The following is a 144179-nucleotide window of genomic DNA, read 5'->3' as shown; positions in this document are numbered from 1 at the left end:
ATTTGACCTTCACACAGTGCCATTTCATGAGTGAAAACTGAATGCTGAGGAGCCGGAACATCTTTTTGCTTCTTACTTCCACTATTGAAGTAAGTAAATAAGGACGTGATTGTTACTTTCAGTTTTCTCATTGTCCTAACTGATCACCTCAACATCTAATTCTTCAACATTAATCTTTTCACACAACCAACTTGTGTTTCATTGATTTTCTCTACCTCTTTTATAGTCTCTGTTACATTTATTTATGCCTAATCTTTTTTATTTTCTTCCCTATGCTTGTTTTGGGCTTAGTTTGCTCTTCTTTTTCTAGTTTTTTAATGTATAAGGTTAGGTTATTGATTTGAGATCCTTCTTTTTTTATTTAGGCATTACAGTTATAAATTTCTCTCTGAGCACTGCTTTAGCTGCATCTCATACGTTTTGGGCTTGACTGTGAGAACTTTTGATAGCGACAGAAATTTTGATGTGGCAGATTGGAATCTAGAAGAGTCTCTAAAGTAAAATAATTTCTTCATTTGAGACATTTTATGAGAGCTGTGGTGATAAGGAAGGCTACAAGATGGGCTACAAGTCATGGTGAAATTACCTGCAGTCTTACAGTGCTCAGGAGACTTCATAGAGGAAAGAGCGTGCAATGAAATCACAATAGAATTCAGTCTCATGAACTCTAAGAATAGAGGTAGCATCCAATGAAAGCATCAACTCAGCTTGAAAATCTCAATTGCTGATTGTATTGAGGTGATGAGCTTCTCACTCTCTCTACATAACATAAAAATGTACATAATGGAGGTTAACTTCTGTCATGACAGTGTGAGGAACTCTGCTGAAAGTGAAACTGGTGAAAATTATTTTTAAAACAACCGTTAAAGCCTCTTTGAATGGTCAAATTGCAAACTAAAGAATATCTATTCAAGAAAATCTATACAAAATTCATTTAGAAAGGCTAGTCTATGGTATCTGAACCAAGACCACACTCTATTTTTACCCTCCCAGCTCAGTAAGGTGGAAACTCAGCCAAGAAGATAGTGCTTCCTCTATCCCTAAGATTCCAGCCAGAGAGCATCCTTACTGGGGAGGAGCAGGACTTCAGTGTTTTTCATCCTGCCTCAGCTGCCGGTGCTCAGGATAATTCCTGGGCAAGTGTGATCAAGAAATGGGGTCCTTTTTTGTGTGCCCAGCCCCCACTCTTTTTTTATTGACGTATAGTTGGTATACAATATTATATTATTTTAAGATGTACAACATAATGATTCAATATTGATATACATTATGAAATGATCATCATGACAAGTCTAATAACATTCTGTCACCATACAAAGTTATCATGATATTATTGGCTATGTTCCCTATGCTGTACACTACTTCCCCGTGCCTTATTGATTTTATAACTGGAAGTTTTTACCTCTCAATTCCCTTCAATTATTTTGCCCATTCCCCCAACTCCCGCCCCTCTGGCAACTACCATTTTGTTCTTTGTATCTATGAGTTTGTTTCTGTTTTGTTTTATTTGTTCATTTGTTTTGTTTTTTAGATTCTTCATATAAGTGAAATCATACAGTATTTGTCTTTCTCTGTCTGACTTATTTCGCTTAGCATAATAACCTCTAGGTCCATCCATGTTGTCACAAATGGCAAGACATCATACTTTTTCATGGCTGATTAATATTCCATTGTGTATATATATACCACATCTTCTTTATCCATTCATCTATTGATGGACACTTAGGTTGCTTTCCTATCTTGGCTATTGTAAATAACGCTGCAACAAACATAGGGGTGCATATATCTTTTTGAATTAGTGTCCTTGTTTTCTTCAGATAAATACCTAGAAGTAGAATTGCTGGATCATATGGTAGTTCTAGTTGTAATTTTTTGAGGAAGCTCCATACTGTTTTCCATAGTGGCTGCACCAATTTACATTCCCACCAACACTGCATGAGGGTTCCCTTTTCTCTACATCCTCATCAACACTTATTTGCTGTCTTTTTGATAATAGCCATTCTGATAGGTATTATGTATTATCTCTTTGTGGTTTTGATTTGCATTTGCCTGATTATTAGTGATGTTGAGCATCTTTTCATGTGTCGGTTGGCCAGCTGTATGTATTTTTTTGGAAAACGTCTATTCAGGTCTTCTGCCCATTTTTTAATTGGATTGTTTGTTTTTTTAGATATTGAGTTGTAGGAGTTCTTTATATATTTTGAATATAAACCCCTTATTGGATATATTGCAAATATCTTCTCTCATTCAGTAGGTTACTTTTTTGTTTTGTTGATGGTTTCCTTTGCTATGCAAAAGCTTTTTAGTTTGACATAGTCCCATTTATTTTCACTTTTTTGCCATTGCCTGAGGAGACAAATCAAAAAAATATTACTAAGACTGATGTCAAACAGCTTACTGCCTGTTTTCTTCTAGGGGTTGTATAGTTTTAGGTCTTACATTTAAGTCTTTAATTGATTTGGAGTTTATTTTTGTATACAATATAAGAAAGTGGTCCAGTTTCATTCTTTCACCTATAGCCGTCCAGTTTTTCCAATACCATTTATTAAAGAGATTGTCTTTTCCCATTGCATATTCTTCCCTCTTTTATCATAGAATAATTGATCATATAAGTGTGGGTTTATTTCTGAGGTTCCTATTCTGTTTTATTGATCTGTGTGTCTGTTTCTGTGCCAGTATTATGTAGTTTTGGTTATTATAGCTTTGTAGTAGAGTTTGAAACCATGGAGCATGATACATCCAGCTTTGTTCTTTTTTCTCAAGATTCCTTTGGCTTTTTGGGGTCTTTTGTGGTTTCATACAAATTTTAGCATTCTTTGTTCTAGTTCTGTGAAACATGCCATTGGTATTTTGATAGGGATTGAGTCTATAAATTGCTTTGGGTAGTATGGACAGCCCCCACTCATATTTCAGGCTCTACTTTGGGCATGGTGTACTGAGACTACCAGGGACATGGTTCCATACCAGAAATGACAAGCCAGGGGACTTCAGGCTACTGCATGAGTGTCATTCAAAGAGAAACTTGTCATTGTATTCACCACCAGATGCAGAGTCCAGGTTCAGAGGTTTTGCCTGGGGGAGAAGCAGGCTATAAAATAGATAGCACCTACTATCTTCCCAAAGAATTTGTAAAGAGGCATGGAGAAGTTTATACCTATGAGCCCTCTCAAAATCAGTGAAGGTTGTGATGAAAGGATTTGGGAGATTTGTGGATTTAGTGAAAATATAACCTAGCCTATAGGGCAGCTAGTTCATAGTCTAGAACTGGGAAATAAGATAGGGGGAGAAGTCCCCCTGGGGTCTGAATAAATATCAAGCATTGATCTTATAAAATATTCCATCAGAGGAGGCACTGTTTGATTACATTAGTTTGTAGAGGAATTTATGCCCCAGCATTGTTGTAAACAGTAGAGCAAATGGAGTAATTAGTGGAACTTATCAGCTAGGTGTGGAGAGGGAAAGAGTAGAAAAGAGCCCTACAAGTACCGCTTTCATTCCAGGGTGGCTGTGGGCATACCCAAAGCTGTGACCCACTGAGAAGCAACAACAGAGACTTAACATTGTGGGGATAAGTAGGGAGGATGACTGAAATAATCCAGCCAGTCACTAAACAAACAAATACAATACCAAGCCCCAGAGGTGAGGGATCAGTATCCAGAGTTGCTACAACATATTATCTAAAATATCCAGTTCCCAACAAAAAAATTACAAGGCATGCAAAGAAACAGGAACAGATGACTCGTATACCAGGAAAAAGAAAGTGCCTGTGAGAATGACCAGTTGTTAAATTTAAAAGGAAAGATTTCAAAGTAGCTCTTATAAATATGATTGAAAGAACTAAAGGAAGTTTTTTTTAAAGAATTAAAGGAAGGTATGATGAAAATGTCAGTTCAAATGGAGAATATCAATAAAGATAGAAAATCTTTTAAAAATGAAAATTATGGAGCTAAGATATATAATAATTGAAATAAAAAGATTCACTAGAGGGCCCAACAGTATATGAGAACTGGTAGAACAGTGAACTTGCAGAAAGATCAATAGAGATGAAGCAAGCTGAAGAACAGAGAGAAAAAAAATGAAGAGAGCATCAGAAAAATGTAGGACACTATTAAATGCACCAACATATGCATAATAAGAGTACCAGAAGGAGAGGAGAGAAAAATAAAAATATACATATATTTGAATAAATGATGACAGAAAATTTCCCAAATTTATTGAAAAACAATAGCCTACACATCCAGGAAGCTCAATGAACTCCAAATAGGAGAAGGCAAAGATATTCACAAACAGACATGTCATAGTAAAAATGCTGAAATCAAAGACAAGGAAAAAATCTTGAAATTAGCAAGAGAAAAACAATGTATCACTTACTAGCGAAACTCAATAAGATTAACATTTGACTTCTCGGCAGATATAATGGAGGCCACAAGGCAGTGGGATATCATATTCAAATTGCTCAAAGAAAAAATTGTTAACCAAAAATTCTATATCCATTAAAGCTATCATTCAAAAATAAAGGTGAAATATAGGCTTTCCTACAATAACAAAAACTGAGAGAACTTGTTCCTAGCAGACCCATCTATATGAAATACTAAAGGAACTTCTTCAGACTAAAAGCAAATAACCCCAGACAGTAATTTTAATACACACGTACACGCTTAAAACAACACTAAAAATAAATACGTATAACATATGGAAAGGTAATATATGTGTACTAAACTTGCCAATAAGTGCACAAAGGAGGTGGATGCGAGGAAAGCTCTACTGGTTGGTAAAATGATGACAGACAGTAAAGTAACAATTACAGCAATATATTGTTGAGTTTGTAACATTAATAGATGTAATACATATGACAATAATACCATAAAAATGAGGAAAGGAATAGGGTTATATAGGAGTAGTTTGCTAAGAATACCACAACAAAGTATCACATAATGGGTGGCTTAAACAACAGAAACTGATTTTCTCACAGTTATAGAGGTTAGAAGTTCGAGATCAAATCTCAGAGTTGATTTCTCCTCAGGCCTCTCTCCTTGGTTTGCAGATGGCTACCCTCTTGCTGTCTCCTCACATAGTCATCTCTCTGTTTATATTATCTGTGTCCTCTTCTTATAAGAACATCAGTCATATTGGATTAGGGCCCATCATAATGATTCCATTTTAACTTGATTACCTCTTGAAAGGCCCTGTCTCTGAATACAGTCACATTCTGAGGTACTAGGGGTTAAGGCTCCAACATAAGAATGGGAGAAGGACAGAATTTAGCCCATAACAAAAAGTAAAATTTCTATACATTACTGTAATTAAACCAATATAAATCTGAAGCTGATTCTGTTATTTTACTATGTATATGGTAAGCCCTGGAGCAACCACTGAGAAAATAACTTTAAAAACATAGAGAAAAAATCATTAATGAAGTTAAATTGTTACATTAGAAAATATTTATTGAATGCAAAACATAACAGTAAAGGAGGAAAAGAGAAACATAAGACATGAGACACACAGAAAACAAAAAGTATGATGGATGACATAAATCCAACTATATCAATAATAACATTGAATGTGAAGGGACTAAATAATACAATAAAAAGGCAGAGATGGTCAGACTGGATAAATAACCATGATCCAAATATATGCATCTAAAGAGAAATATTTTAGATTCAAAGACAAAATAGATTGAAGGTAAAAAGGATGGAAAAGATATATCATGCAACCACAGGAAAGCTGGAAGGCCTATATTAATATAAGACAAAATAGACTTTAAAACAAAAAAAGTTACTAAAGATGAATATTTTATAATTATAAAAGTGTCAATCCATCAGGAAGATGTTTTAAAAATATAAACATACATATACCCCAAAAGAGAGCATGAAAATACATGAACACACCACCCATAAACAACAGAATATACATTCTCCAAGATAGACTGTATGGTAGGCCATGAAACAAACATTAGTTAATTTAAGAATATAGAAATAATTTTCTAACTACAGTGGAATGAAATTAGAAATCAATAACAGAAGAAAAACTTGAAAAACTCACAAATATGTGCAAATTAAACCACACTACTAAATAACCAATGGGTCAAGAAAAATTCAAAGGGTACATCAGAAAATACTTTGAGATGAATTAAAATCAAGTTACAACATATATAACATATAGTATACAGATAAAGCAGTGCTTTGAGGAAAATGAACAACTGTAAACGCCTACATTATGAAAGAAGAACGATCTCAAATCAACAGCCTAACTTCCTACCTTGAGACACTGGAAAAAGAATAAAAACCTAAGCCTAAAGCAAGGTAAAGGAAGGAAATAATAAGATTATAATATAAATTAATGATATAGAGAATAGAAAAACATTAGAGAAAATGAAATCTAAAGCTGGTTCTTTGAAAAGAAGAACAAAATTGACAAACCTGTAGTTTGACAAAGGAAAAAAGAGACGACGTATATTACTAGAATCACAAGTGAAAGAGGGACATTACTACTGACCTTACATAAATAAATAGAATTATAAAAAATACTGTGAACAATTGTATGCCAACAAATTAGACAACTTAGATGAAATGGCTCTTAACCCTTCTATTCAACAATATACTTGAGATACTAGCCAGGAAGTTGAGCAAGAAAAAGAAATACAGGGCATCCAGATGGGAAAGAATAAAGTAAAACTATATCTATTCATAGATAATATCATCTTATATAAAGAAAATTCTAAGGAATTTACTTAAAAAATAAACTATTAGAGCTAATGAATGAATTCAGCAAGGTTGCAGTACACAAGACCAATATACAAAAATTAACTGCATTTCTATACACTTGTAATAATCAATCTGAAAATATTTTAATCCACAATAGCATCAAAGTGAATAAAATACTTAAAATAAATTTAACAAAAGAAGTGCAAAACTTAGACCTTAGGCTCCAAAAACTACAAAACATTGTTTAAAAAAATTAAAGATAATCTAATTAAATGAAAATACATTCCCATATTCATGGGTTGAAAGATTTAATATTGTTAAGATGGAAATACTCCTCAAATGGAGCTGCGGATTAATTTAAAACCTGTCAGAATCCAAGCTGACTCCTTTATACAAACCGATAAGCTAATTTTAAAATTCAGAAGGAATTGCAAGAGAACCAGAACAGCCAAAACAATCCTAAAAAAGAAGAATAAAATAGGAGGACCCAAACTTGCTGATTTCAAAACTTACTTCAAATGAATGGTAATCAAGACAGTGTGGTACTTGTGCAAGGATATACCTACATTACAATGGAATAAAATTGAGAGTCCAAAATAATCCCATACACCTATAGTCACCTGATTTTCAACAATGATTCCAAGATAATTCACTGGAGAAAGAATAATCTTCTAATAAATTGTACAGAGACAGCTGGATATTCACATGCAAAAAAATATATTTGGACTCTTACCTCACACCATATACAAAAATTAACTCAAAATGGGTCAAAAATCTAAATGTAAGAGAGAAAACTATAAAACTCTTACAGGAAAATATAGGAGTAAACATTTGTGGTCTTGGATTTGGCAAAGGATTCTTATATATGACACCAAAAGCACAAACAAGAATAACAAAATTAGATAAATTGGACTTCAACAAAATTAAAAACTTTATACATCAAAGGATACCATCAAGAAACCATCAAGAAAGTGAAAAAGACAACTCATAGAACACAGAAAATATTTGCAAATCATATATTTCATAAGGAACCTATATCTACACTATATAAAGAACTCTTTCAACTTAATAATAAAAAGACAATCCAAATTTTTAAGTGGGCAAAGGATTTGAATAGACATTTCTCCTAAGAAGATATGATAATGGCCGATAAGCACATGAAAAGATACTTGACATTACAAGTCACAAAAGAAATGCAAATCAAAACTATAATAATAAAAAAAAAAACTACAGTGAGATACCACTTCACATCTAGAAGGATGGCTAGAATAAAAACATCAGTTAGGTTTCAGTCTAGTATGTAAGAAGATTGGAAGGCTTCACTCTATCATAACAATAAGTAAAAAGATGAACGAACTGAAAAATAAACAACTCTTCTTAGATCCATCAAAGAGGTGAGGTCAGAGGGCAAACTACCACCCCCAAAATTGGAGATACAGACACACAAATACAGAGAATCACAAATTAGCAGAGCAAAAACCCATGAGCAAAAACCTCTGTGGGAACCGGTACTGGTGGAGGAAAATCTAAACTTTGATGAATTGCTAGAGACTCAGTGTGGACAAGTATGAGAGTTAAAAACCCCAGGGGGAGCCAGTCATAGGGGTGCCTCCCACACTTCTGTGAGTTTTATCTCCAGGAGCTCTATCCGGTTCACACACTGAATACTGAAGAAGTAGCCCCTTGTGCTTCAAGCAGGAGGTGGGAAAAGTAACCGTTTTGTAATATGCCAGAGAATTCTGTTCTTCTTAACAAGGTCTGTCCTCATGAGAAACTATCCACTAGAGCCTAATCTACCAGGGTTTTATCAGCGCCTAATTGTGATGATTAATTTTATGTGTCAACTTGACTGGATCACAAGGTGTCTAGATATTTGGCTAAACATTTTTTCTGGGTGTGTTTTTGAGAGTGTTCCTGGATGAGATTAGCATTTGAATTGGTACACTGAGTAAAGCAGATTGTCATCCTCAATGTGAGTGGGCAACATCAAATCCTTTGAGGATCTGAATAGCACAAAAAGATGGAGAAAGGGAGAATTTGCTCTATCTCTACCTAACTGAAAGTGCTGGGACATCCCTCTTCTCCTGCTTTTGGAGTAGAATTTACATTATCTGTTCCTGGTTCTCAGGCCTTTGAACTCAGACGGGAAACACAGCACTGGATTTCCTGAGCATGCAGGAAGCACATATATACAGTGGCACATATATACAGTGTATACAGCATGCAGATGAAAGATTATGGTATTTTCAAGCCTTCATAATCATGTGAGCCAACTCCTTATAATAAATCACTATACATAAATGTATGTGTGTGTATGTATCTCCTACTGGTTTTGTTTCTCTGAAGAACCATGACTAATATACAAACCAGTCTGGGGGAAGGAAAATACCCAAGTCCAATCTGTTCTAGCCATCCTGTTCCACCTAAGTGAGGGAAAAATTGAGGAGCACTTGTGAAGTTCACAGCCTAGGGGCACAGACTCACTAGAGGACTAAGACCTAATTATAAGACTACAGAATGCTTCCCCTCTCACCACATCTTACCACCACATAACTAAAGGCCTATTTACTCGCATTTCTTTTACCCAGTACTTTATGTCCATCTTGCAACAGAAAATTAAAAGGCATACTAAAGGGCAAAAAATACAGTTGAAGAGACGGAGCAAGCATCAAAGCAGATTTAGATAGGGCAGGGATGTTAGAATAATCAGACCAAGAATTTAAGACAAATATGATTAATATGCTAAAGACTCTAATAGAAAAATATACAACATGAAAGAACAGATGGGTAATGTAAGCATAGAGATGGACATACTAAGAAAGAATCAACAAGAAATGCTAGACATCAAAAACACTGTAATAGAAATGAAAAATGCCTTTGATATGCTCATTAGTAGATAGGACATGGCTGAGAAAAGAATATTTGAGCATTAGGATATATCAGTAGAAACTTCCCAAAATTAAAAAAGCAAAGAGAAAAATACTGGGGGAAAAAAGGAACATATATCTAAGAATTTGGGGAAAACTACAAAAGGTGTAACAAATACATAAGATTATCAGAAGGAAAAGAAAGAGAGAAGGGAACAGAAGAAACATTTGAAGCAATAATGACTGAGAATTTCCCCAAATGTCAGACAGTAAACCATAGGTCCAGTAAGCTCAGAAAACACAAAGCAGAATAAGTGCAAAAAAAAAAAAAAAAAACCTACACCTAGGCATATTATGCTCTAAGCACAGAAAATCAAAGATAAAGAACAAACTTTACCTGTAGAAGATCAAAGATATGAATTACATCTTGCTTCTCCTCAGAAACCGTGCAAGCAAGAAGAGAGTAGAGTAAAATATTTAAAGTATTGAAAGGAAAAATCCCACTAACTAGAATTCTGTATCTTGTGAAATTATTCTTCAACATGAAGGAAACACAGAAGATTCTAGTAAGATGGCAGAGTAGGAAGCACCAGAAATCTGTGTCCCCACCTAGACCACAATTACCTAGCAGAATCTGTCTGATTTAACTATTTTGGCTCTCAGGTGCCTATTGAAGGCTTGCAACTTCCAAGGTAAGGCTTGGATGGTAAACTGTGGTTAATTTTAGTCAATTTCATATCTTAACACAGTCAAAGGTACCCATTGCCCAACCATCACCCCTTGGAAGACAACTGTGAACATGTTCCTGGAGGAGCTTGCATAGAGCTTGCAGGAGCCAGGGTGGGCAAAAAAGACCCTGTTCTCCACATATTGGAGATCTATATTCTGATCACTAACTGCTTCTTTTTTTTTTTTGTGAGGAAGATCGGCCCTGAGCTAACATCTGCCAATCCTCCTCCTTTTGCTGAGGAACACCGGCCCTGGGCTAACATCCATGCCCATCTTCCTCCACTTTATACAGGATGCCACCACAGCATGGCTTGACAAGTGGTGCGTGGGTGCATGCCTGGGATCTGAACCAGTGAATCCCAGGTGCAGTGGAGCATGCACACTTAACTGCTTGCACCACTGGGCCAGCCCCACTAATTGCTTCTTCTGATCATAGAGGTGTAGAGAAAAAGTTAGGAGTCATTGCTGTTACATCTCCCCCCATTATTGCAAGCTTGTCCTTCTCAGGCTGAAGTGACCTCCAGAAGATTTAAAGGGCTGTCACATTCCCATCCCTTCATTTTTCTATTTCTACTTTTTGGAGCCAGACATTGAAGACTAGGACATTCAAAAGCAACTACACATATAAAGCAAATTAGAAAGTTACTGTGCATGCCCAATGAAAGGCTCAGAAAATACCTTAATTTTACACCTCAGTCTGATTCTCAGCACAGAGAAAACACACAGCAATAAAAACAAAAATAAACAAAAGCAGAAAACTCTGGGGAAGGGTGAGAATCTGATTTCCAGAGTTACTATATTATTAGATCCAAATGTCCACCTTTCAACACAAAATCACAAGTCATACAAAGAAACAGGGAAGTATGGCCCATTCAAAGTGGAGACAAAAAACAACAGAAACTGTCCCTGAAAAAAACCTGAGAGTGGATCTACTAGACAAAGATTTAAAAACAACAATCATAAAATTGCTAAAAGAACTAAAAGAAAATGTGAAGAAAGTCAATGATACATGAACAACATGGAAATATCAATAAATAGATAGAAATGCTAAAAAAGACATCAAAAAAATTTAGGAGCTGAAAAATACAATAACAAAAATAAAAAAACACACCAGAGTGATTCAAAGGCTGATTTGAGCAGGCAGAAGAAAACATCAGTGAACGTGAAGATAAGGCAATGGAAATTACCCAGTCTGAGGATCAGAAAGAAAAAAGATCAAAGAAAAGTGAAGAAAACTAAAAGAACCTGCGCAACACCATCAAGCAGACCAACATATGCATTGTGGGAGTCCCAGAAGAGGAAGAGAGAGAGCAAAAGGAATATTTGAAGAAAAAAAGGCTAAAATTTTCCCAAATTTGAAGAAATATGTGACTATAAACATCCAAGAAGCCCAACAAATTCCAAGTAGGATGAACTCAAAGAGCTCAACACTGAGACAAAGTATAATAAAACTGTCAAAAGCCAAAGACATAGAGAATTTTGGAAGCAGTAAGAGAGAAGCAACCCATCACATATAAAGGATCCACAATAAGATTACCAGTAGATTTCTCATCAAAAACTTTGGAGGCCAGAAGACAGAGGGGTGATATATTCAAAGTGCTAAAAGAAAAAAAAAACTAAACACTTGCCAACAAAGAATTCTATTTATGGCAAGACTCCTTCAAAAGTAAGGAAGAAATTAAGAAACTCCCAGATAAAAAAGGCTGAAAGAATTCAATACAACAAGACTTGCTCTATGAGAAATGCTAAAGAGAATTCTGCAGGATGAAATAAAAGGATATAGACAGTAACTCAAAGACATATTAAGGAAAAAAGATCTCAGTAAAGGTAAACACAGGGGTAATTATAAAAACTGGTATTATTTCAACAATGCTGTATAACTCCACTTTTTATTTTCTATATGATTTAAGAATCTAATTCATTAAAAAATTATTAGTCTAAAAGCTAATATTCCTGTAATTTTGGAATATAACTCCACATTTTGTTTTCTACATAATTAAAGGAACTACTGGATTTAAAAAAATATTTTGTTTGGCTACACTATGTATAAATATGTAATTTAGTGACATCAAAACTGAAAGGAATTGAGACAGAGCTCTTACTGTATGTTTTTGAAGTTAAGCTAGTATAAATTAAAATTAGGTTGTAATAACTTTACGCTGTTAAATGTAATCCTCATGGCAATTATAAAGAAAATAGCTAAAGAATATACATAAAAGGAAATTAAAAAGGAATTTAGTCATTTCACTGCAAAAATCAAGTAAACACAAAAGACAGTAATGTAGGAAATGAAGGACAAAAAGGCTACAAGGGATATAGAAAACAAATAGCAAAGTGACAGAAAAAAAGCACCTCCATATTAGCAATTACTTTAAATATAAATGAATTAAACTCTCCAAACAAAAGACAGAGATTGGCAGATGGATAAATAAAGAACACGCCCCAAAATAACAACAAGGGTGACAAAACTTTAGCTAGAAGAACTATGAAAAAAAAAGAAAATTCAAATCACTAAAATCAGAAATGAAAGTGGGGACATTACTACTGGTTGTACAGACATAAAAAGAATTATAATGGAATACTATGAGCAATTGCATGGCAACAAATTGGATAACCTGAATGAAATGGACAAATTCCTAGAAAAACAAAACCTATCAAAACTGAGTCATGAATAAATAGAAAATTGAATAGACTACTAACTACTAAGAAGATTGAGTCAGTAATCAAAAACCTCCAGGCCAAGAAAAACCCTGGACTTGATGGCTTCACTGGTGACTTCTACTAATCATTTAAAGAACTAACAACAAGCGTTGTGAAACCCTTCCAAAAATTGAAGAAGAGAGAACACTCCCTAACTCTATGAGGCCACTATTACCCTCATATCAAAGCCAGACAAAAGCACTATAAGAAAAGAGAACTAAAGACTAATAAACCTTACACACATTGATGCAAAAATCCTCAACAAAGTACTAGCAAACTGAATTCAGCAGCATATTAAAAGGATTATAATCCATGAGCAAATGAAATTTATTTCTGAAATGCAAGGATGGTTCAACATATTAATATCAATCAATGTAATACACTATATTAACAGAATGAAAGAAAAAAAACCATATGGTCCTCTCAATTGATGCAGAAAAAGAAATTTGACAGACTAGAACACACTTCCGTGATCAACAAACTAGGAATAGAAGGAAACTACCTTAACATAATAAAACCACATATGAAAAATTCACAGCAAACTTTATATTAATTGGTGAAAGACTAAAAGCTTTTCATCGAAAATCAAAACAAAACAAGGATACACACTTTCACCACTTCTATTCAACATGGTACTGGAAGATCTAGCCAGAGAAATTAGGTAATAAAAAGAAATAAAAGGCATCCAAATTGGAAAGGAAGAAGTAAAATTATCTCTGTTTGCACATGATATAATCTAATACATAGAAAATGCTTAAGATTATACAAAAAAAATCTAAGAACAAAGAAAAGAATTCAGCAAAGTAGCAAGATACAAAGTCAACACACAAAAATCATTTGCATTTCTATACACTAACAATGAACAATCCAAAAAGGAAATTATAAAAACAATTCCATTTACAATAGCATCAAAAAGAATAAAATATTTAGGAATTAACTTAACCAAGGAAGTGAAAGACTTGTACAATGAAAACTACAAAACATCACTGAATGAAATTAAACAAGACATGAATAAATCCCATGTCACGGATTGGAAGATTTAATGATGTTCAAATGTCAATATTACCCAAAGTGATCTACAGATTTAATCCAATCTCTATCAAACCCCATGACTTTTTTTTGCATAAATAGAAAAACGAATCCTAAAATTCATATGGAATCTCAAAATAGCCAAAAGAATCCTGAAAAATAAGAACAAAGCTGGAGGACTCATACTTACTGATTCAAAACTTACTACAAAGCTACAGTAATCAAAACAGTGTGGTATTTGCCTAAAGACAATATGTAGACCTATAGGATAGAATAGAGACTCCAGAAATAAACCCTCATATATATGGTCAAGTGATTTTCAACATGGGTACCAAGACCATTGAATCAGGTAACAACAAACTTTTCAACAAATAGTTCTGGAGAAACTGGGTATCCACATGCAAACAAATGAAGTTGGACCCTTACCTACCACCATATATAAAAATTAACTCAAAATGGATCCATGACCTAAAATTATAAACTTAGAAGAAAACATAGGGAAAGCTTCACAGCATCAAATTTGGCAATGATTTCTTGGATATGACACCAAAGGCACAGGTATCAAAAGAAAAAAAAATGGACTTAATAAATTTTAAAATTTGTGCATGAAAAGACATTTTGAACAGGGTGAAAAGGTTACCCACACAATGGGAGAAAATATTTCCAAAATCATATCTGATAAGTGAGTAATATACAGAATATACTTAGAACTCCCAAAACTCAACAACAACAACAAAAACACAAACAACTTGATTCAAAAATGAGCAAAGGACTTGAATAGACGTTTCTCCAAAGAAGATATACAAATTACCAAGAAGCACTTGAAAAGACGCTCAATATCACTAATATTAGGGAAATGCAAATCAAAACCACAATGAGACACCACTTCACACACATTAGGATGACAACTATCAAAAAAACAGAAAGCTGCAAGTGCTGGTGAGGCTGTGGAGAAATTGGAATCCATGGGCACTGTTGGTAGCAATGTAAAATGGTACAGCTACTACAGAAAAAAGTATGGTGGTTCTTCAGAACTTTAAAATATAGTTAACATATAATCCAGCACTTCCACTTACGGATATATGCTCACAAAAATTAAAAGCAGGGTTCAAGTGATATTTATAGACCCATGTCCATAGCAGCATTATTCACAGTAGCCAAAAGGTGGAAGCAACTCAATTGTCCATAGATGGATGAATGGATAAGCAAAATGTAGAATATACATAAATGGAATGTTATTCAGCCTTAAAATGGAAAGAAATACTGAAATATGCTAAATACGGATAAAACTTGAGAACTATATGTTAACTGAAACAAGCCAATCACAAAAAGACAAATACTGTATGCTGCTACTTATATGAGGTACTTAGAGTAGCCAAAATCACAGACATAGAAAGTAGATGATGGTTGCCCAGGCTGGCGTAAGGGAGATTTAAACAACCTATTATGGTTTAATAGGTATATAATCTCAGTTTTGCAAGTGAAAAGAATTATGGGGATGGATAGTGGTGATGGTTGCACAACAATGTGAATGTAATTACTACTGCTGACCTGTACACTTAAAAATGGTTAAGATGGTAAATTTTATGTTATGTGTATTTAACCACAATTTAAAAAGTTGGCCTTCTCTCTCTGACTTATTTCACTTTGCATAATACCCTCAATGTCCATCCATGTTAACAGAGGGGAAGTGGAGGGGTAGGAGGGTGAAAGGGATAATTCGGCACATGTCTGTGATGAGAGGTTGTAATTAGTATTTGGGTGGTGAACATGATGTAATCTATGCAGAAATAGAAGTATAATGATGTACACCTGAAATTTATACAATGTTATAAACCAATGTTACTGCAATAAACAAAAAATTAAAAAATAAAATAAAATAAAATAAAGTTGCTGCTATATGAAAAAAAAATGTTGGAAAATAAAATGAAGGAGGAATAAAGACTTTCTCAAACAAAAATTGAGGGAATTTATTGCCAGTAGAACTGTCTTGCAAGAAATGTTAAAAGGAGTTTTTCAGAAAGAAGAAAAATGATACAAGTCAGAGACTCAGATTTACATAAAGAAAGGAAGAGCATTAGATAAGGAATAAGTGAAGGTAAAATAAAAACTTTATTTTTTCTTATTCTTAATTAAAATAACAGATAATAGTTTGTTCAAAATAATATCAATAATATATTTGATGATTATTGCTTATGTATAAGTGAAATGAGTGACAGCAATGATAAAAGGAATTGGAGGGAAGAATTAGGAATATTTTGTTATGATAAGATGCTTGCACTATCTGTGTAGTGATACAGTGTTATTCACAAATGGACTTGGATTAGTTGTAAAGGTATGTTGCAAACTATAGGGCAATCTCTAAAAAAAGTTAGAAATGTAGTATAATTTATATAGTAAGAGAGGAGACAAAATGGAAAGATATAAAATGTTCAATTAAAATTTCGAAGGGCAGAAAAAGAATGGAAGACAAAAATATGAACAAAGATCAAGGGTAATGAATAGAAAACAATAACAAATATGGTAGATAGTAATTGAACTATATTGATAATCACTTTAAATGTCACTGGTCTAAATACACCAATTAAATGATAGAGATTGTCAGTGTTAAAAACAAGTATGAAATGGAGACCAGACTTGAAAATATCCTGAGCAGACAAATCCAATAAAGCCATATAAGTGAAAGTGAAATTAGCTTTTTCTGCAAAACAGGCGGAAACTCAACTTCAGCCACTTCTTGTGAATGCCCCTGAAAATCATAAATGAAACTTAAGCTGTTCCTCAAAACTGGCATGAGGTAAACCTTTTAACCAAACTCCTCTCACTAGGAAAACTCTAATGCTATGACTAATCATTATAAAAAATAAATAGACTCTACATTCTTACAATATAAGCTGTCTTATAACAATATTTCTCTGAGAGCCTCATTCTACTGTTGGTTTCAGAGCTCCCAGTTTATGAGCTATTTTTATGTGCACAATAAACTCTTACTAATTACTATTTCAGTGACCTAGTGGTTTTACTTCTGCTATTTCTGGATTTTTGACATCAGAATAGATAAAACAAACAAACAAACAAACAAACAAAAACCTAACTATATGTTATCTATGAGAAAACCACTTTAAATATAAGGACACATATAGGTTAAAAGTAAGAGAAGGAGAAAGATATACCATGATAAAACAAACCAAAAGAAAGCTGGAGGAGCTACATCAATTTCAGACAGAGCAGAATTCAGGGCAAGGAAAATTATCAGGTATAAAGAGCAGCATTACAAAACAATAAAGTGGTCAATACTCCAAGAAGACAAAACAATCCTTAACATGTATGTGCCTAAAAACAGGGCATCAAAATAGATGAGGCAAAAACTAATGGAACTGCAAGGAGAAATAGATGAATCTACTAATATAGCTGGAGATCTCAACACTTGACTATCAGCAATGGGAAGATCCAACAGGCAGGAAATCAGTGTGGACATAGTTGAACTCAACAGCACCATCAACCAACTGGATATATTTGACATCAATAGACTACTAATCAAACAGAGACAGGATACACATTCTTCTAAAGCTCATATGGAACATTCATGATAGATCACATTCTTGGACATAAAATGCACCTTAAGAAATTTAAAGGAATAGAAATTATACAATGTATGCTTTTGGATCACAATAGATTTAACCTATAAATCAATAATAGAAAGACAGCTAGAAAATCCCAGAACACATGGCAATTAAATAACGCACTTCTAAATAACACACGGGTCAAGGAAGAAATTTTAAAACAAAATTTTAAAATGTTTTGAACTAAAAGAAAATACTACTTATCAAAATTTGTGGAATTCAGTGAGAGCAGTTGTCCTAATCCACTTGGGCTGCTATAACAAAATACCATATATTGGATTGTTTATCAACAAACTTATTTCTCAAAGTTCTGGAGGCTGGGAAGTCCAAGATAAAAACACCAGTAGGCCGGCCCCGTGGCTAGCTGTTAAGTGTGCTCTCCGCTGCTGGCGGCCCAGGTTCGGATGCCGAGTGCGCACCGACGCACTGCTTCTCCAGCCATGCTGAAGCCACGTCCCATGTACAGCAACTAGAAGGATGTGCAGCTATGACATACAACTATCTACTGGGGCTTTGAGGGAAAAATAAATAAATAAATAAAATTAAAAAAAAAAAAAACACCAGTAGACTCAGTGTCTTGTGACATAGATGACTATCTTTTTCCTATGTTTCACATGGCAGAAGGGGGAAGAGAGCTCTCTGGGTTTTCTTTTATAAAGTCATTAATTCCATTTATGAGGGCTCTGCTTTCATGACCTAATCATCTCCCAAAGGCTCCACATCCACATACCTTCACATTGGGATTACATTTCAGCCTATGAATTTTGGGGGGAAGACAAACATTCAGTCTATAGCAGCAGTGCTTAGAGGGAAATCTGTAACTTTGAATGCATATATTAAGAAAGATTTAAAATCAATAATTTAAGTTTCTTCCAAATGAAACTAGAAAAAAGAATAGCAAATTAAATCTAATGTAAATAGAAGACAAGAAATAATAAAAATTAGAGCAGAAGTCAATGACTTTGAAAACAGGAATTCAACAGAGAAAACCAACGAAACCAAAAGTTGATTCTTTGAAAAGATCAATAAAATTGATAAGCCTCTAGCCAAACTAACTAAGGAAAAAAGAGAGAGGACACAAATTATTAATATCGGAAATGAAAGAGGGATATCACTACAGATCCCAAGGACGTTAAATTACAATAAAGAAATATTATTAACAAGTCTATAACCACAAATTTGAGAACCTAGATGACGTGGACCAAATGAAAGACTCAATCTGTGAAAATTCACGTAAGAAAAAAACGGTAAATCTGAATAGATCTGAACCTATTAAAGAAATTGAATCAATAATTAATAACTTTTCACAGTAGAAAGCACCAGACCTGGATGGGTTCATTGGTGAATTCTACCAAATATTTAAGAAAGGAATTATATTAATTCTCTACAATCTCTTCCAGACGATAGAAGCAGAGGGAATAATTACTAACTCATTCTGTGGGGCTGGCATTATCCTAAAATAAAAACCAGACAAAGACATTACAAGAAAAGAAAACTACAGAGGATGACATGAGCAAGATGGTGAAGCAAGAAGTCCTAGACCATTCCCCCTTCCCCCTACACACACCAAATGAGCAACAATACATGGACAAATTTTCTGTGTGAGAAATTAAGAAACTAAGTAAAAGGATCCTACACTGAAGGTGACTACAAACCCAAATTCACTAAGCTCATATTCGGAATACACTTTTGCTAGAGTCCTTGTCTCTGGCACAGTGCTATATGATCAGAAAGAGACTACTTATCTCCCGGCTTCTACAAGGGAGGGAAGAATATGTTTCATGGGTCCAGCTCCCCAACATTTCTGATGGGGTTCCATGGAGAAATGACCTCTGTCCTGCCAGGGCCTTGGAACTAGGATGGGCCCACCACAGGCTGTCAGCCTCAAGAAGAATGGAGAAGGCAGCTTGGGCTTGTATACATCACAGCTACCCCTCCTTCCCAGCACAGAGCAAGTGGACAAAAAAGCCAAGCTTTCAGATTTCCTTTGGGGAGGAAAAGAGTAGAGCCTTTTGTACAATGATCCAACATCTCAGAGGAGGCTCCCTACAGTACTGACCCCTCTTCTGCCAGTCTTGGAGTTCAGATATGTCTACAACAATTTAGCAGCCCAGGGGATGGTGGAGACTACAGTTTGGGCTCACAGACACCAAAGCTTGTCCTCTTGCTTAGCAGAGTGAGTAGATAAGAAAATCTAGCTATCAGCTTCCCCCTGGAGAAGGAAAGAGTAGAGTCATGTTTACAACGACCCAACTTTCCTGAAAGGGGTCAGTAGAGAACTGACCTCAGTCTTAAGAGTCTTAGAACTCAGATAGGTCCACCATAGTCTACTGGCGTGGGGGAGAATAAAGATATCAGCTTGGGCTTGCAGATGCCAAGCTCACCCTCCTGGCTCACTACATAGTGACCTGACAAAAACCACAGCTGTCTGCTTCTACCTGGGGAGGAAAAGTGTTGATAGAGGACACCATAATCTCTAGCTGGGCTGAATGGTGGGATCATTTCTAGTACAAGGACAGTCTATGATGACTGAAAGAGGTGCCTCCTTTGTTTAATGTGAAGACAAACACAGAAAGTCAAAGAAAGTAAAAATCAGTCAAAAATGTTCCAAACAAAGGAACAAGATAAATCTTCAGAAACCAACCTTAATGAAACAGAGATATAAGATTTATCTGACAGAAAATTCATAGCTATTATAAAGATGCTCACCAAGGTCAAGAGAATGATGCATGAACAAAATGAGAATTTCAACAAAGAGATAGAAAATATTTTTAAAATTCAAACAGAAATTGGGGAGTAAAGAACACAATAATTGAACTGAAAAAGTCACTAGAGGCATTCAACAGCAGATTAAATTAAGCAAAAAAGGGATCAATGAACTCAAAGACAGATCATTGGAAATAACTCAATCAGAGGAACAAAAAGAAGAAAGATTTAAAATGTTATGAAAGGTTAAGGGACTTATGGGACACCGTCAAAGGGACCAATATACACATTATCAGAATCTAAGAAAGATAAGAGAGAGAGAGAAGGGATTCAAAAGCTTATTCACAGAAATAATGCCTGAAGAAATGGACATCTAGAAAAAAAAATGGCATTCAGATAAAAGAAGCCTAAAAGTTATCAAATAAGAGGAATTCAAAAAAATCCACACCAAGACACATTATAATCTAATTGAAAAAAGTCAAAGACAGAGAGAATTTTGAAAGCAGCAAGAGAAAAGGTTTTCATAACACACAAGGGAACATTCTCATAAGACTATGAGTGGATTATTCAGTGCAAAAACCCTTGCAGCCTAGAAGAGTGTGGGATGACATATTCAAAGTGCTGAAAGAAAATAACTGCTAAGAGTATCTAACTAAGAATATCATACCTGGCAAAACTCTCCTTCATGAAGAGAGATTTAGAGACATTCCCAGACAAACAAAAGCTGAGGGAATTCATCACCACTAGACCACCTTTCTTACAAGCAATGCTAAAAGGAGTCTTCAAGGTTGAAATGAATGGAGGCTCAACAGCAACATGGTATCATAAGAAAATATGAAACTCATCAGTAAATGTAAATATAAAGACAAATAAAGAGCACTATATTACTGTATTGGTGGTGGGAAAATCACTTTTAATTCAAGTGTATAAGATACAAGTATTAAAACTAATTACCTATATGTTTAAAGATACGTAATATAAACAGACATAAACTGAGACAACAGTAACATAAGGAGGGGAGAAGTTAAAGTGCAGTTTTTAAGCAATTGAACTTAATTTAAATTAGACTGTTACAACTAGACGTCATATTATGTAAGCCCAAGGTAACTGCAAAACAAACAAATAAAACCATAGAACTTATACAAAAGAAAAACAAAAGGGAATCAAAGTGCATCAATACAAAAAAATTCAACAAAACGAAAGGAAAGCAGTAAGAGAGGAAAAGACAGACCAAAGAACTACATAACTTACAGAAAATAACTAACAAAATGGCAATACTAAATTCTTCCCTATCAACAATAACTTTAAATGTAAATGGATTAAATTTACCCGTCAAAAGACATTGAGAGGCTGAATGGACCAAAAAAACATATACCAACTATATGCTAGCTACTACAGTCTCACTTTACTTTTTTCCACAGCTTTATTAAGGTAAAATTGAGAAATAAAATTCTATATATTTAAAATGTACAATATGATCATTTCATATACATATACATTGTGAAATGATGACAATAATCAAGTTAATTAACACATCCATCACCTCACATAGTTAACTTTTTAAATTTTTGTTGCTGAGGACGCTTTAGATCTACTCTCTTAGTAAATTTTCAAGTATACAATACAGTATTATTAACTATAGTCATAATGCTGCACATTACATCCTGAGAACTTACTCATCCTATAAACTAAAGATGGTGCACTTTGACTAAAATCTCCTCATTCCCCTCATTTCCCAGCCCCTGCAACCACCCTTATCCTCTATATAGTCACATCTATGAATTTGGCTTCTTTTTTCAGATTTCACACATAAGTCATAAGATACGGTATTTATCTTTCTCTGCCTTATTTAATTCACTCGGCATAATGCTTTTCAGGTTCATCATGTTGCAAAGGGCAGGAATTGTTTCTTTTTTTTTTTCTTTGGTCAAATATTCCATTGTGCATATGTCTGTGTGAGTGCACACTTGTGTGCTCGTGTGTGTGTGTATACATATATATCACATTTTCTTTATCTATTCATCTGTTGACAGACATTTAGGTTGTTTCCACATCTTGGCTATTGTGAATAATGCTGCAATGAACACGGGAGCGCAGATACCTATTTGAGATACTGATTTCACTTCCTTCAGACACATATATACCCAGAAGTGGGACTGCTGGATCATATGATAGTTCTATTTTTAATTTTTTGATGAACTTCCATACTGTTTTCCATAATAGCTGTACCAATTTACATTCCCATTGACAGTGTATGACAGTTCTACTTTCTACACATCCTTTCCAACACTATCTGTCTCTTGCCTTTTGGATAATAGCCATCCTAACAAGTGTGAGGTGACATTTCATTGTGGTTTAATTGATTTAGATTCCTCTGATGATTAATCATGTTGAGCACATTTTTGTGCATCTGTTGGTCATTTCTTTTTTTTTAAAATTTTTTGTTTATTGCAGTAACATTGGTTTATAACATTGTATAAATTTCAGGTGTACATCATTATACTTCTATTTCTGCATAGATTACATCATGTTCACCACCCAAATACTACTTACAACCCATCACCACACACATGTGCAGAATTATTCCTTTTGCCCTCCTCCCTCCCCCCTTCCCCTCTGGTAACCAAACATTTCTATATCTTCTTTGGAAAAATATCTATTCAGGTCCTTTGCCCATTTTTTAATTGGATTGTTTGGTTTTCTGCTATTGTCTTATAAGTGTTCTTTATATTTTTTGGATATTATCTCCTTATCAGATACGGTTTGAAAATGTTTTCTCTAATTCTTTGGATTGACTTTTCATTTTATTGTTTCCTTTGCTGTGCAGAAGCTTTTTAGTTTGACATAATCCCACTTGTTTATTTTTGATTTTGTTGACTGTGCTTTTGGTGTCAGATCCAAAAAAAAGTCATTGCCAAGCCCAATGTCAAGGACCTTTTCCCCTAGGTTTTCTTCTAGACATTTTACACTTTCAGGCTTATGTTTAAGTCTTTAATACATTTTGACTTTATTTTGTGAGTGATGTAAGATAGGAGTTCAGTTTCTTTTTCACGTGGATAACCAGTTTTCCCAACACCATTTATTAAGAGACTATCCTTTCCCCATTGTGTGTTCTTGACAATCTTGTCAAATATTTGTTGACTGTATATGTGTAGGTTCATTTCTGGGCTCCCTATTCTATTCTATTCCATTGTTCTATGTGTCTGTTTTTACACCAATACCATATTGTTTTGATACTATAACTTGATAGTATAGTTTGAAATCAGGAAGTGTGATGCCTCCAGCTCTGTTCTTCTTTCTCAAGATTGCCTTAGCTATTTGAGTCTTTTGTGGTTCCATATGAATTTTAGGATTATTTTTTCTATTTCTGTGAAAAATGTCATTGGAATTTGATAGAGATTGCATTGGGTATGTACATCACTTTGCATAGAGTGGATATTTTACAGTATTAATTATTCCAATCATGAATATGGGATATCTTTCCATTTATTTGTGTCTTCTTCAATTTCTTTCATCAACCTCTTAGAGTTTTCAGTGTACAGGTCTTTCACCATCTTTGTTAAATTTATTCCTAAGTATTTTATTGTTTTTGATGCTATTGTAAGTGGGATTGTTTTCTTAATTTCTCTTTCAGATAGTTGATTGTATATAGAATTGTTAACTGATTTTCGTATGTTGATTTTGTATTCTGTAACTTTACTGAATTTGTTAGTTTTAAGAGTTTTTTGGTGGAGTCTTTAGGATTTTCTACATATAGAATCACATCATCTGCAAACAGAGACAATTTTACTTCTTTCCCAATTTGGATTCCTTTTATTTATTTTTCTTGCCTAATTGCTCAGTCTAGGACTTCCAGTACTACGTTGAATAGAAGTGGTGAGACGGGGCATCCTTATCTTGTTCCTGACCTTAGATAAAAAGTTTTTAGCTTTTCACTGTTGAGTATGATGACATGAATGATGTCAGCTAGATGGAAGAGTAGGAGACACGAGTCTTCATCTCCCCAAAATGACAATTAGACAGTTATCCAGAAACAAAAATAGTCCTGGGAGAGCTCAAAATTATAATTAAGAATCTTCAGCAACATGGTGGAGCAAAAAATGGAGATCAACCACACAGAAAAGATCACTGGGGAGACTATCTTAGCTGAGATATCTGGACATGGCTAGGAACAAAGAATAAGGATGGGGTTATCAGTATCAGCCATGTGGTGGGTGCCAACATGTTCCCCATTGGCCTGCTCTGCAGAGAACTCTGGCAACCTTTGCCACTGAGGACCTCAATAGCCTCCAAGACAACCCCAGGCTCCTGTACCTATCACAGTGGAGGTACCTGAAGTGTTCATCAGTGTAGATCCTAGCAATCTGCTCCAAAGAGGACACCGGCAGCTTTTGCCACTGAAGTAACCAGCAGCCATTACCTCCATGGACTCCCTGGAGAGGATGCAGCAGAAGCAGAAATAAGAGGGAAGTTCATAGTGATAAATGCGTACGTTAAAAAAGAAGAAAGATCTTAAATAAACTACCTAACTTTATACATCAAGCAACTAGAAAAAGAGAAATAAACCAAACCCAAAGTTAGAAAGAAGAAAATAACAAAGATTAGAGTAAAAATAATCAAAATAGAAAATAGTAAAGCTATAGGGAAAAAAACAGAACTGAGTTGGTTTTTTGAAAAGATAAAACTGACAAAACCTTAGCTGGACTAAGACAAAAAGAGAGAACACTCAAATAAAATTGGAAATGAAAGAAGAGACATTAGAACTGATAACACAGATAAAATGGACCATAAGAGACTACTATGAACAATTATGCCAAACACTGGATAATTTAAAAGAAATGAATAGAGATTGCTGTGAAGATGGTGGCATAGGAGGACTCTAAACTCACCTCCTCCCTTGAACACAACAAATTTACAACTACCCTTGGAAAATTACCCCTGAGAGAGAACTGAAAACTGGGTAAAAAGAACCCCTACAACAAGGGACAGTGCTGACTAAGAGGGAAGAGGCAGAAATTCCTTTTTGGAGAGGAAAAAGCCACATTCTAGCCACAGTGCTTTACGGCTGGGAGCAATCTTAAGGTAAAAGCATTCCCTGGAGGAGCAGGGGATTTGAGTGGGAGAGTTTTGCCACAATAAGCAGCTTTTGGACTCAGCACAACTGAGATGAGTGTCATAATATCTGGCTTTGCTGGCTATTAACAACAAGGGAGAATACCCGAGAAAAGCTATCAAACATAAGGGGGAAAGAAGCAGCCTGCTCTTAAAGGGACCATGCACAAATTCACCCATTTCAGAAAGTAACCTTAAATCACCAGGTAGAAAGGTGCACAGACCTTTGGCGAAAAGACACCCACTTGATAGGCTCTGGGCACATCTCAGTGAGAGGCAAGACCTCCCCAGCCTGGGACCATCTTCCCAGGCACTGAGACATTTGCATCAGCCATTATTGCAACCTAGTACAAGTGTGCTAACACAGATGCTGGCAGACACCATTGGAATTCTTCCCCTGGCCTGTTAGTGAAGGGGTCTGCCCCACCCACTAGAGCACTGATTTAATTCAGCTTTGCCAGGGCAGACAGCCTGCCCTAGGGACTGGCCTCACCCAACAGCAAGCCCTTGGGCAACTTGTGGGCCCACATAGGTGGGGTGAGTGGAACCTCTGCAGCAGGGAGAGTGGGTCCACCACTGTGGGGCAGGGCATGTGTGAGGGACAGGGTGTATGTGAGGGTTGGGCCTACATTGTTGGAGTATGTGGGGCCTCTGCAGCAGGGTGAGTGGATCCACTTCAGTGGGTCGGGGCATGCACACAGGGCAGGACTGCATTAAAGGAGTGTGTGGGCCTGTGGGTGGTGGTGCTTGTCAGCTGCAGCAGATTTGTCCTTCTCAAAGAGCCACATAGGGGATCAGACCCACCTTCCCATGACTGAAACAATTGTGTGCTAACACACCTGGCACTGCCCCCCCCCCCCCAGCTTCACTACTGAGAGAGCTGACAACAGCCTTGCAGGCTGGAAGCCTACCACAGTTGTAAGCCCTAGCCTAGCAACCAGCCACACTGGGGGCCTACTCACTTAACAGAGAAACTGCAGCAGGAATGTGCTATTAGACCTTGCAGCCAACTCTGCGGGGGCTCCCCACACCCGATAAAGTGACTGAAAGGTACGCAGCAGCCACACACATCTGAGCATTACAACCAGCCATCCAGGGGGACGGCCTAGCCTCCCCATGCACCTGCAGCAAGAGCAACCAAGGACACACATAGCCCACACAGAAGACACTCCTGGAACATTTGGAACTGGTGATGACAGAGAAGCACACTGCTGGGACTCATAAGGCCTCTCTTACATAAGACCACCTCTCCAAGATCAGAAGATGTAGCTTCTCTACCTAATACATAAAAATAAGCAAAGAGAAAGAGGTAAAATGAGGAGACAAGGAAATATTTTTCCAAATAAGGGAACAGGACAAATCCTCAGACAAAGAACTAAATGAAACAGAGATAACCAATCTACCTGATAAAGAGGACAAACTAACAGTCATATGATGCTCACTGATCTTGGGAGAAGAATGGGTGAATTTAGTGAGAACTTCAATGAAGAACTGGAAAATATGAAACAGAACCAATATGAAATGAAGAATACAATAATGGAAATGAAAAATTCACTAGAGAGAATCAATAGCAGAGTAGATGATACAGAAGAACAGGTCAGTGAGCTGGATGGAAGACTAGAAGAAACCACCCAAGCTGAACAGATAAAAGAAAAAAGAATTAAAAAGAATGAAGACAGTCTAAGGGACTCTGGGACAACATCAAGTGCACTAAAATGCATATTATAGGTGTCCCAGAAGGAGAAGAGAGACAAAGGGGCAGAGAATCTATTTGAAGAAATAATAGCTGAAAACTTTCCTAACCTAAGGAAGGAAACAGACATCCAGGTACAGGAAGCACAGAGAGCCTCAAAACAGATAAACCCAAAGAGGCTCACACCAAGACACATTATAATTAAAATGTCAAGAATTAAAAATAAGGAGAGAATCCTAAAAGCTGCAAGAAAAAGGCAACAAGTTATATACAAAGGCAATTTCAAAAGGCTATCAGTTGACTTCTCAGCAGAAACCTTACAGGCTAGAAGGGAGTGGCATGACATATTTAAAGTGCTGAAAGGAAAAAGCCTACAGCCAAGAATACACTACCTGGCAAAGTTATTACTCAGAATGGAAGGAGAGATAAAGAGTTTTGCAGACAAGAAAAAGCTAAAGGAGTCTATCACCAATAAACTAGCCTTACAAGAAATGCTATAGGGACTTATTTAAGAGGAAAAGAAAAGACCACAAATAGAAATAAGAAAATTGCCAAAAATAAATAAATTAATTAAAATCACTGGTAACGACAAATATACAGTAAAGGTAGCAGATCAACCACCTGTGAAGCTAATATGAAGGTCAAAAGACAAAAGTCCTAAAATTATCTATTTCCAAGAGAAGAGGATAATGGATACACATGCATAAAAAAAGAGGTTAAACATGATATCAAGAACATAATATGTGGGAGGAGGGGAGTAAAATAGTAGAGCTTTTAGAAAGAGGTCAAACTTAAGAGACCATCAACTTAATATAGATCGCTATATACGTAGGTTATTATATATGAACCTCATGGTAATCACAAACCAGGTGCCTATAATAAATACACAAAAAGTTAAGAGAAAAGAACCCAAACATAATACTAAATAAAGCCATCAAACCACAAAGGAAGAGAGCAAGAAAAGAAGAAAGGAACAGAGAAGAAATACTAAAACACCCAGAAGAAAGTAACAAAATGGCAATAAGTACATACTTATCAGTAGCTACTTTAAACGTCAATGGACTAAATGCTCCAATCTAAAGACATAGTGTGGCTAATTAGATTTAAAAAACAAGACCCATATTAATGCTACATACAAGAGACACACTTCAGACCTAACGATACTCACAAAGTGAAAGTGAAGGCATGGAAAAAGATACTCCATGCAAATTGCAATGGAAAGAGCTGAGGTAGAAATACTTATATCAAACAAAATAGACTTTAAAACAAAAATTGTAACAAAAGACAAAGAAGGGCACTACATAATGATAAAGGGAACAATCCAACAAGAGGATATAACACTTGTAGATATCTATGCACACAAAATGGGAGCACCTAAATATATAAAGCAATTATTAACAGACATAAAAGGAGAAATAGACAGCAAGACAATAATAATAGGGGACTTTAACTCTCCACTTACACCAATGGATAGATCAATCAAACAGAAGATCAATAAGGAAACACTGGCCTTAAATGACACATAAGACCAGATGGACTTAGTAAATATATACAGAACATTCATCCAAAAACCACAGAATATATATTCTTTTTGAATGCACATGGAACATTCTCAAGGATAGATCACATATTAGGTCACAAAACAAGACACCATAAATTTAAGATGACCGAAATAATACAAAGCATCTTTTCTGATCACAGTGGTATGAAATGAGAAATCAACTACAGGAAGAAAAATGGAAAAGCCAAAATATGTGGAGATTAAGTAAAATGCTACTCAACAACAACTGGATCAATGAAGAAATAAAAGGAGAAATAAAAAAAATACCTGGAGACACATGAAAATGACAATACGACATGCCAAAATTTATGGGATACAGCAAAAGTTGTTCTAAGAGGAAAGTTTATAGCAATACATGCCTACCTCAACAAACAAGAAAAACTTCAAATAAACAATCTAACAGTTCACCTAAAGGAACTGGAAAAAGAAGAACAAACAAAGCCCCAAATCAATAGAAGGAAGGAAATAATAAAAATCAGAGCAGAAATAAATGAATAGAGACTAAAAAAAAATAGAAAAAATCAATGAAACTAAGAGCTGGTTCTTTGAAAAGATAAACAAAACTGACAAACTTTCACTAGACTCACCAAGAAAAAAAGAGAGAAGGCTCAAATAAATAAAATCAGAAAAGAAAGAGGGTAAATTATAACAGACACTTGAGAAATACAAAAGATTATAAGAGAATACTATGAAAAACTATATGCTAACAAATTAGATAATCTAGAAGAAATGGATAAATTCTTAGAATCACACAACCTTCCAAAACTGAAACAAGAAGAAATAGAGAATTTGAATAGACAAATCACTAGTAAGGAGATTGAAACAGTAATCAAAAACCTCCCAAAAAATAAAAGTCCGGGACCAGACAGCTTCCCTGGTGAATTCTACCAAACATTCAAAGAAGACTTAATACCTATCCTTCTCAAACTCTTCCAAAAAATTGAAGAGGAGAGAATGCTTCCTAACTCATTCTACGAAGCCAAAAAAACACCCTGATACTAAAACCAGACAAGGACAACAGAAAAAAAGAAAATTACAGGCTACTATCACTAATGAAAATCAATGCACGATGTCAGAATGGCTATAATTAACAAGACAAGAAATAACAAGTTTTGGAGAGTATGTGGAGAAAAGGGAATTCTTATACACTGCTGGTGGGATTGCAAACTGGTGCAGCCACTATGGAAAACAGTATGGAGATTCATCAAAAAATTAAGAATAGATCTTCCATACTATCCAGCTATTTCACTGCTGGGTATTTATCCAAAGAACATGAAAATACAAATGCGTAAAGATATATGCACCCCTATGCTCGTTGTGGCATTATTCACAATAGCCAAGACTTGGAGACAATCTAAGTGCCCATCCAGGGATGAATGGATAAAGAAGATGTGGTATGTATATACAATGGACTACTACTCAGCCATAAAAGAAGATGAAATCTTGCCATTTGCGACAACATGGATGGACCTGGAGGGTATTATGCTAAGTGAAATAAGTCAGAGGGAGAAAGTCAAATACTGCATGATCTCACTCATAAATAGAAGATAAAAACAACAACAAACAAACACCTAGATACAGGGATTAGATTGGTGGTTACCAGAGGAGAAGGGGGCAGGGAGGAGAGCGAAAGGGGTGAGTGGGCACATGTATATGGTGATGGATGGTAACTAGTCTTTGGGTGGTGAACAGAAATAGAAATATAATAATGTACACCTGAAATTTATATAATATTATAAACCAATGTTACCTCAATAAAAAAATTTTTAATAAATAAATAAAAGAAATTAATAAATTCCTAGAAGCATTCAACCTATCAAAATTAAATCATAAAGAAATAGAATATCTAAACAGACCCAAACTGGAATGGAGATTGAATAAATAGTAAAAACCTCCCAATAATGAAAAGCCCAGGACCAAATGGCTTCACTGGTGAATTCTATCAAATATTTATAGAAGAATTAATGCCAATCCTTCTCAAATTATTCCAAAAAATTGAAGAGGAGGTATCACTTCCAAACAAGGCCAGCATTACCCTGATACCAAAGCCAGATAAGGACACTACAAAAAAAAGAAAACTTACCCTGATACCAAAGCCAGATAAGGACACTAAAAGAAAAGAAAACTACAGGCCAATATCCTTGATGAATATAGACGCAAAAATTCTCAACAAAATATTAGCAAACTGAATTCAACAACATATTAAAAGGATCATACACCATGACCAAGTGGGATTTATCCCTGGGATACAAAGATGGTTCAACATATGCAAATCAATTAATGTGATACACCACATTAATAATATAAAATCATATGATCATCTCAATACTTGCAGAAAAAGCATTTGAGAGAATACATTATTTCATGATAAGAACCCTGAATTGGTTAGGTAAAGAAGAAACATACCTCAACAAAATAAAGGCCATATATGACAATCTCACAGCTAACATCCAACTCAATGGTAAAAGAATGAGAGCTTTTCCTCTAAGATCAGGAACAAAACAAGGGAGCCCACTCTCACCGCTTTTATTCAACATAGTACTCGCAGTTCTAGCTAGAGCAATTAGAAAAGATCAAGGAATAAAATACATTCAAATTGGAAAGGAATAAGTAAAAGTATCATTATTTGTAGATATGATTTTCTATATAGAAAATCATAAAGAATCAACCAAAAAACTGTTGGGACTAATTAATAAATTCCAGAAAGTTGCAGGATATAAAATCAACATGCTGAAATCATTTGTGTTTCTATATACTCACAATGAAATATCTGAAAAAGAAATAAAGAAAACTATCCCATTCACAATAGAAAGAAAGTAAAATACTTAGGAATAAATTTAACCAAGGAAGTGAACATTCAGTACAATGAAAACAAGAAACTTTGATGAAAGAAATTGAAGAAAACACAAATAAATGGAAACATCCCATGTTCATAGATTGGAAGAATTAATGTTGTTAAAATGTCCATACCCCCGAAAACCATGTATAAATTCAATGTAATCCCTATCAAAATTCTAATGGCAATTTTCACAGAAATAGAAAAAAAAAAACCTGAAGTTTGTATGGAACCACAAAAGACCCCAAATATCCAAAGCAATCCTGAGAAAAAAAGAAAAAACCTTGAGGTATCAAAATCTCTGATTTCAAACTATAGTACAAAGCTATAGTAATTAAAATAGTATGGTACTGACCTAAAAATAGACACATAGTCCAATGGAAGAGAATAGAGAGCCCAGAAATAAGCCCCCACATATATGATAAACTAATATTTAACAATGGATCCACAAACACTCAATTGGGAAATGGTAGTCTCTCCAAAATTGGTGCTGGGAAAACTGGATAACCACATGCAGAAAAATGAAATTGGACACCTATTTTACACCACTCACAAAAATTAACTTGAAATGGATTAAAAATGTACAAAAAAGACTTGATACTGTAAAACTCTTAGAAGAAAACATAGGAATGAAGATCATTGACATTAGTCTTGGCAATGATTTTTTGGATATTACATCAAAAGCACAGTCAACAAAAGCAAAAATAAACAAGTGGGACTACATCAAACGCAAAAGCTGCTGCACAGCAAAAGAAACAATCAACAAAATGAAAAGAAAACCTAAAGAACGAGAGAAAATATTTTCAAACTGTATTTCAGATAAGGGCTTAATACCCAAAATATTATAAAGAATTCATACAACTCAATAACAAAAAAAAAAAACTGATCAAAACATGGACCGAATAACTCAATAGACATTTTTCCAAAGAAGACATATAAATGGCCAATATGAAAAAATGTTCAACATCACTGATCATCAGGAAAATAAAAATCAAAAATACAATGAAATACCACCTCACACCTGTTAGAATGAGTATCGTATAGAAAACAAGAAATAACCAGGGTAAAAATGTGAAGAAAAGGGAACCCTAGTGCACTATTGGTGGGAGTATAAATTGTTACAGCCACTATGGAAAACAGGATAGATGTTCCTCAAAAAAACAAATAGAATGACCATATGATCCAGCAATCCCACTTCTGGGTATATATCCAAAGAAAATGAAGTCAGTATCTCAAATAGATATCTGTACTCCTACGTTCATTGCAGCATTATTCACAATAGCCATGATATGGAAACAACATAAGTGTCCCTCAATGGATGAATGGATGAAGAAGATATGAAATGATATATACATATATCATATTTTATATATGTGTATGTATATATATATATATATATATATATATACATACACACAATGGAATACTATTCAGACATGAGAAAGGAGAAAATCCTGCCACTTGCAACAATATGGATGGACCTTGATGATATTCTGCTAGGTGAGATAAGTCAGACCAGAGAAAGACAAATACTGCATATCACTTACATGAGGAATCTTAAAAAGCTGAACTTGTAAAAAGAGAATAGAATGTTGGTTACCAGGGGTTAAGGGTGAGGGAATTGGAGAGCTGTTGTTTAAGGGTACAAACTTGAAAGTAGTAGATAAGTTCTGGAAATCTAATGCATGGTGTAGTGATTATAGTCAACAATACTGTATTATAAACTTCAAAGTTGCTAAGACACTAAATCTTAATTGTTCTCACCACACTGAAGATTTCTTATGTGATGTGAAAGAGGTGTTAGCTAATGCTAAGGTGATACGCATATTGCAATATATAAATGTATCAAATCAACATGTATACTTTAAACTTAATGTTATATGTAAATTATATCTCAATAAAAATGAAAATGTCTGCTGATTTTTATCATGTTATTTTGCCTTTCTGAGTTGTAGCAGTGTTCGCCTTTTACTTAAAGAATTTATCATTCATATTTATAATTATCATTGTATTTGCATTTAAATCTATGAATTATAGATATATTCTGTATTTATCTCATTTATACTGTTAATTTTTCAGCCCCCTTCCCTCCTTTTGGCTTAAATAATTTTTATTATTCCATTTTTCTCATTCATTAGCTCTTAATTATTCATTTTTTATTGAGGTATAATTAATATACAGTATTATATTAGTTTCAGGTATACAACAAAGCGGTTTGACATTTGCATACATTCTGAAATGGTCACCACAATAAGTCTAGTTACCATCTGTTACCTTACAAAATTAATACAGTATTATTAACTATATTCTCCATGCTGTACATTACCTCCCCAAGACTTATTTATAACTGGATACTTGTACTTCTTAATCCCCTTCACCCATTTTGGCTCACCCTCTACCTCCCTCCCCTCTGGCAACCACCAATCTGTTCTATCTACGAGTCTGGTTTTGTTTTATTTGTTTCTTAGATTCTACATATAAATAAAATCATGTGGTATCTGTCTTTCTCTGTCTGACTTATTTCACTTAGCATAATACCCTCAAGGTCCACCCATGTTTTTGCAAATGTCAAGATTTCATTTATTTCATTTCAATCGTGCAATGACATGGGTCCCAATTTCTCCACATCCTCATCAGCACTTGCTGTTTTCTGTATTTTTGATAGTAGCCACCATAATGGGTATGAGGTGGTATCTCATGGTAGTTTGTTTTTTTTTTTTTTTTTTCCTTTTGCAGGGAAAGATTCACCCTGAGCTAACATTTGTTGCCAATCTTCTTCCTTTTTTTTTTTCCCTCCTCGAAGCCCCAGTGCATTGTTGTATATCCTAGTTGTAAGTTCTTCTAGTTATTCTATTCAAGCCACTGCCACAGCATGGCAACTGACAGATGGGTGGTGTGGTTCCATGACTGGGAAGTGAACTCGGGCTGCCAAAATGGTGAGCGCCAAATTTTAACCACTAGGCCATCAGGACTAGCTCTCATTGTAGTTTTGATTTGCATTTCCCTATGATTAGTACTGTTGAGCATTTTTTTCACGTGTTTATTGACTATTCATATATCTCCTTTGGAGCTAAGTCTATTCCTGTTCTGCCCATTTTTAAATGTAGCTATTTGGTTTTTTGTTGTTGAGTTTTAGGAGTTCTCTCTATATTCTGGATATTAATCCCTTATCAGATAAACAATTTGCAAATATTTTCCAACATGATGTGGGTTGTCTTTTTACTCTGTTCATAGTGTATTTTGATGCACCAATTTTTTTAATCTTCAAGAAGTCTAACTTGTCTATTTTTTCTTTTGATACCTCTGTCTTTGGTGTCATATCCCAAAAATCATTGCCAAATCCAATGCTGTGAAGCTTTTGTCCTGTTTTCTTCTAAAAATTTAGATTTAGGTCTTACATTTAGGTCCTTGATACATTTGAATTTTTGTGTATGGTGTTAGGAAAGGGTCTACCTTTTTTCTTTTGCAGTGGATATTGTTTTTCTATCACCATTTGTTGAAAAGACTGACCTTTCCCCATTGAATTGTCTTGGCACCCTTGGCAAAAATCATTTGACCCTATATTTGAGGGTTTATTTCTGGGCTCTCTATTCTATTCTATTGGTCTATAGATCTGTCTTTATGCCATCACCACATTGTTTTGATTACTGTAGCTTTGTAGTAAGTTTCAAAATCAGGAAGTATGAATTCTCCAGCTTTGTTCTTATTTTTCAGGATTCTTTTGGCTATTCAGGGTCCCTTGGAATTCTACATGAATTTTAGGATAGGTTTTTCTATTTGTGCAAAAAAAAAAAAAGTCATTAGAATTTTGTTAGGGATTACACTGAATCTGTAGATTGCTTTGAGTAGTAATGACATTTGAACAATATTAAAGTCATCCAATCATGAAAATAGAATGTGTTTCCATTTATTGATGTTTCCTTTCATTGCTTTCAGCAATGTTTTATAGTTTTCACTGTACAAGTCTTTCACCTCCTTGGCTAAGTTAATTCTTATGTATTTTCTTCTTTTTGATGCTATTGCACATGGAATTGTTTCTGTAATTTCCTTTTCAGATTGTTCACTGTTGGTGTATAAAAATGCAACTGATTTTCATATGTTGAGTATGTATCTTGCTGCTTTGCTAAATTCTTTTATTAGTTCTAAGTTCTTTTGTGGAATCTTTAAGGCTTTCTATATATTAGATCATATCATGTGCAAACATATTATTTTACTTCTTGCTTTCCAATTTGGATGACTTTTATTTCTTTTTCTTGCCTAATTTCTTTGGCTAGAACTTCCAGTACTATGTTGAATAGAAGTGTTGAAAACACGCATCCTTGCCTTCTTCCTGATCTCAGAGGAAATGTTTTCAGTCTTTCACCATTGAGTATAATGCTCACTGTAGGTTTTTCGTATATGGCTTTTATTATGTTAAGGTAGTTTCCTTATATTCCTAGGTTTTTTTAACCTAGGAATTTTTCATGAAATTTTTTCATGAAAGGGTGTTGAATTTTGTCAAGTGCTTTTTCTGCATCAATTGAGATGATCATGTGGGATTTTTTCCCCTTTTATTCTGTTGACGTGATTACATTGATCAATTTTCATATGTTGAACCTTCCTTGCATTCAGGAATAAATTCCACTTGCTCACGGTGTCTAATCCTTTAAAAATGCTGTCAAATTCTGTTTCCTAGTGCTTTGTTAAGGATTTTTGCATCAATGTTCATAAGGGATATTGGTCTGTAGTTTTCTTGTAATGTCTTTTTCTTTGGTATAAGGGTAATGCTGGCCCCATAGAATAAGTCAGGAAATATATCCTCCTCTTCAATTTTTGGAAAAGTCTGAGAAGGAATGGTATTAGTTGTTCTTTAAATGTTTAGTAGATTCACCAATGAAACCATCTGGTCCAGGGTTTTTCTTTGTTGGGAGATTTTTGATTAGTGATTCAATGTCCTTACTATTTTTCAGTCTGTTCAGATTTTCTATTTCTTCATGATTTGGTCTTTGTAGGTTTTATGTTTCTCGAAATTTATCCATTTCATATAGGTTATCCAATTTGTTGGCATACAAGTGTTCATAGTACTCTCTTATAATCCTTTCTATTTCTGTAGAATCAGTAGTAATATCCCACTTTCGTTTCTGATTTTAGTAATTTGAATCTTCTTTTTTTTAGTCCATCTAGCTAAAGGTTTGTCAATTTTGTTGATCTTTCCAGGGAACCAACTTTTTGTTTCATTGATTTTCTCTGTTGGTTTTCTGTTCTCTGTGTTGTTAATCTCTGCTCTAATCATTATTATTTGCTTTCTTATTTTTTTTGCTAGTTTGGGGTCTACATTGTTTTTTTTTGTAGTTCTTTAAATTGTAAAGTTAGGTCGTTGTAATAATGTAAACATTTGTAGCTATAAATTTCCCACTTAGCACTTTTTTTCTCTGTCATATAAGTTTTGGTATGTTTTTGTTTTGTTTTGTTTTCACTCATCTCTAAGTATTTTATAATTTCCCTTGTAATTTTGTTACCAGATACATACCCAGGTCCTTTACCTGCCACACAAGAGGGGCCAAATAAAAACTGGAATGCCAGGCTTATGGCAAGGAAAGAGTTTTTATTTCAGGTGACATCAGCCCGGAGACAAGAGCTCTCAAATTTGTCCCTTCTCCCTGAAAGATGAGAGGCAAGGCATTTTAAAGGTTGTGAGGGAGAGCATGTGCTGGGGTTTTAGGTAGGGGAGAGGGAGCATGTGGACTTGCTGACTGGCACCTTCCCACCAACTTGCATTTGGCCTTGAAGACTGAATTTCTTTCCCTTGACTATCTGGACTTTTCTGGTTAGTTTTCATCATCACCCTGCATTTGGCCTTGTGAGGCTGAATCTTGATATCTGGACCTTGATTTCCTGGGAAAGACAGCTCACTCATATACTAAGGAGGGACAGAAAGACCTGGTTAGTTTGAAACAACAGTTGATTATGCTGAATATGCACAGCTGCAGTTAGCAAAGCTTACCTCAAAGTTTTTCTCTCTTCTTCTAGCCCAGGGAAGATTTTTTAACCTCTTCTTGCTCAGTTTCAATTTCTTCTTTGATCTATTTTTTTTTTTAAAGATTATGCTGTGTCGGGGCCGGCCCCGTGGCTTGGCGGTTAAGTGCACGCGCTCTGCTGCTGGCGGCCCCAGGTTCGGATCCCGGGCGCACACCGACGCACCGCTTGTCTGGCCGTACTGAGGCCGTGTCCCACATACAGCAACTAGAAGGATGTGCAGCTATGACATACAACTATCTACTGGGGCTTTGGGGGAAAAAATAAATAAATAAAATTATAAAAAAAAAAGATTATGCTGTGTAACTTCCACAAATTTGTGAATTTCCCAGTTTTCCTTCTGTTATTAATTTCTAACATCATCCAATTGTGGTCAAAGAAAATATTTTGTGATTTCAGTGTGTGGTATTCTGTTATGGCACTCCTAAAAAACTAATACAGATTTTAGTACCAAGAAGTAGAGTATTGCTATAACAAATATCTAAACAAAATGTGGCTTTAGAACTAATTAATGAGTAAAGGCTGGAAGGGTTTTGAGATGCGTGTTAGGAAAAGCCTAGATTGCTTTGAAGATATTGTTGGTAGATATACAGACATTAAAGGTGCTTCTGGGGGGGGGATCTCTGACAGAAATGAAAAATGTGTCATTGTACACTGGAGGAAAGGTGACAAAAGTGTTATAAAGTGACAAAAAACTTGGCAGAATTGTTTTCTAGTGTTTTGCGGAAGACAGAATTTGTAAGCGATGAACTTGGATATTTAGCTGAGGAGATTTCTAACCAAAGTGTTGAAGTGGCCTGGTTCCTCCTTACTGCTTATGGTAAAATGTGAGAGGAGAGAAATAAATCGGAGTTGTTAAGCAAAAAGTAACCAGAATTTGATGATTTGGAATATTCTCAGCCTATCTGTATTGCAAAAAACAAGAAACTATGTTTTAAGAGAACACTAAGAGTGTGGCTTGACAATCATTTGATAAAGAGATTACAGGTGTACTACAGACTAAATGTTTGTGCCCCCCAAAAATACATGTTGAAACCTAATTCCTAATATGATGGTATTTGGAGGTAGGGTTTTGGGAGGTGATTAGGTCATGTGGGTGGAGCCCTCATAATGGTATTAGTGCTGTTCTCAAAAGGACACCCCAGAGAGCTCCCTTCCGCCTTCCTCCATGTAAGGACACAGCAAAAAGTCATCTATTTACCAGGAAGAGGGTCCTCACCAGACACCAAAACTGCTGGCACTTTGATTTTGGATGTCCCAGACTCCAGAACCATGAGAAATAAATGCATTATTTATAAACCACCCTACATATGGTATTGCTACAGCAGCCTGAATGGACTAAGACTGGGTATTACTCGCGGATCCAATTAGCTGTCTCAGTGGAAGCCAGTAATAAAGATGGGGTTATACCAGCAGAAACATTGCTAACTTGGACTGAATGAGACAGAGATGGGACAAAAGGAAGGGAGGCTATCAGAATTCTCAGATACTACAGAGTTGGACAACAAAGCTATCCATCCGTGAATATGTTTTCTCTCTCAAGAAAAGGAAAGAATGACCCTGAAGGTAACTCAGAGATCAGCAGGGCTGCCACTGCCACCATGGGGTCAAAGGGCACAGGCCCATGGGTCAAGACTGTTTGCTCTCTGGTTCCAGAGTGCAGAGCCACCTCCTGGGTTTCAGCAGGCCAGACTGCTGCCCAGGGCTGCAGGGGCAAGGCTGTCACCCAGGGCCTCAGGGGCAACACTACCACCCCAGCAGGTTAAGAAGGTGGGCTACCACCCAAATGGGCCTGAAAGAGAAAGCACTAAGCCAAAGATTATTCTTTAGTCTTAAAATCTAATGGAATATTACCTGCTAACAGGATTCACTTGGGACCCATGACTCCCATCTTCTGATTTCTCCCTTTTGGAATAGGATGTCTATCCAACTTCCGTTCCACCATTGTATTTGGGAAGCAGATAACTTATCTGGTTTCACAGCTGGAGAGGAATTTTGCTTCAGGATGAATCAGACATTGAGTCTTGCCCACATGACTTAGATGAGATTTGGGACTTAGAGTTGATGATGGAATGAGTTAAGATATTTGGGTTGTTGTGATGTGGGTTGAAAGTATTTTGCATATGAGAACAACATGAATTTTGGGGGACCAGAAGATGGAGTGTTATGGGCTAAATTGTGTACCCCCAAAATTCATATAATGAAGTCCTAATCCCCATTTCCTCAGAATGTGACTGTTTTTGGAGACAGGGCCTTTAAAGAGGTGATTTAATTAGAATAAGGCCATCGGAGTGGGCCCTAATCTAATCTGCTATCTTCATAAGAAGAAAAATTTGGACACACTAGGAGACACCAGGTATGTGCACAGAGGACATGTGCGAAGACACAGCAAGAAGCCTAGAATCAAGGCCTCAAAATAAATCAAACCTGCTGACACTTTGATCATAGATTTCTAGCCTCCAAAACTGTAAGAAAATAAATTTCTGCCATTTAAGCCACCCAATATGTGGTATTTTGTTATGGCAGCCCTGGCAAACTAATACAGGAGAGTTCATTTTTATATTACACTTCACACAAAACTTTGCTTTTTTAAACAAATTTTTGCACAATTTGTTATTTTGCTTTTCTATCAAAGCAAACAATTCATACATAATATTGAGGTTCTCTATTCTATGGAAATTGGTTGGTTTAAATTTTCTATTGCAAGTTAGATCAATTTGATAAATTATATTTTCTGAGTAGAATTGACATTTTGTTGAAAATATCAGATTTCTATAAATCCAGGCAAAGTAGTCTTATTATTTAAAATTTTTGCTTTTTCAATTATTTCTCATTGATAGTTCTCATTTTGTACATTTGTGTTTTCATATTTTTTTAAATGAGGTTAACTAAATGTTTATCTATGTTACTGATTTTTCCTCAAAGTATCAGCTAATTGTTTTATTTGTTCTACTGTTTTTCTATTTTCTTCTTTTATCTTCTTACTTGAATAAAGTATAGATCTTGTGTTCAGTTTAAGTTCACAATTGTATATACCTGTCACACACATCCATTTCAAGATCAAGAATGTTTGCATCATCCCCAGTAAGATTTTTGTATTATTTTGCTAGGGTGCCATAACAAAGTACCACAGACTAGATGGTTTAAACAAATTTGTTTTCAAAATACTGGATACTAGAAGTCTGAGATCAAGGTCTTGGCAGGGCTGGTTTCTTCTGAGGCCTCTCTCTTTGCCTATTAGATGGCCATCTTCCCCCTGTGTCTTCATATGGCCTTCCCTCTGTATATCTGTGTCCTAATTTCCTCTTCTTATAAGCACACCACTCATAATGGATTAGGGTCCAACCTAATGACCTTAGTTTAACTTATTATCTATTTAAAGATACTATCTCCAAATACTGTCACATACTGAGGTACCAGGAATTAGGACTTCAACATATGAATTTGGGGGGGACACAACTCAACCCATTACAATCCCTCATGCCCCTTTCCAGTCAACATTTCCCATAAAGCAATCACCTTCTTACTTCTATTACCATAGTTTTGTCTGCTCTTTTGCTTCAAATAGAATCATACATTATATATTTGTGTTTGTGTGTGGCTTCTTTTGCTCAATACAATGTTTTTCTGATTCATCCATGTCATTGAACATATCTGTAGTTTATTTTACTATGAAGCAGTAAGACATTGCATAAATATACCTCAACTTGTTTATCCATTTTCTTCTTGATAGTCATTATGGTTATTGCCACATTTGGACTATTTTGAATAAGACAGCTGGGAAGATTCTTGTTATAGTCTTGTCAGGAACATGTTTTTATTTCTCTTAGGTAAATTCCTATTCATAGATTTTGCAGGGTCACTGAGTAGGTATATGTTTAACTTTAGAAGAAACCACCAAACCGTTCTCCAAACTGGTTCACTAGCAACACAAGAGGTCCAGTTTCTGATATTCTCATCAACATTTGGTGTTGTCAGTCTTCTTTATTATAGCCATACTAGTAAGTATGTAGTGGTATCTCATTGTGGTGCTTATTTCCACTACTCTAATGTTGTGCATCTTTTCATGTGCAATTTGCCCATTCATATATCTTCTTTGTGAAGTATCTGTTCAAGTACTTTGCACATGTTTTAAAAACTGGATGGTTCATTATTTTTGATTGGTTGAAGTTCTTTATAAATTCTACATACAAGTTCTTTGTATAATATACATACTATGAATATGTTCATCCAGTCTGGTTTGCCTATTCAGATTCTTAGGAGTACCTTTTGATAAACAGAAATCTTAAATTTTGAAAAAGTCTTTCCTATTATTTTTTCTTTTATGTTCCTAAGAAAATTTTGCCTTCCCCAGTATCACAAAGATATCCTCCTAGGCTTTCATCTAGAAGCTTTATGGTCTGGGCTTTTTCCTGTAGGTCTATGATGGCACTTCAAAATTTGTGTATAGGACTGAGGTAAAGGTTGAGGTTCACTGTTTTCTATTTGGATATTCTGGTGTGAAAACACCAGTTGTTGAAGACTTTCCTTTTCTCACTGAATTTTCTTGACTCTGGTTAAAAATCAATTGACTATGTATGCATGGGCTAATGTAGGAGTCTATTATGTTCCACTGGTGTATTTGCCTATCCTAACGTCAACACTACATTGTCTTATTTATTGAAACATTATAATATATCTGGAAATCAGATAGTTTAAATCCTCTCATTTCTTCAAAATTGCTTTGGCTATTCCAGATGCTGTTAATTTCCAAATTTTAGAATCAGCTTGTCAATTTTTTCAAACTATCCTGTGGGAATTTTTTTAGGGGTTACATTAAATCCATAGATCATCAAGTAGAGATTGGGCATCGTAACAATACTGAGTCTTCCAATATATGAATGTGACATACCTTTCCATTTATTTAGGTATTTTTAACTTCTTCACAGCAAATTTTGTAGCTTTCAGCGTAAAGGTCTTATACATAAGACATTCGATTTGTTCCTAGGTATATGACTGTTTTATGCTATTGTAGATAGTATTACATTATTTCAGTTTTCAAGTGTTTATTAATATAGAATTGCAAGTTATCATTATTATTGAACCTCTATCCTGTAAACTTGCTATTCACTTATTAGTCAAAAATTAATAGTTTTAGAAATTTCATAGGATTCTTGTAAATACACATTTTCCCTTTTTTTCTTAATCTTTGTTTTTTCCATTTTTCTTGCCTTATTGTACTGACTAGAACTTCTATTGCAATATTGAATAGAAGGGGCAAGAACAGATATCCTTGCCTTCTTTCCAATCCTAGAGGAAAAGGACTTAATACTAAACAACTAAGTGTGATATTAACTGTTAGATTTTCACAGATGCCCTTTATCAAGTGATAGAATTCTCTTCTATTTCTGGTTTGCTGGAAGTTTTTATCATATGAGTATTCAATGTCATCAATTTTCTTTTTGTATCTGCTTTTTCTCCTTTATGCTAATACAGTGAATTACACCGCTGGGATAAACTCCTCTTGCTCATGCTAAATCATTTTTTTTTTTCATTGCTAAGTTCTATTTCCTCCTATTTTGTTAAGTATTTTTGCATCTGTATTCATGATTGATACTAATCTTTAATTTTCTTTTCTCATAATATATTTTTCATGTTTTGCTACTGGGGTTACGCTGGCCTCATAAAACAAGTTGAAAAGCTCTCTATTTTTTTAAAGAGTTTGTGTAGAACTTAGTATTATTTCTAACTTAAATATTTGATAGAATTCACCACTGACATCATCAGGGCTTGGAGTTTTCTTTTTGGCAAGACATGTGATTACAAATTCAATACTTCAATAAATAGGGAGCTATTTTTAGATTTTTTCTTGTTGCATCACTTTTCACAAGTTATGTTTTGAAAGTCATTTGTCCATTTCATCTGAGTTGTTGAATTTGTTGGCATAAAGTTGTCTATAGTATGTTCTTATTATCATTAACATCAATAGGCTATGTAGTAATGACCCCCTTTCATTCCTGACATTAGTAATTTGTGTTTTCTCTTTTTTACTTGATCAGCTTTTTTAGTTTCCTAGGCTGTCATAACAAATTACCATAAACTGTGTGGCTTGAAATAACAGAAATTCATTCTCTCATATTTCTGGAGGACAGAAGTCCAAAATCAAGTCTCCCTCTGAAGGCTGTAGGAGATGATCCTTTCTTGTCTTTTACTAGCTTCTGGTTGTTGGCAATCTTTGGCATTCTTTGGCTTAGGACTGCATAACTCCAATCTCTGCCTCCGTCTTCACGTGGCCTTCTTCTCTGTTTCCATATCTCTACATGGCCTTCTTATAAGAACACCAGTCACTGGATTTATCCTAATCCAGTATGACTCGTCATAACTAATTAAATCTGCAAATACCTGATTTCCAAAAAAGATCACATTCTGAAGTTCTGGACGGACATGACTTTTTGAGGAATACTATTCAACCCCGTATATTAGTCTTGCTGGGTGTTTATCAATTTAACCCATTTCCAAAAACTTAGTTTTGATTTTGTTCTCTGTGTTAATTTTCATTAATTGTGGAAAAGTTTTGTCAATATCTCTTCAAACTTTTTTTCATACCATTCTCTATGCTCGCCTTATGAAACTCAATTACAAGATGTAAGACCACTTGATTTTTACCTTCAAAACTCAGATACTCTTTTTTACTTTTTTCTCTTTTTCAGTTTTTATACTTTCAGTTGCCCTGTCTCCAAGTTTGTCAATCCTTTCCTCTATGTAAACTCATATCATTTTCTAGAATTTTCTTTTTTGTGTTTTTCAAAGTTTACATGTCTCTGTTGAAATTCCCCACCTCTTCATGCATGTTTTCCACCCTGTTTACTAGCTCCTTCAGCATTTTTATCAGCTATCTACCTCTGATAATTGCAACATCTGGACAATCTCTGAGTTTGGTTCTATTGACTGTTTCCTCTCTGGTTCAAATTTTTTGGCTCCTTTGCATGTTAATTTCTTACTGTATGTTGGATATTTTCTATAAAAACAACTAGTAGTTACCTCCAGAAAAGGGCATGCCCATTCTTTTGTCAGGCTCCCAGAGTAGGAGGCTGAGTTAATCTAATCTGTAGTCAAAGTGATGAGCTTTGTTCCTGGTTTAGTTTGATTCACTTTATCACTGAACGTTGGTGAAATTGTAGGGAAATCTTGGTGCTTTTCAGCTGCCAGCTTTCCAAACAATGGAGGATTTCTCTCTGCACTACATTCCAATTGCATATAATTTCTGAGGTATTATCTTTATACTCTACTCAGGCTTTCTGAATAGGTAAACTCTTTCAAATTATCATGCCTTTTGGAGGACACAGTTGCTTACAATGTTAAGACTCATAATGCCTCAGAAAGATTTTTCCTTTGTTTCCAGTCTGTGCTATATTCTTATCTTCCTAATAACTTAGTACATTCTTTCTAAAACCAGCACTTTGGCTGGTTGAAAAGAGGCAAGACGTACATCACAATTTACAAGAATGCTAATAAGCTGATATTTACTGAACTTCATTTCACAGTGAGTGTGACAGGACACTGCAGAAGACATAATAAAAGCTGTCTTTCTCTTTCACAAATCCCTTGAGTGTTTACAATATATGACACTATTCTAGAAATATACAATTTAATCTTAGTAACTGGAATGAATAAAAATAGAGTTCCTAAATTACACTAGATCTCTAATTTGATTTCCTAAAAGCTGATTAAAAGTGGATTAGTTCAGCTCCTTCTACCATGTAATTCTGCCATCTCCTAAGATCTTGTCATCAACATCCAACGGGTAGAAGGAGAAAAAATTGGGAAATAACATTCCTGTTTTTCAAAATCTTAACATCAAAACAGCAAACACATTCATTTCATTTACGTTTCACTGGCTAAAATTCAATCTCTTGCCTAAACTTAATTGAAAGAGTGGGTGGGAAATGTAGTTTTGTGTACCCAGGACAAAAAAGAAATAGATTTTTCACTATCAGTTCACAGGATCTGCCAATTTTGTTACCTTAAAACCTCATATTCTTAAAGCTAAACATTCAACACAAAAATGTTGATAGAATTAAAGAGAAACGCCTTGTCGATTCATCCAAGCTACTGTATCTGAGAGTGTAGGCAAGGCATATTTTGAAGGAGGGTATGGTTGTCGTCCATTACTTTAGCCTTGAGGTGAGAGATGAACACAAATTCAAAATTTCTCTTTATTTATAATCCCTTTTTGAATCTATTAATATTTTCAACATGTGTTATTTCTTGGGGTAAAAGTTTATTGGAATTAAAATACTATCAAAGTAATATTTTTGTCATCAAATAATTTCTTTAATGTCAGTATAAATCTCTAAGCCTAATATTCTAGTACGAACATATAAGTCCATGTTCTTCACTATGCCATCCTCCCAGCACAATTTATAATCTTATGACCTTTGATTCTATCAATTTCCCTCTCACCATATTCTGGTCTTTCACAACTTGAATTACAGCTTCCTTGATGTATAACAATCATGCTTGGATGCTATTTCCCAGGTGTGGTTGCACCATGACTTTCAGAGCCATGATAAAATTTTTTTATAGTTTGTATCCAAATTTTTTTCTAGTGATGCCAGATTTCAAGCAATGTTTATTGAAATCTCTCTCATGTTCACTGCCAGGTGGGAAGAGAACAGTATTTTATTCCCTTTTCTGTCTTATTAGTCCAGCAGTCTTCAGAAATATTATTTACAGAGTTCTATATCTAGCAACTTATTCCCAATTGAGATCTCTGGTTGCACCATATAACCATTTTCCCTTAAATTGCTCTCTCTTGCACTTTAAACTTGTTTTCACTATCTTTTATTCTGGCTATGGAACCACTTCTTCCAAAAAAAATAAACCTGGGGCTGGCCCGGTGGCGCAAGCAGTTAAGTGTGCGTGCTTCGCTGCGACAGCCCGGGGTTCACAGGTTCGGATACCGGACGTGCACCAACGCACCACTTGTCAAGCCATGCTGTGGCGGCGTCCCATATAAAATAGAGGAAGATGGGCATGGATGTTAGCTCAGGGCCAATCTTCCTCAGCAAAAAGAGGAAGATTGGCATCAGATGTTAGCTCAGAACTGATCTTCCTCATAAATAAATAAATAAACAAATAAATAAATAAATAAACCTTGTTAATCCTCTTCAAAGATTCTTTTGCAAACCAGTTTGTCACTGGGCACCTTCTAGCTGAAGATTTTCTTCTTTTGAATAATATCTGTGATCTGTTAACCATTCTTTATCTGCATAGATAGGGATCCAAGTAGAAGCTATCCCATCACTTGTATGACCAGAAAGAGAGAAAATTGTTTTGGTGGATGCATGTATCACAATTATTTTGAACCTAGTTTTTTTGGATTGCTTATTTTGTCCTTTAGAATTTGGGTTCTACAAAGATCACATCCTGTTAAAAAAGCTCAATATTTGCCTATCTAAGGCTACTTATATAAGTAATTATAATTTGCTATAAATGAGAATCTGTGAACCTCTTGACTGCAGATTAGGGTGGCTTTTATTTGATATTAATCATATCTGCTGTTATTCACAAACTTATCAGCCTTGTGTATGAACACTAACCCTCATTTTATATAAAACACAATTGAAGTAAATCTACCTATAGCTACTTCTCTTATTCATTAGTGATTAAAATCACAGAGAATAAGCTTGATGAAATGATTGCAAGCATGTATAATAGACCAGTTAGCATATTATCTGGCCTTGTGGCAGGAATCAAATTAATACCTTTAGAATCTTTTGTGCAAAGGTTAAGCAACGAAACCACTCCCATGAATTCAGGTCTGCTTCCCTCTATAGACAGATTCCAGAAGAAACAGATTTTATAAAGACTATAAGAAATATATTAATCTTGTAAAACTATTACTTCAAAACCCTATTCTAAAGGAGCTGCTGAGATATGCTGATTATTTGAGGTTGTGGAAAATGTTTCTCATAAAAGTGCTCCAAACAAAACACGCTTTACATTGATTTACAAGGTGTGAACAGCTGGGTTTTGCAGACTGCTTGGTGCACTTCTGGTTGTTTCTCTTAAATCAAGTAGAAAAAATCTACAATGCTGTAGTCCTTTGGTTTTATTTTCTGGGGTAAAAAAAGTATAGGCATAAATGTTTTTACGTGATCCTCTTGATGATATCTTTTAAAATAACGTATCAAATGGCTTAACTCATGTCTCTTGATTATCAGTATTCTTCAATGTCGCTGTCAGTCTTGATTAATTGGTTGAAAATTTCAAAGCAGAATAAGTAACTTTGAAGAACATTTTCCCAATCCCTGAGAATCATAATCATCACAGAAATAGTTTATCCTTTCATCATAAATCTCTGGAAAGTAGCCGTGTTCGTTCATTGTTAACAGGGCAAGGAGCAGTGTCATAGAGGGTTAGTCCCTGTAAATTGGCTTCCACCCGTAAAGAAATTTTCTGGAACAGAAAAGAAAATTACATTTAGAAGTTTGCTCCTTAAAGACATATCATGTCTTCAATATGTTCTGTAGACTATTTTTTGTGATTAGGAATGTAAATCAATTCTAATGAGTAACAGGAGTGAGACAGCTATTATACAGCCAAAGCTATCATCTGTAGTACCAATAGAGCTGGGAAAACCAAGCTTCGCTACTCAGAAGTTTCTCGTTTTTCTTTGGTTTCTATGAATAATCAGTAAAACTAAATGTTGAGGATGGCCTACGTAAACGCAGACAGAATTGATGAAAATTCTGCAAAAGAATTTCTGCAAATTTTATTGTTTTACGACCCTATTTTCAAAGCTGAACCTCACTAGCAATACACTACTTCTCCATACACAGAACAGTTCACCTGAGAAGTTATACTTTTGGCATCACTGCTTATGAAGTTAATTTTTTAAAAACGCTGGAGACTTGCCAAAGGAAGTTCTGTTACTCCATCTGAAGGAAGTCTGACTGCATACATCTAATTCTGTCTTTTCTTACCTGAAAATCACGGATATAAGTCAGGAAAAAACCAAAGAAGGAAAATGACATAGACCATTCTGCTGCAGTAGTGATCACATGAAGCACATAACCCTTGAGTGACAATGCAAAAAAAAGAATAGTTCTGTAAAGTTTCATTCAAATGATCCATAATTTCTCTCAAATAAAAATCCTATAATTCTTATTAACCAACCTGCCTTCTGAAAATCAACCCTTGATTTATTGAACATATCTGAAGAATTAAAGGCAGACATTAGGAAAGTCTTCCTAAATGATCTAGCCATTGTAGTTTCATCTTTGTTCTTGTTAGAGCCGTCCAGTTGATTCCGACTCCTAGCAACCCTGGGTACAGCAGAGTGGAATGATGCTCAGTCTTTTTGCACTATCCTCTCACCTTCCAGTGCTATATCAGACAATGTTCTGTTGCTATTCTTAGGTTTTCATGGCCAGTTTTTTCAGAAGTGGGTGGCCAGGTCCTTCTTCCTAGTCTGTCTTAGTCTGGAAGGTCCACTGAAACCTGTCCACCATGGGTGACCCCGCTGGTATTTGAAATACCGCTGGCATAGCTTTCAGCATCACAGCAACTTGCAGCCACCACAGTATGACAACCAGTAGATGGGTGGTTGGGTGGTTCCCTGACCTGGAAACGAACCTGGGCTGTGGTAGTGAGAGCATCAAATCTTAATCATTAGACCACCATGGCTGGCTACTTTCATCTAGAGCAAACAAAATTTCCATTTGAATAACTAAGACAGAATAGGAGAACTCTATAATCAAGAAGTTACTGCCTTTCCCAAAGCCATAAGATGCATAAAATGCCACTAAAAAAACTTTAAGTAAACAACGCTCATACTAAACTTAGTGTTATTTTTGGAGCCTTAAATAATATATGGATTATAATTAGGAGAATCAGGTAAATTATTTCAGTCATTTATTCTCACAAACATGTCCAAGCCACAGCTGATTCTTTAAAAATAATTTAAAATAAAATGTCACCAAATGTTTTGTGAGAACAGATGAACTCATTTTATTTTCTATTTAGTATATGCTCCTCCTCTTTTTTCCTCAGGATCAAAGATGCTGTCTCCATTCAGAGATCCATATCAGAACCTGAATGCAGAATCTAAAATAATAAACTTCCAGATAACAAAAAGTGGAGGAAGACATCGTTTTAATTTAGACAACAAGTATTCTAATAATAAAAGATCTCAGTTGGGTATATTGTATGCTATATTCATATTTAGAGTAGTCAATTTCTGAGAAAACTCTTTGCCATCCTAATTCTCTTCATGTCTTGAAAATGTCCACAGGTCACAGGTGATAGGAGAATATGTATAGTTCTACATAAACTCTATCATATAGAGAAAATAATCCTAATATACAACTGATTACCAAAAAACCTTAATTTCAGTGATGAAATGAAAAACATATGAAAATCAACCAAAATAGTCATCTGTAATATAAAACTAAGTTTTAGATACTCTAAGTTCTTACTTTGTCCTTTGGGTTCCAATGGAGTTTTTCTACTATATCAGTGCCAAAAGTGCCATGGTACAAAAGTGATGAGCAAGTCAGCACTATAGAAAAAGTAAGTCAAGGAAGAATCTCAGAGAAGACCTGTTTAAATTAGATTCAAAACAAAAGTCACTTTAAAGGTCCAAAAAAATTACTCATACATTTGTTCCCAAGGTCCATATCCACTTTCTTAAAGATTTCCTGTTACAAGGCAGTAGTAGAATTTAAAACGTGCCCAGAGCATTACTATGAAATGGTTCATATGGTTAATCCCTCTTTGCTCAGTAAACTAGCAGCTGTATCATAAGCCTCTGCTACATAATTGTTCTCAGGGAAGGCATTAACTCATCCTTCATATCTTTGAAGTGAGTACAGTAATCCCCCCCTTATCCAAGGAAGATACGTTCCAAGACCCCTAGCGGATACCTGAAACCACAGATAGTACTGAACCCTATATATACTATGTTTTTTTCCTATACATACATACCTATGATAAAGTTTAATTTATAAATTAGGCACAGTAAGAGATTAACAATAATAACTTCTCTTTGGTATATCTGAATTGCTAGCATCACTACTCCTGCACTTTGGGGCCATTATTCAGTAAAATGAGGGTTCCTTTAACACAAGCACTGTGATACCTAGACAGTCTATCTGATAACCGAGATGGCTACTAAGTTACTAAGGAGTGGGTAGCGTATACAGTGTGGATATGCTCGACAAAGGGATGATTCACGTCCCAGGCGGGAGGGAGCACAATACTCAAGATTTCATCATGCTAGTCAGAATGGCATGCAATTTAAAACTTATGAATTGTTTATTTCTGGAATTTTCCATTTAATATTTTCAGACTATGGTTACAGCAGGTAACTGAAAGCACAGAAAGTGAAACCACGGATAAGGGGGGGACTATTGTATGATCAAGCCAAACATTATCTTTGTTCCTAGCTCAGTTACTGAGGTCCTACACAAAATTTGTATTTCATGTTTCAAATCTTTTAATTTAGGGTTACTAACCCAAGAATCTCACTCACGAAAGGCCTACTTACAATATGCCAACACTGTTCACTTAAATTTTGTTATTCAATTCCCTTCTAAGTGTAGCCACAATTTATAGCAAAGGATACTGCTAAATGCACTTACTCCACACCAGATAACCAGCAGCAGTCTGATCCAGAAGACTTGTTTGCCATGAAATTTGGGCTGCATTTGGTAGGAAAGGATGGTCTGAACAAACATATATAATGAGCCCATACCAAAGGTGAGCACAGCTCCACATACATGTACAGCAAAAAACGTTGTTTTCTGAGAGGTAGAAAGAAGAAATAAGTAAATAAAAGAAACTCAAAACACATCGCCAACACAATATGTAAAAGCACAAGCCAGTGATTTCAATGGGACATTCCCTAACTGGAAAAGCTCTGCAGATTCTATAAATTACTTCCTGAGGTAATTTTCTTTCGTCATACTCAGCATAACCCAGAGGATTACAGTAAAATCGAGTTATTTCATATGCCACTACTGAAAACATGATAGTAATTAATCATTTACTCATTTAATAATATGTTTGTTTATTTGGGTGCCTCACTGTTCTAAGCACTCAGATACGTTATTGAACAAAACAGACAAAAACTTGGCCCTCAGAGTTTACATTCAAGTGAAGGAGCACAAACAATAAATAATAAACTTCAGAAATAAGTAAATTCTATAGTATATTAGATGGTGATAAGGCTTATAGAAAAAGAGCAGTGCAAGGTAAAGAAGATTAGGATGGTTGGGAATGCTGGGGGTAGAGAGCTTCAATTTAAACCTAATTTAAATCTAAAAGCAATGTAAAGACTCAAGAAATTACAACATTTTACCTTGGCTCTAGTTTGATTGGTTTTGATAACTTATACAAGAGATTACCATAAACTGTAATTTTCTTCTCCTTTACCTTACTTTTGGAAATCCATCTGCATTTTTTACTATATATAGCTCCTGCTTAAAAGTGAGGACAGTAGTTCTCCAAAAATTCTATAATCAAAGACTTAGTTGAACCACTCTATTTCTCTAAACTGATGCTGCCAGTACGTCATTTGGCTGAGAAGGTACTATACAGCACTTGGCACAGAGGGTATGACCAACACAACAGAAGAGAGATCAGGGCGGGGTTCCCTCCTTTTACAATCAGCTGAACTAATCCACAAGCAGAGTCCAATTTCCTTAGTTGAAGGTATAGGAAGTTTCTAGTATAAAGAAGTAAAAGATAACTTATTTGCCAAAGGCATTGGCTTCTTTTTGGAGAGAGAAAGGGCTACCTGAATGTGGTTACAACTGGCAATAAGTTATGAGCATCGAGAAGGGAAAAATAATTGTTATTACCACTATGGGTAACCAAAAAAAAAACATTCAGCACCCATAAAACATAATACAAAATGCTAATTATCTTCTTGCTTTATACTTATGTGAATTTATCTATACATATGGATACAATCTGGAAAAATACAGGCAAAAATGAAAATAACTAAGAGCAGGAATATAGGTGAATTTTTTCCCCTTCAAAATATTCTCACATATATTGATGAAGTTAAATACAGACATAGCCTGGTCAATGTCCACTTGTAATCAACACACAGTTCCATCAACAAAATCCTGTGAATTAAAAGCAAAAATAAAGAATGGAGAGCATTTACTACTATAGTTTTATAATTAAAATAAAGGTATATAAAACTAGTTTTAACTGGCAGTACTTTTGCTTAATATAATTATATATATAATATACAAATATAAATCATATAAATTATATTTTGTCATGTACAAGAGCATGTTTGTGCTAAGTACCATGTTAGGTGCTGAAGATACAACAGTGAACAAAACCATTGTGCTTATAATTAATGGAGAAATAGATCAACTAAAAAATTTAAAAATAAATTTAAAGAATCATAGATATAAAATTAAGACTATAATAAGTGCTATAAAGAATTAGTTTCCCGAGGCTTAGAGAATACAAAAAAGGAAAACTTGAAATATATTGGAGCAAGCCTGTTGACAGAAAAAACTTCCCTGAGGAAGTATAGTCTGCACTGAGATCTTAAAGATATAAAAATCTATTTAAGGCTTGGGGTTGTGGAATGTCCAACAGGAGAAACAACATATGAAATGGAGTAAAATAAACTTGTCTTATTTAAGGAACAAAGAAAGGCCTGTGTTAGGTACAACAGAGACATTAAGAAGGGGAATGACGCAGAACAAGGCTGGAGAGGCAGACAGGAGCCAGATCATACACGACCTTTGAGTTAATTAAGCAGTTTGGCAGTTTATAAAATTACTGTTTCTCTCTTGTTGTATCCCTTTTCATGCAACTTTGGACTTGTAGAGCTTTAAGCAGGGGTATAGGGAAACAGAGTGAGATATATACAGTCATGCACCACATAATGACATTTCAATCAACAAGGGACCACATATATAATGGTGGTCCCATAAGATTACTACCATATAGCCTAGATGTGTAGTAGGCTATACCATCTAGGTTTGTGTAAATATACTCCGTGATGTCCACACAATAATGAAATCGCCTAATGACACAATTCTTAGAAGGTATCCCCAACGTTAAGCATCACATGACTATATATATTTCCTCCAAGATTACTTTGGCTGCAATATTAACGGGATGTAAGAATGAGTGCAGAGGAACTATTAAGGAGGCTATGGCAGTAGTCCAGATGAGAGATGATGAAAGCTAAACTGGTTGAGAAGGAGATGGGAGGGAGAGAAGTGGAGATGGAAATGGAGAGAAGCAGATGCTTTCAAGAAATATTCAAGAAGTAAAACCAAGAAGTCCCTACTTTAAAACACAGTGCTAGCCTTTCCTCCAAGTCAAGCTCTATAACTGTAAACCATTTACAGACCTGGTTTGTGCATAATTTTTCTCATATGATTCAACTAGAGTTTGTCTCTGCAAGAGAGAAGTGGGAAGAGGAGGAGCAGGCAATGCATTCACCACATTAAATAAGTAGTAAAAGTTTATATTAGAAAGGAAGGAAGAAAAACTGTTTGATATTTGGGTAACGCTATAGGGTTTGCTTATAAACAGGCCCCAGCAATGAAGCCATCAGTGAAAGATGTAGAGGACATTCAACAGGCACAAAGTTGTATGAAAATAGACGTAATGAAGAGAGAAAAAGCAATCTAATTCAAAATTACAAGGCCATGGGGACCCCTGTGGTGAAGGCGAATTAGAATGAAAGCTGAAAACAAAGCATCAAAGAAAGTGTACAAATGTAAACTGTCTTCGTAGGTGAATGAGATACAGGTAGAAACGCAGCTCGCATGGGTGCTATCAGGAGCTGCTCCTACAATTTACTGGGTTGTGTAAACAAATATCAGTTACTAATAGAAGCAGTATGTTAAATATGGAGGTGACTTTGGGATTCATTTTTACCATACAGCAATGATACTGTTAAACTGATCAAGAGACAACTGGAGCAAACAATTAACTATTCATACACTAAAAATTCCAAAAAACATATGTTTAACACTGAGCTATTAGAAACCAATTAGAGAAGGCAGGACCCTATTTGAGGCAAAGACAGCTAGCTAGCTGTCCACCAAAATTTGTGTGTCCCTTCCAAAGTATACAGTTGCCCCAGGAGCTGATGCCCAGCAAGACTACACTTCCCAGCCCACCCCTCCACGCCCCCCTTTACATCTCACAAATGAATGTCAGTGGAATGATGTGAGTTACTGCCAGGTCAAGGTTTTTAAGAAGTAGGTGTGATTTTAAGAAGTAGGTGTGATTTTTGCATGTTCTCTTTATTTCAGCCAACTAGATGCAGAACACAATAAGGACTCAGGGAATGGCAGAGCCCACAGACGGATAGTGTAGGGGCCTTAAATCATTGTGGGAGGAAAATCACCTATCACCAGAAACACCTGCACTGGATGCATGTATGTAGGAAATAAACTTCTATTGTGTTAAGCCACTAAAATTTTGGTCTTTGTTACAGCAGCAAGCACTATCCTAATATCTACCTGAATTATAGGGATTACTAGTAGTAACCATTACTAAAAAAAATGAAAATTAGGAGAGACCAATCAGAAGCATTATAGGAATGGAGAACTTTGAATAAGAAGAACGGAATATGCCTATATATGTATACTTTGTATGATGAGTGTGTGTATGTCCGAATAGTTATTAGATGTCTAAATAGGTTATCAAATGTCTAAATTGAAACTTTAAAGACTACACAGAGATTCATCAAAAAGCACCATATGCCCAGGATGCAGCTGATATTACCAAAGACTCATCAGAAAGAATGTCAACAGAAAGGAATGCGGAGAGTTTGAGAATATTTGGTGAAGGTCGACTGCTGCTATAACGTTGAGAAAAAGCTGGAAGAGCTACAGATCCTCCCTTTACTTCCTCATATGTGGTGCTGGGCACCTAGGAATTCAGGTGATAAATGGCAATATCTAAACAAGAATATAAAATAAGTACTGAGTATAACTTATTAGGCATATTAAAAAAAATTTAAATTTTAATCGTGTCACTTATAATTTACATCAATTCTCTCTGGTCTTGCAGTAATCTCCAATTATAATAGTAATAGAGTCTAATAATTGTCCTGTGGGTCCCCAAAAAAGTTAGAATAACTTATACATGTTCAAGAGATTACTGAGAAGGAATTTTTCTAATTGTGACTGTAGCTATTTCTAAAAGAGTCAAATAATTTAAAGGCAGTGGATTCTATTTTGTTAAGGTAAAGAAACAATAACAGCATGTAACTGAATGTTTCAGGTTTCCTTTTTTTTTTTAATGTGAGGAAGATCAGCCCTGAGCTAACATCCATGCCAATCCTCCTCTTTTTGCTGAGGAAGACTGGCCCTGGGCTAACATCTGTGCTGATCTTCCTCCACTTTATGTGGGAGGCCGCCACAGCATGGCCTGACAAGCCGTGTGTCGCTGCGCACCCGGGATCCAAACCCGGGCCGCCAGCAACGGAGCACATGCACTTAACCGCTGCGCCACGGGGCCAGCCCCTCAGGTTTCCTTTTTTAACAGGTATATCTACATACTTCAGGAAAATACCTCTGCTGGGCTAAGACACAAACCTGGAAGTTTGCCACAATAGAAAGTCCTAAACAACTCAGTAATCCAAGCACAAGGCCAGCCTTGTTTAATCTGATGATACGATTCTCTTCAGGATTCAGAGCATGAACTTGCTTATAACGAACATAAATGGTAGCAATGCCTAGGAAGAGATAATCCGGACAACAACAAAGTAATAAATAACCAAGGAATAAAATTGCCATTAAAAAGTTCACAAAGGTCACGCTTATCCAGAAACACACATTTTCCTTTTAAAGTTAATCTGAGAGAAGAAAAAAACAGAAACAGCTGTAGATTTTAAAAAGCTTTTAAGGTTGTATTGCGGAACTACTGATATCTGTGTGACTTAGCAAGTCATTTGCCTCTCGTGGGCCTCATAGTTACAAATATTTAGGACAGAATTTAAGAGAGAAGTTTGATGTTTTCTGAAAATCTCTAATGATGTGTTATATAAAACACAAAATATTCTACATGATTAACATTAAAGTCTAAGTAATTAGTTCTAGAATATGGATAAAAATGGGCATAGGCAAAAAACACCAAAAGATTATTTGCCTTACTCTCATTTCAATTTATTTCAAATTACTACAACTTGGCTCAATTACATATAGCAGTCAATTACATGGAAAATAACCCCACTTTACTATCCTTATTAGTCAAGAAAGGGCTAGATCGAATTTTCCATCGCAAAAATATTGCCAAAGAACTTAGGAGTGTAGAAAACGTAACAGAGATATGCTTTTGTAGACATGTTTTTGAAAACTTTAGTTATAAGATGAACTTCTGTGGAGTGAACTTCTTCACTCCAATTTTTGACCCGAGTAAATAATAAACATATGGAAGAACACAAATATTGAAAACTATCAATTGATGGAAAAAACCAATATTTTAGTAAAGCATTAATAAAAATTTGGTTCAAAAAATAAATAATGAACAGGAATATAAAATACTGTAGAGCACTCCTTTTCTGGGCATTAGACTATCACTCAAAAATCAAAACATGGTTCCATCACTATTCTCAAATAAATTGTTTATCCTAAAGGAATTTAAATTGGGGCTAGTGTGGTCAGTGTGTTTATAGCTCTTTCTCCTCTACTGGTTGCTTAAGAAATCCACCGAAGGCCTCAGGGAATATTCAGTTATACTTTACAACTTCTATTCGGATGAGTAGTCAAATAGCCTTATAGATATTTTTTTAAAGTTCATTTCCATAATTTAGCATTTCTAGAAATTGTTTTTCTTTTAAAAGCAACATATCTGTGATCAATAATTTAGTGATAACATTCCCTCGAGTATAACTAGAAAGTAAAACCAGTAACACATAGTGTGTAAAGAATAAAAGGGCAATTTAGCTACTAATTTTGATTGTTAAAACCACCCTCATTACTTACATAAAACTGCGGCGATATTTAACATGGCCCCAAACAAGCATTTTTCTGGAGCTACTGTACCAGTGTCGCTGAAAGAAAAAAAGAAGGTGCATGGATTTCTCACACTAGATATACACATGTACGTCTTCTGAGGGATAAGAAATAATGTAGGTTACTTCAAATCCTTTATTTTTTTATAAATCCATGAGTTTAACTCTTACATAATCTTATAATTAGAACATGACAATTTGAGCTCACAATATTTACCTATTCACTTTTTTCTCATATCACTTAAGATTGTTTCTTTTTCACATAATAGAAATCAATATAAATTGATAAAAAAGCTATCCTTGGCATGTTAAGGCTCTATTACTGACATTTATCAGTCAAGCAGCTGTATTTATCACTCACCTGAATATTCCCTAAACACTACAGGTCCTTTCACAACTCTCTTTTGGCATCTGTTGTTGACTCTGCCTATAATTCAATTAACACAATTTCCTGAATAATTAAAAAATATTTATCAGGGCCGGCCCCGTGGCCTAGTGGTTGAGTTCAGCGTGCTCCACTTTGGCGGCCTGGGTTCACGGGTTCAGATCCCAGGCATGGACCTACACCATTCATCAGCCATGCTGTGGCAGCAACCCACATATAAAATAGAGGAAGACTGGCACAGATGTTAGCTCAGGGCTAATCCTCCTCAAGCAAAAAAGGAGGAAGATTGGCAACAGATGTTAGCTCAGGGCGAATCTTCCTCAGCAAAAGAAAAAAAAATTTTTTTTAAATTTATCAAGCACCTACCACGTGCCAGACAACATTTTAGGGATAGGAATACAGTGGTAAGTAAAAGAGACAAAAGCCTTGTCCTCCTGGAGCTTCCGTTTAAGAACAGCTTTGAGTCCCCTCCTCTCTATAGCCTTGGCCAACTCCTCTAGCAGAATGCTGACTTATACAGCATTCTGTCCTGACTTCTATTAACATCACTTATCACACTGTATTGCAATGTATCTGTCTACATGCCTGTCTTTCAGGGCAGTATGGAATACACAGATCCAGATTAACAGCCCACCATTTACTAACTGTGGAACTTTAGGTACGTAATTTCCCTAAGACTGTTCACTGTCTGAGAAATGGGGCTATTAATTCCTTCCCAGCTTCATCAGATGAGTATGAGGAAATGAAACTGTGGTAATGCATGTCAAGTATCTAGCATAGTAGCCAGCACATGGGAGACGGCCCATTAAACGTTAGTTCCTTTCCCTTCCCTAAAATTACTGTAAAGATTAAAAACACAAAGTCTTTAGCCTCAAATTGAAGTAGTATAGGGAAGAGATAATAAAGATGTCAACTAATACAACGTAATGGGAACAAAAAAGAAATGGAAAGTCACATCTGGTAAGGAATCAATAAGATTTCGTGAACATTTGCATTAGGAGGTTTAGGAAAAGTAAAGTATCAAATATAAATTCTAAGGACTACTCCCTTTGACGCTAAAATGTATCTTTGGATACAAAAGACTTTATTACTCATTCATCATCTTCAGGGAGTGGGGATTATGTTTTGTTTGTCATTGTTGTTCCTTCTACCTTTCAAGTTTTCAAGAAAAATTTGTATTATTCTTATAATCAGAAAAAAACCCCATCATTTTCATAGTTGTATTCCAAATGATGCTCCTGTTTTGGATTACCCCATAAGTAAACAACAGCATGCATTTCCAAGATTGCTGGCTAAGTGTGCTCTTCCCTTGGTGCTGGAACAGAATGACATAAACTAGCTTACAAGTGAAAATGGCCATGCCCATCACCTCATCAGCACAGCACTTCAACCCAGTGGTCATTGAACTATTTTGATCACACACTATCAAAAAAAAATGTCTGATCATGTAACTTCAAAATATATGTATTTATTATATTATTATTATTATCTATTAAATATAAGTTTAAATATTTTGAGATTAAAAAATATACCTAGAAGTTCTATTAATTTCTTCTCATACCCCAGTGGCTAGTTTCACGCACCCTACTTGGGCATCCACTACTTGAACCAACTAAGAGAACACCTGAAGCTCACTTGCAGTGGGAACTGTCTTTGAAGTAAAATTTGCATTTGGTTATATCCTTTGGGTCTATTACAATTAAACCTCTTAGATAGGGTCTATGAACTGAAAGGAACTTTGCCGAGTATCTAGTTTAACTTAATCATTTTTCAGATGAAGGAAATGAGTCTGAGAGAAGCAAAAATAAGTACCATTGAGTTTAAATATATTAGAAAGTTGGAGAAAGATCCCTGGGTAATACTATTAAGTTCATTAGCAGAAAAATAGAGAGGCAGAAGGACAGGGATAGAAAAGGAAGTGTCCAGGGTACTGTCTATCAGAAAATCACATGAGGTACCATTAGAGAACTGAAACTCTGAAAAAGAACTCAGTGATCTCTTAAATTATTAAAATCTCTTTTAAATAAAAGCAGACAAGTTCTTGAAGGGGAAATAAAAATGCTGAAGGACTCTCACGAATCTTATATATGTATCTTCTCTTGGAGTTACTAAAGAATGAACTGGCTCCTTAAGCTACCTGTTCCTCTAGCAGAGTGGTAAGCAGTGGTGATTATCTATCAAATTATTCCTAGAATTGGAACCTTAAATTTTAAAATATCTTTGGGTTTTGTAAATCTTCCCAAAGTGCACCCAATTTGTTGATATCCTTTGAGCCATACTATAACATTGTGGAAACAACAAATGTAGATGGTAATGCCCTGATCTCTTCTCGACATTTTAAAAAGATAAATTTAGCCTTTTGGTTTATCGTCCTTTAAAAGTTTACTATTTTCTGTGTTGGAAAGGTTATTTTTCAGAAGGTAAACAAGTAAATAAATGAAACAATTACAACAACAATAAAACAAACCAAGCTCTGGAAGGAAATCAACCAACCATTAATCACCGGGGGGGGGGGGGAGCAGAAATGAAGGGGGTTGGAAGAGACTTTCACTTTTTATTTTTATAATCACTCTAGTATAGTTTAAAATTTGTTATAATAAGCACATATTGCCTTTATAATTGGCAAAAAAAAGAGGGTTATGGACATAGCACATGCAACTGAGTACCCACACATACATCATTAGTAGTCTTGAAATTTCAAAAATATTACCAATAAATTTTGATACTGAATGTGTCAGAAAGATCTAGACAACATGGCATAAAGAGGAAGAGCCCGGCCTATAGAGTCAGATTGCCCAGTCAAACTGAATCTTGGTTCCATCACCTACTGAATTGTGTGCCCCTGGACAAATAAATAACATAACCTCCCTGGACCTAATTTTCTCCTCTCTCAAATGGAGGTAATAGTTCCTACCTCAAAGGGTGGTTGTAAGGATTCAATTATTTAAGATCTGAAGAATGCTTAGAACATTATCTTGTACATAGTTAAGTAGATTAATGTTTGCCATTACCATTATCTTTTAATATTCTATTATTGTTTGCAGCAGTTTTGAATTTTAAGAGGAGAATAATTCCAGTTCTATCTTCTGAGACAACCTCAAACATTTATTTGGAAGACAAGGCACTAAAGTGTCACAATTCACTAACCAATTCAGTAACTGAATCTTACCCCTCTGTCTCCACATTTCTCTATCACACAGAAAGAGCCAAATACAACTTCCTTTTTATGCTCCTTTTATTGTTGTGATGTCAAACATAAAATTTGAATTTTAAAATGTTAACATTAAATGTTGGCTTCAATGCTAAAACATGAATGAGACATAAACATTCTCCTATAAAAGAATACATTTCACTGACCTGATATAAGGCAAAACAGGGTCAACATGGTGGAGAGTTATGGCAGTAATGTATGAAAATATGAAAGCAGCAGCCGTCCAAATCACAAGGGCTGAAGGAAGGAAACTGAGGCCTTGCTGAAACCACCACATCTCAAACAGGTCTTCTGAAGTAGAAAAAACAAATTAGAAAAGATTATTCACAGGTGTTTCATCTATTCTACTTTAGCCATCCACTCCCACAACCTTGTACTTATCACTCGGAGCTGTTCCACTTTTGAAATCACCCCCCACACCATCTAACACCTGCTCTCCTTTGATTTCTCAGTAAATGGAACGAAGATTCACCCACTTGCCATATCCAGAAATCTTCTTTCTCCCCCATCTTTCCTCACATAATCAAGTACCAAGTACTATTTATTCCACCTCCTAAATTTCCTTCAAATCTACCCCTTCTCTCCATCTTCACTGCCACTACCCTACCTAAGCCACCATCATTTCTTGGCCAGATTATTTTTATAACCTCCTAAATGGTCCTCCTTTAGTCTGGACCACAACCAATCTAGGTTCCACCCTAAAACCAGAGTGACTCTTCTAATTCTAAAATACCACTCTGACCACCTGATTTTCCTACAAAGAATCTTTCAGTGCCTCCCTTATGACCTTATAAATTGTCTTTCCTCCTTAACACGGTCTATAAGGTCCTTGCATTGTCTGATCTCTACTTACCTTTCTACATTCATCTTTGGCCACTCTGTCTGTTCCCCATTCCTTGTTCTAGCTATCATCAACTTCAGCATCATTACAAAAGCAAACACAGTGTTTACTCTGTGTCAGCAATGTTACTAAGCACCTTAAATGCATGATCTCATTTACTCCTCTCAACAGAACTATAGAGGTTAAGAGAACTGCCCAAGAACATAGGGCTGGAACATGGTAGAGAGAGGATTCAAACTCAGGTAATTCCATTCTAACACCAATCACTATGCTATACTGCCATAGCTAACTTTTTCCAGATCTTCAAATGTGCCAAGCTCGCCTGTGCATCTCCAGACCTCCATGCTTGTTGTTCTGTCTAGATGACTAGACTACAATGCTTTCACCCCTCCCTCCCCACTACCACCAGTTAACTCCTACACATTTTCAAGTTCTAACTCCTCTAGCTTCAGCTCAGTGTCCCTGCTTAGCTTCTAACAGCACCTTTTACTTCCCCAACCAGGACACACATCACACTTAACCGTTACTTGTTTGGTTTTATCTTCCTTCTAAACTTTAATTTCTGTGAGAGCATGAACCAACTGTTTTCTTCATCATATTCCCAGCTCCTACATGAGGGAAGAAAAAAAGGCCTAAATACACACATACTACACATCACCACGTTCTCCCTTAAATTCCAGACTGAGGATGTTGGTAAGTAATAATGAGTCACTGTGAATTAGAAAACATTAATGTATCTTCATGCATTTAATTTTTTAAAAAAAATACAGAAACACTTCCAAATTACACGAAATTACTCCTATGCATGTGAAAATAATTTCATGTTTGGGAGAGCATTTTCTCATAGTTTGATGAAATGAAATTTAGTATACCCCATGAACTTTGTAAAACTTACAACTCTTATCTCCACAATTCTCCAATGTGCTCAGCTTCCTCATCTCAGACTGACCTTCCAAATATGAAATCTCAGCCATTTTTCACTCGTACTTGTCATCTACTCTGATCATCTGACTTGTTGCTAAATATATAGATTTAAATCTTGCTAAATAAGTTTATTTTCCTTTCCCCCTACAGCCACTGTAATAGCCTTGATTTGAGTAATTTCCTGCCTGAATATATCATAATCTCTTCTGTTCTTTTTCCCTTGTCAGCCCTTAACACTCCATCAGAATTTTTTTCTTCATCTATTTAGTTAACAATGACAATTTCTTGACAAGTTCCTATAGTGCTTTCCCCAGCATACATTTCTGGGATAATGATTCTCAATTTTTATAAATTTTGAATTACTTCTAAAATTTTTAATTTTTCATCATTCAACTCTTTAAACATTATTTTAATTTGTTTCTGATAATTCTAATCTAAAGTCCTTAGGAGTCTAGTTCCATAGTTTTTTGTTCTGCCAACCCTTGCAGATGTGTTTCATGGTTTTTGACTGTGAGCTCTTATTTGGATGATCTTAATCTGGAAGTATTCTAAAAGGTTTAGATTAAGGGTGAATCATTCCAGGGAGGATCTATATTTATTTCTGCTGGGCACTCTGGCACTTTACTAACCTGGGCCAACTTGAATTTCTTGGCTTCTGGGTTTTTTTAGATCACGTAGATACGTAAATTTGAACCTTAAATCTGAGTGATGGCAGACCACATAGTTTCAAGTTCTCAGATGGTATCTTGATTTCCCCACCTAGAGCTGTAGTAAAAATGAAAAAATTCCTCTGTGATCTCTCTTTGCCAGGAAGAAGATATTTTTCCTAGCCCACTTTTCACTGAGAGTACAGACTTTTGAGGGTACTGGCTGAATTTGATGGGAGGTGGTTCTACAAGGCTATGAGTTGTACAATTTCAAGTGGAAATTTTTTTTTTTTTTTTTTATGAAAAAGTCATCCCCTAAAACACAGGCACCGTTTACACAAGCTACCATGTGAATGATGCCTCCTGGAGTTGCACACCTGGGAGATCAGAGGTGTACAAAGGCGTATCTATCTCTCTACCCTGGGTGGGAAGCAGGGGGAGCTATCATCTGCCCCTAATTGTGTTTTACTTCTGCTATCAGCCAAATGCCCCCAAAAGAGACATACTGCTAGTTTACTACTCTGGTTTCAGCTCTATCTTTGACTTTTTAGCCCTGGGATTCCCCTTCCCTTCCTACAAGACTTGCCTTGCATTTAAAAGCTAATAGAATTTATTCAGTATTCAGGTGTTCTGGCAAGAGAGATTTTCAAAATATATTGTCCACTCCATTGCTAGAAGCATAACCTCCTCCTCCTTTAATCATTTTTGCACGTCCAAATCCTTCCTATTCTTCAAAATTGAGCTCAAACACCATCTTTCACACACAACCTTCTGTAATCCCTTTGCATCTGGAAACAAGCAGCCCCTCCTCTGAGAGCCCCTCCTCTTGATTTGCATATCTCTTACAGTTCAAGATCTTCTACAGTATGAAAATTTGGGAGGTTGTCTTCAGTGGATAAAATCCTTGATGAGGGACTCCACATCTCTACCTAAGTATAGCAGAGGGCCTTGCCCATAGTAATCACTCAATAAATATTTTTTGAATGAACAAATAGGCAAAATCAAATCCTCTTACCCCAAAAAGGTTCATGATTTTCCTATTTCAGTAAACAGCGTTACCCTTTTTTCAGGTCATCCAGATTCTAAGACCTCAGAGTAACCTTAGGTTCTCTCATCCAAAGCCCTCACATACTGTCAGTAAGTGATGGCCATTCTACCCCGTTATTTACAACCACTCTGCTTCCCAGTTCCCTGTGTAAACACTCAAGCTTCTTTTCTGACCACAACGGTAGGAAACTAGGAATCAACTATAAGAAGAAAATCAGAAAAGCCACAAATATGTGGAGATTAAACAAAATGCTACTGATCAACAATTGGGTCAATGAAGAAATCAAAGGAGAAATCAGAAAACACCTGGAGACAAAGGAAAATGAAAATACAACATGCCAGAATTTATGGGATACAGCAAAAGCAGTTCTAAGAGGGAAGTTTACAGCAATGCAGGCCTATCTCAACAAACAAGTAAAATCTCAAATAAATAATCTAACAGTGCACCTAAAGCAACAGGAAAAAGAAGAACAAACAAAGCCCCAAATCAGTAGAAGAAGGGAAATAATAAAAATGAGAGCAGAAATAAATGAAAGAGAATTAAAAAAAATAGAAAAAATTAATAAAATCAATTATCAATTCTCTTGGCCTAACTGCTTTTCTTCTTCCCCTCCAACCATTCTATATGCACTGCCAAATTAACATTCCTAAAAATTCTTCTGCTCAAAAACTTTTTTTTTATAAAATTGTGTGAACTTGGGCAAGCTTTACTAACATCTCTGAACCAGTTTGTCCTTTGAAAAATGGGAATAATATTACTGGCAAAGGCTGCACTGTCCAATACAGTAGAGACTAGCCATATGTGGATATCTAAATTAAAATTTCAACTGACTAAAATAAAATAAAATTTAAAATTTCAGTTCCTCAGTCATACTGGCAACATTCCAAATGCTCAAAAGCCACGTGTTTCTAGCAGCTACCATATAGGATGGTGAAAATATACCATATAGGACTGTGCTGGATAGTTACTGCAGGGATTGCACTCATGCAGCACAAAGAAATAACCTAACACATTGCTGATACATAACAAATAGTAGCTTTTAGTACTAACTGTTAAATGGTCTAAAATAACACCTATTTCATACAGGTTTATTCAAGAACTAAATGAGAGAGAGGGAGTCAAGATGGCGGCGTAGGCAGACTCTGAACTCACCTCCTCCCGTGGACACAGCCAATTTACAACTACTCGTGGAAAAATTACCCCTGAGACAGAGCTGAAAACTGGATAAGAGGAACTCCTGCAACAACGGACAATCCTAACTGGGGTGGAAGAGGCAGAGACTCCTTCCCGAGAGGAAAACGCCGCCACAAGCCGCCAGCTTCACGGGCCGGGGAGCAGCTCACAGGCACGCAGCCTCCCTGGAGGCTGGGCCCTGAGCCGGGAGCGCCCCGCTGTGGGCATTGTGTGGACCCAGCACAATCGAGACCAGCGGCATAATATCTGACTTTGCTGCTACTAAAGCATTGGGTAGCATCCCCAGAAAACCCGGCTCACAAAGAAACTAAACTGGCTCTTAAAGGGCCCGCAAGACAAACTCACCTGCTCCAGAAAGCATCCTAAAATCACCAGAAAGAAAGGTGCACACTGCTTTGGTGACAAGAGACTCACCTAATAGGCCCTGAGTGCATCTCGGTGAGGGGTGAGACTCTCCAGGACTGGGACATTGGCGCGGCCATTGTTGTGGCTCTGGTGTGAGCGTGCTGACACAGACGCCATTGAGTTTTCCTGAGACCTGCTAGCCCAGGGTCTGCTCCACCCGCTAGAGCACCGATTTAATCCAGCTCAGCCAGGGCAGGCAGCCCACCCTAGAGACTGGCCCCACCCAACAACAAGCCCTCAGGCAACGTGGTGGGCCTGCATACAGATTGGTGACTGGATTTTCTGCAGCCTGGCAACTGAGCTGACTTGAGCGGGGCAGGGTGTGCACAAGGAGCGGGTGGAGAGTGTGGGGTGGTGGCGGAGTGTGTGGGGCTCCCGCCAGTGAGAGACTGGGTCCGCTTGGGAGGTCGGGCGCCACACGGGCAGGACTGTGTTGACTGTGTGTGTGGACCTGTGGGCGGCAGGGCTTGTCAGCTGCAGAAGACTTGTGCTTCTCAAAGACCCACATAGGAGGTTTGCCCCACCTTCCAAAGCCTGAAAACAATTGGGTGCTCCTGTGCCTGGAGGCCAGCCCCACCCAGCTGCAATCCTCAGAGAGCTGACAAGAGACCTAATAGGCTAGAGGTTTACAGCAATTCTAAGGCCCTGAGCCTAACAACCTGCCACGCTGGGGGCCTACTCACTTAAAAGAAATACTGCAACACAGATGTGGTATTAGAACTTGCAGCCAACTGTGCTGGGCTCCTCACACCTGATAAAGAGACTGAAGGCCCACAACAACTACAAGCAGCTGAGCATTACAACAGCTGGCCAGGAGCATAACTCAGCCTCCCTGGGCACCTATAGGAGAGCTAACAGGCCACAATAGAAGCACACACGTAGCCCACATAGGGGCCACCCTGGAACATTGAGAACTGAGGGAAGCACACTGGAAGCCTCCTAAGCCATCACTTACATAAGGTCACCTATCCAAGAGCAGGAGACGAGCTGACCTACCTAATACATAGACACAAGCACAGGGAAAGAGGCAAAATGAGGAGGCAAAAGAATACATTCCAAGTAAGGGAACAGGACAAAACCCCAGAAAAGGAACTAAGTGAAACAGAAATGAGCAACCACCCGACAGAGAGTTCAAACTAAGAGTGGTAAGGATGCTAACTGATCTGGGGAGAAGAATAGATGAACTCAGTGAGAATGTCAACAAAGAAATGGAAGATATAAAAAAGAACCAATCAGAAATGAAGAATACAATACTGGAAATGAAAATTCATTAGAGGGACTCAAAAGCAGAGTAGAGGATACAGAAGAACGGATCTGTGAGCTGAAGAAAGACTAGAAGAAATTACCCAAGGTGAACAGGTAAAAGAGAAAAGAATTAAAAGAGTGAGGACAGTCTAAGAGACCTCTGGGACAACATCAAGCCACTAACATCCGTGTTATAGGTGTCCCGGAAGGAGAAGAGCGAGACAAGGGGCAGAGAATCTATTTCAAGAAATAATAGATGAAAACTTCCCTAACCTAAGGAAGGAAACAGACATCCAGGTACAGGAGGCACAGAGAGCCCCAAACAAGATAAACCCAAAGAGGCCCACACCAAGACACATCATAATCAAAATGTCCAGAATTAAAGATAAAGAGAGAATCCTAAAAGCCACAAGAGAATGTCAAGTTACATACAAAGGAAACCCTATAAGGCTATCAGCTGACTTCTCAGCAGAAACCTTACAGGCTAGAAGAGAATGGCACGATATATTTAAAGTGCTAAAAGGAAAAAACTTACAGCCAAGAATACTCTACCCAGCAAGGTTATCGCTCAAAATGGAAGGAGAGATCAAAATTTCCCAGACAAGCAAAAATTAAAGGAGTTTGTCACCAAGAAACCAGTGTTACAAGAAATGTTAAAGGGACTGATTTAAGGGGAAAAGAGAAGACCACAAATAGGAAAAATTATCTATTTCCACGAATAGAACGTAAAGGAAACAAAAGCACAAAAAGAAGTTGGATATGATATCAAAAACATAAAAGGAGGGAGGAGGGTAGTTAAAGAGTACAGCTTTCAGACAGAGGTCAAACTAAAGTGACCATCAATTCTGTATAGAAGAAGTAAGGAACAGAGAAGGACTACTAAAACACTGAGGGAAAAAAAAAAAGTTAAAAATGGCAGTAAGTACATACTTATCAATAGCTACTTTAAACGTCAATGGACTAAATGCTCCAATTAAAAGGCATAGGGTGGCTGACTGGATTAAAAAACAAGACCCATATATATGCTGCATACAAGAGACACACTTCAGACCTAAAGACACTCACAAACTGAAAGTGAAGGGATGGAAAAGAGACTCCACGCAAATGGCAAGGAAAAGAAAGCAGGGGGTAGCAGTACTCATATCAGACAAACTAGACTTTAAAACAAAAACTGTAAAACGAGACAAAGAAGGGCATTACATAATGATCAAGGGAACAATCCAACAAGAGGATATAACACTTGTAAATATCTACGCACCCAATGTAGGTGCACCTAAATATATAAAGCAATTATTAACAGACATAAAAACAGAAATAGACAGTAACACAATAATAGTAGGGACTTTAACACTCCACTTACACCAACGGATAGATCATCCAAACAGAAGATCAATAAGGAAACATTGGCCTTAAGCGACACACTAGAACAGATGGACCTAGTAGAGATAAACAGGGCAATGCATCCAAAAACCCGAAGAATACACGTTCTTTTCAAATGCACATGGAACATTCTCCAGGATTGATCACATATTAGGCCACAAAACAAGTCTCCATAAATTTAAGAAGATTGAAATAATACCAACCATCTTTTCTGACCACAACGGTATGAAACTAGAAATCAACTATAGGAAGAAAATCAGAAAAGCCACAAATACATGGAGATTAAACAAAATGCTACTGAACAACGATTGGGTTAACGAAGAAATCAAAGAAGAAATCAAAAATACCTGGAGACAAATGAAAATGAAAATACGACATGCCAGAATTTATGGGATACAGCAAAAGCAGTTCTAAGAGGGAAGTTTATAGCAATACAGGCCTATCTCAACAAACAAGAAAAATCTCAAATAAACAATCTAACAATGCACCTAAAGGAACTGGAAAAAGAAGAACAAACAAAGCCCAAAATCAGTAGAAGAAGGGAAATAATAAAAATCAGAGCAGAAATAAATGAAATAGAGACCAAAAAAACAAAAGAAAAAAATAATAAAACCAAGAGCTGGTTCTTTGAAAAGATAAACAAAATTGACAAACCTTTAGCTAGACTCACCAAGAAAAAAAGAGAGAAGGCACAAATAAGTAAAATCAGAAATGAAAGAGGAGAGGTTACAACAGACACCTCGGAAATACAAAAGATTATAAGAGAATACTATGAAAAACTATATGCCAACCAATTCGACAATCTGGAAGAAATGGATAAATTCTTAGAATCATACAACCTTCCAAAACTGGATCAAGAAGAAGTAGAGAATTTGAATAGACCAATCACCAGTAAGGAGATCGAAACAGTAATCAAAAACCTCCCCAAAAATAAAAGTCCAGGACCAGATGGCTTCCCTGGTGAATTCTACCAAACATTCAAAGAAGAGTTAATACCTATCCTTCTCAAACTCTTCCAAACAATTGAGGAGGGGGAAGCTCCTAACTCATTCTACTGAAGCTGACATTACCCTGATACCAAAACCAGACAAGGACAACACAAAAAAGAAAATTACAGGCCAATATCACTGATGAACATCGATGCGAAAATCCTCAACAAAATACTAGCAAATCGCATACAACAATACGTTAAAGATTATACACCATGATCAAGTGGGATTTATTCCAGGTATGCAGGGATGGTTTAACATTCGCAAATCAATCAACGTAATACACCACATTAATAAAATGAAGAATAAAAATCACATGATCATCTCAATAGATGCAGAGAAAGCATTTGACAAGATACAGCATCCATTTATGATAAAAACTCTGAATAAAATGGGTATAGAAGGAAAGTACCTCAACATAATAAAGACCATATATGAGAAACCCACAGCTAATATCATCCTCAATGGTGAAAAACTGAAAGCTATCCCTCTAAGAACAGGAACCAGACAAGGATGCCCACTGTCACCACTCCTATTTAACATAGTATTGGAAGTCCTAGCCAGAGCAATCAGGTAAGAGAAAGAAATAAAAGGGATCCAAATTGGAAAGGAAGAAGTGAAACTGTCACTATTTGCAGATGACATGATTTTATATATAGAAAACCCTAAAGAATCCACCAGAAAACTTTTAGAAGTGATAAGCGACTATGGTAAAGTTGCAGGATACAAAATCAACATACAAAAATCAGTTGCATTTCTGTACACTAACAACGAAGTAGCAGAAAGAGAAATTAAGAATACCATCCCATTTACAATTGCAACAAAAGAATAAAATACCTAGGAATAAACTTAACCAAAGAGGTGAAAGATCTGTACACGAAAACTATAAAACATTGCTGAAAGAAATTGAAGAGGACACAAAGAAATGGAAAGATATTCCGTGCTCTTGGATTGGAAGAATTAACATAGTTAAGATGTCCATACTTCCTAAAGCCATCTATAGATTCAATGCAATCCCTATCAAAGTTCCAACAACATTTTTCACAGAAATAGAACAAAGAATCCTCAAATTTATATGGAACAACAAAAGACCCGAATAGCTAAAGGAATCCTGAGAAAAAGAACAAAGCAGGAGGTATCACACTCCCTGATTTCAAAATATACTACAAAGCTATAGTAACCAAAACAGCATGGTACTGGCACAAAAACAGACACACAGATCAATGGAATAGAATCGAAAGCCCAGAAATAAACCCACACATCTATGGACAGCTAATCTTCGACAAAGGAGCCAAGAACATACAATGGGGAAAAGAAAGTCTCTTCAACAAATGGTGTTGGGAAAACTGGATAGCCACATGCAAAAAAATGAAAGTAGACCCTTACCTTACACCATACACAAAAATTAACTCCAAATGGATTAAAGACTTGAATGTAAGACCTGAAACTGTGAAACTTCTAGAAGAAAACATAGGCAGTACGCTCTTCCACATCAGTCTTAGCAACATCTTTTCAAACACCACATCTGACCAGGCAAGAGAAACAATAGAAAAAATAAACAAATGGGACTACATCAAACTACAACGCTTCTGCACAGCAAAGGAAACCATCAACAAAACGAAAAGACAACCTAACAATTGGGAGAAGATATTTGCAAACCATACATCTGATAAGGGCTTAATCTCCAAAATATATAAAGAACTCATGCATCTCAACAACAAAAAAACTACCAACCCAATTAAAAATGGGCAAAAGACCTGAACAGACATTTCTCCAAAGAAGATATACAGATGGCCAACAGACACATGAAAAGATGTTCAAAATCACTAACTATCAGGGAAATGCAAATCAAAACTACAATGAGATATCACCTCACGCCTGTCAGAATGGCTATAATTAACAAGACAGGAAACAACATGTGTTGGAGAGGTTGTGGAGAGAAGGGAACTCTCATACACTGCTGGTGGGAGTGCAAACTGGTGCAGCCACTATGGAAAACAGTATGGAGATTCCTCAAAAATCAACGATAGAACTACCATATGATCCAGCTATTCCACTGTTGGGTATTTATCCAAAGAACTTGAAAACACCAATTTGCAAAGGTACATGCACCCTGTGTTCATTGCAGCCTTATTCACGATAGCCAAGACTTGGAAGCAACCTAAGTGCCCATCAAGGGACGAATGGATAAAGAAGCTGTGGTATATATACACAATGGAATACTACTCAGCCATAAGAAACGACGAAATCCAGCCATTTGTGACAACATGGATGGACATTGAGGGTATAATGCAAAGTGAAATAAGTCAGAGGGACAAGGTCAAATACCGTATGATTTCCTTCATTAAGTAGTAGATAATAACAACAATAAACAAACACATAGGGACAGAGATTGGATTGGTGGTTACCAGAGGGGAAGGGGGGAGGGAGGAGGGTGAAAGGGATAATTCGGGACATGTGGGTGGTGATGGGTTGTAATTAGTATTTTGGTGGTGAACATGATGTAGGCCATGCAGAAAGAGAAGTAGAATGATCCACACCTGAAATTTTACAATGTTATAAACCAATGTTACTGCAATAAACAAAAGAAAGGGAGATATTATATACACAAGAAATAATAACAGTGGCTATATCCAGGCAATAACTTACTTTTTATTTTCTTTATGTTATAGTATCTTAAATATGAGGAAAACATTCTAAAAATGGATGTGTCTTTCCTATAACATAGGTGGGATAAATTTTAAATTTTTCTTTTAAAAATAGATGAGACTACCTATTTTAGTAACCACCTTTTCAGTCTCGGTTTTATAATACTTTTTAAATATGTCAATACACAACATATTTGAAAAACAAAAAAAAAAAAAAAAAAAAAAAAAAAAAAAAAAGAACTAAATGAGATTATACATGTAAGATACTGTCACAGGGGGTCAATAAATGTTTGTTCCTCTTTCAGAATGTAAAAGATGAACTACCTGTTTTACAAGTTCACAAAATATCAGTCTTCAAATCTGCCCAAACCTGCACCTTTTGTAAATCCTAAAATCCACATACAAATAAAATAAGAGGTGGTTTCAACCTATTTGCTTTTAAACATGTACAATTTCAAGACAATGCACCAACACTGTTCATGGGCAGAACACTATGCTATAGCATTATTAACAGGTTATTTTTTGTGTGTTTTACAATTATGTTGTACCATCTAGAATTAAATATTTTAAATCTAGGTATCAATTTTCTCATACTTTCTCACATTAGACACCTTTCACTGATCTCAAAAAGGATAAAATAAAAGGAAAAACACTGAGTTTCCTCCTATAGAAGGACAGACAAAAATGATAGCTTATTATTAAGCAAAATAAAGCGTTAACTAGTCCATGTGATGCAATGGAAAGACCACAGCTGCGAAATCAGATTTATCTAAGTGAAAAATCCTAGCTTTATCATACCCCGGCTGTATGAGTCCAGGCAAGTTACTTACCTTCTCTGAGTTACAGTATTCTAATCTGTAAAGTAGCCATCTAAAGGTTTGTTCCTTAGAGTAGAACAGAATAAGCATACAATACAATAATGAGAGCTGATTTATCAATTCTGTAAAACCATAAGCAGCCACAACGATGGGAAACGACAACACTCAATTCTTTATATACATGAATCATCTTGGATCCATAGCTCCTTAGGCTCTGAGAGTTCCAGTTGTTTAAACTGACAATTTAGAAGAGAAGCGGGCTTAAAATGGCTTACTACTTGGCTAACGACAACGGAGAAATTTCAGTGCACCGACTAGGTGAGGAAAACCATTGCCCATGTATTTTCACATTGGAAAGTTGGAAGCATGACTGGCTAACTGCCAACCAAGCAAAATTAGAATTTAAATGGCTAATAATTTAACAACCTTTCAAAATACTTGAAAATATGCAGGAATAACCTTCAATAGCAGTTAAGAGTGTTTAACAAAATGTTCTTGCATCTCTCACCTATCTTCTCTGTTTTCTTTGAGGATCCCTGAATCAGAACTGTAGTTACAATTTTTAAATTTCTCAAATATTTAAATGCCACTGGTAATAAGATGAATTCCTTATGCTGTCTCCTCTAAGTGGTGACTGCTAAGATACAAGAAGAAAGTAAATTCTGGATACTCCAAGTGAAGAGGGAAAGCCCTAAGCTTCTTTAAGAGGTGCACAGAACCATCAGGCCCAAAGCATAATAGAAAATGGTTATTTTTCTAAAGTCTAACTTAGCCTCCTGACAAATGTAATATTCTTGTAATGGTTAAATCCTAAAGAGTCTAGAAGATTAAGTAACTTTTTTATAAGTTGAATCAAGTGTTACAGGGAAAGAAATGGTGGAGAACCTGATGATGCAACGCAAATTACAGACATGCATTTGGGTACTGATTTATAAATTAAAATTTGAGAGAACCGGAAAAACCATTTCCGGGGTGTGTTCTGTTTTCCAAATGTATCTTAATGTAAAGCACAGCTGTGAGGATACAAAGGACTTGCCATTTACCTTTCAGTAAGGTAAATTGGGCCCACTCTCCCGCGATAGAATTGAGCACAGCAGACGCGAGCTTCGTGTAAACACAAGGTCACCACAGATCTCAATTTCAAACCTCACCCCCTGTCTCCCCACCAAGGAATGTGAGCCCAGGAGTGACAACTGGAACGCGTATTCAACCGCAGATTTTGTGGGACCGGGGCGAAGGTTCTCGGTAACCGCTTAAAACAAAACAGGGAATTATTTAGACCGCTGCCTTGTTCCCGAGCCGCGAAGCACTCTGACCAAGATCTTTGCCTTTGGCCGGGAAAAGATGCGGGAGGCGGAGCTTGGGCCGGCTTGGGAAACGGGGGTAGCGACGGGAAAGGGAAAAGAGACAAGGACGGCGACCGAAAGATGAGACGCGGAGCACCCGCCCCCGCCCCCAGAGACCGGGCGCCCGCTCGCGGCTCCAGCCACCACGCCGTCCCTCTCCCGTGCCCCGCACAGTGTGGCCCCTGGAGGCAGGGCGAGCCGGCACGCGACACGCACGCCCACCTCGGGGGTGGGGGGCTCCGGGCTGCGTCCACTTCCCCGACCCGCGCGAACCCATCCTCAGACACACACACTTAGAGCCGGCCAGGGTCGGTCCACGTCCCCTTTCCGGCCTACCTTGCTTGGATGAGCCCGCTTGTGCTGGTGGCCGGCTGGACGGAGCCTGCCGGCTGGACGGAGATGGGCGGGGCCCTCGGGGCGCGCTCCCGAGCAGCCAGGCTAGGCCCGGGGCGCGCCTACTGCCCCGAGGAGCGCGCCCGCGCCGCCGCTCGTTCGGACGCTGTATCCTTTTACGGCAATCGCGAAAGTGTCGTGAACGTGCTGCTGCCGATCAGAGTCACCCAGTCGGCTTGAGTCGGAGGTCTTACTTGTAGGGGTGTGCTTTTTGAGGTCGGGGTAAGGCTGCGGGGCTCGGTGTTGGGTAAGCGACCAGGATGTGAAGGACGTGTGTGGGGGTCACGACTCTCAAGAGGGGTGGAAGGAGGGCTGCATGCTCTAGGGTGGGGCATTGGGTTATAGCTGTGTATGGAGTCGCGCGAGGCGAACGCAGTTCTTTCTCGCGCAGGGTGGCCTGGCGCGCGGGGCTGTGGGGAGGGCGAAGGGCGAGTGCCCCTCTGGCCCCGGGTGGAGATTGAGGTGGCGAAGTGCCAGCGCGGGAGCCGGGAGTCGTGGTGGGGAGAACCTCGGCGGGTCAGGGCTGGGCGGGCCGAGGACTGGGGGCGCTGCCGGCCGGGAACCGACCTTGCCTGTCAGGTCCACACCATCCTGCTCCGGTGCTGCCGAGTCCACAAACCGTGTTGCATCCTTTGCCGTGGTTGCTTTCCCTTTGGAATGCGGTGCTGGTGTTTCGTGGCTGGGCCACTCTTTTTGGTCAGCAACTTTTCTAGAAATTTCAGCGTATTTTGACAAGCTCTGAGATTGCCCGCTAGGGTTCGTTTCAGCAGTGTGTTTAGGAAAGAGAAAGGACAGGAGGGTTACTGGTGTTTGCCGGTAGTCCCAGGAACACTGGATGAATGAGATCTTTACTTTTAGCCGCGTTTAACTTTTCTCCAATTCGGTGCTTGGCGTTTTTGCGTCGTTTTTACTGTTTTGCATCATTGGTATTCTATATATACTTTTGTCTGAAGTCTCTTAGTTCATTAGTGAATCCGTATTACCATAGTAGGCAAACGCATGGTTATTTTGCAACAAATATTAGCATCTTATCTTGTATGTGGACAAAGAATAAAGATTCGATTTCTATTCTCGAACTAGTAGTAATGTGTTCCATGTGTGTATTGAATTGACTAATAACACAAGTTAGACTGTGGTAAGGGCATTTAGAGCATTATTACTTTAGAACCGTTGATATTCACATAAAATTCCAGAGATTGAAGTTCTAAAAGCATTTTGCGGAGAAAAACTAGTCAAAGCCCCTTGTACAACTTGTTTTTACAACTCTTCCGTTTAAGAAATGTTAGATAAATCTGCCTCTTGTATTAACCTTTTCCACGCAGGCATCTTTATTTGTTATCCAGTTAACAGCTTATTACTGAGTATTTACAACTGTGGTTTCATAAATTCGTTCTCCTTCTTCTCTCACACCCCATCTCTCTTTTAAAATTACGTTATAAGCACTATTAAATGTTTGCTACATAGCGCTAAACTTTTTTTATAATCCCAAGTATATTTTACTATGTAGTCGATTTGTTTTCTAGGCAGCAGAGTTATTCTTTAAGCTGGCTAAAACTGCTGGTGATGTTTTTTTCTGAGGGCTCATGCTGTGCTGTCTTTTTTAAGAGAATAGGAAAATAATCTATAAAATGCTAGGCTTTTGCTTTTTTTTTTTTTTCCCCTGGAGGAAGCAGTTTTCTTTTTATAAGGAATGCAAGATTTTACTTGAGCAAAACAGTAGATCTAAATTGTATTACCCAGTACTGTTTCTGCTTCCAAGTCTGCTGAAAAGGCTTTTGTTTTTGCTAACTTGTTCAGTGTATCACTTGTTAAATAATGCTGAATGTAATCCTGTGATCCTGTTAGTTTTCTTTTTTTCACTTGCTTTTTGTAATTTGCTCTGACTCCCAAATAGTGTTGGCCCTTAGTATTTTCCTTTAGTAGTGCCATAAAGGTTGGAAAGAGCTGTGTAGTCACCAATTCCTGTGAAAAGACTGTAAATGTACTGCTAAATCAGTGCAGCTCAAAACTTGGCACTCTTAGATCTGGGGGGATGAGAATTCTGGAATTTCACACTACTGGTTGGAGATTGTTTAAGCTTACCTTATGCTCTGCTGAGCAGTTGGAGGTTTCTTTTTTAGTGTGGTACTTGTCAGATATTCTCCAATGAACACAGGAATAATGTAGGCAGCATGCCCTTATCCTCAGCTGCTATAAGCACAGATGTTCTACATCATAGATTTGAGGTCCACAAACTGTGTGAATTTTAGTAAAATATTCATTAAATATCTCTGGTTATATTTTTGTACCTCTGTTGGACTTTTCATATAAATGTTTATGTCTGCACAAAGAAAATTCTTTATTAGACTGTATGTCTCCCCTCCTCTGGACTCCCACAACAGTTTGTTCACAGCATGTTATAACTTTGTTGTTTACAAGACTCCCTCCCTATCATTCTTTTGAGCTTCTTGAGGGCATAGACGGCATACAGTAGTCCCTTCTTATCCACGAGGGATACATTCCAAGACTACCAGTGGATGCCTGAAACTGTGGATAGTACTGCACCCTATGTATTACTGTTTTTTCTTATACATACATACCTATAGTAAAGCTTAATTTATAAATCAGGCACAGTAAGAGATTAACAACAATAGCTAATAATAAAATAGAACAATTATAACAATATACTGTAATAAAAAGTTATGTGAATGTAGTCTCTCTCAAAATATCTTATTGTACTGTACTCATTCTTCTTGTGATGATGTGAGATGATACAATGCCTACGTGATAAGAGGAAGTGAGGTGAATGACATAGGCATGTGACTTAGCGTTGGGCTACTGTTGACCTGACAGTACTTCAGAAGGAGGATCATCTAGCCGTGACGATGTTGATGGGTGGATGTCAGGAGCAGAATATGTCGATGATGGTTGGGGATCCAACAAGGGGATGATTCACATCCTGGGCGTGATGGAGCAAGATTTCATCACGCTACTCAGAATGGGGTACAATTTAAAACTTATGAATTGTTTGTTTATGGAATTTTCCATGTAATATTTTCGGACCATGGTTGACTTGGGTACTGAAACTGTGGAAGGCAAAACCGCGGATAAGAGGGGACTACTATGTTTCAATCTTTCTGTTTCCTCAGGGTCTAGAACAACTAGGTGCTCATTAAATACTAGATGAATCATATGTGTTCATTGTTCCACAAATAAGTACTGATTACCTACTTAGTGTTAGGTATGGTATGAGATTCTGGGAAAAGAATGTTAAGACAGGCATGGCCCCTACACTCATGGAACTTACAGACCACTGTGTGGAAAAGACAAAAAAAACAACACACAAAAAAAGTTCAAAATGTGATAAGTGCTGTGAAGGGAGCAGCACACCAGAACCAGGTTATAACAGAGGAGGGGAATTTGCTGATTACAAGTGGAAAGGTTACAACAGCTATAGGACTCGGATCAATATTATTGTTAACTGAATTCCAGGTGATGGGAATTTTTTTACAATTTAAAATACTTTTACTGTTATGATTTATGAAAATGTATCCTCAGTTGACAAATAGGCTGTGCTACAAAATTACGGGTTTCTTTATAAGCTCGTTGATGGCTTTCCATAATATCAATAGAATCTCAACTCCTTGCCGTGATCTACAAACCTCTGCATTGTCTGGCTTTTCAGACTTCATTTTATCCCACTCTTCCATCTGGTGTACTACTATCCAACCATAATGATCTCTAAGGTATCTGAACAAGATGAGCTCTTTCTTTCCTCAGGGCCTGTTCCCTTTTCTTGTACTGTTCTTTCTCCTGCTCTTGGAATGGTTAGCTCCTTCTCTTCCTCGGGATTTGGTATAAATGCCACCTTTTCATAGACTTCAACCACCTTATCTAAAATGTGCACTCCCCAGCTATTTTCTGGCTCTGCACTTTGTTTTCCTCAAAGTACCCATCATAATGTGTAATGTTATTTGCTTGTTTACCTGTTTTTAGTTATTTCCCCGTTGGACGTGGGAGCTGGGACTATGTCTGTCTTGTTTACTGTGCTCAGATATTGGCTGAATGCATTTGGAACTTGAAATCCATTTTCTCGTAAAAACCTATCACTGGTGGCTTGGTTTCTAGGCTATCCAGCAATCATTTTAATTTCATACATTAATTTTTTTAGTTCCTTGTAGTGTGACAAGAAAAGAGTGTTTTCTCCTCACCCTTTTGGGTGTAGGCCTGACTCCAGATAAAAATTTCAAGTGGCTCAAATAACTTTTGTAATATTCATACGTCCTTTCTATATTCCCATCCCACATCCTTTTTCCCTTTCTCTCCATATAGTCCAATCTTCCTATTGCAGCCACCTACCCTATCCTGCCTCCTTGAGATATGCTTGCTTTTCATTTACTGAAATTCAGAAGCTCCTGTTTTTTCCTGAAATGGTTTTTATGGCAGTAGCCTCTAGGTCTCAGGTATTATGGGAGGAAGAAAGAGCGGAGATGGATGTGTGGCACTATGTGTTGAAAGCAAAGTAGCTATCTGTGTCAGGGGCTACATGTATCTGAATTTATATTTGCAATCTTGTTGCTAAAAGCTTTACAGATACAATGTTGCCAAATTGAAATGTTCAGAAACTCATTGGCTTTTTTTCAAGTATGGATTATATAATGGCTAGATCTAGAAAGATTTGTCAAAAGGTAGATTTTTCTAAAAGAGAAATAGAAGCTAAAAAATAAAAATATAGGTCAGAGGAGGAAAACACTCAGAAGGAAAGTATCAGTTTATCATACAGTCCTGCCAAATGCTCAAACCTAAAACCATTAGGATCACTTGCTTATATAGCTGTTTAGTGCCAAAAGCAGGCCAGCACTCTCAATATGTCACCTTTTTTTTTTTTAAAACAATAGGAGAATGGAACACTACAATAATAAAACATGAATTGAGTTGGCTAAACTTTTTTTCCCATTTTAAGTGGAATTCTATAAGAGCTGATTGGTTATAGCTCACCAAATATGAAAATGCATAATTCAATTTAACTATAGAAAATTTGGCTACTGTGAAGCTAAGTATTTTGATGGTTATCAGTCTGTAATTTGATCTAAAATGATCTTGTAACCAGTTGTTTGACATTATATAAATATTGCTTAAAAACAGTTTTAAGGGGCGGGCCCTGTGGTGTAGCAGTTAAGTGCATGCGCTCCGCTGCTGGCAGCCTGGGTTTGGATCCCGGGCGCGCACCGATGCACCGTTTGTTCAGGCCATGCTGTGGCGGCATACCATATAAAGTGGAGGAGGGTGGGCACAGATGTTAGCCCAGGGCCAGTCTTCCTCTGCAAAAAGAGAAGGATTGGCATGGATGTTAGCTCAGGGCTGATCTTCCTCACCAAAAAAAAAAAAAAACAACAACAAAAACCAGTTTTACTCAGTTGCTTTGTGATACAGTTGGGTGTGTGGAAAAATTCTTTGAAATAAGCTTTTCATTTGCCTTGGTTTGAAAATTATTTCAATGTTTTTATTTCAGAGCACTTCAGTTAGTTAAATTGTGGCATTGGTGGTTCTTTTGAGTTTTTCGAGAATTTATTTAAAACATTTAATGACTATAATAACTATTTTTCTGAACTAATTATTGAGATACCTGATTGAGATTTTGGATGCCACTTTAGATCATTAGTGACATTGATATTCTGGAATTTGTTATTTATGGGAATAGAGGGAAGAAGTGCTGTGCATGGTTTGATACTAGGTACATTGTTGAGATGTCCTAGACCCTGTATCACATTCTGTATTCCCATAGTTCAGCATTTCTGGGAATTTCATATTGCATTCTGGATAGCTGTCTACCAAAGAACTCTCTTGGTTCAATGCCACTACCGTTTTTCATTCTATTAAGGTTATTCCTTTTTTTAAATAATCCTCTTATGACTTCTCTTCCTCCTGCTCACTAACCATGAGTTTCCCACAAGGTTCTTAATTCTTTTCCTTTTCTCTTCATAGTTAATCCCTTCAAGACCTTTTCTATTTTCTAGCCTTTAGCTAGACTTTAGCTTCTAAGTCAATAACTTGAAATTTTTTTCTCTTACTCAAACTCCAGTCATTTGATTTTGTCTAAAACATCTCTACTTGAAAGTTGCATGTGTGTCTTTACTACCCTCATCCCCAGATCCTCTCACATCCCCCTGCAAAAGCCAAAATAACTGATTTTCCTTCCCAACCCTCCCTTTTGACAGTAGTACCACTAGTCTCTGACTGTTGATTCCTTTTTTCTTCTGCTCCTTCACCCCTCATTTCTAATCCCTAAATACTTTCTCTTGATTCTTCCTTCTAAATAGACATTACTTATATTGACTGTCTTTCATATTTCCATTTTTACCACCCTACTTTAGGCCCTCACCACTTCAAACCTTTGAGGTCACCATACTAATTTTTAAGTGTTCTCATTATTTTCTCCATTCTAATGAATGTATGTATTTATCTTACTCATCTTGAAAATATACTTGTCATTATTTTCTTACGTTGCTTAATAATTTATAATAATTATGTTTTCTCTAATCTTTTCTAAGTCAAGTGCAAGTACTTCAGGGATTGAACCTGTGTCCTTTATGAACAGTCATCACTTAATGCACCTATACTTTTAGTTTTACTACCTCAATTCATTACGTCACTCTGCTAATACATATATACTGTCCTCTTATGGTTAATTTTTTTTCATTGCTGTTTATTCCTGCCTGGAATACCATCTATATCCCTCTCCACTAATAAGTTTTATCTTTTAATTTAGCTTAAACAGAGACCCTGTGTTTGTTTGAACCTCACTTATTAGCTGTATGAGCTTGGGCAACTTAGTTAGTCTCTCTGTGCCTTAGTTTCATTTTCTATAAAAATAGGGATAATTAATAGTCCTTACATTCTAGGGTTGTTGTGAGGATTAAATGAGTTAATATATAAAAATGTGCTTAAAGTGTTTAGTAGATAGTAAGTGTTCAATAAATGTTAGCTGTTAGCATTAAATAAAAATCTAGTTTAAGACTCATTTTATTCAAGTCATTCCTCTAATATTAATACTAATTTGCTAGCTATCTTTGAGTATGCCTTTGGAGCTCGGTTTCCATATATGTGAAATGATTAGGTCATTTCAAAGATTTGTTCCATTATACTGAAAGCAGTGTGAGATAGAAAAAAAAGGAGAATGAATTTTGAAGCCAGACAAACCGTGAAGTAACAGGAGACATATTACTATTAAAATCGTTTAAGGGCCGGCTCCGTGGCTTAGCGGTTAAGTGCGCGCGCTCTGATGCTGGCGGCCCGGGTTCGGATCCCGGGCGCGCCCCAGGGCACCGCTTCTCCGTCCAACGCGAGGCCGAGTCCCACGTGCAGCAACTAGAAGGATGTGAACCTATGACATACAGCTATCTACTGGGGCTTTGGGGGGAAAAAAATGAATAAATAAAATCTTAAAAAAAAAAAAAATCGTTTAAGACTTTTCACTTAATAAGGGTGAGGTTATATGACTTCTTTTGGCTCACACCACCACTAAGAACTAGAACTAAAAATAGATCCCTGGTTTTCTGATCCCTATTTGATATGTATTACTCTATTACCAGTTTGATTTTTTTTTTTTAATTTACTGATATTGATATGAATAGTGGCTGACAAATGTATCTTTTTTTTTTTTTTCAGGTAAAGACAAGCCATAAAAAGCTATAAAACAAGACACATTATTTTCTCCAAATAAAAGAAAGCCAAGACCCATGAGTGGGCCTCGGTCAGCAAGGAAACGATGTGGAGATTCTCACCCGGAGTCCTCTGTGGGCTTCGGGCATATGAGTACTCCAGGGTGTGTATTAAATAAATTGTTTCAGTTACCTACACCACCATTGTCAAGACACCAACTAAAACGACTAGAAGAACACAGATATCAGAGTGCTGGACGGTCCTTGCTTGAGCCCTTGATGCAAGGGTATTGGGAATGGCTAGTTGGAAGAGTTCCTTCCTGGATTGCCCCAAATCTCATCACCATCATTGGATTGTCAATAAACATCTGTACAACTGTTTTATTAGTCTTCTACTGCCCTACAGCTACAGAGCAGGTAAGAGGAATTTCTTAACAACAAATATGAACATTTGTTATATACCAGAAACACTGTAATTGGGATTTTTAGGTTCTTTTAGCTAAAAATAAGATAACCTGGGCCGGCCCTGTGGCTTGGCGGTTAAGTGCGTGCGCTCCGCTGCCGGCGGCCCGGGTTCGGATCGCGGGTGCGCACCGAGGCACCACTCCTCCAGCCATGCTGAGGCCGCGTCCCACATATAGCAACTAGAAGGATGTGTAGCTATGACAGACAACTATGTACTGGGGCTTTGGGGGAAAGATAAATAAATAAAATCTTTAAAAAAAATAAAAATAAAAAAAAAAAATAAAAATAAGATAACCTGACAGCTATTCGTCAACTGTTTTAAACTATCCTATCACACATACTGTTAATAAAGCTAATAGCTAAAATCTAGTTTATACACTATGCTTATGAGAAACCAGAAGCGAAAGGTTGACTCTGATCCTAGTAGGTAAATTAATATTAGCATGGATTAACATGTAAAATGTTCCTTTTAAAATCAGTCAATCTCAATTCTTTACAAAAGAGTTTTATCCCATTTTTTAAAAATGACTGAATAAAGTCTTAGCAAAGTTTAAAATGATCAGAGAAAAAAGTCTCTGGTAGTGAGATGGCATGGCTGTAAATCAGTCTTATCACAAGTGTTTTCCTCAACATTCCAGGGAGAATTTTTGAATATCCCTTTTCTCTTCCTCTTAAAACATAGTGGCTGATAGACTTCCGGTATATCTCTATTCTAACAAGGCAAAAGAAGTGTAAGAAAAAGTCAATATAGTGTATTTCCTATTCTGTATCCTGCTGTGGCTGACGTTAAGAAAGGAAGTGTGGTATTGCTAACAAAGACTCTCTTCCTGGGCCTTCTCAAATACAAATCTTTCTACTGCTGTTCCCTCTTTTACCCTCTATACCCGTTATATAGAATCAAAACTGAAACTAGAGCCCTTTATCAGAATGGGTAAATTGATGTTTATTTCTTTGGTTTTAGAATTTCCTTGTCAAAAGGTGAACTAAAGTAGTTAGGTAGATGAAAGAGCATGAGAAACACTTGTTGTGCCTGTGTTAATCAGAGTGATCAGTCACAGAGAACCCAAGAAGATAGAAGGCGATCCTTATCTAAAGGTCTCAAAAGTTGCTCTGAACCATATGAAATCATAATGACCACAACATTCTTTGTCTTGTTTTAAGCTTGAAGTAATTTTTTTATTTAAAAAGTAGTCTTTTCAGATGATTTGTCCTTTGAGATAAAATTATCACCATCCAACACTCTAACACTTTATTTTCATCAGTTCATTTGTTTCCACATATAGCTCTTAAAGTAAACAGCTATTGAGGGTCACAGTTACCTCTAAAATATGTTTTGGTATTCTCTTGTCTTCTTCCAGATGCTCATTTTCCCTCACCCTTGAATACCTTTAATTCCTCTTATACTGTACAAATACAGTCCATAGAGATTGTATGGATGTATTTCTGGTTTTCCCTCGTTTTCTTAACTCTTTTGCTTTACATCAATCAGGAAGCTCAAAAAACAAAAACCAGTGTGATCATTTAAAAATATCTTTGGAGTCTTTATCACGTGTCCTTTGAGCTGTTTACCTGTGGCTTACTTGAGGACCTGACATCTACTTCCAGAGGAATTTGGTCCAGATCTCACACATCTATAGAGATACAGCAAACAACAGGGAAATGGGTTGATTCCATTGGAAGCCTTCCAGTAGACCTAAGCGAATTCCAGGATGGACATCAGGGAATGAGAGCAGGTTCAGAGGTAGCTCAGCCACTAATAGTCATTTATTGAACACCGAAGGTGTACCAGGCACCATGTTCCCTATAATAGTTTTCCTCAGCTTCTGTTCTCAAGTGATTTGGAATTATTGGAGTAACCCTAGAGTTCGGTAAATCTTTGGGGAAACTTCCACAATAGGGACTACTCTAGTCACAGAGAACTTTTCAGAATTGCTGCTGGGAGGAATTAAGGTGGAATATGATTGAGCCACTGTTTGTTGATCTGCAGGGGAAGGTAGTGTCCAACAAAGGCTATGCATGGATGTGTTTATAGCTGCATGGTAGAAATCCTTGTTAGGCTTAGATCAGAACACATTAAAATAGGTCATGGCTGTCTTCCTTGATATGGTCTTATTATCTCTCTCATCTTCAGTAAGTTATGTAAAATCTCTAAGTCACAGTTTATTTATCCTTTTAAATCTTATTTTGTAGTATTATGAAGGTTAAGTAAGATCATGTATTTAGAGTGCTTTGCATATAATGCTCAATAAGTGGTAGATGGTTATTATTTCATTGGTCCAAAAGATTAGGTTTATAACCTATTCTTCCTCATAACCCCCCTCCCATTCCTAATTTCCACTAATAATATATTATGTATAGAATCATGAATTCATCTAAGTCCTTATTGAACTTCTCTTACTTTTTTCTTTATGAGTGTTTTGGAGTCAAAGGGTTAAGTTTATTACCCAGGGACATTCTCATTCATTATAACTCTAGTTCTTTTGGGCTTTATACCAGTGGGTGAGCATGAAATTTCGTGTCTACAGGTATTATGAACTTTCCATATACTTTTTATGTTACTGGGTTTTTTTTAATACGTTAGAGTTTCAGAATCCAATCTTTCTAGTAGAAAGGAATGTCACTATTGCAATGGTTTCAGCTGAGTTTGTAACTAATTTTCCAATAGATAAGAAAGGAAAATCAGACCTTATTTTTCAAACTCCTAAGGTAGAAATGTAGACTTCTCCCTTTTTATATGGAATACCAAAATATCCTCATGATCTATTTCTGTTACTGTTTAAACTTCATCAGCTAGTAGCTTTGGTGTTAGAATCAAAAGTTAATTTAGAATTTATCTTGCAGCTTGATGTGTGTTACATATGCTTGAGTTACCCTTGCTATGTAAGACAGATAAAGAAAATTGATGTTATCTGTTTTATACACAGGAAAACCAGAACTGAGCTATATACTGTTACCCATAAGAGCGCTATCAGGTTTAAATGTTTTAGAATATGATCATAAGAGTCTTTTGTTTTAATGCTCATTTGTTTTTGTTTTTATATTGCTAAATTTAATGCTTTTGATTTAATTCACTTAAAAACTTGTTAGATTTTTTTTAATATAGAAAAATGGAAAGAAAATTAAAATGGCACATTGCCCATAATCTCAGGGAAAAAAAAAATCACTCTTCAGCATATGCATATATTTGTGTGTATATAAATCCCTCAGTTCTGTTCCAAAAGCTCAGTAAAATCATATGTTTCTTAGAATTTCTCACCTGAGTTGACTCATATAAGAACATCTCTGCAAGATTTTGCAAGTTAGTTAATTGCCGGATTGTGATAAGATTATTTGCTTATGCTGGTTCTTCCCCACCCACCTATCAGGGTGTAATGGTTTCCTGATTGATACATGAGTTCCTTCATTTATTCCGTATGTCCCACAGGCTCTTAACCCAGCTGAGACCATACTTATTCCTAAATGAGAAGGCTTTCTTTTTAAAACTCTTCTGAGGGTTGTGAACTAATGGGAACAAGGAAGAAATATATAAATGTTAGTTGAATGTTCTACAGATTCACAAGAGGAAAGAAAAATCCAAAGACAAGAAGGCTTTGCTCCCTCTTTCTTATATATGTAATTACTATCTTGTTGTTTTCTAGGATTATGTGTGTACTAATAGTTGAAGTTGTCTGTTCCAGAGTAACGCTTTGCCCCATTAAAATCCTAATTAGACCTTAAGAAGTCCCTAACTTTCTAGTCCCCTAACACAGTAATTCAATATAAATTTCTGTGATGATGGTAATGTTCTGTGTCTGTGTGGTCCCGTATGGTAGCCATAGCCACATGTGGCTATTGAGCACTTGAAATGTACCTTGTGCAAAAGAGGAACTAAATTTTTGGTGTAATTTTAGTGAATTTAAACTAAAATAGCCACACATGGCTAATGACTACTATATAGGACAGTACAGCTCTAGAGAGTTATTAGAGTCCTTTAACAACAACAAGCAGTACACCCAAAGTCTAGAAGATGGGGTTCTTAGTCCCAAGATTAATCACTCAGTCCAGTGTGCTTGCATGTAAACTGGTTAGATGACCGCAGTTATTGCTTTGAGGGTTTGTAACTCTGGCTTAGGGGAGGTATATACTATGGTCCTTTTAACAGCCTCAGTGTCCTAAAATGTGAGACTCCAAGAAAATGTTTAAGAGAAGATCTTTACCTTTAATAACTGAGAAGTAAATAGATCTCTATCAGAGAGAAACCTCTTTGCAGTGCAGAACATATTGAATATTATTTGCAGCTCTGAGCATTTAATACAGTTTGACTTAATAACCAATATCTGAGAAAATATCTTGTGATTATAAAAATTTTTCATGGCTTGGGCATGGGAAAATAGTGAAAAGAGATACAAAACACTCTTCTCCATTCTTAAGGAGAACAAATCAAATAGAAGCTCTTCTTTTTTTAATGCACAACATTTAAATTCAGTATTAGTGCTTCAATTTCCATCTGGGAAAAGAGAAACTATTCTTTGAATATGTGATCATAAATATTTGAAAAATAATGTTCTAAGCATTCTGTGTACTAGATCATCATTTCCCTAGTCTTGTTCCATGGACATTAAAGAAGTGCGTTTAAAAATAAGTTACACGCAGGGCCGGCCTGGTGGCGTAGTGGTTAAGGTTGCACATTCTGCTTCGTCGGCCCAGGGTTTGCCAGTTTGGATCCTGGGTGCAGACATACTCGCCGCTCATCAAGCCATGCTGAGGTGGTGTCCCACATAGAAGAACTAGAAGGACCCACAACTAGGATATATAACTATGTACTGGGGCATTGGGGTGAAAAAAGAAAAAGAGGAAGATTGGCAACAGATGTTAGCTCAGGGCCAATCTTCCTCAAAAAAAAAAAGTTACATGATCAAATAAATTTGGAAAATGGAAGCATATTGTGTCCTCTTCTTGAATATTCACAGTGTTCATTAACATTATTAAGTGCTGAAAGAAGTCCTGCAGTAGAGAAGTCTGTTTAACGTTTAATCTGGTGTTTCCCACATGGATTTAGCCTGGAAATTTTTTTTCACATAGTAACCTGTAAACATCTTGAAAAATACAATTGAGGAAAACTGTATTAGATTATTCCATTAATTGACTCAGGATCTAAAAGTTAGGAGGAGTCTTACGGAAGTTACCTGGTCTGATCTCTAGTGGAACTCCTCTAGTACCCTTGTGAAGTAGTTGTCTAGCATGTGCTTGAGCACCCTTCCAAAACAGGGAGTTCAGTTCTTTTACAGTTCTGATTGTTTAGATGTTTTTCATTATGTAGCACTTGCGTCTTCTCCCCCATAGCTTCTAACCAATACTTCTCCAGAGAAGGAAGATAAAATATCTACAAGGAAAACTGTATGAGCCGAACATAGGAATTAACATGTCTTAATACTCTTGCTTTTCTTATTTTACTTCACAGGCACCACTGTGGGCATACATTGCTTGTGCATGTGGCCTTTTCATTTACCAGTCTTTGGATGCCATAGACGGGAAACAGGCGAGAAGAACCAATAGTAGTTCTCCTTTAGGAGAACTTTTTGATCATGGTTGTGATTCACTATCAACAGGTATTGTTGATTTTTTTTTTTAGTGTTAATGATTAATAGTGATAAAAGGAATGTAATAAACAGTGTTAGAATAAATAAGTTTATGGTGTCATAATAGTTATCAGAGGAAGTAATTTTGTATTGTTTTAGTATTTTCAAAAAACTATAAATCTGGTTAATATTTGTTCATTATTGTCAGTATTGGGAAATTAAGTTAATTTCTACTTATTTTAACCCTAAATATTATTGTTTTGGCACCTGTTGTTTTTAAAATCTTAGGGCATAATTGTTATCATTAAGAAACTCATAAATTATACACGAGAGTTCAATAGTAGAAGACTAAGAAATTCATAGTCTTTATATTTAAATGGATATTATGTAGACATTTAAAATTCTCTTGTAGACTTGGAGTATAAGTGTATGATAATGGGCTCAGATGAAAAGGCTCAAAAAAAATACATCAAAGTGCTAGCAATAGATGAGTTACTGTAGTTAGATTATAGGTGATCTGTCTTCATTTGTACTATTTTTAAAATATTTCAGTAATTTTTTAAAGGGAAAAAAGATTTAGAAACTAAATGACAGTTTCTAACTAGTCTTCCTGACAGGAATGCCCCTGCTCACATACACACACACACATTTATTTTTATTTAGTTCTTGTTGGTTTCTTGTCATTTGGCATAGCATTTAAAATACTTTAAAAGGAACAAACAAAATAGTTGATAGTTCTACCTTGTGACCTCAGATTTGCAGATGTAGGTGCGTGCTAAAATCATTGTGTCAGTGTACGCTGACTGCAGCTTTCTTAGTAGAGAAGGAACAGCTAAGCTCTTATAACTTTTAAGACTCAAGAAAAACTCAAAACTTCCACTAAATAAAGGCTAGTTGGACATCTCGAAAGGCTATTTTGATTTAATTCGATGACAGCAGAATGATAAGTATCCTTTTTTTAATTTTAAGTGATGATCATTTTTGGGCTGTAGTTTGAGTTCCAAACTTTTATAGGAAGACTTTGCTATGTATGTCACTCATAATGGTGTTTGCTAAATAAGAAAAGGCAGCTGTCAATCTGAAGCAGGTAGGTCCCTTTGTGATTATCTAGGCCTTTTGCTTTTCTTTCTTTTTGACTCTCCACCTTGTAATTTTTTTACTGCTAATTAGTACGCTGTCGCTAAGTTGGGAGAATACTCTAAAAAATGCTAAAGTATTTTAATAGCTTTCAAGGACCTTGGTTCCACTAAGTGGTGTAGTGAAAGAAGAGATTCAAATTATGGAGTGAAAAATAATGTAAAAGATTATATTATACTTTCCTGTTACCATAGATAACGGAGAGAAGATTGTACATTCACGGCATATCTTCTTTTTGCCTCGTCTAAAATCATTTCCAGCTCAGTAAATATTTGTTGTTCAGACTGTTCAATTTTCATTGTGATCCTTCTTTTGCAGTTTTTGTGGTTCTTGGAACTTGTATTGCAGTGCAGCTGGGGACAAACCCTGATTGGATGTTTTTTTGTTGTTTTGCTGGAACATTCATGTTCTATTGTGCACACTGGCAAACATATGTTTCTGGAACATTGAGATTTGGAATGTAAGTAACACTTAATGATGACTTTGTTTTCTCTTTAAAATATAGAGAATGTTGCTTATAGGTATTTGAGTATTAGAAATTGATCAAATCACTAAATTAGTAAATAAAGGAAGTTTAAAACCCTCATTATTATAGCTATTACCTAGCAGTCGCTATCATGTATCCTTCTATCACACTTTTTAAAAGGAAATATTAGAACTTCCCAACCAGTATGTTTAAAGCAATATGAAAAGCAGTAGCCTCTCTTCACTTATATCCACTTGTCTTTCCCTCCAACAAATTCACTTTCCTTTTTCCTACCGTTAATTCACTTTAACTCTGTTTTATTTTGACATATGAAATGCATTTTCAGGAAAGAAAAAATGGTTTATGGGAGCAAAGAGCAGCTTTATCTCTAAATATCATAGCTTAGAGTTTAGTCTTTTCATATTGTTTTATTTATAAGTCTATGAAAATCTGAGCTCTTGATAATTGACTTGACATGAGCACATCATATAGATTATTATTGCCAACAGAATGTCTAAGAATTTAAAAAATTATATACAAACTCCTTTCAAACTATAAAATGAATAGTTTCTACCTGGTGATCAGTACTTTTCCATAAATGACTAATGAGAAAACCAGTTTAGGAGGCAAAGATTGGAATTCACCAACTGGTATTGAATTAAGTATCACAGATCCTATTTACATGGCTCAGATTAGTCTTTTATTTTTTTCATGGTGTAGGATTAAAAGAGAACGAACTTGAGAAAAGACTGAATACTTCATGAAATGTCAAAATAAAAATCTCTGATAGCAAATGATAGGAGAACATCTTAACCTAGTCTCTAATTAAGAAGAATCATTAATGGGATTTTTTAAATTTAGATCCCTAATAAACTTAGTTTTCTACGCCTTGAAAAAGCCAGAACGCATAGAAATTCAGCTGTTCCCTACAAGTTAAGTTCAGATGATTTTTGCTAAACATATTTAAATAGATTTTAAGATATTCTTAACTTATGACAGTAACTGAATAGTTATTAATACTTTGGATGTTAACTAAAAGACATGTCAGAATAATTTCAAAATAAAGGAGTTTACAGAACATATTTAAGGCCCGTCTTAAGGTGGTATCCTTATTATAAGTGACAGTAGTGGACATGAGTGTCCAGTTGAAAACTGTCTGCCTGTGCATTCATCAGCAGTTTACAAAATAATCAATACTCAAAAAATATTGAAGATTTCTGATATAAAAAAAGCAGGAATTGAAAATATTATGTTCAGATGTTTTTTCTCAATATTGTTTTCATAGCCTTTACTTTATCTCATTAATGTTTTCATAGTCTTTCTCTGCATTAGGTAAGACCACAAAATATAATAGACTTCTGAGATCACTTGGTTTGCCCTAATTCAGTCATAATTTTTAATGATGTTACTGTTTTCAAAAATAGCAGAATTTTTTTTCAAGTTAGATTTTATTTTTTTTTTAAATTTTTTGTTTATTGCAATAACATTGGTTTATAACATTGTATAAATTCCAGAATTTTTAATATCTGGATTTCGCATAGTTTATGTTTCATTGGTTTTTATCTCACGGTTAACTTTCAAGCCCTTATTTTCAAAGCTTATTTATCATCTAGTCCTAATTTATTCTCTTTCCCTTTCAAGTAAAACGGCACCAACCATATGGTATGGGAACTGAGGGAAGGAAAGAGAATGAACCATGGAAGCAAGGGAAGAGTAAATAGACAGTGTTTTTAAGGAGCGATTTGATATCACAGCTTCCTTTTTGCCAGTCTTAGAATTTCCCTTGTGGTGTATTCTTTTGACGAAATATGTACTTGGAGAACTGCAAGCAGTTCCATATTGTTAGATCATAAGATGCCTGTAGGGAGGTGGCAGGAGATAAGGCTGGAGAAGATCCAGAAAATTGAGGGCCTTCTGTGTCCTGCCAAGAAATGTGGACTTTTATCCTGAATCTGTGGGGAACCTTTGCAGGATCTAAATCAGGGAAATGACAAGAGTACCTTTTGGAAAGATCAGTTTGGCAACATTTCAGAGGGTGAATAGGAGTGGGCTGTGGCAGAAGTAAGGACTCCCTTTAGAAGGCATCAGCATGATTAATGTGAGGAATGATGAAGTCTGAACTAGCACAATGACTGCTGTTGAAGAGAAAGGGATAGGTTGGAGTGATTTAAGAGGTAGAAACTATAGGACACAGTCTCTATTTGGATATGGAGAGTGAATGAGAGAGCAGAGACTGGAATGACTCCCAGATCCCCTCCTTGAGTGGTTGGAGAAAGGCACTGCAGGAAGAGGAACCTATTTGAAGGGATAGTTCTGTCTAGAACATGTATGTGAGGGATTTTAGGCATTCAAATAGAATAAGAATAGCAGAAAACCTAGAGAGCAAGCCTAGAAAAAGCCCATGAAAATTATTGAACAGCCAGAGTAGGAGGAGACATACCAGAATGAAAAGCCAGAAGAGGGATGAATTTCAAAAGAGAACAATGCTAAATGCTGCCAAGACTCAAAATGAGGACAGAAAATTGTACATTGAATTTGGCAGTATGAAACCATCCAGAGTAGTTTCTCTGTAGTGATGGAGTAGAAGCTAGATTGTATGGGGTGAAAGGTGAATGGAATAAATAAACACAAGTTAGTACAGGTTACTTATAAAATGTGAGGCTGTGATGGGAAGGAGTGAGGCATCAGTTAGAGGAGAGAACATGGGCTCAAAGGAAGGAGGGTTTTGTATTTTTAATGGGGAAGGTTTAAGGATATGGAAGAAATTGACTAGAGAAGAGGTTGAAGATACCTGATTTATGGAGCTAGACTGCTGAAAATGCAGGACCAAAGAAGTTTAGGATAACAGGCAAGAGGGTCCCACTGAGACTGTAGTGCTTCCTTACAATAGTGTGAAAAGATATCTGGAAATATTGAGGCCACTTTGAATTTAACATCTCAATTTAAATTAAATATTAGTATTATAAGGGATTGGTTTTGATTTGGGAAAATTGTATACAATTTTCTGAAATCTTGCATTCACGTTAAAGCAACACTGAATTTATTTTTTTAAGTTAAAAGCAAGCTATAACAGTCATAGAAATATGCTGTGAGTTCTTTACATTTAAGGAGATATTTATCAAAATACCAATCTAATCGAGGCATATGGAATAAAATAGATATTCCTAAAGAAGTCTTAAAATGCCATTTTAGATTTCACATATTCTTTTCAAGAGCAGATAGAATAGGCAGATGTATAATGGGTTAAATATTGAAATAAAGTTTGTATGTGTAGAGGAGAAAGTCTAAATTTGTTTTGTTTAATTAGGAAAGAACAAGGTCAACTCTCAAATGTAATTTGAGTAAAGAAATTTTTAAAAATCATTTACTTTTTCTTACTCCTTAGAGGAAAATGAAAGCAGCCTTAGGCTCCTTAGGAATTTTATTTTAAAACATTTTTATTTTAATTGTTTTATTTTGATGTCTACACACATTAGTGAAAAAAATCAAGATTTTTTTTTACATATAATAAATTCAGTTTATACATTTAATAACCTTATGAAATAGTATGTTTGCCAGATAAGAAATTTTTATTGTTTTTCTTAGTCTCCTAATGTCACTATTTTTAGTCGCTATTAAGTTTGCTCATAGTGTCTTAAACAAAAATAGGCACAGTAATTTAATTCATCCATAACTAAATAATTTCCATTTAAAGTCAGATATTGTGAGAAAGCCAATGTGATTTGATATCACACTGAAACCTTCCCTGAAATTATGAGTTATATCTTCCAGCACTTTGCTCTGATCACGGCTACAAGCTGCCTTGCACAGAGAATATTAGTACCTGTCACATCTAGACAGACCCCTGTCCTCGCAGTGCTTCTGGACTGAGCAAGTAGAGATGTGGTGGATGTGAGTACTGCTCATTGGGATCCTTCCAGACCCAGCTTAGCCCTTTAGGATTTTTCTTAGCCTGGATGTGAAAGAGGGAAATGGGCTTAGAGGCTGGAACTTCGTAGAAGGATTGAGCCAGTGGAAGAAGATAAGAATTATGAGTTGCAGCTTGTTTGTAAACATTTGTAAAATATTCTTAAAAATGTATATGGATTGTATTAAATGGAAGAGTTCACATTTCCTCTCTTAAGTCTTAAACCTTCTATATCTAGGTATTTGTAAATATATAACTTGTAAATGTATGTATGGAATCATTTTTATCAATTAAATGCTTAGAAACCGTAAACAATCTTTAATAAAACTATATTTATGCAAAACATCGGCCTTAAAAAACACCTTCCACACTGTGAAAGGTAGAACTCTTACTTAAATTATCATTTCATTAAAAAAAAAATAGTCAAGTTATCATAGGAAAAAAAAGGAAAGAAATTATAATAAATTAAACTTAGACCAGTATATCTTGCCTTAAGTATTATCTCCAAATTATCTTGTCTATATATCAGCTTGGGCAAGGCCCGTAACTTTCATGGGCCTCGTTTCCTAATTTGTAAAATAAGAGTTTGGGATTAGATGATATCTAAGTTTTCTTCTATGAGTCTATTAATTTTACAGGTGTTATTTCTAATGTACTTATTATTTATAATTATAGCAGGCAGAATATTTATCTTCACTTTATCACATTTTTCAATTCATGCTTCTAAGGTTTCATATTTACGTTACCTAAAAACCCTGCCACCAAACGTTTATTTCTATGTAAGTAAATAACTTCTGACTTTTTCTTTTCTATAGTTAAATGAAAAAAGTTAATAGGCTATGTATTCTACTGGTGGTCTGATAAATCCGGTTCATCTTCTTACCCAAAGGACCTCTAAAGAATAGGTATTTGGAGAAAAAAAAAAAAAAGAATAAGTATTCAAGACCTCTTAGTAATTAAAAACTATTGTCTGTTAATGTATAATCCACTTTCTGTGGATTAAGAATTAGGAAACTTCCTATTGAATGCCTGTGTAGGATCTGCATATCTTTAAATGTTTAAGATTTATCACGTGAATTATTAAATACCAGAGATTTTCCTTTTAGTTTCTAGTTTCCTTATCCTTTTTTTTCTCAGCAGTGATTCATTCATTTGTACTCTGCCCATTTTAATTTTATTAAATTATTATAGATAATATCCTAAAACAACTGTTTGTATTAATGTAAAACCTAGATTGCTGTTTTGACTCTCAGATCATCAGATAAAATCGTGGACCTGTGTCTGTCTCATTAGCATTCCTCAGTTCTTAATTTGGATTATGTAGCTTTGATTCAAAGCCTATTTTATACTGCTACTCTTTTCTGTCACTATCTGTGTTCCAAAACTTCTTTAGTGATTGAATTGGATGTTTTACTTATTTTTACCACTAATAAACTAATCCAGTGTAGTAGCGAGTTATAATGCTGGTGTGGAATTAAGAAATGAGAAAGAGGAAAAAAGAATAAGATTCTGGACTAAAGATTCTCAGGAAACAGGACAAAGAGATGACCAGTTTGATTTTTGCTCTAACCGTATCCAGAGAAGTCACTCACACCTTCCCACTTGCCCTTTCCATGAACATGTACCGATTTTACTGAGATAGAGAGGGAGGAGCGTGATGAGGTATGGGGCATCGAAGGGGTGTGAGACGATTAGTGGTTTTTCAAACACATAGGTGACTATCCCTTGGAGCTTCTGGGAAGCACTCCTATCCACAGGGAAGTCTGGATAGGCTCTGGCACTGAAGGAACCCATGTCACAGACAGTGTGACTATTTGGCAAGTAGTGTTTACCATTCCTAAGTAATTGAGAGTTGACGTTTTTACTTCTAGTGTTTCCAACTGCCTATTTACAAGTCATTTATTCAGTGTGTTACAGTTTTGATTTTTAAACTTTTCTACTATTTTGATTTTGGTAAGAAATATACATGTATACATAAGGATAGTAATAGTACTGTATAAATTGTATCATTGAGTCTTTAGATGTCTTTATGGAGAATGCTACCTTTTAAATCTGTTTTTGCTACCTGTTTTAGTAGGGCTCTTTAGCAAAAGCTCTGAGTAAAGTTATTTTGAAATGTTTGTTTCCTTGTGCATAGACTCGATGTTACAGAGTCCCAGATCATAGTTATAATATTCCAGCTTCTCACAGGAACCCTGGGACCTTGGTTCTGGAACTTCACGGTAACTGCCAGAATATTCTTGCTGTCCAGTGAACAATGGTGTGAACTCAATCAAGACAGCACCTTTGTCATGCACAGAGTAATTAAAAAACAGAAAATCAAAAGTCCTCTTGGTGGTATTTCACAGACAAACAGGTTATTAAAAAACAAATTTTAATATATAATAGGGCAATAAAAATCCACCCTATTAAACAAAATTTTTTGAAAAGTAATATTTCTAGTGATTTGATGCTGAAAACAATCCTCTCTCCCATTTACCTACTATACCTAATATCATTTTTGCTCTATGTAATATTCTTAAAACAAATACCTTTCCACCATTAAATAGAATTTTTTTGGTATTTATATTTTGAAAACAGAATAAAGCAAGCAGAGTTTTCCTTAGGTAAGTTGAGAGGACTCTGTAGTAATGTGGGAAAGATTCTGTTTCTCCTCGTGACTTCTTTAGTGTATCCTTTAAGCAATCTAATACTAGTTCTTCTGCTTCTATTTTCAATGATCTTGGTTTTTTAAAAAATTAATGCTAGAAGCTATTCTTACTTCTGTTTGTTTTGTTTACTGTTTTCTTCTCTTTTTGTGCTTTTAAAACTAAGTATCCTTAGCTTTTCATGTTACTGTAGTCATCCTTTGAATACCCTTCTTTTTCAGATTTTGGGGGGTTTTTTAGTAAATACATATTTTCTTAATGCTAAGAGTAAGTAACGTACCTTTTTTCTCTCATATTAGAATTATAATTTTGACTTTATGACTTTTAAAAGTTCAAAAAGATTTATTAGGAAAAGGTTTATTTACAAGAAAAATAGAGCTTAGATTCTATTATTTTGCAGTTCAGAGTGTGTTGGGAAACTGTTCACATGGACACCTGACAGATCATTCTAGCAATACCAGACTGCATTAGATTTCCTACAATGATTTCTGAAAGGTATCTTGCAACATTGTAAATCCAGTTATTCAGTGGCAGTAATGATGGCTTTGGGGACAAACTAATAGTGAAGGATATTCTACATCTTTTTTTCAAAAATCTTGGAATGTGGAGAGTACTGAGAAGTACTATAGGCATGTTTTAGGAGCAAAACTAAAGCCATTTTCAATTGAATTTACAATGTATTTGCATAATTATTTGTGAGATTCCCTCCTAGAGTAGAATAATGTGCATAGTTCAGGAAGTGTCATTCTTTAGCACCCCTTTACACTTAACCTGTCTTCTGGTACTTTCTCCAAAAACCTAAAGCTTTATGCTCACTGCAGTTGTCTAGATTTATAATTTTTGATAGCTCATTTATTATTATTATTAATTATACTCATCATAGATCTTTTCCACCAATGTTCTTAATGAAATTAATAGTCAAGATATTGACGGTTATTATTTCCTTTCACCTTGTTTGTCTGTGTAACAAAGTGCCCTATATTTATAGAGCCCTTACTATTAAAATGTTTCCAGAAACTAGTGCATTTGAATTTTAACATCATGAAAATGTTTTGGAAATATGTTTTTTCTTCCTCCAGATATACTGTCTTCACTTTTACCAGTTGCTAATTTGCAGAGATTTTCTTTTGCTTTTAATATTTGTTGCTTTAACTGATTTGGTCATTGAAGTGAAATTGTCAGACGTACTTTTTTTTTTTTTTACAAAGTTCAGGGAAAAAAATAGGCTTCAGAAAGAGTTGTTCTTTCTAATTCGTTTCCTATTTAATTTATTAGGATCTAAACTTCTTATGTCAGCTATTGCTTGTTGTAGTCTCCCATTTTAGGGAAAATTGTGTTAGAATATGATAAGCATCATCCTGAAATGTGTGGACATCTTAGTGATAGCAAGTTAAACACATATGACAGATGTTTGTCCCGGTTGATTAGTAGACTAAAAATTAGAAGGGTTTTAGTACTGTGTAGGAGCAACACTTCCAATTTCTTTCAAAGGTTCTGCCACTTATTTTCTTTGTTATACCTTGGAAAAGTCATTTAACCTATCTGACTAAATTTTCTCATCCATAAAATGGTGGTAATAGTCCCCACCTCCTAAGATAGTTGTGAAGATTACAAGAGTCAAAAATGTAATGTGCTAACTACAGTGCCTGGCATGTAGTGAGTGTTCATTGTCATTACTATTATATTAATTTTAAGACCTGTGTTAGTCGCTTCCAGATTTCTTCTGGAATTGATTGTGCTAGTTTGAGAGGAAGAATATGTCCGTGATCCCTTTATTTAACTCCAAGATTATTACTGAATGAGGTGAGAGAACTCTTCTAATTCTTCTGTTTGCAAAAGTGATATGATAGGCTGCCCCTTAAATTTGACACCTAAACTTTAGCTCCTCTTAGAGGACTTGTTCTGTTCTAGCCTTTGGCTGTTTTCTCTTCTTACTCAAACTCACTGGGTAGGTTGTTGTGTTTTTGATTTTTGATTTTTTTAGTCTTCTGAGATAATCTAAAGATCCATATGTCATTCATGTGGTAGATAATACTGTTTTAAATAATGCAGCTTATCTCAGAAATAGATGCTTAGACTTTCTCTTTATATAACACTGGAATTTAAAATCCTCATAGTTATCGCTTAGCTGAACAGTTAATGTAATTTAACAATAATCTGAGCTTGCCATGCCCAGTTTGCCCCTTATCAAAAGTGGAAAGTAAAATATCAGAAGGCAGTATGTTGAATTTCTAGACTAATCTTCATTCGAGTCTACCAATACTTTACCCCACCCATGGTATTTCTGGTAAAGTGTGTAATGAACACCAAATTCTGGTTATGCATGAGTTCCCTAGAACTTCAGATCCATTTACAAAAAATTGCAAATCTGTTGTTAATAGCAATCTGATCCTTTAATAGGATTCCACATACCTTCAATGACTTTTTAAACAAAATGCTTCTTTTTAAATTATGGCTTACAGGTCAAATTGTACAAATCAGAGTTTCTTCGACATTGTGGATTTAGCCCTAGTGCATATTCTGTGTTAACCAAGCTAGTAGCCAATCCAAATTATAACACAGTTGTATTTAGTATGTATAGCTTAACAAAAATTTATGTTTATAAATTAACTGCAAGTATATCTTTGAAATGCATATGTCACATGTAGAAGAACAATACATTAAATTGTCTTACTTCTGATATTAGAGAGGAAAGAGACATAAAAAATTCTGGGAAAAGATGATTAACATACTTATCAGCTCCCACAGAATGTCAGTTAAATCCTTTCACATCCCTCAGTTAATACTGAATCTTGGCATTTAAACCAAATGTATTTGTTAGATATTTCTCTGAACACTGAGAACTGAAATTGAAACATTCAAAATAGAAATTTTTTTTGTAGTTAGCTAACTTAGTTTGGAGCTGTTATACCTCTTAATCACTTGTAAAAGCTGTACTTCTGATGTAATAACTGCCCTGATGAGGGAGCTTTCTAAGCTACCTTTCTGTGGTGATGAAGGCCCCCTGGGATCCTCACTCCAGCTAGAGAGATTCTCTATTACCTGTTACAAGCTAAAATTACTCAGATTCATTTAAGATGCCTTGATCTCTTTACGTTTTAATCAGTAGACCATTAGGATGTTGAAGGGAGTGATGGGCCCAAAGGATTTAATATGAGTGTTGAAGGTTATTTTGACTGTGGACTGCCACACTTACAGCCTCCCCATCAGAAAAATGGGAGAACTAGTCTCCACTACTGGTGGAGACTTCTTTCCATTTTTCTTCTGTGACATCTTATGTGACACCCGTCAGAACGTTGTTTATTGCTGGCTTGTTGTATTTAAGTGTGTTCTGACCAGAGTACTCATTATGGATTATCTGCAGCAATTGGGGAAGTTCTTTTTGTCCTTTGACAACCTAAACTAAAGTAAAGTAGAAATAGGATTTAAACAATACCAGTCAAGATATTCAAATAGCTTCATGGTTACAGAAAATTATGTTTATCATCATCTAATTTTCCCCCTCTGAGACTTTCAGGCTGTGGAAATCTAATGGTATAGATATGAGATTTGTTTTCCCTTATTTCTTTTTAAAAAAATCACTCTGGTGTTTTGGATGCTCTTCTACTACATATCCTTTGTGTCTAGAAGGGCTTATTTTTGGTGTAGTTGTGGAGGTTGGTTTTTTGGTTTTTGTTTATGAGAAATAATCCCAACACTTGGGAGTATTATTTACCCATGTTATTATTTTCAAAATAATAATAATAAGGAAGTGATTACAGAAATACCAAAGTCCTGCCTTTTTTTTTTTTTTTTTGTGAGGAAAATCAGCCCTGAGCTAACATAATAATCCTCCTCTTTTTGCTGAGGAAGACCAGCTCTGAGCTAACATCTATTGCGAATCCTCCTCCTTTTTTTTTTCTCCCCTAAAGCCCCAGTAGATAGTTGTATGTCGTAGTTGCACATCCTTCTAGTTGCTGTATGTGGGACGCGGCCTCAGCATGGCCGGAGAAGCGGTGCGTCGGTGCGCGCCCGGGATCCAAACCCGGGCCGCCAGTAGCAGAACGCGCGCACTTAACCGCTAAGCCATGGGGCCGGCCTGCCAAATTCCTGCCTTTATATAATATTCTCCCTTCTAAGATAACTATGTCTTTCCTGCATAGCCAAAAAGAGTAAAATGAGCCCCTTCCTAATCTGTATTATAGTAAATTCAGCCCATACTGAGAGACTTCTTAGTGGAAAGGTAGAAAAATGAACTATCATGTAACCAGCTCTCTTCTGAGCAGAATCATTAACTCTTTTGTTCACTGTTAATCATTTCTGCCACCTGTCCCTCTTAGCGTGCTTAGTTCCTGTCTTTGGGGATGGCCTCGTACTGCACCCTTTCTCATTGAGAGTCAGGATTAGAGCCACACCTCCAGGAGTGCTGATAGGCAGTTCTCATGATTAAGAGCAGGAGGGCCTTATCCTGGAGTACAGAGTATTCCTCTAAATCAGATAAGCAAACAGGAAAAAATATTCTTAACTGACTACCAACTGGTAAGTAAGTTTTCCCTGGCTCTCCTTCCTAACGTTAAGGCATTGTTGCTCAAAATACAGTAACGGTATCTCAGTGGTTTAGAAAATTCTGTCTTCCAAAATTTCCAAACAGGCTTATTCATAAAACTTTCCATAGGAATCCCAGTTTGGGACTTTTTAAAGATCTTTCATGTTTCCTATTCTCTTTTACATTCATCCAAGGTACAAAGATTAATTGCATGAGGTTCCCTCCATTTTTATTTTGTAATTCTATACTTCTGGCCCTTCCCCTCCCAAAAGGCTACTTCATATATCCAGCAAAATGTTGTAAGATGTCTGCTCTCCTCCACCCAAGACAGAGTCGATCATCTTTGACACCTGCTTAGTCTCCTGAGTCTGCTACTGAGTGTAATTCCCCTTATTGGCAACACCATTCACCAGGTCAGCTCTACAGATTCTTTTTAGCCTAATTCAGTCCATTTTTTTCCAAGAAATGTGTATATCAAGATAACTACATCACTATATGTTTGCAGCTTAATAAGCTTCTGTTTAAAAAATATTCTTGAGCAAACAGAGATCAATTTTTTAGTTGTGAGAGACCGGTTTCAACCTAGTTATTTATCATGGGCATGAGAGCTTACATATCTTAAGCTCACATTATAGATTGTCTGCTTTAAGTGTCAATTTTAGAGATGGGGGCTCTGTTGTGGGAATTGAACCCCCTTGCTGTTGTTGATACCTATTTTTCTTAAACTGATTTTTTAAATTTACTTTAGTAGAAACATTAATCACTTTGTTTACAAACTAACATTTTAAAAAAGGTATGCAGTGATTAGTCTCCTTCCCATGCTCATCTCCTAGCTGTCCAGTTCCTCTCCCATAAGGAACCACTGTTCTTAGTTTGTAATGTATCCTTCCAGAAATTTGTTATGCAATTACTGGCAAAAATAAAAATAGAATATTATTTTTCTTCTTTTTTTACACAAAAAGTAGCATATACACATTCTGCAACGTTTTTTTTCACGTAATATATCTTTGATATTTTTCCATACCACTATATAGGGAGCTACCCCACTCTTTTCTTATAAGCTACCAAATATTCCATTGTATGGAAGTACCATAATTTCTATAACCGTTCCTTCATTGAGGGATGTTTTTTAAATTTTGCTATTTTAAGTGATACTGTAATGAGTAACCTTGTACAACCATTTCGTGCAAGCATATCTGTAGGATAAATTCTCAAAATTAGAAAGCATTTGGATCCAATAATCTGAGAATGATAATCTCAAGATTATGTAAAGTGCTAGTCTACAGAAGGAAAGGAACACGGGTTTATGCTTTGCTCCTCAGTCTTTTTGCCCATATTCTTTTTTTCAGACTTTCAGACTTCTAATTTCTACTGCCCTATTTTTGTACCAGGTTTGTCTCTTCTTGACTGTGAGATCATTTTCAGCAACCTCAAAGCTAATTCTTGGCTGCTTTCAGTATCTTCTTTCCAGAAATCTTAGAGTAGTTGACCTAATGAGCATAAGAATTTGATTGAGAATTGGGTGAATTTTTTTTCACACCCATACCATGGGAGACATTAAATGAATATATCTAAAGGGCGGTAAATTTTGCAAGGTCTCAGTGATTTATGTTACTTTAGTAAAAGCTCACCATTTCTTCCATTTGATACTACAAAGCACGTATTTCAAGATCTCATATACCAGTACAGTGCAATCCTCTGCTTGATACTCAAAATTTAATAGACACACACACGTACTCTTTTTGTTTGTTTGTTTTTGGTGGGAAAGGTTAAGCTATAGTTTCAGCCCAACTTCAGTGAGTGAGAAATTTCCTTTGGAAGGGAGGGGTTTTTATTGCTCTGTGAAATTCATCAAATTAAATTAAAAGTTTCTGGATTTTATTTGATTTTGCTCATAACAAATTTTTGACACCTCCTTCTCCCCTTTCCTCAATATTTGAGATTTTTTCTATTGTGCATGATAGAGGAATGCTGCTAAGCTTGCAAGTAATTAACTTGAAATTGTTTTGAATAATTCTGCTTTTCTGGCTTTTTGTACCTAATCAGAATTGATGTGACTGAAGTGCAAATCTTCATAATAATCATGCATTTGCTGGCAGTGATTGGAGGACCACCTTTTTGGCAATCTATGGTAACTTTGTTCACATTGTGTATCCCATGTAATGCATGTTTTGTTTTGCTTGTGTTTTCTAATACAGGATAATCCAGTTAAAGGGTGATATGTAAAATTATTTTATTCTTTCTGAAAATGAAAAGTCACAGCAGTGGTAGGACACAAACTTCTCTTTAGGGCATGGTGAATTTTGGACGTGGAGTTATGTGGCACATTAGGTCCATTCCAGGGCTATTTTTGAAACAAAAACGGAACACATTTTTTGTGTGTTGCTTCCCCCAAAGAATATATCCTTTTGGAATGTCTTGGAACTATCCTCAATGATACCACTCTTTTCAAAAAAAAAAAAAAAAAAGGGGGCCAGCCCTGTGGCGTAGCGGTTAAGTGGGTGCACTCAGCTGCTGGCACCCTGGGTTCGGATCCTGGGCGCACACCAATGCACTGCTTGTCGGGCCATGCTGTGGTGGCGTCCCACATACAGTGGAGGAAGATGGGCACGGATGTTAGCTCAGGGCCAGTCTTCCTCCACAAAAAGAGGAGGTTTGGCGTGGGTGTTAGCTCAGGGCTGATGTTCCTCACAAAAACAAAAAACAAACAAAAAAAAAAGAATATCATCACTTTGAAAGGGACCCACATATAATCCTCGTATGGTTACTGTCACTGACATTTGATTCTTTTAAATGTAGTAGTTGATTAAATGTGTGTTAAACCATGAGACACCTTCTGGAATCCACTTAAAGCAAATAGGAGTGTTACTACAGGTGAAGTTGCAGAATTCACTAGGTAAAACTGAAGACTTACTATGTAGTGTAATTTATTTGTATCTCATTCTTAAACTAAAAGACTTAAGAAGTGCCCTTACACTTAAGTAATTCAAACATGGTGATTTTCCTTAAATACGTGGTGGACACTGTGATTCTGTTACATTGTATTTTGATAGAATTCACTTATATTAAATGTATTTACAAACAGGCATTCTCACATTCTTTGGAAGAAAGTATCTAATCTCAAAACGATACTTTCTATTTCTGCTGAAATTTACAAAGCCTGAAGAACATTTTATTATGCCCTACTAGTCTAACAGTGTAGTAACTGGTATTCTGCATTAATCCAAACTACTAAACCAAAACACGTGTACGCTATACTCTGGTAAACCTGAGAATTTAAGATTATTTTTCCATCTCTAATTTTTCTAAAATGAGTTATATCAGTTTGATATTACTTGGATACATAATTTCATGGCAACAGTTTTCCCTTGTCTATAGAGCAGACTTCATGACCCCAGGGAGTTCTCATTCTTCCCAGTCTCCAAGATACCAAAACTCTGGGTAGTCCTGAGATAAAGGTGTTTTCAGTACAACTTTCTAGCTGTTTCTATACAGTGGATGCACTTTGACCACCTTGGATGAGTTCTAGAATGAGGACAGAAAGAGAAAGATTGGGAAGCACAGAATATGCCCACTCTCCTTGAGCTTGGGCAGGAGGTGAAAATGGCAACACTTTTAGTGCTTTTTTATAAGTGGTTCAGTTGGGGCCGATTTTTATGGGATCACCTGGTGAGGCGTGGGATTCCTCTGACTCCAGCTTTGCCTTCACTTTGCCTCAGATTTTCTTGTAGCTCACTTCCTTTTTCCTTCTTAATGTGGGGACAAGATGTGTCTGCATACTCTCTCAAAACAGTAATTCTACAGAGAGAGTAAGAGAAAGGGAAAAGATCTTAATCTTCATTCAACAAGTGTATATTGAGCACCTCTGATATCCAGGGCTCTAGAGAGAAGATAAAAATTAATTCTAACCAAGTCCTACACTCAGGAGCTTGCTTACTTACTTTGTGGTCCAAGCCATTTACTAATTTGCCTGGCTTTTCTGATGTTTCTGTTTATTCTTTCTTCTTTCAAAGGCGACAGTTCCCGTGATCCTAAAGCATTTTCACCAAATTTTAAATACAGTTGTGACACTATTCAGTTCAGTTGTGGCACAGATTACTTCTACACCAGAAGTGTAGAAGTGTAACGGCACTCTTTCAGTACCGTGGCCCTAATACAGGCATCCCCTGTAATGGATTAATGCTTTGCTTCTTCTGAAATCGGAGGGAGTGTAGTATTTCCCCCTTTGCCAGACAGGTCCTTTGTCTCTGAAGGGAAAGGGAAACTAGCCAGAGTATTGAATTTCAACCAGGTGCCTCTGATTTAGATTGTACTATCCCTAGTTTTCTGAACTAGACTAGAAAAATCGCAGAGCTTTTTAAAGCAACCATGGTATTGATTTTCTCCTTTATTGAAAACAAGGTTTGAATTTGGGCTGTAGGGTTTGGAGATCAATCAGGGAAGGAAAAAGACCATTTAGGATGCTCCATAAATGGGCTTGATTTTTGAGATTGATTTTTAAGTTGTTCTGGGCTTGATTTTTAAGTTGACCTATTTCATTTTAGGAGATTAAGTACTGCCACAGTACAACTTGAAATTTGAAGTTGATTTCATTTTTTTTTTAAGCTGCAGTTTTGCAAGAGGTCATAGAGTTGTGTAAACAAACTGAGTTCTTGAGAGTTTTGAAGAAATAGAGTATCTAAACATTAAGATTTATGTCCTTACCAATTTTACTGGGATTTTATACATACAAAAAATGGAAAATGTCACATTTCCTATTTGATTTTAAAAGTGTAGGCAGATGGCAGCCCTAAAAAAGTGTCAAAAGCCCTAATTAAAAAGTTTTCATTGGGGCCAGCCTGGTGGCATAGCGGTTAAGTTCACGCACTCTGCTCCAGCAGCCCAGAGTTCGCAGATTCGGATCCCACGCGTGCACCTACGCACTGCTCATCAAGCCATGCTGTGGAGGCGGCCCATATACAAAATAGAGGAAGATTGGCACAGATGTTAGCTCAGGGCCAATCTTCCTCACCAAAGGAAAAAAAAAATGTTTTCGTTGTAAGAACTCATTGACTATTAAACCATTGTGGGCTTTTGGAATCTTGTTCCTATAGTCATTTGTTTCTACTACTAGAATATACCGTTTTACTATTGATTTCTTTCCGTTCCATATTGGACAAAATTTGAGACTTCAGAAAAGCTAAAGGAGAGGTGCAAAAAGGAAGAGAATCTTAAATGATTTTAAGAAGTTAGTACAAGTGTATTTCATTTTAAATGATGGATATTGTGCTTGCAAGATTAAATACATGATCTCAATCCACTCAGCTTCCCTTACTTTAGGTAAATCAATCCATATTTTCAATATACTATAAAAATATATATTTACTTCTTTTGAAAAGTAAACTTATGAGTTAAAACTTTGGATACACAATTGTAGAGCTGTACCTGCTTGGATGTGTTTGACATGTTTTTTCCCTGCATATAAATGCCTTCTTGGTTGCCCTCTGCTTTACTAGCTGCCTGTATCCTAACAGTTTGGAGAAGGGAACACTTCCAAGCAGAACTTTTGTCTTCCATTCTCTAGTTTGCAGATTTTTTAAATCTAGTTGCAAATATTTCTAGTCTTTTATGCTCCACTGTTTCTCTCTCCCAACAATTAGAAACGAATTACAGATTTAGAGGTAGAGTTCACAAAATGCACAAAGAAAAAGACAAAGTACCCTTCTTTTATTTAAAAAAACACAGAAGACAGCCTGGTTCACTGTTGTGAACTCTGGGATACGTTAGGTGAACTTTACTTAGTTTATGACACAAATTAATAAAGTTGGATCAGTTATTTTTTTTAAAGGTTGGTGTCAGAAGTAAGATTAATTTCTATATAGCCTCATCTCTTGAGACTTGTTATATGGCTTATAATGAAAACGAAAGGAAAACTTCCATTACTTTAAGTATATACTAAACTATAGGGAATGGAGAATATATCAGAATATGAATCAAATATTTGACTGTTCTGTTTTCTTATTTTCATTTGTATACATTTTAATTGTTCTCTCTCTCTCTGCCCATTAAAGATTCCAGTGCTGAATATTCAAGTGAAAATTTTTCCTGCACTTTGTACTGTAGCGGGGACCATATTTTCCTGTACAAATTACTTCCGTGTAATCTTCACAGGTGGTGTTGGAAAAAATGGATCAACAATAGCAGTAAGTATATCTTAAGATTTCTAATGATTGTTTATGCTAAGACTTGGTTTTGTGGTCACTTTATTTTTCATTTCAATTGTATAAAATCACTTGTTTAATTGAGAGTCTCTGCTTAGTCTTAAAAAAGAGGTAATATCCAAAACTTCTCAGTTTTATTTATACATGCATACATTTATATGCTTATATAGCATATTTTTGTGCATGCACATGCACAGAGAAATGCACTTTTATACACATATATTTTTAAAAAGTATGACCTGCTTTGTAAAATAAGGCTGGCCTCTTGAGTAAAATCCTTAGTTTGTGCCTAACCAATCTGTCCTGCTTTTTTATTAGCTGTTCTGGTATTCAGTTATAGCAAGTGCTGACTGTCAGGCACCATGAGGTTCGAAAGTTTGAGTTGATATCTCTTACAGCAGATCCATGCAGTATCTGATCAGTATTGAATACCGTTAGTTCCTTTCTCCTCTTCACTTTTTACAGGGAACAAGTGTCCTTTCTCCTTTTCTCCATATTGGATCAGTGATTACATTAGCTGCAATGATCTACAAGAAATCTGCAGTTCAGCTTTTTGAAAAGCATCCCTGTCTTTATATATTGACATTTGGTTTTGTATCTGCTAAAATCACCAATAAGCTTGTGGTAAGCACCAACGTTTTTATTTGTTTTGTTTTTAACTTTCATCTTATTTTGGTTTTATGGCCATAGTTTTTATTCCACAGCTGTCTAAGCAGTTCTAGAATTTACCCTCCTCCACTCAGAATATTTTGACATCAACAAGGGAGCTGTTTTTACTCTTCTGTGAAGCTACAATTTGAGATTACCAGAAGCTCCTTGCACCTTTACAACTCTTCTCCTTTCTATCCACAGTTTAATTTAGTTGTTTAGTTTATCGGCATTCTTCAGTCTCAGTCTGTACACTCAAATTAGACTCCGTGTCAAAAGCATCTTTGGGGGGGCTTCGTTGACATGGTATATCCCTTTGGTGTATAGCTCTCACACACACTTCATCTTGTTGGTTTTTTAGTTTTGGAAATTTGACAAACATTGCTAAAGAATTGAAACTTGGTATTTGAGCACAGTACTAATTTACTTGTAGCTCACAGTTGCTATAATATGAAAAGGCCTACATCATTGATTCTCTTTTATTCATAGGTGGCACACATGACTAAAAGTGAAATGCATTTGCATGACACAGCATTCATAGGCCCAGCACTTTTGTTTCTGGACCAATATTTTAACAGCTTTATTGATGAATATATTGTACTTTGGATTGCCCTGGTAAGTATTGTACTGTGTCCTATATCATGTTATGGAGGCTGCTTGTTTTCTTGTTTCAGTGGGCCAGTCCCCTAGAGACAGATCATATAATTATAATAATTTGGAATGTCAGAAAACCACGCTTATGGGACTTTGTGAGAGTTCCTTGTTTCTTCATCTTTGAGACTTTTTTTTTGCATTATTCTGATTAGTCCTGCCTACATCAGGGTTTATAAATTTCAGATTTCTGACTATAAAGCAGGAGTTGGCAAACTGCTCCCTGTGGACCAATGGCCTGTTTTTGTTAATAAAGTTTTATTGAGACACAGCCATGGCCGTTCATTTACGTGTTGTCTATAACTGCTTTTATGCTACAGTGGCAGAGTTGAGCAGTTGTGACAAAGACAGTATGGTCCACAAAGCCTAAAATATTTACTGTCTCTCTAGGAGTTTGTTGATCCCTGGTGTAAAGAAAAAATCTGTGAGGAAATTGAGTTATTAAAGTGTATGGACTTGAAGGTGAATCTGAAGAGAAAAGAAGTCAGAAGCCACTCTTCTTCACTTTCAGGAAGTTTAGGGATGGCCTAAGCAGTTCCTGAGAATCTAATAGTCTTTTCTCTTTCCAGGTCTTCTCTTTCTTTGATTTGATCCGCTACTGTGTCAGTGTTTGCAATCAGATTGCGTCTCACTTGCACATACATGTCTTCAGAATCAAGGTCTCTACAGCTCATTCTAATCATCATTAACAATGTAATTGGTGTTATATAGGAACATGTTTTCTGCAGGAAAGAATCTGAACATATTAAGGAGAATGGGTTGATAAGAACAAATATAATTTATAATAATCAATGTTGTATAACTTTTGTTTTTTGTTATTGTTAACACTCCTTATCTATCCTGTGTGAGAATGGGAATTTCAAGTCCCATTCGTAAGTTGTACATGTTGTCATACAGGATTTGGCCCAAGAAAGCATGCAGGAAAAAATGCTATGTGTTTGTAATTATTCCGGATTCAGAATAAAAATGTCATGGGGAGCAGATCCCCAGTGCTGGAGATTTATAATGTAGAATATTTGCAGGTCAAAAGATGGTTGCTGTATAATTTTAACACATCACCATCTTTTAGTGACATCCTTATTTAGTGTCTTCTCAGTCTTTCTTTACGAAGGAGCTCAGCTTCTGGCACAGATATATCCCACTAGCTTGTGAGGTGGAACTAGTGATAAAGACCTTGAATTTGGATTGAAAGGTTTCCTGTCTTTACATTGAGGAAGTAAGTCATTTTTTTATTGCTCAAGAAATGATCTCTCTCACAAGCTTGAGAAATCCTGTTAGCATGCAGAATAATGTGGTAACTTTGTCGATCTATTTTATTTTTTTAAATAAATATATGATCTGAAAGCCAGCTTTTTTCTCAGTTGTATTCAGTGGAAAGATGAACTAAGTTTTAATGTCATTTTTTAAAATTTAAGCAAAATTTATTTCTGTTCTTTAATAAATAAGGAAGTTCATGGGCCAGCCCAGTGACGTAGTGGTCAAGTTCGTGTGCTCCGCTTTGGCGGCCCGGGGTTTGCAGGTTCAGATCCCGGGTGCGGACCAATCGATGTACCACTTGTCAGGCCACGCTGTGGCAGCATCCCGTATAAAGTAGAGGAAGATGGGCACAGATGTTAACCCAGGGCCAATCTTCCTCAGCGAAAAAAGAAGAGGATTGGCAACGGATGTTAGCTCAGAGCTACTCTTCCTCACAAAAAAAATAAAAATAAAAATAAAAAAATAAGGAAGTTCGGTCAGCTTCATTGTTGTTATGTGTCCTGTGATCTTTCTATTTTGTATGAACTGTTTAACCTAAAACATAGAACTGTGTTCATTTTTCCTCTTGATAGGTTTTTTTGTTGTAGTTGTTACCCCTGAGATTATGAGTCTTTTAGGAATGGCAAACCCTTCCCCAAAATTTTAAGTAAGAGAGTCCTTGCCTCTCCAGGCAATTATTGGAAATTTGCAGTCTTTCTGGCTACTCATTATCTATACTACAGTTTGAAATGAGAACCAGGTGTCCTCAGTAACTATAAACCAGATTTGTTTCCATTGTATATAGATAATTCAGTTGCTTGAATGAAGAGGGAGACAGAAGAAAAGGTTTAAACTATTGGCTAAAATGAAGTATCTTATTATTGATTTTTATTTATACCTTGTTTCCATAATCATGGATAAACAATAGCTGTACTGCCTTGCCTGGCAGCCAGAACTCTGCTTTCTTGCACTTTTAATGGTTCCATCAGTCCCATGTAATCTGGATTAGCAATGACAATGAAATCTTTAATTTCTTTGCTAGACTGTAGCAGCAAAGGGAAATCTCTCATGACCTTTGCTTGCTAGCAACTTCTCCAGCATCTGGGGTAGAGAAGTGCATGCAGGAAAATGCTAGGGCAGATCAAGTTTTGAAAGCTGGGACAAATCAGGAAAGAGAAGGAAGGATAATTCTACTTCTTTGGCACAGTTACATCTATTGTCTTATTTGATTATTACAAAAGACACAGCAGATGTTAATTACCTACAGTGGAAATTGGGGTCTGGAGAGGCTAAAAGGCATACCAATGTCACACAGTTGCTGCTGTTCTGAATGGGGACTAGAATCTAGATCTTCTGAATGCTGGTCCATCTCCTACATCATACTAGGTTTTAGCAGGCTAAAGCTGTAAATCAAGATGCTATAATCTTTTTCAGCCTAAAGGGAACCTGGAAAATGCTCTGGTATTTGGTTTGATAGATACTGTCCATGGTGATGGTGGTGGAGACCATCAGCATCAGGTCAAGGGCACATTTATAGTAAACCTCAGCTGGCCCTGATTCTTCTTGTGATCACGTACCTGGTTAGGTATCAAATTTACCTGAAGAAGCTTTAAAAAATATAGGCTCCCAGGTCCTATCTCTAGAGATAACTTAGTAGGTTTGGAAGGGGGCCTCAAAGTATTTTCGTTAGCTTCCTAGGATTCCAGTCCTTGTCCTAAAACCTTTTGAGGTACAACTGGGTTTAGGAACCACTGCCATAAACTACCTAAAAAGGTGCAACGCCTCTTAGAAGCTCTGAAGAGTAGTAGTGTAGTTAGGGGTGGCATGTGGAGAGTGGAATATCTGCCACCTGCAGTAGGTCTCTTTGTCCCCCAAATCAAATTACATTGGCTTTAACTTCAATTTGGTAACCCCAGCCCCCATCCCACCCTCCAAAAACATTTGTGTTCTTTGTATAGAATTCAGAGGCCTCTGAGGGCCACACTCATAGACATACATTAAAAAGATGGAATTTTTTTTTTTTTACAGTTTTATTTATTGTGTGTGTGTGTGTGTGTGAGAGGAAGATCAGCCCTGAGCTAACATCCATGCTAATCCTCTTTTTGCTGAGGAAGACCAGCTCTGAGCTAACATCTATCCCCAATCCTCCTCCTTTTTTTTTTTTTCTCCGCAAAGCCCCAGTAGATAGTTGTATGTCATAGTTGCACATCCTTCTAGTTGCTGCATGTGGGACGCGGCCTCAGCATGGCCGGAGAAGTGGTGCGTTGGTGCACGCCCGGGATCTGAACCCGGGCCGCCAGCAGCGGAGCGCGCACACTTAACCGCTAAGCCACGGGGCCGGCCCAAAAAGATGGAATTTTTGAAAGACAAGATGCTTCCAAAAGTTTCCCATCCCTAACAGTGTTTAAACAGAAGCTATCAGTGGAGGCATGGAGGGAAGATGGACTAGGTGATCACTCAACTCCTTTGGACTCGTAAGATTATGATTCTCTTTTCTCAAAGGGAAAAAATATCAATGCAGGGATCTGTCCACCTTTAGCTAAGGAGTTGAGCTGGGCTTCTCAGAATAATGAAGTAGGAAGTAGGATGTCTAAAACTTAGGTTCCAGACTGGAAGTGATGAGCAGACAAACCTATTTATACAAGCAATGTAGTATTCTTCCTGGCTTCTGTTAACTGCATTCCTACCCTCAAGTTACCCTACACTGCAAATGCTTCCCTCTGGCTAGCAGCCTTTCCTCCCAGGATTCTGGGAAGCACACTTGACTGGAACCAAGAACTGCGGCCCTGTCCCCAGTACTGTTGCTTTTAGCAGTATCCCCTCCCCTTCCTATCAGAAGTGGAGCTGCTGACGCCTGTAATGCTGCCGCTCCAAACAAAGCCCCCAAGTTCTGGGCCGCTATGACCAGGGCCTCCACTTCTGGTCCAGGTTGTTCTCACATCTCATTGCTTTGTTTTCCTGGTTCTCCCCCCTACAGTGAAAGCCAAAAATACATACAAACAACAAGATTTTCATCTTTATTGTTACTGTCACATGTCCACAGACCTCTTTTTTTATGTGGAGAGACTGAGCCTTTGGCCACAACTGCTTTCTCTGTTGAGGATTTTGGAATAGTGGTTCCTGGGAGAGGGCAGTTACAGCAACTTCTACGTCTCTACAACACCTGTACTACTGTTCCCTGCTCTATGTCACCTCTGCAGAAAATGGCAGCTTTGAGCCCAGCTCTGTGAACACAGAGCTCAGAGCCTTCCAAAGTCCTGAGAAAGCTGATTCCAGGGATCCCAAACTCAAGACACCAGCTTGAAGCAACACCTGGTTACCAGGACTCAGAAGGCGGCTGTGGATTCTGGGGGCTGAGAGCTTCACCGATCCTACCATGCTGGCAGGGGCCAAAGTCCAAAACTGGCCTATACGTCTAGTCCCTCCTGTTCACCACAGCTCTTATTTCACAGTCTTTTCTCTTGGTTTCTTCTGTTTCTTCTGTTCTTCATATTCAAGTATTTTCTGTTGGAAGTAGCCTGTGGGTTCAGATACGGGTGTTAGAGGCGTCTCATCTGTCCAGGCGCACTATGGAGCAAGGATTAGAAATACCCTCGGTCTGCTTTCCATGCTCCCCTGCCACACCCACGTTCCTGCCAGGATTCCCATGCCCTCACAGGCCTCTGGAGATCCAGGAATTCAGTTTGGCCGTAAAAGAGGCCTACAAACAAAGAATCATTAGTAGGAATTAGCTCCAGACTAAAACAAAGAGCAAAGGGCCTTCTGCTGGCTGATAAATAGAGCAACTTCTACAAAATGTCAGCCCAGGAGGCCTTTTCTTTGGCTTCAGGTTATTTCTTTGGAACCACACTGATAAGATTATAGCTACTTTGTGGGCCTCTAGAGAGAAATGCTCTTTCCTCTCCTCCTCTTTATCCTAGGGCCACAGCTGACTTGGAGGCAGTGACCCTCTCCCAGCTTAAGATTGATAGGGGGCTGTCGGTGTATACCTGCAGGAGGGTTCTTGCTCTTCTCGGCTTCCTGGATGAAAAGGGAGAAGAGCTGTGTCTTCACAAACTTCTTCACGAATCGCCGGTTGGCCTTGGAGGGCAGAGCCTTATAGAAGGCCCGTTCTTGGAAATGGCCTTGCCCATTTGCATCCCGCTTGATGTAGGAAGCATAGTGGCCCACAGTCTTGACAAAGAACTGCACAAAAGGGCCTGAAACATGCTCGTTGATTTGTTCCAAAGCTGCAGGGGGCAACAGAGGCCGTCTCAGAGGGTAGCAGAAGGATGAAACTACCCACTCTTACCTCCAAGGGGCTTTTATTGCAGGCTGAAAGCTCCTGGGGAAGGGGTGGGGTAGGGTTCATAGTTACTGATGGACTGACTAAAATGGGAGACTGGGTATGGGTTCTCCACCATTGCTTAGGAAGAATAAAGTCACCAACTCAGACTTGCCCTAGAATCTAGGCCTCTGGGACTGGCCCAGGACTGCTGAGTGAGTTCATTTTAGTCCTGGAAGGGAATGGTTGGGAATCATGCCCTCAAGTTCTTTGGAGAAACCCCAAATAAGACGGGCCTAGGACTTACTCTGTAACTCATTGATCCTCTGGCTAAGAGAGTCTAGGATGTCCTCCTGAAGTTTGGGTGGTAGGATGTCTTTTTCGTCACCAACCTAGGAGAGGACAGAGTCAGCTCAGGTCAAGCAGTCAAGGAGGAGGTGTGAAGTGTTGGTAGAGAGCATGAGGAAGGTGTGAATTCTACACCCGTCCTCCACCCCCGAATAATTGGCCACATAGGAGAGAAACAACAGAAGCTGTTTCTTGGTCCTCGGTTTGACTCTAAACATTAGCAAGTCTCTCTATCCCTGTGGTACTTGATGTATACCCTTGCTCCAAAGGCACTAACACTCATTGCTTTGTTGTAAGTCATCTGTCTTTGTCATGGCTCCTTGAGAGAGGAGAGGTCTTATTAGCATGGGTTCTCACTCAACAAAGTACTTAAAGTTTGTTGAAATAAGCAGAACATGGATCAAGTTGGTGGTGGGCCTGCAGGGGACCTGAACCCAGATACTTACTGACATTAAGAAGGTTCCTTCACAAAGGTTCACCAATAGGACCTGAAATAAACACAGAACGGCTTTATCTCTTCCCCTTTCTTCACAGACCTCAGGAGGACTTACCATCTCCATTTCTGTCTTGGGCTATGCCTTTCAGCCCAAGTAGCAACAAAATCAGCATCTTCAATTCTCATTTCCTGTCTGACACTCTCCTTCCTCACTATTCCCCTCTTTGGAAATCGCAGTTCCCTTCCTGGGTATCAAAGGGTATGAGGGTGTAGGAAGGGGGAGAAGGGAGAGAGCTAAGGGAGAAGGGGAATACAATATAGGGAAATCATAGCCAGTCACTTCCTCAATAAAACGTTGATAATCGTCATTGCTTTTATATATGGAACATTTAGTACATGGCACACACGATAGGTGCTCTGTACATTTTATCTCATTTAATCCTCCCAACAGCCCTGCAGAGGTAAGTACTATCCCTATTTTGCAGTTGAGGAAATAGACTCAAAAAAGTGAAGTTGCCTGAGGTCATAATGCTAACAAATAGTATAAGTTTCCAAGCCTCCATTGTGCTGTCCTTGGGATGGCATCCCTCTCCCTACAGCTCTCCTTCAACTCTCTGCCCTCTGGTCAGCTTTAGGACAGGGATGGACCTCTTTTGATCTTTAATGCTTGCAACAGCTTTATGTACAATCACCTGGAATTCTATTTTAAAAACTCTCTCAGAGCTTCCTTCCCACAGGAAACAACAAGAGAAGGAAATTAGCCCAGGGTCTGCAGGAAGAGGGAAGGAAAGACAGTGAGGAGACCATGTGTCTACAGGCTGTAGACAAGCACAGGCTGGAACCAGGGGGCCTGAGTTGTGTACCAGCTCCATCACTGCCTGAAGGGCCTGCAGTCTAGACCGGAGATGACAAATAGGCATCTGCTGGTTGGGCCTGTTTGATTCTCAGAGTGTTTTAAAATAATCGAATTTGTTTCCAATACAGTCATGTGCCGCATAACAACATTGCAGTCAACGACGGTGATCCCATAAGATTAAGTACCACATAGCTTAGGTGTGTAGTAGGCTATACCATCTAGGTTTGTGTAAGTACTCTCTGGTGTTCACACAACAAAATCGCCTAACAATGCATTTCTCAGAACGTATCCCCGTTGTTAAGCAACACATGGCTGTATTTAAATTGGAAAATTTCACATAAAATTTGGATATGGGGCTTCTCCTGAAAAGTCAGGAACTCAAACACTGGTCCACATTTCTAAAGGACAACATTCAGATGGAACTGAGTGCAGCTGCCCCCTTTAGGCAGGGCATGTGCTCAACAGTTCACCATGTTCCCCCAAAGCCTGTGTTGGCCATTTAAGTGCCTGCTGGGATCTCTTTTCAGTTTGGACCCTTGGTCTTGATAACAGGGTGAATGATCCCTCCATGCTCCCTTCTTCCAAATAAACGGAAAGAGAGGGGCTGGAAAGTGTGCCAAAAGACAGAGCAAGCACTATAATTATCCATCATCAGCAGAGAAAATTTGAACTCATCCAAGCCTGAAACCACTTGTATACCTAGGCTCAAATGCCTTCATTCAGGGAAGGCTATTCATTTAGGGGTTGGGAGCTAAGAGTGTGTGTAAAGAATTTTTTTTGTGAAGTTCCCAAAAATCTTTCTAGTGTTTGGGTAAGTCACTGTCTGTCGAGTAATCCCTTCCAGAGAGCTTATGTGGGGAGTCAGGGAATCCCTCCACACCTACCCAGGCCCCTGGCCCTCCCTGTTCCTCATCCCCTGCCCATTTCACAGAGCAGCTGCTGAGGAATACAATAGGCCAAGGCTCTGGGCTAGCAGGAGCTGGAGTCCGGCTGGCCATAGCTTCCAAGGAGTTGAAGCTGCAGCATCAGGAAGTTTCATAATTTCTGGGGTTGGGACATTTTAAGTCTTATTGCTAAACACGGTCCCAGTTAGTCACAAGGCAAAGGCTCGTTCAAAGGGCGTGTGTACTCAGCAGTTCTGAGGAGGGCTGGGAGGGCTGGGGAAGCAAGGAAGGGAAACAGCCTGCTCCTTTACTTCCCAGCAACTACTTTGTGTAAGAAGGGCTTTGGTTCTGTCTGCGCTAGGTTCTATCATTGCATGTGTGGCCTCGGATAAGTCAGTTGAGTTCTCTGGACCTCAGTTATTTCTTATGTAAAATGGAGGAAATCCTCTCACAAGGGCTGGTTCTGTGACTCTTCAGTAGCTTATTTCTAGACCCCACCTTTCCCCTTGGTAGGCCCTTTGTCTGCACAGAGGGAGTCAATGATTAGCCAGTGCAGATATACCTCAGCAGCTCTGCTGGCTTGAGATCATAGTAACATGCTATCTTCTGGAAGTTCCTACTGACAACTTGAAGCAGAGCACGTGTTTTGAATTGTGCTTCTAACATTGAAGATAGATTTATGCTATTAATGCCCATTTTCACCACTGAGCCCTCAGGTGAGTCTAGGGCACTGCCAAGAAATAAGAAGCTGACAAAATCAAAGGGGATTTGGACCTATATCCTCCTTAGCCAACTGAGCGCTGAGCTAATCAGAAAGATGGCTCTTACTACAAAAATCTGCATTTTCAAAACTCCTAGTTTGCAGGAGGGCTATGTTAGCTCACTTCCAAGGAATGTGAATGAATTCCAGTGGAGTGTGTGTTGTATAGATCAGCTGTGCGCATCCATTCAGATGAGAGATGGGACACCCCAGAGCCTCTCATTTGGACTAGCTGGCCTAGGACAGTTTGATCACCCCTGAATAAGCTATGCGCTTGCTGCCCCTTTAGTCCAAAGGGAAATCATTCAGGAGGAGGGAGCAGACACTTACTGAGCATCAACTCTGTGTCAGGCACCAGGCTAGGAGCTTTATGCAGATTATTTCCCCTAGAATTCCTAGGAACTGCACACCATCATCCCCATTTTACAGATGAGGAAGCTCAGGCTTAAAGAGGTTAAGCAACTTGCCCCAAATCACACAGATGTTAGTCACAGACCTGGGGTCCCAATCCAGGTCTGCCTGGCTCCAAATCATGCCCTCTTCTTGCTGCATCATACCTCTTCCATGGGGCTCTCCATAACCTCCTGCAGAAAGCGCATTTGTACTCCAACCATGAAGGGAGTGGGGCAGCAGACAGTGGCCAGAAGGCTCTCAGGGACAACAGGAATGTAGGTATGTGCCCAGCTGAAGGGGTAGAGCAGCGCGGCCGCAGCATGGATGCACTGAGACAGGGTGCTGGGGACATGGCACAGAGAACAAGAGTCAGAGGGGCCTCCCTGTGCCTCCCCCCTGTGCACCCCCACACAGCCCACCACCGACAGCAGCTGCTACGAGGGCTGCCTGCGCCGATGCAAAAGCAAGTCTGAGAGCCAGGCTGGTCACAGGGCTTGTGACTACTCGGAGCTGGGAGGGGAGGGGCAGAAACCAGGGGAAGCTGAAGCTCCTCTCATCAAGAATGGGGCCTCTGTTTGATCCTTCTTTTCACAGTTATTCTTCTCAAGTCATTACTGGCCAAAAATAAAAGTTGGCTGTGAAGAAAGGAGGGAAGAAGAAATGCTCTCACTCAAACAGATCATTGATTGAGCCCCTTCTGTATGCTCATCACTGTGCTGATGACGTGGAGACAAGGAAGTGGAAGACACCCTGCTTTTAAGGAACTCTCAGTGTAGCCAAAGAGATAAACATGTAAACACTGGGGCGCAGCAGAGAGGCGAAGCCCTATTTCCTCCCCCCAGTCTTTACCGCTCACGGCTCCCTCTGGCCACTCGAGGTTACTTAAAGTTACCAGGTTGGTGCTTGAGTTAGCTTGGGAAATTCCTAGGTTCCAGGAACCTCTGCCCAGTAATTCCTACCCGGAAAGTCCCACAGAGGTGGCTCGTCTACCCTTTCCAATGAAGCATTCCCTGTGTAATCACTGCCTAAGTCACAGCTCAGGCCCCACTCCTCACCACCCACCCCCCCACACACACAGACACAACTCCACACTCTGTCTTCTCTATTCTCCGCTACCTTTCATGGCTCTTCATTTCTCCAAATTGCCCCCAAACCAAGGCCAATAAAAACACAGATGCGGAAACCTTGTTTCAATTCCTAGTATCAAGCTAGCACTTCCTGAGTTAGAAAGATTGAGTCTCTGAGAGTCTAGCCAAGGCTTAGGTTGCCTGGAAGTCCCCTCCCTGCCTGCGCTTCAGGGATCTGACAACTCAGTGTGGGAAGGAAATGGGGGGCGGTGGGATCTCCCTGGAAAAAGTCAACGCCTGAGAGGTAAGTCCTGCCAGCCTTTGCCTGTGTCCAGGCCAGCTGACACCTGGAGTCACCTTCACTTCCTAAACACTGACCTTAGTGGGAAAGGCCAGAATCCCAGCTCCAGCTGCAACAGAAACTTCTCATTTCCCTACAGGGCTGAGAGTGGGAGAGCTATTCCTAAAACAAAAGATTATACCACTTCCCTCAAGGATTGGCCTACAACTAGTGACTTTTTGGTTATCACTGATTTTTATAGAATTTTCAACCCACAGACCCCATTCCCTGCCCAAGCTTCCTTTCCTGTGAAACCCATGACATACACCTGACCCTATGGCCTAACATTTGGGTCCCTAACATCCCCTTTCTTCCTCTCTTCCCTGAAAGAGAGAACCAGAGTTGTCAGCCCAATATCATTAGCTTTCTCCCTCCCCAGACATGAACAGAAGGCCAACCTCTGTTTAATTTTTTTTTTTTTCTTCTCCATTCTGTCACATGTCTCCTCATGTCTTTCTCAGACTTGAAGCTCCTAAGAGGTAGAGACCAGGACATGACAGTACCCTGCTTCAACTAAACACAGGGATATATTCAATTGTGAACTTATTATTAAGAATAACAGCTAGCACTTACCAATGTGTGCCTGGCAGGGTGCTATGTACCTAATGTGCATTATTTAATTTAATCCTCACCACAACCTTATGAGGTAGGTTATCTCCATTTTACACATAAGAAGGTCATGACTTCAAAAGTTAAGAAACTAACCTAAGAGGAACCACACAGCTAAGGGTGGAAGAACAGGACTTGAACCTTGTTCTGCTGATTTCAACACCTATGCTTTCAACCAGTGCACAATTCTACATCCCTTTGAGGCCAAGGACCGTGTCTTATTTGTCTGTATCTTCCCAATGCTTGGCATCTGGCAAACAGTTGACACATGATACATGTTTGTTGAATGAGTGAGTAAATGGATAGATGAGATGTGTTTGCTGTTGAGGATGCTGGGCTTGACCTTCATACCATTATCCGCCTTCCTGCCCTGTCCTCGCGCTGCTTCCCTCCCTCAGCCTCTCAAGAGCAGAGTCATATCTGCATTCACCCTAATTGGTCTCCGCCTGGACTGTCCCAGGAACACTTCATGCCCTTACTCAGAACTAAATCAGGAGCATTCTTCAGGCTTAGGCAGCCATCAAGTTTGGAGGCAGAAGCAGGAGAATTGCAACAGCTGTTTGTCTAGACAGTGCAGATCAAGACCTCGAGGCAGGAGGGTGGGCGCATGGGTCCCACAGCCTGATTTCCTCTGAGGACTCTCCAATCTGTCCCCTTGAACCCAGGGATGCCAGTCAGTTCAGGGGACCCACTCAATGCTGGACCCACCTGAGACCTTCTGCCAGGAAGATGATTTTTCTCTCCAGCACTGCAGAGGCAAAGATCTGAAGAATCTGCTCGAAACGGAGGCAGTGTAACAGAGAACTAAAATCCACATGTTCTAGGTGGGAGTCCAGGGGCCGTGTGAGTGAGATGAACTGTGGGGAAACCAGAGAGAGGGGGTGTCACCACACTGAAAAATCATGCAGCCCCTAAAATGCTGGGCCTCTACCAGCCTCCACTCCATTCTCCCAACAGGAGTAAATCTGACCCTGTCTCTCCCCTGCTAAAACCCATCCACAGTTTCCCTCTGCTCTGAGGATAACACTGACATCATCCCTGGCAGGGCCCACCAGGTCCTGCCTCCCTCACTAGCCTCACTGAGTGCGCTCCACTGCGCTCACTGTGACGCCACGGCAATCCTTTATGTTCTTTGAGCACATCACGTTCTTCCTGCCTGAGGTCCTTCACAGGTTAGGCCCTCCCCCGGACTGCTCTTCTCCCCTCACTCTCATCCTCCTTTATGTTTCGGAGGCCTTCCTGGACCACCTAATGTGACCTATATCTCCCATCATTTTCTCACGTAGCATCCTGTTTTTTTCCTTTCATCACAATCATATGATTTTTAATTATAGATTTATTTGTGTGTTTTCTTATTTAATGTCTGTCTCCCCCCCTAGATGTTTAGCTCCATAAGGTCAGGGACCATGTTCATTTTATTCACCACTTTATATCCAGAAAATACTATAGCCTGGCACATGGCAAACATTACATACTTATTTTTTGAATAAGTGAAAAAGCCTAGCCCCTCCCTTTATTTTCGTAGCAGGAAGCCAAGGTTCAGAGGGACACATAGCTTATCCAGAGTACCAGGGATCAGGACTGTAATTCTTAAAACAATGTTCTATTTGCTGCCTCCGTCTGCTTAGTGCCTTAAAACAATGGCATCCCCGTGTGGCACGGGTGGGGACTCAGGGGTGGGGATAGGTGATAAGAAATAGACAGATGGCGGCCATAAGGTAGGGATAGAGGACAGACACAGGAACCTAAGGGTGGTAATGGGAAACAGTGGCAGTTTGGGGGCTGGGCTAGTGGCAAAGTCCATTCTAGCACCAGGAACCTCAGCTTACATGGTTTATTTATTATAAATAAAAGTCTTGGTGGCTTGAACAGTAACTACATCCTTGTGAGCATCGGGTTGGGAGGATCAGAAGATTTGGGTTTGATTTTCAGTTCTGTCAATAATTCTAGTCAAGTCCCAGTCCCTGCCTGGGCTCCGTTTCTCTATATATTAACCTGGTGAAGGGAAGGACCGTGAGGAGAGGGGCCACAGAAGTCTTCCCCCTCCAGTCAGGGAAGGTCTCACCCGTTTTGCTAACCCACCTCAGTGCCCGAGTCGGGGATGAAGCTCTTGAGGGTGACAGTCTTCCCAGGAGCAGGGAAGGCTGCCTCTCGGAGACCCTGCATGAACGGGTAGATGACTGCCATGGATATCTGATGCCTCTTCTCCACTTCATCCAGGATCTGCACAGAAAAGGACCATGGGAGGCATGGCTCAAAGGGATGCTACTGGGAGGGTGGCAGAGACCCCACGTGTGAGGCTCCCACACTAGTCCAGCCAATCCTCCTGTATCCTTAGGCCCCTCCAACCACTGGTTCTCTCTCCTCCCAGGGAGATACTAGTCTGCTGTTTGTCTTCTGCACAATACCTGCTTTTTCCTGGCCTTCTTCTTTCCATCCTCTCTCTACCAACCTGTATTCCTCCCTTCTCCTAACATCAACATAAACCACCTTCCCCAGGAAGGCATCCCAGAGTAAACTTATCATCCATGACGGTATCATGTTCTTTCTTGCTGGTTGGAGTGGGAGCCTAGAAGGCTGGGCCTCTTGGGTGCCACTCTGTCCTCCAACTTCCACTGGAGACTCCCCAGGGCTAGGACTGCCTCCATCCATCAGAGCCCTGCTCAGATATATACTTGACCCAAGCAAAGGCTCATGGAATTTCCTCCCTTCATCCTCCAAGGGGCCTGCTGGGGGCAGAGTACACTGAAGCTCTTTCGTGGCCATTAAGATATGCCCCATCCATTCTGAGAGACTCCGCTCTGATCCCAACTCAGGTGTACTGGCACTCAGATTTGCTCCAGCAAGAGAAGTCCTGGAGGCCTCAACTTCTCTTCTATTCTGGAAGGAGTCAGAGGGAGTCTCGGGACCCCCATAGTATAATAATTATCTTCATGTCTGTTTAGTGCTCTGCCTTTCTCATATATCACCTCATCTGAGCCTCACAGCAGCCCGTGAGATGGGAAGGTGAGGGATCATCACATGTATTTGACAGATGGGGAAAATGAATCTTGGGCAAGTCTCCTGAAGCTCCGGATTCTTAACCCGGGGTTCTTCCCACCGTCCTGCTCCAATTGCTTTCTCACCTGAGTAGAGTGGAAGCAGTGGGTCTCTCAGCAGGGGAGAGAGTCCCATGGGTTCTGTTCCCACCTTTCCCTAAAATCAAGTTGAGGCCAAGCCGCTCTCTGCCTCAGTTTCCCCAGTGTGCCTCTGCTGACCCTGGCTGTGAGGGAAGAACTCCACTAAGGGCTCAGGGAGCACAGGCAGGGCAGGCAGACCGGGAAGCTGGACAGGCCGAACAGGCCCCTGAGGCACCCATTCCAGCCCTACCTTGGAGAACAAGCCAAAGCAGCCGATGCAGCTGATGATGCAGTACACCTTGGGAAGGCGAGGGCCACGGCCGGCGGGCTGGGGACGGACAGAGAGCCTCCTTCAGTGCTGCAGCCTCCCTGGGGCCTTTGCCCAACTGGGGCTCATGGGGCACAAGGCTGGTGGCTGGGGCTGGGGGATTTATGGTAAATGGTGGGCCGGATAGAGAAAGGCCTGGCTGTGTGGAGGTCACATTCATGGGACAGGCAGTAGGGAGGCCAGAGGGACCACCAAAACCAGAAGATGGCCTTGAGGGGCTGGGTGGGCTCACTAGGAAGCACTGCCACCATCAGCGCCAACGCCATCTAGGGTCAGCAAAGAGTGGAAGCAAGTGTGCTATAGAGATGAGGCAGTAGCTAGGGAGCAGGGCCCTGGAAAAGTGACTCGGAGAGACCCAAGGAATGAACCTAGTTGTCCAAATCCCATTCTATGCTCTGCAAGGCTCCAGGGGCCATGGCAACAAGGCCTGGATAGAGAAGGTGGAGAGTGGCTTTGGTTGGAGCCTCCCACAGAGGGGAGCTGTTGAAAGCCGGGGAGAGCACAGACCAAAGCATGGTCAGCAAAGGTCCCCTGGGTGGGTAAGGAGGGGCGTGTGTCCCCGTTCTTGTGGGGTTGTTGAGGGCACTACCATGGCAGCAGGTGCTGGGCTGTGCTCTCTCTACAACCACCACTGCCAGGGAGCCTTGGCTTTTGCAGCTGAGGCTTGAGCAAGCCCAGCCGTGGAGCCGAGCAGGCTGCAGAGAAGAGGGGGCAGTTCTGAGCTGCACAGACCAAGAGGCGCCTGCAGTATCCAATCTTCCTGCTCCCATCCACATTGGTCAGGACGAAGGAGAAGGTCTCCCTGAGGAAGAGCAGACAAGACCTGGTTTGTATTTGCTCACAAGATTCTAAAACCAGAAGGTGGTCAGCATCAGAGGGTGCTGAGGTGGGTGAACTGAGCAAAGGGAGCTGCTGATTAATCACGAGAGTAGTAACAAAACCAGTAACCTATTAAGTGCTTACTGGTGTCAAGCTCTAAATGCAACATCTTATTTAATTCTCAGAACAACCCTTTGAGGTGGGTTCAATTATTATCCCCACTTTAAAGATGAAGGAACTGAGGCTCGGAGAAGGTGTTTCTTACCAAGGTCATTCCACACATAAGTGGTAAAGCCAAAATTCGAGCTCAGGCAGGCAAATTTCAGGGCTCAGGCTATAGGGGACTTTGCTCTACCGCCTTCTTCGAGGTCAAAAGCCTTCTTCTAAGTCCAGCTTCTGCCAGTGGCAGAGTCAAAACACAGCGACTCTCAGTCCTATGACAGGTGAGAGAATCTCGCCCTTCTCTGGACAGAGGTGACTGGTCAACCGGGTTAGCTAAGATCCCTGGTCTTAAGGGACCCCAGGCAAGAAATTTATAAATGAATCCACTCCAGTCCCTCCCTATCAGGAGGGAAGCTGGCGAGACGTCAGCATACACACCAAGGGAGGGGCCACAGGAACTACAGTGCTAACACTTGTCCCTTCTCCCCCAATCCAAGATTCCCCCGTCCCAGGACCAATCAATTACCTGGGGTACTCAGTGAGTGGTGCCCACTCATTCCCATCTGGGAAGCAAAACAAGGGGATGGCTCCAAGCAGCCGTTCCTCCTCCTCCTGTTGGCCCCGAAGCAAGTTCTCCCGCTACAAGGAATAGGAAAAGAGACAAGGGGATGGTGGAGGGAAGGGCAGGAGGAGAGGGCTGGTGGGCTGGTGGGCTTCTTTGAGGCTCTAAAGCACTCTGAGAATAAGCTTTTCCACGGACACGGGGCTCAAAGTGTGCCTCCGCCTGTCACTCTGCACAGGGACTTCATTCTGAGTCTGGCTGGAACGACCCCAAGGCTGAAATAGACCCTCCTGGGCCACACTGAACCTGAGTTGGACTTCAGTATCCTGAGGATCTACAGGGTCAAGAAGGGGGCCAGGGCCACACTGACTACAGAAAGGCCCAGAGACTGCCTTGCTTCCTGGGAGGACCACATCAGAGAGGCACCACATCAGAGACGAGAAGTGGCCAGCTCAGTTGCCGCACTGTCAGGATTAACGAGAAGGATGTCATATCCCTGCCCCTTCACCAAGTGCAGGACCAGACAAGAAGGAGCCTGATGCTTGGGCTGTGGCCACATGCTGAGCCTGCCCACCAGCTGCGTGCCTGCCCCACCCTCTCCTTCTGATCTATCCCAGGGAGGGGACTCCTGCAAGGAGCTTTGGCAGAAGGTAAGCGTCTCTACAGAGAAGGGTGACTGAGGATGGAATTTGGACTAACTAGGAGGTTTCAAAAGGGGCAAAAGAACTAGCCTAGCTTCTCGGCTGGGGAGCCTAGGTCAGTTCCCCACAAAGAAGCCAGACCTAGATTCTGTGGGTGATAACAGAAAACAGGGCTGGGCCTGAAGGAAAGAGGAGCAGCCGGCTCAGGGCAGCTCCAGACTCAAGCCCAGCAGGGTGGGGAGGGGGAGAGGGCACCCCCCACACCTCTCAAATACCCAATCCTCTGTCTCCCCTTGCCTCCGCCTCAGTCCTTACCTTGGGAAACTGGTAGGTGATCGTGGGCTCATAATCATCCCCTGAACGTTTTTTTTTGAGGGAAACCACAAGGAGGTATTCAAAGAAGTGCTGCCCTCCAGCAAAGTTGGGCAGACAGTGCTCCTGGGCTCTTTCTGGTTCCTTTACATCTTCCCCCAGATTGTCCTGGGGAGGTCCTGAAACCAAGACACCAGGGCCCATTTGGTATCTCATTGATTCGTGCCCCAAGTAGAGTCTGTGAGGCTCCCAGCAACTTCCGCACCTTAAGGCCGCCATGCCAACGCTGAGGTCCCTGGAGCCTGCCCAGCTCCTCAGGTCCTAGAGCAGGATCAGAGCCAACTGGGCAGTTTCCGTGCCTGCCCTGGGAGACTTGAAACAATGAGGAGCCAAGAGGAGGAAAGAAGATGAGCCAAGAGGCGGAAAGAAACCAACGATTTGGAAGCCAAGGAACTGTACCAGGGAGGCCACCTGGGAGATCCTATGCCCCAGAGGACTGCAGAGACTCTGCCTAGCCATACGGGGCCCGGAGCAGTACCTGGAACATGTGCCCTGACTTGATTTGTACTCAGTAAATCAGAACAGGCCCAAGGGCATGGGGCCATGACCACAACAACCCCCACAGAGGGCATGACAGGCTCTCAAAACCAACAGGGGAAACCTCCTGGCCCAGTCACATGGGGACCGGGAAGAGGTTGAGATATAAAAGGAAGAGGAGGAAGAAGCATTTCAGGGAAGAAACAGCCCCCTGAAAGAGAGTTACCCTGGAAAAAAGGAAGTGGGCAATCCAGTCCAGACCTGCTCGGAGTCGAGGCAGCCGGTTGCGGAAGAGCCTGAACATCCCGCCTACTACTTGTCCCTCCATCTTCTCAGACCTGCAGGGCATGGAGTGCTTCCCTTTCCTCCAACACAGACTGGCTACAGAAAGCCTGAGAAAGGGGCTGCCGCTTCAGTCTCCAGCCACAGCTCTATGAAACCACGCCACACGCTGTCTTCCAAATACGGGAGAGCAGTTTCCATCCTGTGCACCCAATGGTCGAGCAGGAAGGATGTGACAGGACCCAGGAAGGCAGCAGAACGCCGGCACTGACAGAGGCAGCATCCTGGCAGGCAGCTCAGACCTCAGCTCCTCCCAGGAGCCCCAGGGTGTGGGGAGAGAAAAGGTCACGAGCAAACACCTCCAAGGCCCAGCTGCTTCTGGGCTAAGAGCTTTGAATTCTGGGCTGCGGATTGTGCAATGGTTTTATTTACAACCTTGGGACAGTGAAGAATGCTGGATAGCATCAGACTGTGGGCACTGGAACCTCGCCAGCCCCTGGACAGGGATTTTTATATCCCCATAACTTTGATTCCTGACCTTTCAGTTCTCAACTTGGTCAACAGCAGCCAAAAACCCCTGCAAGGCACCTGCTGCACTCTGGAACTTCCAGGACTTCAGGGCTGCAAGCAAGAGACAGTCCACAGCCAAGATGCCTCCCCTGATTAAGATCAATAGACTTGGCCCGTTAATTATCTAAACGGAGAAATTGTTCTAGCAAGAGGGAGTCCCGGAAATCAATACAAACATAAAAGCCTCCTCTTCTGGTGGTGCAATAGAAAGAAAGTCCATCTCTGAGCTGGAGAGTTCCTGATATTTCAAGACCATCTACAGTGGTGCTTCCCTCACCCTTTGCAACACGTCGCAAGACTGACTTCTCTCACTGAGACCTGTTCCAGGGCTCCAGCAAAGAATCCCTCTTCTCATATAGGAAGCGCTGACTCAGGACATTCTCCCTGGCCTATGGTAAGGGACTGGTTGCATCAGCAGCCTGAGGGTCACTCAGCGGCAGCGGAAAACATCCGGGTGATCTCCACCCCACCCCCACTCCTGCTGAGTCTTCTTTCCCTGTTGGGCCAGGTCAATAGTTCTGCCCAAGCTCAACTCAGAGCAGCTGGCCTCTGGGGCTTTAGTGGAGTCTAGAGGCTATGTCTGGAGGCTGGGGAAAAGAGAAAGAATAGCAATAAGTCACCCAGGAGTCTCACATAAACCCTTAAATGAGTAGATACACGGGGGGAAGAGAGAAGGACTTCTGCCGGGAAGCTGCCCCTAAGAGGAGCCAGGAGGCAAAAGGGTTTGGTGCCAGTGTCTGCCATTCCTGCAAGAATTAGAGCCCTCCAGAAGAAAGTGGAGTGCTGGAATAGGGGAGACAGCTGCCTTGCTCTTAAGAGCTCCAGACCTGGCTTCTGTGGGGCTAGCAAAAGCCAGTACTCAGTCGCCCAGCCATGAGTCCCAGGGAGAACCCCAATCACAGTTAATAAGGATGTAATGGTGAGAACACTGACCCAGAACACTGGGAACCATCACCACGCCTTACTCACAACTTGCACACACTTGTTGCTCAATCCTCATCACCTGTCTGAGGAACAAGCTGATACAGATGGGGAAACTGAGGCACGGGGTGATTCAGGGACTATTTAGAGACTGTTAACAGAATCTGCTGGGGGTGAGAATTATGAGAGTCCTCTGTCCATGCTCCTGCCTTCTGGATGCAGTACACAGCACACATCCCACAGATGCGGGATGCCTCCTGTTTGCAAAGGACTTTGAGAACCCAGTCTTTTCACTGATCATTCCAGAACCTCAGGAAATTATTCCCTTCCCTAAATACTTTGGGTTGCATTTTCAGCCCATTCCCTCATGCTTTATGCGGAGAGCCAAGAGAACAGCAAAACGCACAAACTCAAACAAAAAAAGTTACTAGCCTTTTGGGCTGAGGCCCAAGAAAAAGATTGCCTTCTCCCCCCTTTCAAAGGGGGTTATCAACAGAAGAGAAAACATCCATCAAACACATGTTTAAGATCAGCCATCTCATTGAATCCCCAGTGCCCTAGAAAGGAATTATTATGAGTTTTTTGCTGAGGAGGGAGCTACCTTTTCTAGGGAAGTCGGGCATCTGGTTACACTTGTTCCTCCACCTGGAAGCCCCTCCCACAGCGACCTGACGCAAGTCCCAGAACCAGCTAGAATATAGGTGAGAGGACATTCTGGAACCTCCATCGGGAAAGCTGGCCCTTCCTCTTCTAGCTCAGCTGCTCTCAACCCAGAGCCACCACCACTGCCACTCCGCCCACCACGATGATTTACACATGTGTATACACACACACACACCACACACACACCCTTCTACCACACAATTACCCTGGGACCAAAAGGGCAAAAGAGGGAGGGGAATTCCCCAGGAAGGTGGAGGATGGTACAGAAGAGGAAGAGGGCACACTGTCCTGGACTGACAGGTGCCAGAGCTCAGGACAGGAAATCCTGGCTGCTCATCTTGCAGTTCCTCAGTGTCCAGGAAGCTCCTCCAGGCACAATCATCAGCCCTGTTTTGGGGCCAGGTGGGTGGGAACAACTGGAATGTCTCCTCTGGGCTGCAGGGAGCAGCCCCTTTCCTTTTGCACAGACTTCTGAGGGTTGAGGGAGACCAGGAAAGACCAGGCCAGTGCTCTCCAGAAAAGAGAGGACCCCAGCCCCACCCTGCATTCTGCTCTGGCACTGCACAGTCCCGGGCCTCTACCCCCGCCCATGGTCTCTGACTTCTCTGCTTTGGCGTGGGTGGAATGACCAGATACTGGAAACCTGTGTTTAGGAAGAACAGCAAGGGGGGCAGGGGTGATGGCAGAAGGGACACTGATCTCACCCCCACATCTCCCCAACTCTGGGGCTTGGAGCAGGAGGGGGTCTCACTCAACCTTTTGACTTGCCAGTGTTAGAAGGGGTGGGCTGTCTGAGAATGACCTCTGCTTATTTTTCAATCAGCTGTTTTCTCCTCAGAAGGTGAGACCTCTGGGCAAAGTATCCAGGGGTTATGACTGCTCGGCAATAGGAGCCACGGGCTAGTGGTAAGCAGCAACAAATGTTTGTTGAATGAATGAAAAAATGAATGAATTCCTGGGCCTCTGCCCGGTGGGGCAAGTGGTTAAGTGTGCACGCTCCGCTTCAGCGGCCAGGAGTTCCCAGGTTCGGATCCTGTGCACGCACCAAAGCACTGCTTGTCAAGCCATGCTGTGGCAGCGTCCCATATATAAGTAGAGCAAGATGGGCACAGATGTTAGCTCAGGGCCAATCTTCTTCAGTAACAAAAAAAAAAGAAAAAAAGAAAAAAGAAAGAGGAGGATTGGCATCGGATGTTAGCTCAGGGCTGATCCTCCTCACAAAAAAAATGGATGAATTCCTAATTGCCTTCCTTCCAACGTCCAGCCCCCCTGCTAAGAAGAACGGAAAATGAATATTGACTTCTAATTTAATCCCCACAACCCTGGAGGAGGAATTATTCCCACTTCACTGATGGGGAGTCAGGGGATACGGGAGGCGCGACTTGGCAGGTTCACACACTCTAAGGAAGCAGCCAAGCAGGCTCTATCCCAAGTCCGCGCTCGGCCACACTCTCCAGGGCTCCTCGCTGCTCTCAGGCGGGGGTGGTAACGTCGGCGGGGAGCCTAGTTTCCGTGGCCCGCGCCTATTTGCGGGGCAGGGGAGCGCGCCGAGGCCCCGCGGGCTCCCAGGAGCCGGGCGGCGGGGCAGGGGGCGGGCAGGGGGCGGGGCCGCGGGCTGCCGCAGGGCTGAGGCGGGGTCTCCCGGGAGGTCGCCGCGGCCCGGGCGCTTCAGGCACCCTGCGGTTGCACCACAAGCTTCCTGCTGGAAGGACACGTGGCCCCGGGGCCCCACAGAACCGTTTCCTCTGGCCGGCCGACTCCCCCCACCCACGCTGCCTGGCCACTCCTCCGACCTCCAACCCCGTCCCTACCTGCCCCTTTCCACCTTTACCTGCGCCCTCTCTCCAGCTTCCTGACCCCTGCCCAGCCCTCCCGAATGCCCCTCACACTGCTCCCGGGATCCCACCATCCGCGCCCTCCCCTGTGCCGCGCCCGACTCAGCCCCCTGTCCTGTCCCCGTCCCCGCGCTGCCCCGCGCCCTGGCCCCGGCCCGCCCCGGCCCGGCACTAACCCCCACGGCCGCGCTTCAGTTTCAGGCTGGCTCGGAGGCGGCGGCCGAGCCCATCCATGGCCCCTCCAGTGCCCAGCGCCCGCTCCCGGGTCCGCGCCGGCCCCGCCCCCCAGTGCGCGACCTCCGCGGGCCCGACACTTTCACTTTCACGCGGGGGGAGGTCGTGGGGACAGGCCCGGGGCGGGGCGGGACGGCGCACCTTCCGGACTGCGGCCCAACCCCCGGCGCACCTGGGCGGGCCTGCTCCTCCCCTGGCCCCGGGCAGGGCGGCGTGGGGTGACAGAGGGCGCTCGACGCGCGTCCGGGAGGGGGCGGCGCCACCTCGCTCGCACCCTCTGTGGGGCGCCCCGGGAAGCTTGACTTTCCGAGCCCCGCAGTCACTAAGCGCGCGGGGACGAAGTCATCCCCTACCTCCGCGGACAGGGCTGGGAGTGCCCTGTGGGCATCTGTGCACCTTCCAGGTGGCTCAGGACTTAGCCCAGAAGCGGACAGAGCTTTCAGAGTTGTCACACGTTTCCGACCCCTCCATCTCTCCCTTCCGAAACTGCTTTAGCCTCTGGCCATTTCCAGATCTCTTGCCGTGTTTGTTCTTCCACCCGCGGGGCATGTGTCCCTGCGTTGCTCATGTCCCTACTTCGCTTTCCCAATGAACTGACGGGAGCCCTGTGGGCTCCTGAGGAGGGACTGGAGATGCGGCTTAGGGTACAGACCCTGCCTTGCATCCAGCGTGTTGTTGGGAGATCAGCAAAATCGGGGTAATTCCTGCCCTGCCACCCCACAGACACGTGAAAGTTGAGATAGAAAGCTCTTTGTAAAGTCTAGTGTGATATAAATTTAAGGGATGATGATGATCACGATGGCAATAATGATGGTTGCAGCTATCCACACTCCCCTTCTTCTAATCCCAAGTCCCAACACAGCCTTTCAGCTCCTCCTCCACACTTTTCACCTTCACTGGCTTCCAAACATGCCCAGACTTCAAGTTTCAGTTGTCCCGTGGGAAAATTTGCATCTGATAAGCCCCACTTGCTCTGGGGGATCTGCCTTGACTCCCCTCTCCCTCCCAGGACCTGTATCTGTAGGGTGGGAAGGGCAGAGGGAGTATAAAGTCCGTCTGAAATTTCTCCATTCACAGAAGTTTTAGCCTCAGTTTCAGGTGTGGGCTGCAGAGGGAAGAAAACACTGCAGCAGAAGAATGTCTGGGATCTACAGAAATGACCCCCAGACCTACAGCCCCGTCTCTCTCCCATGCTTGGCCTCCAGGTTACTCTCCTGTCACAGACAATGGGTGAGCAGGGGTGAGGAATCCAGCCCTGGTATTAAACTGTCTAGTCTTAGCCTGGAGGTTCTAAACGTTGCCTCTACTCTGGGCCTATGCAATTTCGTACTTAATTACACAGTCTGTTTCTGTTCCCTATTCTCTGTGCATTCCCACACACAAGGGCACATCTCCTCCCCAAGAACCTTCTCTTGGCTGCATCGGTGTTTTATGCCTCTCTGTGTAAGCACAGCTGTTGTTCATGATAATTTTGTCCAATTGGTTGAATATGATTGTCCCTTAATCTTCTCAACCTATTTTATGGTGGTTCCAACCAAACTACTGTCTTCCTTTAAAAACAGATGAAGAAATATGTGCACATGTATACCAAAAAGACATGTACAAAGATGTTCGTGGAAATCTTATCTGAAATAGCCTCAAACTGGAAATAATCTCAAGCGTCTATAAACAGTGAAATGGATGAATTGCAGCATATTCTTATAATGGAGTACTATATAGCAGTAAAAATGAACTGACGCTGCTGCATGCAATAACATGGCTACATCACACAAACAATGTTGAGCAAAAGAGCCAGACACAAAAGAGCACATAATATAAGGTTCCATTTATATGAAGTTAAAAACAGGCAAAACTAATATATGGAATGAGAAGCCAGGGTGATGTTATATTTAGGGAGTAATGATTGGGAGAACACCTTAGGGCTTCTGGGGTGCTGGTAATGTCCTATTTCTTAACCTGGTGGCAGTTACATAGCTGTGTTCGCTCTGTGATCATTCCTTGCCCTGTACACTTACATGCACTTTTCTATATGTATATGAAACTAATTTAAACTATTTTTAGAAGTATTTATTAGGATGTTAGGGTAACATAAATGAAGGCATAAGCTAGTTGAGTTGAGAATGAACTGAGAAATTATTGGGATGTAAGGAAGTGGAGGTAAAAAGTATAAATCTACGTTTTTGAGAAGTGTGGATAACAATAGGAAAAAGCTAATTGGCCCACAGTTAGAGGGAGATCTGCTTTTAAAGTAATGGGTTAAAATGAGGAAAGATTAGAACATATTTATGGGCAGAGGGGCAGGAACCAGCAGGGACAAAAAGTCAAGTACAGGAAAGAGAGCGGCAGATGGAATAGAATCTGAGAGGAGGGGGAAGGTGGAAGTCGGAGGCTTAGGTAGAAGACTGGCTTCAACCGGGAAAAGAGAACTTGATTTGAGGGGGAAAAAAGAGATGAGAATGGGGCTAGATGTTGATTACTTTGTAGATGAGGAAGTGGGAAGTTAAAGGATAAAACAAGAAGCCTCCGTTTCTGTTAAGAGAAAAGATTTTTGACTCTTTTCTCCTTATAGTTGCCATCTCCCACTCTATCCTTTGGGTTGTTCTCCTGGAGGCTGGCTGTAGCGTGGGAGAAAATGCCACCAGTCTTCTTTTCTTGAGGGTCTTGAAAGGAAGTCCACAGATAAGTTTTATTCAGGGAGGCAGAGAGGCATAACAGCATGCCCTTGGGCACATGGACTTAGCCCCACACTGCCGCTGACCTGTCCTGCAGCCTCGGGTTGGGCATTTCCTGAGCCTCACTCTCCTAAGATGATAAAATCACCTTGCGGGGTGGTTTTGAGGGCTAGAGAGAATAGATCTGTGATCCAGATGTCTAAACTTCACACATCCCTTTAATGCCTAAATCACTGTAGTCTCAACTCCAGCTCTTTTAATTGCAGAAGTTTGTCTATTACTGGAGGCTCCTGTTTCTGGGTATTTCTGGGAAACCCATAAGAAGTGTTTACACGCTCCACAGACTATTTCTGGTAGTTGCTTGTCATCAGAGTCCACCATAGGGATCCAAACTATTATTTTCTCCTTCTGAGGTTACGCTCATTTGTCTCAAGACAGACTGCCACTGCTCTCCCTGTGCCATTTTGCCCGACTTCGACATTGGCCCTATCTCCAATTCCATACAGTGATCGCTGAGATCAGGATATAAGGTTTGTTCAGACATTGCCAAAGTCTTTGTGATAAAAGAACGATATTACAAAAGAGAAAACTTAAAAATGAAGTATCACTGCCCTTAGGGTCTGCAGAGGGGTCCTCTCCTGGTCACTTCTCTGCCTGCCTCAAGCCTACCCCCCAGGCCTGCCTCTATGTTGTAGGGACCAGCTGACCTGACTGCAGTGGAAATGCCCTTGAGTCCAGCCCTGCTTCAGTATTCACATATTCCGGAATGATTGGCAATGTTTGTTACATTCAGGGGAGAGCCCTGCCCCTTATACAGGATGTGATCTTGTCCTTTGACACAAAGACACCAGAACAACAAAAACACAAACAAAAAACCTCCAAAGAATGGGCCCTTCAGTACCGAATAACAGTCAGTAGTCCTGTACAGTTCCTCTTCATAGCTTGAGGTGAACAGAAGCTCAGCTGTCTGTCCTTCAAGCCATCTTGGAGTCTTGGCTTCTGATCTCCTGTAAGAAACGACTTGAGCAATAACTCACACATCTGCCAGGAATAAGCAATGACAGTCAGAATTATGAAAGGACATTTGAATATTGGGAACAAAGATGACATTTCACATTACCACAAAGAGCTTCTGGAGCCAAGTTCTCAGATCTCTCTCTCCTAGACAAGGGTTTCTGCTCTATATTTGGATAACCTTGATGAAACTTTGACCAACCCCCTCCCCATTTAAAACAGATCCTCTTGTTACAACCTCAAATCACACCATTTTCTTTGTTCCCTTAAAAGCACTCGTAATGATTTGTATTTATACACACATACTCCTTTTTTCTTTTTTTCTCTTTTGGTGAGGAGGATTGGCCCTAAGCTAACATCCATTGCCAATCTTCCTCTTTTTGCTTGAGGAAGATTGTCTCTGAGCTAACATCTGTGCCAATCTTCCTCTATTTTTCGTATGTGGGTTGTCGCCACAGCGTGGCTTGATGAGCGGTGTACATACATATTTCTGAAATTAGTTGTTCAACTACTCTCTCCCTTTCTGGAATCATCCCCAGGAGGCATGGATCATGTCTCTTTTGCTCACCTCTGTGTCCCCAGTGCCTAGCCCAGTGCCAGGCACACACTAGGTAATCAGTAAATATTTCTTGAATGAATAAATGGATGAATGAATAGATGGGTAGTCTGCCTTAAACTTCCATCTCTAAGGAGACAGAAAATTACTTGAAACAGTTTTGTTATCCTGGGTTCTACTCAGGGCAAACACTTAGGTTGCTTAATACCCATTCCGCCTTTTATCTTTGTTGGAAGAGTCTTTGATCAGAGGTGTATCAGATCAGTGGAATCTGATCATGGCAGTCCCAGTCTCCTTTCTTAAGAATGATTTATAGTGGGCATGTGATTCAGCTCTGGGCAGTGAGAGGTAAGGAGCTGTCTATCCTAGTCAAGCGGAAATCTGCTGGGAACTTCTGGTATAGGTTTCTCTAGACGGGATGGTGTTTTTCTGCCTCTGGACATCATTGGGTTTGGATATGATGACAGGAACTGCTGAGATGAAGGCAGAACATGCAGCAGAACAGGGCCAGCACACTTGCAGAATAAGGGGGCGGGAGCCAGGTACGGCTGGCAGAAGCCTGGAGCTGCCTTAGCTCTGCACTTCTTGTTACCTGAGATAATAACTCTGCTTACAGATTAAGGTGGTGAGCTTTCTAAATACATTTTACATGGCATCCCCTCAAAAATATATACACACGTAATATACAAAAACCCACAAAAGTTTCACAAAACAGTACTATTCCTATTATGTGCAAGGTATTTCTCCTTTTTTTCTTCTATTCTATTACTGCATTTTAAAAAAAAATATGCTTTTTTGGGAGGGAGTGGGGTGAAAGGGATAATTTGGCACATGTGTGGTAGTGGATTGTAATTAGTATTTGGGTGGTGAACATGAGAACATGATGTAATCCATGCAGAAATAGAAGTATAATGATGTACACCTGAAATTTATACAATGTTATAAACCAATGTTACCGCAAGAAAAAAAGAAAAAGAAGAAAAATAAATAAATAAAATTAAAAAAATATGCTTTTTTGAGGCTCTCTAAAATGATTTCATCACCCAAAAATTTGGTGTTTTCTGGTAGTTTTTCTGCAGACTCTGGAATCAGACCACCTGAGTTGGTATCCCAGTTCTGCTACTTACTAGCTTTGTTACACTGGACATGTTTCTTAAGCTCTCTCTGATTCAGTTTTCTCATATTTGATGGGGATAAGAATGGTACCTTCCCTCCCAGGGTTGTTTTAGGGATTAATTGTGTTAATACATGTAAAGCACTTGGAATGGGAAGCCACTGGGAGGTCTGAACAGAAGACTGACATCTCACAAAGATGAATAAGGCGTGGTCCCTGTCCCCAGAGAGTTTACTTTCTTGAGGGAAAGAGATTATAATGTAGAGGTACTGGAATTAAGAGAAACACAGAGCAGTCCAGGAACATGAAGGAGGAATACGCATTCCAACCTGAGGAATCAAATCTGATCTCCAGGAAGCAGAACTGGGAGATAAAATGAATTGTGAAAATTCTACTTACTTTATTTTTTTTAATTAATAGACTAATTCTTAGGGCAGTTTTAGGTTTACAGAAAAATTGAATGGAAAGGACGTACCCTCACGCACAGTTTTCCCTATTATTAACATCTTCCATCTGTGTGGTACATTTGCTACAATTTATGAGCCAGTGTTGATACACTATTATTAACTAAAGTCCGTAGTTTACATTAGGGCTCACTCTTTGTCCCATACAGTCCGTGGGTTTTGACAAATGTATAATGGCATGTATCCATCATTACAGTATCATATGGAATAGTTTCACTGCCCTAAAAATCCCCTGTGCTCCACCTACTCATTCCTCCCTACCTCTCTTGGAATCCCTGGCAACCACTGATCTTTTACTATCTTGAGACATAGTTCCACCTTTTCCAGAATTTCATAGAATTAGAATCATATGTACATAGACTTTTTAGATTGACTTCTTTCACTTAGCAATGTCTACTTACTTTTTAAAAACCTCTCGAAATACAGAATACATTCAGAAGAAAAAGAACAAATCAAATTTTTGTGTGTATGTGTGTGTGTGTGTGTGTGTGTGTGTGTGAGGAAGATCAGCCCTGAGCTAACAACTAATGCCAATCCTCCTCTCTTTTTGCTGACGAAGACTGGCCCTGAGCTAACATCCGTGCCTATCTTCTTCTACTTCATATGGGACGCCGCCACAGCCTGGCTTGACAAGGAGTGTGTTGGTGCGCGCCCAGGGTTCCAAACCCGTGAACCCCGGGCTGCCGCAGCAGAGTGTGCACACTTAACCGCTTGCGCCACTGGGCCGGCCCCAAACAAATCAAATTTGAAAGTGTCTTTTTGGCACTATTCAGGGATCTGAGCAACCATCAGGCATAACTAATTTCCTCACAAGCATTTGCTTAATAAATATTTGTTGAACAAATATGAATAAATCCCCGGCACTGTGACTACAACATTAGCACCTGGTCAACCTGGATTTGTGGGCTTGAACTACAGTCCTAACACCTTGATTACACTTAGGAGTTTCCCAATTCTCTTTGGTCATTCACTTAATAGGAACAGACAGCTCTCATGGGTTGAGCTCTTTATATGTCCAGACACTATGCTAAGCATTTTATACACATTATTGCAAATCAGCATTACCAATAATGCTTTGAGTTATGTATTACTCTCCCTGCTTTATAGATGAGGAAAGAGGCTCAGAGATGTTAAGAAACTTGACCAAAGTCACAAAGCAGGTAAAGTGAACCTTTAATTCACACTCAAGATGGGAACCTTATCTCCAGGTTCCTGGGGCACTGCTGTTGAGTCCAGCAGCAGTTGCCATGGAGTCTTCTGTGGAGCTGACAATTGGTCCAGTACTCAAAGCCTTCATGATGTCCTGAAACAGAGATCCTGTCTGATTACAGTCAGGCCAGTCTGCTCAATGCTCCCAAAATGCCCTACCCATTTCTAACTTCCACACTGAGGAATTCCCCGGAGTGTATGTGGGGCTTTTTGTTGTTGTTTCCTATATGGGACAGAGGCTCATTATAATAGGGGTCACAGCTACTAGAAGTCCTCAGAGATGTAAGTGACCCCCTGGAGATAAGGCAGATATAGAGTTCTGCTGTACTGCTGGGAAATGAGCCCACCATTCACCATTGTAGGAGGAGAGAAGGGGTTCCGAAGATCATGCAGGGCTTTGTAATTCATCAAAAATCCTTAGACATTTCTACCTACAATTAGAAATTATTAATGCCTGATTTTCTCTAATGCTTCAAACTTCTGACAGGGAAGACTTGGAAATCTAACACGCAAAATTTTTCTAAACATGTAAACGAGTCTTGTAAATCTAACATATCAACCTGCTTTTAAATGTGGTAAGCGGAGAGAGCGTAACCAAAGTAGGGTAATGAAGACAAATTACTTTACCTGAATAAACACAATTTACCAAACATACCGATCCTGTATTCATTTATTTATTGTCTCCATGCTTATTTATACAATTTCTCAGAACTACATATTTTTCTCATCCAACCAAGGGCCACTTAAAAAAAACCATCTCAGTCCCATGACCACAATATCTGACATTTCAGATCAGGGTTTGGTCTGAGACTCTGGACAGTGAAACAAGGCTTGTTAATTCCTAGATCATTCTAGATGAGCCATAAATTAATAAGCTGAACCCTTCTTGTAGTAATAAAGTCTTCTCAGTCCTATACCTTTTCTTGCAATATAGTGCATCTTCTACCACCATTTTGATTTTTTGAACAGTGACCTCTTATAACACTTTCACCGAGATGTCTTCCTCATGAATTTTAATGGACTAATTTGAATTGAAATTCTCTTTGTCTTGCCTGAATTGCAATGAAATCTCTTTTTGCCTGCTTGGATTCCACACTCTCTTTGTTCCTCTACGTCTCACTTGTCTCATTAACAAACATATTCTGGCCATTTATTGACAGAAAGAACCTAGAATTGTAGAATGTCAAGTCAGAAAGGATGGTATCAGAGGTGTTGCTATGCCTCAGGCTGTCCCTGTCAAGCGCCTGCACCTCTGCTGGCATGATCTCAGCAATAGGAAAATCCCTGCCTTGAGCACTTAGAGTTTGCCAGTCCCTGGCCTCCTGGGGGAGAGTGAAGCCTCGTCATTACACTGAGAGTTAGTGGAGTTAGTGGCTGTCAAGATCAGATCCCAGGAGATAGCTCTGTCCAAGCTCCTGACTTCAGCCCAATGAAGGGATCTCATAGATAACTGTCTTCTATTTTTCCCGTTTTTTCACTTAATGAGCAGAGACAACAGAGAGCAGTGAGCACTTAGCACAGCCCTAGAACATAAAGATCAGTAAACACTTGTTCGTTGACTGACTAATGACATCGACTCCAGCTGTCCACGTTCACCCTAATAACAAAGCTCACAAAGGTACGACCCCCACGCCCCCATGATTCCTTGCCTCTCGCCTCGCCCCTGCCTAGCCCAGAAATGAGCTATGGTAAACCACCTTGTTAGACAGAAGGGCTGTCTGCTCAGTGACCACAGCCGTCATGTGCAGGAAGCTAAGGAAATTATGAAAGGCTTTGAAAGACAAGCACGTGAAGAAAGGGGGAAGGTCACAGTGGGCAGGGACCTGGAGGGAAGAGAGAGGGGTGGTTGGGTAGAGAGGCTGGGGCAGGACTGGCACCACGCTCCCAACCATGGCTGCTCTTTTCTCCTTCCCTTTGGCTCCTGCAGAGAATTTTGTTCCATCTTATGTCTCGGTCATATTTAAAGAGATGGATGCCCATAGTGTATGCATACACACACACTCACACAGGTGCCCACGTGTCTATTTAGCTATATGTGCCAAATTGACACCTGCTCCCAAACTGGACTCTGCCGAATAGGGCCACTCAAACCCAATGCCCTCAGGAAGCTTGCACTCTTGGAATTACATACTGACTCGAGGGTAAGGGCCAGCCTCAGCCTCAGAAGATGCCCTTACAGACTTTTCTAAGAGCAGAAAAGAGCCACAGCATACTTAATCATTTCTCCACTTCTGTGCTCACTTTACATCTTACTCTAACACGTCTTTATGCAGCTGTCATTTCTTGAGCGTCTTCTGCATCCCAGGCACGCCGCTGCGTGCTATGGATTGAACCACACGGACCTGAACCCAACTCCAAGGAGGTACAATATCAACTCTCAGAGGAGTTTTCACACCCAACATAACTTGCAGAGTACTGGTGAAAACCAAGGGAGATTTTACTTATGAGTATGCTTTGAACAATTGGAGTGGCCAAGCTAATACTATTGCCAGGTACTTCAATGATGTGTATATCAGAGCTCACTAATGTCCTCGCCGCTGAGAGGAAGCAGACTGTAGCAGTTCTCAGCCCCTCATGGGCCACATGAAAGTTGTGAGGTCTGAGCAGCAATCAAGGTATGAGTAGATGAGAAACCATGAGCATCAGATTCCCAGGGTGAATGGGGCCGTACAATAAAAACCTGCTTTGTTTTATTTTGCTTTCTTTATTTTATTTTTTTCTTTTTGTAATATACAAAGGAAATCAAATGCACATTGGTACTTTCCTATAGGGGCCCAGATACCAGTCCCCTGCTTATCAGGAAATTGAAAGTATGGGTTGCTGTAGCAACAGAGGCCTGGTTGCAAAAGGCCTGCGGGTGGGAGGTGGGGCTAAAGTTGTTTACCAGCTTGTTCTGAGGAAAGAGGTGAAAACATCACCCACAGCACTAACCAGAGGAAACTGCCGGTTCCCCAAGGTCGTCGTGGGACTTCCTGCCAGAGCACCTGATACTTCAGTTCACGACTGAGGTGGGCCTTCAACTCAAAGTCTTTCCATAGATGGAGGATTTGTAAATGACTAACCAACGGCCTCCCAGCTCAAAACTAAACTCCTTCAGGCTTCCAGGGGGAGGCTGCAGGCGGAAAGAGCAGCAGGCTTTTGAATTCTGCGTTTAAATCCTGGCCCTGCCATTTGGAAGCTGTGTGCCCCCTCCCTGTAAAATGGAGAGAGGGTATAATGCCCACTGGCTATGAAGGTGACAGAACTTTTTCTCACATCCATTTCATTTTTTCCCCTTTCCTTCCCAGGTCCAAGGATCCCTTTAGCCCTCCTCTTCTGCACCAGCCAAAACTCAAAATTCCTCTTACTTTATTTTGCAAAGCAATTTAGTTTTCTTTGTTTAATTTTTTGCTCTTTAAACCAGATCTTGGGACCTAACTTTTCAGAATTGAGTGACTCTGCAAGTATTTTGCTAACAACAGCAGCAAAAGTTCTTCTCCAGCAGGAATTTTGCCTCCAGCTTTAAGGTAACATGCATTTTTTTTTCTCACGGCTATATTGGTTCTTCACTCTGCACTTCCCTTGTTTCTCAGGATAACCTAAAATGAATGAGTTGGCCAAACCAGACCACCGTCTTCTACAGACTTCACGAGTCCCCAGTGCATTGCTCCCCTCACAGGCCATTTTTTTAACAATCTGAAACCAACTGTGCCCACCCTTCTCCCCTCCATGTCCCTCCTATGTCTTTCTTTCAATGAGCTTATTTATGAAGTCTTCCAAAATCACTATACCATCATGCCAACATCATAGCAGTACATGTTTATTATATACACATGCCAAACACTGGGGGCAGGGGGAGTTATTTTATAACAAAATTGCAAAAAGCAAACAATGGCAGAAATTGTCACCAACCTAACATTCTTCCTGCAGCATGCCCCCTCTTCTTTGCTAAGAGAACCTCAATTTGTTCAGCTACTAATAGAAATCCTTTGACTTAGGGAGAGAAGACGCCCTACTCTGGCCATAAGGAATGAATTGCAATTCACCCAGACCACACACAGTAATCTCATTCTCCTAAGGTTGGCTACATGAGCCAATGAGATATAAGGGGAAGTTTGCTGGATGTGGCTTCCAGGAAAGCTTTTGCTTTCTTGGGTGAAAAGGGACAAACTCAATTGTCAGGGACCCTTTTGTCCCTTTGCCATTTCTTCTTTCCTGGAATACTGACATTATGCCTGGAAGTACAGCAGCTATCTTGGGACCATGAGGCACAAGAAAAAGCGCAGAGATACAATCTGTTAAAGTATGGTTTAACATATGATCCAGCTATTGTACTTCTGGGTATTTATCGAAAGAACATGAAAACACTAATTCTAAAAGATATATGCACCCCTATGTTCATCGCAGCATTATTCACAATAGCCGAGACTTGGAAGCAACCCAAGTGCCCATCAACAGATGAACGAATAAAGAAGATGTGGCATATATATACACAATGGAATACTACTCGGCCATAAAAAAAATACAAAATAGTGCCATTCGTGACAATGTGGATGGACCCTGAGGGTTTTATTCTAAGCGAAATAAGTTAGACAGAGAAAGACAAATACCGTATGATTTCACTCATATTTGGAAGATAAACAAACACATAGATAAGGAAAACAGGTTGGTGGTTACCAGAGGGGAAGGGGATGAAGAAGGGCAAAAGGGATAAAGGGGAACATGTATAGTGACAAATAGAAACTAGACTTTTGGTGGTGAACATGATGTAGTCTATACAGAAGCTAAAATATAATAATGTACACTTGAAATTTACACATTGTGTAACATTGTGACCTCAATAAAATCATTTTTTTAAAAAAAGTATGGTTTAATAAAAAGATAACAAGAACCTGGGATACTTATGGTAAACTTGAGTAGCTGGCCATTCTTGGTCTAATCAGTTATATAAAACAAACAAGCCTCCATTTGTTTATGTTGTTGGGTTATCTGTTATATGTACGTAAAAGCAGTCCTAACTGATACATAGTTCTTGCTCTCAAGAAATGGTTAATGGCTCAGTATATACATCTTGACATCACTCTTGATTTCAAATCCAGTGCATGAAAAAAATCCTGTCTGCCCTACCATCAAAATATATTCCAAATTTCAACCACTTCTCATTGCCCCTGCTGCTAGTAACCTGGTTTAAGCCCCTATCATCTCTCACTCAGAGTATTGTAGTATCCTCTTAACAGGCCACCTATATCTATCCTCTCCCCTCTTCAATCTATTCTCAACACAGCAACTAGAGTGGTTTCATTAAAATACAAGGCAGATGGTATCACTTCACTCATCAAAACATTCCAATGGTGTCCATGTTATTCAGAGTAGAAGCCCAAGTCCCTAAAATGATCTGCAGGGTACCTGCATGATTTAGCTCCTGTTTTTTTGTTTTTTGTTTTAGATAGTTTCCCTTACTCTGCCTTCAAGTTTGCTGATATTTTCCTCTTCAGGATCCAGTCTACTTTTATGCCCATCCAGTGAATTTTTCATTTTGAATATTGTATTTTTCAGCTCATGAGGTTCCATTTTTTTCATGCTTTCTATTTCTCTCATTACATTTGTTTCCCTTTAAATCCTTGAACATACTTATAATAGCTGCTTTAAGGCCCTTTTATGTTAATCTCTGTCATTTCTAGGTCTGTTTCTATTGACACATTTTTCTCCTGGTTATGAGTCACACTTCTTGTTTTTTGGCATATCTAGTAATTTTTTATTTTTTATTGGATGCCAAACATCGTAACTGTTATGTTGTCGAATATTTAGATTTGTTGGCAGGCAGTTAATTTACTTGCAGATTGACTGGGGCATTTTGAAGCTTATGTTTAAGCTTTGTTAGAAAAGGTCTAGAGTTCTCTTTAGGACCAGTGCGCCCTTTACTAAGGATTGAACAATTTAATTTTCCAGTTGCTCAACCAAGACTTTCCACTCTGGTCTAACATCAAATGTCTCCCAGCCCTGTGCAAACTCTAGTGTTTGTTCAACGTTCAGCTCTCTGGTGGGGCTTTTCCTTGGTTCTTTGCCCATTCTTCTGGAGTTTCATGCTATGTACACACAGCTTGGC

General features: G+C 38.8%; 3 protein-coding genes across 13 annotated transcripts; 1 reads left to right on the top strand and 2 right to left on the bottom strand.

Moving 5' to 3' along the window:
• Positions 1-47073: 47073 nt before the first annotated feature.
• On the bottom strand, positions 47074-75127 carry DRAM2 (DNA damage regulated autophagy modulator 2). Of its 8 annotated transcripts, none has more exons than XM_087445708.1 (10): positions 74986-75082; positions 63559-63694; positions 62527-62613; positions 61311-61455; positions 57540-57607; positions 56151-56290; positions 51185-51362; positions 50037-50119; positions 48543-48635; positions 47074-48015 (listed from the first exon to the last, which is right to left on the bottom strand). In XM_087445708.1, exons 4-10 carry the CDS (start codon positions 61439-61441, stop codon positions 47908-47910), a joined length of 801 nt encoding a protein of 266 aa, XP_087301834.1. In that variant the 5' UTR covers positions 61442-61455; positions 62527-62613; positions 63559-63694; positions 74986-75082; the 3' UTR covers positions 47074-47907. The 8 variants fall into 8 exon arrangements, with proteins under 8 accessions (XP_087301834.1, XP_087301828.1, XP_014635525.1 ...); XM_087445702.1 differs by having other exon boundaries at positions 62533-62613; positions 74986-75081; XM_014780039.2 differs by lacking the exon at positions 63559-63694 and having other exon boundaries at positions 74986-75127.
• Positions 75128-75160: 33 nt separating this feature from the next.
• Positions 75161-110235, top strand: CEPT1 (choline/ethanolamine phosphotransferase 1). 3 transcript variants are annotated; one of them, XM_087445691.1, is made up of 9 exons: positions 75161-75289; positions 82690-83099; positions 88588-88735; positions 90161-90302; positions 96353-96437; positions 107439-107570; positions 108054-108212; positions 108726-108851; positions 109457-110235. In XM_087445691.1, the coding sequence occupies exons 2-9, from the start codon at positions 82761-82763 to the stop codon at positions 109574-109576; spliced, it is 1251 nt and encodes a 416-aa protein (XP_087301817.1). In that variant the 5' UTR covers positions 75161-75289; positions 82690-82760; the 3' UTR covers positions 109577-110235. The 3 variants fall into 3 exon arrangements, with proteins under 3 accessions (XP_087301817.1, XP_087301802.1, XP_004420743.1); XM_087445676.1 differs by lacking the exon at positions 96353-96437 and adding an exon at positions 103435-103519 and having other exon boundaries at positions 75162-75289; XM_004420686.3 differs by lacking the exon at positions 96353-96437 and adding an exon at positions 103435-103519 and having other exon boundaries at positions 75165-75264.
• A 2892-nt stretch (positions 110236-113127) lies between these two features.
• Positions 113128-131159, bottom strand: DENND2D (DENN domain containing 2D). Of its 2 annotated transcripts, none has more exons than XM_004420685.3 (12): positions 131008-131159; positions 126027-126202; positions 125035-125147; positions 124260-124329; positions 123450-123527; positions 122163-122303; positions 120789-120937; positions 118229-118406; positions 115182-115223; positions 114695-114779; positions 114113-114352; positions 113128-113641 (listed from the first exon to the last, which is right to left on the bottom strand). In XM_004420685.3, the coding sequence occupies exons 1-12, from the start codon at positions 131063-131065 to the stop codon at positions 113565-113567; spliced, it is 1407 nt and encodes a 468-aa protein (XP_004420742.1). In that variant the 5' UTR covers positions 131066-131159; the 3' UTR covers positions 113128-113564. The 2 variants fall into 2 exon arrangements, with proteins under 2 accessions (XP_004420742.1, XP_004420741.1); XM_004420684.3 differs by lacking the exon at positions 131008-131159 and adding an exon at positions 126822-130503.
• Positions 131160-144179: the final 13020 nt, after the last annotated feature.

This window comes from Ceratotherium simum, chromosome 2 (genome assembly GCF_057802395.1).
Source record: "Ceratotherium simum simum isolate JZ-2026a chromosome 2, ASM5780239v1, whole genome shotgun sequence".
NCBI classification, from domain to species: Eukaryota; Metazoa; Chordata; class Mammalia; order Perissodactyla; family Rhinocerotidae; genus Ceratotherium; species Ceratotherium simum.
The sequence above is the reverse complement of the archived record's forward strand: the minus strand, read 5'-3'. Positions and strand labels throughout refer to the sequence as shown.

Bases quoted from the DNA above. Each gene is read 5' to 3' on its own strand.
- DRAM2 (XM_014780039.2), bottom strand. From the start codon at position 61,441: ATGTGGTGGTTTCAGCAAGGCCTCAGTTTCCTTCCTTCAGCCCTTGTG. The intron at 57,608-61,310 runs GTCAGTGAAATG...TTTTTCTTTCAG, and splicing joins CCTGTTTTGCCTTATATCAG to CGACACTGGTACAGTAGCTC. The intron at 56,291-57,539 runs GTAAGTAATGAG...ATCTCTTCCTAG, and splicing joins AAATATCGCCGCAGTTTTAT to GCATTGCTACCATTTATGTT.
- CEPT1 (XM_087445691.1), top strand. From the start codon at position 82,761: ATGAGTGGGCCTCGGTCAGCAAGGAAACGATGTGGAGATTCTCACCCG. The intron at 90,303-96,352 runs GTAAGTAACACT...CCTTGTGCATAG, and splicing joins GGAACATTGAGATTTGGAAT to ACTCGATGTTACAGAGTCCC. The intron at 107,571-108,053 runs GTAAGTATATCT...CACTTTTTACAG, and splicing joins AAAATGGATCAACAATAGCA to GGAACAAGTGTCCTTTCTCC.
- DENND2D (XM_004420684.3), bottom strand. From the start codon at position 126,909: ATGCCCTGCAGGTCTGAGAAGATGGAGGGACAAGTAGTAGGCGGGATG. The intron at 125,148-126,026 runs GTAAGGACTGAG...TATTCCTTGTAG, and splicing joins TCACCTACCAGTTTCCCAAG to CGGGAGAACTTGCTTCGGGG. The intron at 123,528-124,259 runs GTCTGTGCAGCT...GTCCGTCCCCAG, and splicing joins GATACTGCAGGCGCCTCTTG to CCCGCCGGCCGTGGCCCTCG.